Consider the following 144179-nt stretch of genomic DNA (forward strand, 5'->3'; position numbering starts at 1 on the left):
AAGAATTAGAGAAAGAGAAATATATGGAAAAAGAAAAAAGGTGTGAGATGATGAAAAATAAAAAATAGGAATAGATTATATTTTCTTTTTTAGACATTAGACAAAAAGTTATACAAAATTTAATGAGTTACAAGTTTTTAGATATGTTGTTCAGTATATCATTATTTATTTTGCACTATCCCTCAATCATTTTTAAATGAAATGCTAAACAATATTTTTATATTATCAATTCCTTATTCTCTAGTAAATTAAACATATTTTTCATTTTCTTTCTTTTTCTCTTCCTTTCACCCCATTAATTTGTGGCTGACATTACGTTTACATAACTTGCAAGAACAATTTTTTTTTTGTCAAATTAGGAACTAAAGTAATAGTAAATGCTAAATTAGGAGTAAGAGGATTACTAAGTTTTTCCTTTCAATATTCTCTTCCTTTGAAAAACCCAATATCTTATAGAAAATTACGGATTTAGAATTTTTTTTCATTGGAAACAAAAAAAATATAATATTTTTTTCAGACAAAATTATATAAGTTTTGTTAAAAATGGTAATAAAAAATTAAAAATAATAAAATTTAAAAGGATAAAATAAGTAAAATTAATATTAATTAATTTTTTATTTTATTTTTTATAATTATTTATATTCATCTTATTAAAAAATTATCTTATAAAAATAAGATTTATTTTTTTATGAAAGTAAAAAATATTTATTCAATGAAAAAAAATTCATTGTGAGCAATTGCCTCATTAAAAGATCGGCCGGTGCTTTCAGACATGCTCCGTGCTTGAATTTATTCAAGAAATTAAAGGGTTGTGTGGTTTGATTATTTTTTGATTTTATTTTAATTGAAAATAAATAATGATAATGGAAATATGTTTGGTTGGATTTTATTTTTATTTCAGTGGAAATATTTTTCTATACAAACCAAAAATCGGAAACAATATAATTTTGTTTTAAGTTGAAAATAGAATCTTATTTTGAATAAAATAAAAATATAGTGACAAAGAATATAATTTTAAGTAAATATAAAAATATATTTTCATTTAAAAATATATTTTTAATGTTTTTATTTCTTAAAAATAAAAATTAAAAAATTAAATCAAATATATTTTCAAAATTCTAATCTTTTAAAAATAAAAATAATTTTTAAAAAATAAAAATACAAACCAAACACACCAAATAATTCTGCTAGAGATTGTCTTGTTTTTTACATTGCATTTCAACGTTTATCCATTCCGTGGTTGGATTGATTCAAGATTATGGCACTTCAACGTTTATCCACTCCTTGGCAAAATCGAGGACGCGTGGTCTTTCTGTACTCTCTTTTCTAAGTCATTGTCACAATTCCTACTACCAAGGTAAATATAAAATTAAAAATTCGAATCTTAATTGAATTTTAAATATAAAATAAATTTTATTAAAAAATACTTATTTTATTGTTTATGATTTCAATAATGATTAATCATCTTCTAGTAGTAACTATTATTTCATACAAATAGTATGGTAAAAACAACAACAATAAAAACAACTCACAAGTGATGTTTATAATTCATTTCATTTTTAATGCGGTTGTCCAACTGGAACGTGACGGGAACCTACGATGTTGATTCTCGGAAGTTCGATTTATTAAGTCGATCATCACTGATCAACATTTTTTTTTACTTAAATATATTTTAGTTTATGTAATTTAATGTTTTTTATTTTCGTTCTTATAATTTTTTGTTTTTATAAAATATTTTTATTTTATTTTTTTGTCTTTAAAATATTTTAGATAATATTTTTTTACTATTTTAAACACTTTTTTATTGTTAAAAATATTATCCAAAGCATTTTAAAGAAAAAAATAAAACAAACACATTTTACAACAATTAAAATAAAATAAAAATATTACAAAAAAATAAAATAATAATTAAATTAGAAAAAATAAAATAATAATTAAATTAGAATATAAAAAAAAGACATTTAAGTCTCTATTTTGATATTGTTGAATTGGGTTAACTAATTTAATAGTAGACTAAAATTTTGTTCGACTAGCCCTTGACAGGTTGCCGGACCATACAAATCAATAATCCATGGATCACTCATTTTTTTCAAAGTATAAAAAATTAAAAATTATCAAAACAAATTATCTTTTATATAATAAAATTAATAATTTATAATTAGTATTAATTAAAATAAAAATTAAAAAAGTAATATATTATATTTATATTATTTTAATAATAGTATCAAATATAATAAGTTGGATTGGGATCCTCTCATTTTTCACTTTTAATAGGAGGGAGGGAGAGGTCCTAATAATAAATCCCAACACTCATTATGTACAAAGTTTAATTAACGGTTGAAATAAAAACCCACAAAAACTCATTTCCCCTTCTTTTACGTTAGCAATGTCGCATTACGTGAACTTATTCTTTCATCTCCCCTGCCTAGATTTGGCTTAAAGTTCAAGTTCGTTAAATCAAACAAAATCTTTGGGTTTGTTGTCATCATATAGACAATTGTCTTTGATCTATCCTCTTTTTCATGCCTATTGAATTACTAACATTGAGATTTGATTTGAATATAATTTTTTTAATTTAGTATTTTTTATTTTTATTCTTATATTTTTTTCATTTTAGTTCTCATAAAATGTCTTTGTTTTATTTTTTATTTTAAAAAAATTTAGATAGCATTTTCAACAATAAAAAATAAATTGAACAGTAAAAAAGAATATTATCTGAAACGTTTTATAAAAGAAAAATAAAACAAGCATATTTTATAAGAATTAAAATAAAAAATTATAAGGATGAAAATGAAATGAACATTAAATTATAGGGGAAAAAATTATATTTAAATGAATGTCATACTCTTCATATTCTTTCATATTGCTTTTTTTTTTCTTTTCAAAATATCAGTAAAATGTTTCAAACTGATTCTATAAGACGAATACAAAACTAACAAGAAAATTGTCTCCAACTTGATGAAAAATAAAATAGCTAAATTCTTTCAAACATACACTGTAAGTGTAGTCATACGAAAGACACATAAAAAATTAAAATTTGCAAAATCATAAGAAATGATGAGATTTTTCTATCAAAACGAAACTATGAGATTTCTATCATTTAAATTGCAATAAATGAGTTTATTTTAGTTAATAAAGGGCCAAGTGCATATATTTCAATTATTAATCATCAATGTATTAGACCTTTATCATGAAGATGAATATGTTGATTATAATGTATTTCCAAATCTTATTTTTTTACTTCTAATCACTGTGTAATTTGTTCTATTTTGTTCGCATGTATTACACTGTTTGAAAATAATCCTTTTTTTTTTTATCATATATAGGAGTTTTTACAATTAAAATAATGATAAAAGACTAATACGATATTTTTTTTTCTTAGTGCATCTCGATATTATTGGAGAAATTTTGACTTTTTAAAATATATTATTCACAGTATAGAACACATTGGATTGGCTAGAACCAAATAAGGTTCATACAGGTTTAATTTGTTGAGATAGCTATATTATCGGCACCTTCTTGCATACTTATAAGAGGCAAATTTACATATAGTGATTTTTTTCAAAAAAAAAATGTTGGAAGGACCAAATTCAAGTAAAATGATTCAAACCCAGAATCTAAATAATGCGTAATCCAAGTACCTCCAAACTAAATTTTAATGTATAATAAAATTATAAATTTAAAACAAGTATTTATATAAATTTATACTTCTTAATACATTCTATTACTAATATTTTTTATTTAAAAAACTAAGATGCCTCTATAGCTCAGTTTATATCTAGCTAGAAATAATGATTCCAGTTTGGAATCACAATTTCACCTTAAAGACTCAATTCTTAAGGATGCGTTTCAATAGAGAATTTTAACTGAGAAAAATAATTTATCAGAGAATTTGAATTTCTGTAATTTAGAATTTATTGTTTGGATGTTTTTTTTATGAAGAATTTAAAATTTTGGAATTTTAAAACAGAATTTTAAACAACTAAAAATTTGAAATTTCAATTTTCTTCTAAAAGGTGAGAAATATCGATCGGGTGTGAGCGTAGATGAACATGTATAACTAGCACACTAACCATATCTTCTCTTTTTTTTCATTCATTTTTTTCATCCTCATAATTTTATTTTTTTTATCCAAACACAATTTTGAAAATAAAAAAATTTCAATTTAAGTATTTAAAATTCTTAGAATTTTAAATTTCTCCGAATTTTAAATTTCTCCGTTCAAACACGCTCTAACTTCTCCCTTTTGACACTTGCCCACCACCCATATATACATGAGTTCTTTCGTGATGGTAAAACTCTACAACAATCCCGCCTTGGTGACTGCAAAATCAAATTTACATTCAATTAATAAGAGGATTCATTTCAATGTTGATAAATTAGTAAAGTACACCTTTTAATACGTAGAATGAAAATAACAATGTTGATATCTCATTATTAGGTATTAATGTATGTATCTTACATATTAGTGTCATAAAAATATTAATAATTAAGAAATTAAAAGATTTTTTTATTATGAAGATTATAAGATAACATAGAAAAAGTCACATGCACAATTCAATTTTACATATCTTAAAAAAAATCTTTTAATTTTTTAACTAGTATCTAAGGATGTTGATTATGATAAAAACAAATGTATTATAGGGAGTTTCAAAACATTCTTACCATTTGCCAACAAAGAGGATCCGGTATTTTTGAAACTATAACTTCTGTTTGGATAAGGAATTTTAAAATCTCAAAGAATTTGAAATACTTAAAATTTGAATTACTTTGATTTTAATTTACTTTATTCTTCAAATGTTTTGTTTGGATAAATTAATTCAAATTTCTTCCATTTTAAATTCTTTGTTTGGATAGGACAATTCAATTTTCTCCGTATACAAAATTTTAATTTTATATTTTAAATAGAAGAAATTTTAATATTAAACTTTATAGAAAATAAACACAATCTAATTTTGAAATATTAATTAAAAAATATTTTCAATTTTTAATAATTTATAAATATAAAATATTGATAATTTTAACTAGAGTTGTTTTGTCTGACCACAACCAGTGATGTTTTTAAACCGACATCAACCAAGGCTATTTTTCGGTCGACATCAAATAGTTTTTTTTGTTAAAGTATGCTGGGAATATTTGTCAGCTGATGTCAATCGGCGCTATTTTTTGGCTAACGTTGGTTGAGTCTATTTTTCAGCCAATGTTGGCTAGAGTTTGTTTGGCCAACATGGCTAGGGTCTTTTCGAACGACATTGACCAAGACTATTTTTAGTCAACGTCGGCCTAAAAATTCCTAGTAAGTGTTGACAAAAAAAATCTATCCAATATCGGCTAAAAAATAGCTTGGTCGATGTCGACCAATAGAACCTACCCAATGTCGGCTGAAAAACATCATTGGTCAAGATTGGCCGAAAAATCCCTAGTCGAAGTTGGCTAAAAAATAGTCCTGACCAATGTCGGACAAAAAACCCTACCCAACATCGACTATAAAATAATCTTGGCCGATGTTGGCTAAAAAATAGCTCTGACTGATGTCAACCGAAAAAATTTAGTGGATGTCGACTGTAAGAACCTAGTCGATGTCGACTAAAAATAGTCATGCCCGATGTCGGTCAAAAATACCTAGCTAGTGTTAGCAGAAAAAATCCTAGCCAACATCAACCAAAAAACCTAGCTAATGTGGTTGAGAAATAGCTGAGGTTGATGTCAGCCAAAAAACCCTAGTCGATGTCAGCAAAAAAATCCTAACCGGCGTTGGCTAAGAAAATCTAGTTGACATCAGCCAAAACACCCTAGCTAACATCGGCTAAAAAATAACCCTAGCTGATATTGGCTAAGAAATAGTTTTGGCTGATGTTGGCTGGAAAAACCTAGTCGATGTCGGTTGAAAAACCCTAACAAGTATCTACTCAAACGTTAGTCATGACCGATGCCAGTAGAAAAAAAAAATCATTGGTCAATATCAACTGAAAAAACCTGGATGACAACGACCGAAAAAATCCTTGGTCGACGCTAGCAAAAATTTCCCATGACTGATGTCAGTGAGAAAATAACCCTAACCAACATCATCTAAAAAAAATCTTAGCTAATATCGACAAAAAATAGCTTTGGTTGACATCATACAAAAAAATTCTGACCAAAAAAATCTCGGCCAACGTCAGTGAAAAACAACTTATGTTGATATCGACCGTAAAAATTTTGGTCACCCGTAGTTGTGAGTGTTGAGCGAGAAAGAGTCGCGAGCAAGAACGTGAGTTAGAGTGAGCATCTCCAAAAAAAGAATTTCAAATTTTATATGTTTTGAGAGAATTTGAAATCCCACTATTTTAGTCAATCAAAATTATTCATAAAAATATCAAAAATAAAATCTCCTTTCAAATACTTTATCCAAACAAACTATTTTATCATGAATCATTTTAAATTCCTTGAGAAAATAAATTCCCTTGTTAAATTGCTCCATTCAAACACATTATAATGGAATTAATTTTCTCTGGTGACTCCATTTTCCATGTGCAGTCTGGAGGTCTAGATTTGAAACGAGAGTAACTACCAATAAATTTCTACTTAATAGAATCATATCGTGTTCTGCATGTTCATATAGAAAAGCAAAGCTTTCTGACAAGGGTTTTTTTTATTTGTCACAGGTCTTGTGTTGAATGAGTATGCAGTGTAATCAGCTGTTTTATACCAATTTAGAAAGGTTCGCGTTGGCATCTCCAACTCTCTAGGAGATAAAACTCCCCTCAAAACTTGAACCACGTAGCTCCATGAAATAGAGATTGTCCAAAATCTCTTGTTGTCATAGCAAATTGATTGTTGCATTGTGCTACCTGAGTCTTGCTTAGAAGATTTCATTATTTGTTGTAAGGATTGTACTCGATTCATCATTGGGAATATTGGTTGCACTACACGTGGTGCAATGTCACTAGAGGGGCCACAGGATGTGCACCCATAAGGCCTAAAAGGTCCCCATACACATCATACTGCACAAGCAAGGAAGAAATATATACGTGCAAATTTCAGATTTATTCAAGAAATAAAGAATCAAATCTCCAAGTACTTCTAATGATGATATTATTGCTTGATGATCGAGGTCGTACCCGAATCAAATAAACATTAAAAATGCAGTATCTAGGAAGTGATCCTAGGTCGTCTCCCAACGAGCAATGATCAACCAAACGTTCATAACAGATAGTAATTAAACAGTCATGAATTGGGGGGGGGGGTTGTTTGTTTGTGTAAATTAAACAGCGAGCAAATTTAATTAGAAAATATCAGAATTAAAACACGTTGTTTCCCCTTGATTCGCAAGCAAGTCTCTTATCCTAGGTTACGAGAATTTATCCTTTATCAGTTCAACCACTTAATCCAACCCTAAATTAAATTACTAAGCGAAATTTAACATAAGGCCGTCATTATGTGATTAAGCAACACATACACCAATTAATCATGAACGAAACTTCTCATTAAGCATGAACGTAAATTAAGTGCAAAAACAATTAATCAAGTACTAAGCATGCATGGATTAATAGCAACAGATACAGAGTAATTGGTGAAGAGGAAAAACTTATCAGAATTCAATAGTAATAATAAAACCTCAAAGAGAGTTGTGTTTGATCCTCAAGAGAAAACAACGTTGGAGACTTAGCCTTCCATTAATCAGTAGAAAACGAAATTACAGATTGAAGCAGAAAACAAATTTTTATTGCTACGTGAATAGTAAAAACTGGAATTGCAAAACCTAAAATTATTCTTTCTCCCCAAAATGAAAAGAAAACTAAACTAAAACCTTGGTGCTGTTATATAGGTTCTCAGCCCCAAAGCTTACAAATTTGTTTTAAGTCCAAGCCCATTAATAAAATAAAATCTGGACAAGATAAGATAAGATTTGATAAAATAAAATCTAGATAAGATAAGACAAGATAAAATCTAGATGAAATAATATCTAGATTAGATAAAATCTTGATAAGATAAGATTTGGTAGAATAAAATTGTCTGCTCTCTTCAAATCCAAGCCCAATTCCGGATTCAAGCCCAATTGCTTATAATTCTCTTGAAATTAAATTAAAAACACAAAATTAGTCCAGTAGGCCCAAATGATAAAACTGCATAATTAATTTGACAATTAAGGCTAATCAGTAATTAAAATGGTGACAAAAAGGGTTAAGAAATAGGAGAAAATGATGACACATCAAATCCCCTCACACTTAGCCTTTTGCACTCCTGGGCAAAATAAAAAAAACAAAGCAAGAGACAAATCCAGAGACATTAAAGAGAAACAAACAGATACAAACAATTACAAATTTCTCAATGAATCTCAAGGAATGAAAAGAATGGGTAACATGCAACACGTAAAGAGTTAAAGAATCAAGGTCATCATGAAAATCATCCAAGCATCTCAAACATGACAAGGTAGTCAATCAGCTCAAGAATGAAAAGTGATAAAGCCTCACAAGATATGCACTTGATCTCTCAAGTGTCTAGGCTACTGTTTACTCTCAGAGCACCCATGAAAACAAATACCACATAAACTTGGCAAGACTCTAAAATTGACAACCACATCACAAACACATGCACATGAGGATCAAAAGGTGTTTTAAGGTTGTAATGGGGCCAAGGACAAGGTAGATGAAAGTATGGGATAGTAGCTAAAACCCAAAGGAATAGAGGAGCAATGGGGAATAAGTGGGAAGTAAGAAAAAGTAATAAACCCCAAAATCAAAATTACAAATTAAGCTTTAAAAAGTAAACCCAAAACAAAATCAACCAAGTCCTCAACCAATCCAAGTCTTCAAACCAAGACCTTATTTATTCAACTTCATTCTTTTTTGTTTTGCTTTTGTTTTTTGTTTTTTTTTTGAACGTGAACAGTAGCAATTGAAGGTATTTGAAAAAAAAAACAACAATTAGGCAATATATGTATATACATCAAGCATGGCCAAAATACATCATCAAGCATGGTCAACAAAAACATATCATCCAATGAAACATACCCCCCTCACACTTATTCCCAAAACAATTCCAAAGCTCCAAAATTTCTTAAAAGTAGGGTGAAATCATGGTTTTTCACTTTAGGCTTGTAATAAGCTTCAAAACAAAGAAAGGGGAACATAGGCTTAAAGAGGCTATCAAAGGAATTAATTCAAGGTAGACTCATTTGGCTAGAGGCTTATAAGAACAAAATGCCTAAATCATCTCCCAACATGCATGTGAAGCAAGAAGTATCAACAAGAGTCAAGCCAAGGCTATTGTGCAAGCAATCAATGGGGCAAAACACACCGAATAAAATAGATGATGATGGCTCAAATTCTCACCAAGGGTAAATCTATCACTTTCAATTCAAACTTTCAAAACTAATTTGACATGTAGAGAAAAACAAGGGTTTCAATTCACAAAATGCCAAGAAACTCCTATTTCAAAAACAATTACCCATTACCTGTACATAACCCAAAATTCAAAGAGAAACATGCAATGTTGTACACAAAACATAAAACCAAAATAACAAAATTAACCTAGAAAAACCTAATAAAATTAAACTAGAATACCCAACAAAATTAAAGAACAGAAATCTCCCCCCCCCCCCCTCACACTTAAACAACACATTGTCCTCAATGTAGCACAATCATAAGATCAAGAGCAATCAAAACAATCAATAAATTTGGACAAATGCAATAAAAGTAAAGAAGGAGACAGAAAAAGAAAACTCCCTAAGTCATGGCGGAAGAGAAGTAGGGTGAAGTAAGGAGGTCTCATTCACCACTACTCCCTAAGTCATTGACCTTGAAGCTCTTATCTGTGGATTCACTTTTGATCTCAACTGTACCATAAGGAAAAACATTAGTCACCACAAAAGGACCAATCCACTTTGACCTCAACTTACCACTCATGAGTCCGAGCCTAGAGTTATACAATAAAACTTTCTGTCCAACTACGAAGTCCTTTTTAGCTATCATGGAACTTCTTGGTCTTCTCCTTGTAGAATTTGGAATTCTCATAGGCTTCTAACCGGATCTCATCTAGTTCACTTAGTTGCAACTTCCTTTCCTCTCCAGCCTGATCAATAGAGAAGTTGCAGGTCTTTACAGCCCAATAGACTTTGTGCTCTATCTCTACAAGAAGATGACATGCCTTGCCAAAGACAACCCGATAAGGAGACATTCCTATGGGTGCTTTGTAAGTAGTCGTATGCGCCCAAAGAGCATCATCTAGCATGGTGCTCTAATCCTTTCTATTCGGCTGCACAATCTTCTCTAAGATCCTTTTTATCTCCCTGTTTAAAATCTCAGCCTGCCCATTAGTTTGGGGGTGGTAAGGTGTGGAAATTTTGTGCACGGCCCCATACTTTTTGAGCAAGGCATACATGGATCTGTTACAAAAATGGGTGTCTTGATCACTAATGATGGCTCTAGGGACTCCAAGCCTACAAAACAGATTAGATCTAACAAAATCCACAACAACCTTAGCGTCGTTAGTTCTGGTGGGTTTGGCTTCCACCCATTTTGAAACATAATCAACAGCAAGGAGAATATAAACAAAACCAAAAGAGACAGGGAAAGACCCCATAAAATCTATACCCCAGACATCAAACACCTCACAGAATAACATAGGTTGTTGAGGCATTTTCTGTCTCCATAAAGGTGAGCTGCCTGCTCTCTGACAAGGCTCACAAGTGCTACAGATTCTCCACGCATCCTTGAAGATGGTGGGCCAGTACAAACCGCAGTCAAGCACCTTGCGAGCTGTCCTCTGTATGCCAAGATGGCCACCTGGTGTGGAAGAATGACAAAATTGCAGGACCGAGCTGGAATGCATCTCCTAATAACCTGGTCACTGCACAACTTCCACAAATAGGGGTCATCCCAAATATAATGCTTAGCATCGCTCTTAATTTTATCATTTTGAGCTTTAGATGCTAAGGGAGGAAAAATAGAATCAACCAAATAATTCACAATATTAGCAAACCAGGGAATGGGGAAGGAATCAGAAATACTATACAGAGTGTACAAATGGTAATCCGGAAAATCATCCCGAATGGGTGAGTCCTCAGACACACGCTCAATCCTACTCAGATGGTCAGCCACGAGGTTCTGCGCACCACTCCGATCACGGATCTCTAAATCAAACTCTTGGAGCCAAAGCATCCATCTGATTAATCTAGGCTTTGATTCAGCCTTCTTCAATAGGTACTTTAGAGTTGCATGGTCAGTATAAAAAATAACACGAGTACCAAGCAAATATGAACGAAATTTTTCAAGAGCAAAAACTATCGCTAATAGCTCCTTCTCTGTGGTAGTGTAATTTGCTTGAGCAGCATCCAAAGTTCTGGAAGCGTAGTAGATCACTCGAGGCAGCTTATCAATCTTTTGAGCAAGGAAAACCTCCAATGAGTAATTGGATGCATCGCGCATTAGCTCAAATGGGGCTGTCCAATCAGGTGCCTGAATGATAAGGGTGGTAGTCACCGCACACTTGAGGCAATCGAAAGCCTCTTTGCACCGGTCATCAAAATCAAACTCCACCTCCTTTTGCAGCAGATTGGATAGTGGAAGGGCCACTTTGCTAAAATCCTTGATAAAGCGCCTATTGCACGCAAGAGGGGTAAGGCAATTGTGAAATAACATCTATTTTTGCATGGTCTACCTCTATGCCCCTACTGGAAATGATATGCCCTAAAACTATACCATGTTCTACCATGAAGTGACATTTTTCAAAATTCAGCACAAGGTTAGTTTCAATGCATCTATTAAGAACTCTATCCAAACTATCCAAACATGCATCAAAAGAGGATCCATAAACAGTAAAATCATCCATAAACACCTCTATGCAAGTCTCTAAAAAAGCATTGAAAATGCTAAGCATACACCGCTGGAAGGTACCAGGGACATTGCATAGGCCAAAGGGCATCCTCCTATAGGCAAAAGTGTCAAAGGGACAGGTGAATGTGGTCTTTTCTTGATCCTCAGGAGCAATATGAATTTGTAAATAACCAAAAAAACCATCAAGAAAACAGTAATGAGATTTACCTGTCAAGCGCTCAAGAATTTGATCAATGAATGGCAGGGGGAAATGATTTTTTCTGGTTACCTAGTTTAGCTTCCTATAATCAATGCAGACTCGCCAGCTGTTCTACACTCTTGTGGGGATAAGCTCATCCTTTTCATTCTTGATCATTGTGAGGTCTGTCTTCTTAGGAACCACTTGGACTGGACTCACCCATTGGATTTCAGAAATGGGGTAGATGATTTCAACTTGTAAGAGCTTGGTCACTTCCTTTTTCACCACATCTAGAATGATGGGGTTGAGTCGCCGTTGTGGCTGCCTTACTGGCTTAGCTCCATCCTCTGAAAGTATCCTATGCATGCAGGTAGATAGGCTAATACCAAGAATGTCTGCTAAAGTCCATCCAATGGCTTTCTTGTGCTTCTTGAGAACTAGCAACAACTTCTCCTCTTGCTTAGTAGCAAGGAAGGCAGAGATGATCATTGGAAATTTTTCCTTGTCCTCCAAGTAAGCATATTTGAGGGTTGCTGGTAAGGGCTTCAACTCTGGTGTGGGTGGTGGCTGAACAGTGGGAGGAACTAGGGTAGGAGAAGAAGAAGGTTCCTCCGCCTGTACCTCATAAAGCAAGTCAGAAGTATATGTATTTCCTGCAACATGATTATTGCATTCTGACTCTAAAAAAATTGACATCAAGAGGTACAACACCAAACTTAAATTCAAATTCACTCTCAACATAAAAGTCAGACACAGGATCAAATTCAAACTCAGATTCAGATTCAATGCATAAGGAATGACAAGTATGCATATCAGATAAAAATGGATGTTTCCTACCATGAAGAACATAATCAAAATCAAACATATAATCATAAACGATCTGATCAATTATCTCAGCACGAAAAACAGAATGATCCTCAGATGGATGTTTCATGGCATCAAGAATGTTAAAATGAACAACAATATCACCAAATTCCATAGACAATGTGCCAACATAAACATCTATCTTGGTTCGGGTTGTTTTCATAAATGGCCTGCCTAAAATAATTGGAACTGAACCATGGGAAAATCCCTCTTCCATATTAAGAATATAAAAATAAACAGGAAAAATAAGTTCACCAACCTGAACCAACACATCCTCTATGAAACCTGTGGGGTAAGCAACTCTTCTATTTTCCAAATGAATCACCACATCTATAGATTGCAAAGGTCCAAGAGATAAAGAATTGAAAATGGACAGAGGAATGACACTAACTGATGCTCCTAGATCTAGCATGACATTCTTAAACTTACTGTTCCCAATAATGCAAGGTTTACAGAAAGTACCTGGGTCCTTACATTTCTCAGGAATGTGAGGAACAGATTTACCTATCAATGCTGACACATTTTTGCCCATGCTAATCCTTTCATTGCCTTTGAGCTTCCTTTTGTGGGTGCACAAATCCTTTAGAAACTTGGCATATCTTGGAATTTGCTTGATGGCATCTAGGAGAGGTATGTTCACCTCTACTTTCCTAAAGGTCTCCTAGATCTCCTTTTCCGCTTCTTCCATTTTTTTGTTTGGAATTGCTCTAGGTGGGAATGGAAGAGGGATATGAGGCTGCGGTAAGTCAAAATTACTAGAAGAAGGTCCACCTGCATGAAAATTTTTGTTAGGAAGCTTTCTCCTTTGTGCAACTATCTCATCCTCTTTTTCAGGTGTAGAATGAAGCTTGCCAGGTTCAGGTGCAGGTGCTACTACTGGTGGAGGCACTTGAATTTGGTTGCCAGACCTCAAGGTGATGGCACTCACATTTTTTGGATTTTGCACAATTTGTGAAGGCAATTTGTCAGAATTTTGGGACTGAGCTTGGTTCAACTGAGTAGCCATCTGCCCATCTGATTTGTTAGACTCTGAATGGAGGCTCTTGTCTCTTACTAAAATTGCATATTCTGGATGGTCATTTGCCTCACTAACTCTTCTAAGGAAGGTTGAGGAGGAGCCTCAGTTGCTTATTGTCTTTGTTGTGACTGCTGCTGTATTGGAGGAGGAACATATGGCTTGCTTGGACCAGTAGCATTCTGAAAGGGAGGGACAAACTGTTGTTGTTGTGGAGGGCATGTCCATCTCAGATTTGGATGATTCCTCCAACCTGGATTGTATCTATTGCTTGAAAGGTCATAATTATTCTATTGTTGTTGGTTTTGTTGTTGAGGAGGTCTATTATAAATGTTTGTAGTATAAGCTTCATGTTGCTCATTGACTCCAGATTGCTGCAAAGAAGGACAAAGATCTGTATAGTGATTTGCAGAAGAACATAGACCACAGACTCTTGCAATAGGTGTAGATTTCTGATTCATGGCAAGCTGAGTTACCAGGTTGACCAAGGCATCAAGTTTTCCTTCAAGATTTTTATTTCCAGTAGATGAAGATGAATTCGCGGCCACCTCATGGACTCCTCTAAGAACAATAGCATTATTTCTTGCACTGAATTGTTGGGAGTTAGAAGCCATCTTCTCAATCAAATTTCTAGCCTCAGTAGGGGTCATATCACCAAGAGCTCCACCACTGACAGCATCAATCATACTCCTCTCCATGTTGCTAAGTCCCTCATAGAAATATTGAAGAAGGAGTTGCTCAGAAATCTGGTGGTGAGGACAACTTGCACACAATTTCTTGAATCTTTCAAAGTACTCATACAAGCTTTCTCCACTAAGTTGCCTGATGCCTGAAATGTCTTTTCTGATGGCAGTGCTCCTAGATGCAGGGAAGAATTTCTCCAAGAACACCCTCTTAAGGTCATCCCAACTGAAAATGGACCTGGGAGCAAGGTAGTACAACCTATGTTTTGCCACTCCCTCCAAAGAATAAGGAAAAGCCTTTAGAAAGATATGATCTTCCTGGACATCAGGGGGCTTCATGGTGTAACAAAAAATATGGAACTCCTTAAGATGCTTATGAGGATCTTCACCTGCAAGACCATGAAACTTGGGCAGCAAATGTATTAGTCCAGTCTTGAGAACATATGGAACACCCTCATCAGGATATTGAATGCACAAGCTTTCATAAGTAAAATCAGGTGCAACCATCTCCCTAAGAGTCCTCTCACGAGGTGGAGGTTGAACCATGTTCTTAGTATGAAAATTAGTAGTGAAATGCTCAAAATCAGAATATTCAGAATCACCCTCAACAGAATGCTCAGAATGCTCAAAATGCACAGAATGAACAAGATGCACACTATGCCTAACTAATCTATGAAATTTTCTATCTATTTTAGGATCAAAGGGTTGTAAATCAACAGGATTGCCCCTAGTCATGCACTATATGCAGCAAATAATGTGTTTCTCAACAAGCACCTAACAAGGGGGTAAAACTACAGCTATACTCAAACGATATCAAAATGAGCTGAAATTTTGTGAGGAACACCCTAAAGTCATTAAAAGATAGCACAAAATTTTCAAACAAAAATTTAAAGTATAACTATGAAAACTACCTAAGCAAAGTTTAGAAAAATAGGACAATAATACTTGAAAAATAAAAAAAAATAAAAACTTAGAAAACAGCTAATTTTTGGAGTTTGGGAGACCCCAGCCAATTGTCACAATATGGGAAATTTTTTTCTACCCCAAATGCATATATAATAATAGTCGTTCTGATACCCGGAGCAAAAGTTATGGCCATTTTAAGTTTTGCTAAAAACAAGTTCCCAAAATCTTTGTCTCTCTCAAATACTACCACACCAAGTGCTCCTGATATTTTTCACAAAAAATATGGATCAAAAGAAGCTACCACACAAAAAAATCAGCCAAAAATAACAACTCTAACTATCAAAACAAAAATCGCTAATTAAATTGCAAAATCAGTCGCTAATCACTGTTCAGCACTGTTCACAACAAAACACAAAGCTGAATCAGTCACTAAAAACAATCGCTAAACATGGAATGCAACTGAAATGCAAAACAGAATGCAACACAAAATAAGATAACTAAACACTATTATGAACCTTTGGCCCGCTGCTCCCCGGCAACGGCGCCAAATTTGATCGAGGTTGTACCCGAATCAAATAAACATTAAAAATACAGTATCTAGGAAGTGATCCTAGGTCGTCTCCCAACGAGCAATGGTCAAACAAACGTTCATAACAGATAATAATTAAACAGTAACGAATTGGGGAGGGGGGGTTGTTTGTTTGTGTAAATTAAATAGCGAACAAATTTACTTAGAAAATATCAGAATTAAAACACGTTGTTTCCCCTTGATTCGCAAGCAAGTCTCTTATCCTAGGTTACGAAAATTTATCCTTTATCAATTCAACCACTTAATCCAACCCTAAATTAAATTACTAAGCAAAATTTAACATAAGGACGTCATTATGTGATTAAGCAACACATACACCAATTAATCATGAACAAAACTGATCATTAAGCATGAACGTAAATTAAGCGCATAAACAATTAATCAAGCACTAAGCATGCATGGATTAATAGCAACAAATACAAAGTAATTGGTGAAGAGGAAAAACTGATCAGAATTCAATAGTAATAATAAAACCTAAAAGAGAGTTGTGTTTGATCCTCAAGAGAAAACAACGCTGGAGACTTAGCCTTCCATTAATCAGTAGAAAACGAAATTGCAGATTGAAGCAGAAAACAAAATTTTATTGCTACGTGAATAGTAAAAATTGGAATTGCAAAACCTAAAATTATTCTTTCTCCCCAAAACGAAAAGAAAACTAAACTAAAACCTTGGTGCTGTTATATAGGTTCTCAGCCCCAAAGCTTACAAATCTGTTTTAAGTCCAAGCCCATTAATAAAATAAAATCTGGACAAGATAAGATAAGATTTGACAAAATAAAATCTAGATAAGATAAGATAAAATCTAGATGAAATAATATCTAGATTAGATAAAATCTGGATAAGATAAGATTTGGTAGAATAAAATTGTCCGCTCTCTCCAAGTGCAAGCCCAATTTCGGATTCAAGCTCAATTGTTTATAATTCTCTTGAAATTAAATTAAAAACACCAAATTAGTCTAGTAGGCCCAAATGATAAAACTGCATAATTAATTTGACAATTAAGGCTAATCAGTAATTAAAATGTTGACAAAAAGGGTTAAGAAATAGGAGAAAATGATGACACATCACTTGACATGCACTGGTATTAAATAATTAACCCTTAAATATATTTTTGATTATAATAATTATATTTTTTTAATTTAGGTCTTCATAAGTTTTTTTTAAAATTTTTAATGCATGTAAATTTACGTTTTTTTAATTTTTTTCCCTATATTTTGTTCATTTTTTAGTTTTAAATTTATGTTTTTTTAATTTTAATTCCTTTAAATGCAAACTCATGGAAACTAAAAATAAAAAAAATATTAAAGAGACTAAAGTTAAATAAATAAAAAAAATTACAGGACCAAAACTAATAAAACATAAATTTATAGATATCAAAAACATTTTTAAGTTAATAATTAATTAATTACCTGGTGAAACCCAGGTTCCTTATAGTTAATGGAACTGCTAGCTCAGCCATGCAAGCTTGCATTCTATCATCACTTCCATATAAAGTAGGATAGCGTTGAATGCAACGATCCTACATTTTCGCGAGCTCCTTAGCTAATGGATAGCTTATAGCAAATCCTCCTCCACCATATGCCATAACATAGGAGAAATGAATGTTTTGAACGTGGCTCTCTGTTAAGAATCGAGAAAGAGCCTAGTATTCAAGGTCTAGGCACCTCCAAAATAAAGGTAAGGAAAGAGTACTGTATTATTGCTTGACCATTGTGATTACATTGCTAGTATTCATAGATTTTTTCATGCTGCTATCCTCTAACAATTATCCTAATGGTCTGATGGCATATGCCTTGGAGGAATGATCGTGAAACTGCAAAAAAAGCAAGGGAGGGTCCTAATGGTTAGTAGACAAAGCGATTTCAGTAGCGCCACTACCATGCAGGGCACCACGCCAACTCAATTCCTGCTCCACTACTTACTGACGAAGTCTCTAAGGTACGGGGGTTTGTGAATTTCCCTCTTTGGCCTTTGTCCTTCTCCTTTTCTGCACCCCTTTGTTGCTCTACATATGCTTCCTGCTCCTTAGTTTGTTCCTTAGTTTCCTCTTCTATATTGCTGATCCTAAAATCCCTAAGCGCTTCCAAAATAACCTCGTCCTCAAGGTTATAATCAAACTTCAAGGCCTGATATAGGGAAGCGATCCTTGATTGTTAGGGCATTCAAGGCCCGATAATCAACACAAAATCGCCAAAAGCCGTCTCTCTTCTTGACCAAGAGCACTGGGGAGGAAAATGGGCTCGTACTGGGGTGGATTATGCCGGATTGAAGCATTTGGGCAACTTGGGTCTCAATTTCATGCTTTTGAAAATAAGGGTAGCGGTATGGGCAGACGTTGACCGGGGTAGAGTGAGGTTCAAGAAGGATTGTGTGGTTGGTGGGGCGTGTAGGAGGGAGGGTGTTGGGTTTTTGAAATAAGGTTGCAAAGTCGATAAGCAGGGCGGAGATGTCTGGGTGAATGGGGTTAGGGTAGGGAAGAGCTGTATGTGGAAGAAGGCACTAGCGGCATTGGTCTGGACCAGTCGTTAGAGTTGTGGAGGAGACATTGCCTCTAGGTGTTGAGATGTATCACCTTTGAGCTGAATGATCGAACCACCATGGGTTATCACCTTTGCCTGATCTCTGACTTCGAATTGGACATCTCGTTGATGGTTATCCGCGTTTGCCTTCATTCGTTGTTGTGCCTTCGAGAGTTTCTTAGTTAAAATCGAGAACAGGGCATCACATTTGGTTAACCATTCGTCAACCGCCGCCACATTCGAGTCTCCGATGAGGCAAAGGGGAATAGAAGGTGGTTTCTTGCCAAAGGTTATTTCGTATGGTGACATACCCGTAGCAGAGTGAATGAATGTATTATACGACCATTCCGCCCACATTAAGTAGCGCCCCCATGTTGTTTGTTTCTGATGGACGAAGGCGCGAAGGTACTATTTGATTACGTGATTCATCACCTCAGTCTGGCCATCTGTCTGAGGGTGGTAGGCAGTGCTCATCTTGAGCGTGGTGCCATTGAGTTTGAACAATTCCTGCCAAAATTTGCTGATGAAGAGGAGATCGCGATCAGAGACGAGGCTTCTGGGCATGCCGTGTATTTTGCCGATGGTTTCCATGAATAACTTAGCCACGATAGAAGCAGTGTAATGTGTCGGGAGCAGGCCAAGATGAATTCCTTTGGAAAAGCGGTCCACCACGACCAGCACTGCTGTGTGGCCCTGGGACGAAGGAAGGCCTATGATGAAGTCTAGGGAGAGGTCCTCCCAAGGTCTTGCCGGAATAGGTAGGGGGCAGAGGAGGCCTGGGCTCCTACGATGGTCGATCTTAGTCTGTTGGCACACGAGGCAGGTGGAAATGAACAAGTAGACATCTTGTTTCATAGAGGACCGGACGAAATGTTCACCAACATGTGCCAGGGTCTTAGCAATACCTATGTGGCCCCCTGTAGGAGTGTTGTGGAATTCATTGAGGATCGTGGATATGGCCTGGAGATCCCTAGGTAGCCAAATACGACCCTTCTGTAATATGAATTCATCACGCAGGGAGTAGTCATGGTAGTGAGAGGGGTCGTCTTGTATTCGGCGGCGAAGGTCCAAGAATGAAGGGTTGCTGAGGAGCTCCTGTTTCAATTCCTGCAAAAAAAGTGAGTTTGGGATGGTTAGAAGAAGAAGAAATTGGCTCGAGGGAGCCTCGGTCCGACGAGAGAGGGCGTCTGCCGCTGCATTGGACTTTTCGGCACGATATTGGATGGTATAATCGTAGCCGAGAAGTCAAGCCAAGAATCGTTGTTGCTCCAGTGTTTGAATGATCTGACTCATTAATTCCTTGAGGCTTTGGTGGTCTGTGAGGATGATGAAGGGAGTGCCTAATAGGTATTGCCTCCATTTTTTAACGGTGGTGATAATGGCGGCGAGCTCCCGGACATAGGTGGAGCCGCGAAGGAGCTTCAAGCAAAACGGTTTGTTGAAGAAAGCTATTGGGTGGTTCTTCTGGGATAGAACGACACCCATTCCCACGCTTGAGGCATCTGTTTCCACACAAAATGGAATGGAGAAGTCAGGCAAGCTGAGGACCGAGGCCTGGCATAGGGCCTGCTTGAGGTGGAGGAAAGCTTTATCAACCTTGTCGGTCCACTGGAAAGAGTCATTAGCTAAGAGGGTTGTAAAAGGAGCGGTGATAGAGGAATAGCCCTGTATGAATCGCCCGTAGAATCCGGACAACCCGAGGAAGCTGCCAAGAGCCCAAGTGGAGGTGGGAACAGGCCAATTTTGAATAGCTTCGAGTTTTGCCGGCACAAGTGCCACGCCCTGGCAAGACACGATATGGCCGAGGTATTCCACCTGAGAGGTTGCAAAAGAGCATTTTGAAAGCTTCAGAAAAAATTGATGTAGGCTCAGGACTTCAAAGGCCCGACGAAGGTGGTCCAAGTGCTCTGCGAATGTTTTACTATAAATTAGTATATCATCAAAGAAGATGATAACAAATTTACGCAGATAAGGTCCAAATGTGGTATTCATCGTGGCATGGAAGGTATATGGGGCATTGCATAGCCCAAACGACATTACGAGGAATTCGTAGTGGCCGTGATGGGTTCTAAAGGCAGTTTTTGCAATGTCAGGTTCGGCCATTAGAATCTGTTGATAGCCTTGCATAAGGTCGAGCTTGGAGAACCAGCTGGCACCGCCGAGCTTGTCGAGGAGCTCGTTAATTGTCGGTATAGGGAAGCGATCCTTGATTGTTAGGGCATTCAAGGCCCGATAATCAATACAAAATCACCAAGAGCCGTCTCTCTTCTTGACCAAGAGCACTGAGGAGGAAAATGGGCTTGTATTAGGGCGGATTATGCCGGATTGAAGCATTTGGGCAACTTGGATCTCAATTTCATGCTTTTGAAAATAAGGGTAGTGATATAGGCAGACATTGACCGGGGTAGAGTGAGGTTCAAGAAGGATTGTGTGGTTGGTGGGGCGTGTAGGAGGGAGGGTGTTGGGTTGTTGAAATAAGGTTGCAAAGTCGGTGAGCAGGGTAGAGATGTCTGGGTGAATGGGGGTTGGGGAAATGGGTGTAAGGAAGAGTTGTATGTGGAAGAAGGCACTAGCGGCATTGGTCTGGACCAGTCATCAAAGTTGTGGAGGAGAGATTGCCTCCAGGTGCTGAGTCGTATCACCTTTGAGCTGAATGATCGAACCACCATGGATGAACTTCATGGTTAGTGAATTGTTGTCCGTCAAAACTGGACCAAGGGACTTCAGCCACTATACGCCGAGCACCACGTCGACGCCACTGATGGGCAGAACGTGTAAAGCAGTGGTGAAGGTGTGGCCTTGAATTTGGATGGTGGTGTCAGGGCACACATGGTGGCATTCGAGCTTGTTATCGATCCCAACAAGGACACGCAGGGCTGGGGTGGGTTTAGTGGTCAAGTTCAGGTGCCGGAGGAGCCTCGCCTGCATAAAATTGTGTGTGCTCCCACCGTCAATGAGGATGACAACGGGATGGTTTGCAATGAGGCCCAAGAGGCGCAAGGTTTCTGGAGCTGAGTGGCCTGATAGCGCACAAAAGCTGATTTAGGCTTGGGGCGGGTCTGAGGGATCTGGGTTTTTAGGACTTGGGTCATTGCTAAATAAATTAGGGTCTGTGTCGGCATCCAGCTTTTCTTCATCTGCAATGAGAAGATAGAAGCGAGAGGCACATCGGTGCCCATGGGTGTACTTCTTGTCGCAGTTGAAGCAGAGACGATGCTCCTACCGGTGAGCCATTTTGGCGGGTGTCAATTGCTTCAAGGGTAAGGGGGGTTTAGGGGGTGATGGTAGTAATGGGGGAGAAGGAGAGTGTGTTGGGGCCGACAGCTGAAGGGATTGTGAGGAAAATGGTGTTGGGTTGAGTACGGCGGGGCTCGGGGAGGGGCGGTGTTGATCAGCAAGTTTTTCCTCATGGAGGCGAGCCAATCCCGCGGCCTGTACCAGGGTAAGTGGCTGGAGCACCTGGACCTCACGACGGATGCCGGGTTCCAAGCCGAAGACAAAGCAGCTTAAAAGGGTCGAGAGGGGAAGGCTAACAATTCTGTTTGCTAGAGCTTCAAACTGATGCAGGTAATCGCTAACCGAGCCCCGTTGTGTGAGTTTGAAGAGGATTCCTGTTGGGTCCTCGTATGGGGAGTGGGCGAAGCGCGTCTCAATGGCCTGCAAAAACGCCACCCACGTCGGGAGCTGGTGGTTGCGGGTCATCCACTAGAACCACGTAAGAGCGGGGCCTTCCATAGCGAAGGAGGCGATGGTAAGGCGCTTTGGTTTCAGCGTAGAGTGATAGGCAAAAAATTGGGTGGTTTTGAACACCCACCTAGAGGGGTCGGTGCCATTAAATTTTGGAACATTGAGTTTCATTTTTGGTGGGTTATGGGTTGTGTTTGGTGCGGGGTTGGGCGAGGAAGAAGATGGTGAGGCTGAAGGGTTAGATGCATGCTCAAGGTTGGCTACATGTAGGAGGAGTTCTTCGATCCTCTCGGCAACATTCAGCTGGCTAGAGGCAAGCTTTGCAATGGCTTCCTCAAGACGTTCTAAGGTGGATTTGGAGCGAGAGTCCTCCATTAGAGAGGAGGAATGAAAGCACCAGAATGTTAAGAACTGAGAAAGAGCCTAGTATTCAAGGTCTAGGCACCTTCAGAATAAAGGTAAGGAAAGAGTATTGTATTATTGCTTGACCATTGTGATTACATTGCTAGTATTTATAGAGTTTTTCATGATGCTATCCTCTAACAATTATCCTAATGGTCTAATGGCATATGCCTTGGAGGAATGATCGAGAAACTGCAAAAAAAGCAAGGGAAGGTCCTAATGGTTAGCAGACAAAGAGATTTTAATAGCGCCACTACCATGCAGGGCACCACGCCAACTCAATTCCTGCTCCACTACTTACTGACGAAGTCTCTAAGGTACGGGGGTTTGTGAATTTCCCTCTTTGGCCTTTGTCCTTCTTCCTTTTCTGCACCCCCTTGTTGCTCTGCATCTGCTTCCTGCTCCTTAGTTTGTTCCTTAGTTTCCTCTTGTATATTGTTGATCCTAACACTCTTAGATGAGCTCCCGAAAAAATAAAATTGAGTGTGATCATACTTAGAAAGAATTCTAACAAGATTATCCACAATAAATATTGTGTCATCATCTCCCATCATGAACCATCTCACTTCCTCCATACCAAGCTTCAATGTCTATGTTACCACCCTTGAAATCCTCAAAGCAAATCTTTGCCCTTGTCTATTTGTGTATTTAAATTTAGTGGTGTCCCCGGAAATTTGAATCTTTGGTAACCCTTCATTTGCATGAGTCCTCACAAAAAATTGCTATCTAACCACACCACCCCTCTTGTCTGATTAGGTTTCCACCAAAACTTTATGTATTCTTTACTTATGTCCCACAATTTTGATGAAGCGGCTATCCCAAAAGCAATGTGTTGGAGCTTCGTGTCATATCTTTGAGATAAATGATCAAGGGGTAATTTGTTAGGAAGAAGGACTTACAGGAAGAAGAGGCAAGAGTGCTGAAGTGGCATGAGGATAGTGATTGTACCAGAAATATTGTTTGTCATCACTTTCAATTATTCCCTTTGTTCCCTTTACCCTTCCATTTTGTTATTTGGGTAGAATCATGCTAGAATTTTGTTATTGGGAGAATTGAGTGTCATAGCACCTCAATTGTTGCCTATAAATAGTTAATAGTCATTGTAATAAGGCAGACAAGATTAATAAAATACTCTCTTCTTTCCTTCTTGCTTCAGGAGGTAGCCTAAACCTCGAATGCTAGTGCTTTTCTGTGCCTGTTTTTGGTTTATGCTCATAACATAATTCGCCTTCTTCTTCTTCTTCTTTTCTTCTTCTTGATCCTTGCCCTTATTTTCTCTAATTTTTTTGCCATCATCTTCTTCAACAACGTCTGTTCTTTCAATGGTTTTTGTAGGTGAGAATGATATATTATTACCACTCATTTCAAGTTGTTCTTCGGTGGCGCCATCTAAACGAATGGAGGTGGTAGAACAATCCTTCTTGACCTCGGTTAAGAGAAGAAAATTGGAAGAGTACAGGATGTAGAGAACAATCATGATTAGCTAGGATGAACCAAGTGATGGTGCATTGCTTGGAAGAATAGTACATTTGGTTGTTGTTTAAGATATTCTTCAATCCCTCAGATTTGTTGTTATACTACTATTTTTACTCACGAGTGTTTGAATGGAGAAAGGAAGTAATGAAAAATACATTCAAACTTTCAAATTTGTTCGGATCACCCTGAAGGAGAGAATAAGAAGGTATTACTACTTTGTTTTTGATCTTTTGATGTTTGTGCTAAGCGGAATTTGTTATGACACGAAGCGAAGTAAAGTGCGATTAATATGGACACTGTGTCAATCAATGATAATTTTTTTTGTTGTAATAGTATATATGATAACACTGTACAAATAGTATATATATCATTTATATTATTTGTTACAAACTTAAACTGAAATAATCATATATAGATTGAGTTTAATGTATATTGAGAATCTAAAATAATTTTATATTATCATTTAATTATAAATTATTATTTAAATTATTTTAAAAATCAATAAAAATTGAATGATTATATAACAACGCATAATATTTTCACATATAAATAAATAAATATGAATTTAATTAAATATCATTATATGTATGGAAATATGTTAAAAGACATGCATGTAATGATATAATTCTAAACACAAATTATTAAGATTATAATAATAGCCTTTACTAGCTAATGGTTCATCCTTAAATTTTTATTCAATGAAATATTATTTTTATATCCTTTAAAGTTATTATAATTATGATATAATAATTATATATTAAAAAATGATTTTTTAATAATATTGAATAATGAACTATTCTTAGTCATATCATAATTTATGGAAGTGTAATTTATGGAAGTGTATATTGACGGTGGTTATTATAATGAAATATATATATAGAGAGAGGAGATTTACTTATTTCATAGAGTTATTTTTTATTTTTATTATTCATTTTTCTTATATCTAATACTTAAAGTTAATTATTTATTATAATTATTAAATCTTAAAAAAATGAGACGAACATAAAAAATAACTCTAAAAGAATTATTCTTAAAATAAGTGAATCTCTTTATTTATTTATATATATATATATATATATATATATTGGCTGGGCAAGAAACCCTAGACCCAAGAACTAGTAGATTATGAATTGCAAATTGTTTACAATATTATCGTTCATAATGGAGTTTAAAGCAAAAGCAGGAAAGGAAGAGAAGAAAATACAATCCGTACTAAAAGAAAGACCATGCTTGGAAAAACTGTCAGCCAGCTGGTTTGATTCACTGCATTCATTCACAAGAATACAATTCAAATTAAAAATTCATCTCTGATCTTGCAAATCTCTTTGCACAGCTCGTGAAAATGGTCATGCCGAACCAAAGCTTCATTAATCGCTTTCACTGCATCAACAGAATCCGATTCCACCCTCAAGTGTTGAATTCCATTGTCCGAAGCCATCCTCATACCATACCAAATGGCCCATAATTCAGCTACCAAAACATTAATTACAGTTACCAAGCCTTCTTGAATAAGTTTGGATAAAATCACCTTCCAAAAACATAGTTATTTTCATGATAATTACTAACTCTAACATTATAATATATTATCCAGTAACTAATCAATGATGGCCATCAACACGATCAAGGTGGATGACAGTTCAAGATCCCATTTTTAGAGATGCTAAATAAATATTTAATTTATATAAATATTAAAATTAAAATAAGTTGTTGGTCTTGGCGGTAGTAGACTCAATTTTCTTGTATTCAAGTAGTAGATAGATAATCCGTATAAACAACATGATAAAAAATTATTAAAAATAAATATTTTATATGATTTTCTTAAAATATATAAAATTTTAGTAATACATGCAAAATGCTTTTTCTTCATACATATATATGCAAAATACTAAGAATTGTTCATATAATATTAGTTAAATAATTAAGCATAATTGATTTATAAAAAGTTGTTATTATTTCAGTTTTTTTTCTATTTATTTAGGAGTATAATACATAAATTGAAGAATAAAATTAATGTCATTGTTTATATTATTTGCTTTTATTTTAATATATTTTTTATTATTTATCTATATTTACAATAAGTGTATAGAACATTTAGATATTGAGTGAAGATAAAAATGCAAGTATAAAATAATAATTAATATTATATTGCATTTATAAATGAACAGATTGACAAAATGAAATATTTTTAAGAGTAGACATATAAAAATATAAAATGACGAGAATATATTTTTTTTATGATTAAACGACGAGAGTATAAGATACCTGATACTGATTTTCAATATGTATGCTATGTTTTTTAATAAAAAAAATATTTATGAATTTCTTGATTAGTGTCTTTTATTTAAGACCCTCCATTAGTAGAATCCTTAAGTTCCTAGTGATGTTTTATATTTTGATTTAAAAAAATCAATAATTTATTTTAATATTTTATAAAAATTATTAAATATTTTTTTATGGAAAAAATGGGAAAAACCTCCCGCGAGAACTAAAAATCCTGTGGAAACACGGTTGAAGAAATTTCCACCATACTGACGTTACATAATAAAGAAGGCATAGACGACAAATAAAAATTATTTAATGTGTTGAAAACGTAAAACGTATTTAGTATTTTTATCTAATAAATAACGTGATTTTTAAGAAAACACTATATAAAGGTTCAAAATTATTCTTTAAATGATTATACAAAGACAATAATTAATAATAGAACTGTTGATACACTTTTTAACCTTTTTTACTGATTAAAATTTATTATTAATAATAAAATTGTCAACATAACTTCTTAAATTAGAAATTAAATCAATGTTATCAAAATTAATTTGCGTCATTGGACAAATCAACCGAATCAGAAACCTTAAGTTGATTGTTAAATGAAAATAGGAGGTACCTGGAAGTGCAAGACAGTCTGTTGCTTATCCAGTGAGAATAATTTCTCATTATATTCTAGACGAACTAATTTGTTAGTTTAAAAAATGGTTAAATTTTTTAATTTAGGCACTAAATTTAACATTTTAATGTCATTTTAGTTTATAAGTTTAATCATTTATTATAATTTTGGTCCATGAATTCAATTATGTATTGTCATTTGGGTCATTGAAAATATTTTTAATTTTTTAATTAAGTCTCATATTGTATGTAAATTATTAGTATATTCATTATCATATTTTCTCAATTTTATTCTTTATTTTTCATACTTTTCACCTTCTTTTTACCAATTTTATCATTTAAATTATACTATAAACGAAAAATTAATTTATGAGTGATTACATAACAATAGTTAACTGCTAAATTCAGACATTACTAACAAGATTCTATAAATGCTCTAAACAATATCTTCTATCCAAATCAAATTATTATCTTATATGCTATTATTTTTTTGTAGAATATTATATTTATTAATTCATTAATTAATCTATTTTATAGAATAACATGATCATAAAATGATAGTTACAAAAACTTGAGAATCACAAAAGGAAGATAAATAAAAGTATTACAATCATTTCTTTATGTACTCTTTTATATTTTCCTATTTTTTCATTCTTTGCCATTTTCACATCATTCTTTTAAGAGTTGGATATTAGAGGACATGATGACCTGTTGGTAGCACATGAAACAAATGTTATTTTTCATTTTGTTGACCACCTTTGGAATGTAGAGTGAAAAAAATTTAAAAATAAAAGAGGTGTAAGTGAGATGGGTGATATATGATCCATGCGATCAAAGTGAAAGAATCAAACATATAAAAAAAATTAAACAACAAAAGTTATTTTCATGAACTATTAGTGTAAGTTATACATAGGCATCAAAGAATTTTAAATGTAATGGTTAGTTGAAAGTGTTGAAGAAGTTATTTGAAAAATTTTAATTAAACAAAATATAACTTTTTTAAAAAATTAGACAATGTTTATTAAGAAAAAATAATTTTTAAAGATTTTCTTATGTTATTTTCCTATTAAAATTGATGTTTCAGTTAAATAGATGACAAATTTTACATATAAGTGGTGGATGTGTAAGGTCATGTATCTAGGTTTTGCATGTTGCACGGGGTGTTTTAGTTAAATAAATGACAAACTTTGCATGGCCACCTTCTCTCTCTTGCTCCCATAGATGGCCAAAGTAGTGATGACCAACGAAGAGTTATTTAACTTGGTTTTGCATGTTGAAGTGAGTGTTGGGTTGCGACGGTGGTGGTGAAAGAGAGGTTGTGGTCTACAATGGCGAGGAAGGAGTAAACCAGATCTATCATTTTGGTAGAGAAGAGGGGAAAGAGAAAAAGGTAAAACAATATAATGGAAAAGAAGAAAAATAAAGTAAAAAGAACAAAAATAGATAACCAATCTCATTCATTCATTTTTTATTAGTAAATTAGACTGTTGATAAAACTTTCGGACTCTGCCTAAGCTGTTTTACTTACGCAAGGTAGACACAGACATCATTAAAAATGTATTTGTTTCATCACCTTAATGTTCTTTGAGGTCAATGACACAACTCATGCAAGAGATATGAATTGGCCTCAACATGCATAGGAATATGTATTACTTGAAAAACATACATACATTAAACTCATGTCATCTTATAAATTTTAATACTTATATTTTATACTCTATTTGTTCCTTTTTATCTGTTTTTTTATGACTCCTATGAATGCATGAAATTGAAAGAAAATTGAAGGAAAATATTAAAAAATTAACGTAGATTTCACATCTCTACCACATAACTTTAATTTAAATATTTCTTCTCAATTCTCATTCATTCCTTTACATTCATACAACCAAACTCATTTTTAAGGTTATTATATAAAAATCAAGAAATACACTAATTTTTCTCAATTATAATAAAATAGTTCCAGAATTTCTTACTTTTTTTTTCTCTTTCGATTTTACATAATTAATTAAAAAAATAAGAGATAAGTAAAGATATACTTGATATAAAAACAATTAATGTAATCTTAAACTTTGCAAATGATAAATAAATAAAATATTTTCTAAAAAATTAAACAAATAAAAAAGAACGAAGCTATAGTAGTTGATATAAATATGTGTTTGTAGTATAAAAATTATTTTACATTATTATCTAATTATAAAATTATCATATATAATAAATTTAATGTCTATTAAATAATTATTTTAAGAATATACCTTCGTATCTAATTGATTTGTTGATTTTGCAGTGTAGTGTTTTTTTTAAATTGACGACAAATACAAATTAAACTCATATTTTAAAGTGTTGTATTAAGTGTACTATGTACTACTATATTTTTAATTTTTAATATTTAATAATATTTCTCTTCATAAATAAAAGCATCAGTGCCGCACCAGTGCACCTAACATTTGTTCTTACATAAATTTGCCATACGTTTCGCCACAAATCCCGCATTTAACTCTCTCTCTAAAATCTTTGAAAATGGTATCCAAAAACCCGAACCCGCCCGAGGGATTCTACTTGGATCCTAGTGGTGGCATGGCTCTTCCGGGGAAGCCTCCCTTCGCTTCCGTCTCCGCCGCTGCCGCCGCCGCGAACTCGTCGGAGGACGCCGCCAAGAAGATCCGCAAGCCCTACACCATCACAAAGTCAAGGGAGAACTGGACCGAACCCGAACACGACAAGTTCCTCGAAGCAATTCAACTGTAATCATGTTCGCTCCTTTTTTTTTTTTAATTTATCTTTTAATTTTTGTTTGCTTATGAAAATTCGGTAATTGAGGTTAGGAGTTCGGTTGAAGCATTGGTTAGTTGAATTTTAGTACTCGGTGACGGTTCTGTGAGTTGCATGAGCTGAATTGTGTGCGAGAGTGGGGGATTTAGGGTTTGGGGGATAGGTTTGGTGGGGGTGGAATTGGGGTTGATGTTTTATGAGGGTGAATGTGTTGGAATGGAAATGGTGAATGGATAGGGTAAATTTGATTTTTTATGCTGAGTTGACGTGGTCAAAGCAATGGGGAATTGAGGGCGTGCTTGGTGTGATAAATGTTTTATGTTTGTAGTTTTTGTGTTTAGCTATAATGTTACGTTTTTTTTTTTTTTTTTGCTTTCCATTTTCAATGATTTTATGCACGCATGTTTGGAAATAAAAAAAAATTATTAGTGAAATTAGGAGAAAAATAGAAAACAACGTGAAAACAAGTAGCACTTTGGTAGTCATTAGTTAAATAATGAAATGAAAAGAATACATTTTTTAAAACCGAACTGGCTCATAAGTGTCCCATTGCTAATTTTAGCATGGTTTCTTGTTAGGACTTAGAAATGATGAAGATTGTGAAAGAGAGAATATCAGAAATGATCTTGATTGAGAGCCAGTTTCTTATTCTTTTTGAAATTTTTTTGGTTAGATGCTGGAATTGATATTATTTATTTCTTCTTTATGGTGTCAAATTATCACTATTGGTTCAAACCCTGTCTGGCATACAAGCCACGTTGAAGGAGTTGAATTTGAGGTATCAATTAGATAAGTGGTAGAGCGAGGATCTTAATTCTTAAACAAGGTTGGAATGTCCATTATCAAGGAGAGAGAATGGGGATTGGGGACATTAGGACAATGCTCAATAGTTTTAATACTAGAACAGTAGAACTAGAATTGCACTAAAAATTAAGGTTGATTCAACTGGTAAATTCTATTCCACATATATTGTAATCCTTTGATTGCTTCGATTACAATTATGGTTGGGTTTAACCAGTCAAAGACGGCTTTTTGCTTCCCTTCTGACCAGACCTGACTCCCAAATACGGACCAGCTGGACTAATTGGATTAAGCTGTTTGAACTATTTACTATTTTCATTCTCATCCTTCCACAATGAAAAACTTCTTTTTCCTTACAATGGTCAATAAATTGGAAAGAATAGGTGCATATAGGCCCAGAGACATTGGCAATCACAACTGGAAAAAGAAAATAGAGCGGAAAAATGAAAACAATAATTGGAATAATTAATCTAAAGAGCATTTAGTATGTTAAGAAGATTTCCTACACCAATAATGCCTATATTTTGACAATATGTTTCTCTCCATGGGATTGTAGGATCATGGTAAACATATTATTTGTTCATGATACGACACAATGACCTAAAGCCAGTTTTTTTTTGGTGAATGACCTAAAGCCAGGTTAGTGTAGATTCCTCTTAGTTTAATTTTATATGATCATATTAGGAACGTTATTACCTCTCTCTGTAGAAGAAAATATTATAGTAATTAGAAATAGGAAATATATAGGTGAAAGACAAGAACTCCACTTTTTTTTTTAAAAAAAAGGGAGGAGCTAGTGAGCCAAAGTGACTAAAAATGCAAAGCTATGTAAGCCTTTTGCCTTCCACTCTTTCAGTAATAGAACTTCCCTTGAAACATCTATTAGGTCACCAGTGAGAAAACCATATACAAAATTAACAACAAAAAATTTAAAGGTTGAGAAACACCCTTGGAAATGTGGGCATTTTTCTTTAACCAAAATACTCTTAAAAGTATCATGCTTTTCATTTTAAATTTTGGTAATAACTTGAGAATGTTGTAAATCATTACATTATTATGGTGGAGAGCTTCATTGAGAATGAGAGGTCAAGACTCAATTCCTTTCCCTTACAAGGAATCTGGTGTTTCAAATTAAAGCTAGTGTTTGTTTCTCCCCTTTCTTGACCTTGGGGTCTCTATTTGCCACTATCCTCACATTGTTTTGTTCCTTCATTTCTTTTTTCAGGTTTGACCGTGACTGGAAAAAGATTGAAGCATTTGTTGGATCAAAGAGTGTTATACAGGTAATTCTAATTGAACAAAAAAACTTTCTTTGCCTGAAGTGCAGAATTATCTTTAGTATTTCTCAATTTAAGTCTAGATATTTCATTTTAGTCTGCTCCTTGAAAGTATCCATTCTCTCATTTTCTTGTTAAAATTGTTTTTGTTCTTGATGTTTTGGGAGGGAAGTCAACAGAGCCATGGCAAGAAAAGGGGTATTCACTAATTAAAATCAGTTCAGCTATCATCTGGTAGGAGGAAATCCATGATGTCTGAATGTGGTTAATCAATTAATTGGTCATGTAGTTTTCAAATTTTGCCGGTGGAACTATATCTTGCTGGAAATGAAATGCCAATAGGTCTTATGCCCCCACCCCCCAAAAAGAAATGATGTGTCATTCAACCACATTCTCCTTGAGTCGCCATATCTTTCTCACTGGCTTATTGTGCTCTGCTGCTCTAGTAGGGATGATTTGTTGATTCCCTCGTCCATTTAATAAAAAGGTTGTATCTTTTATAAGGAAAAAATAAACCTAATAGGATAATACCCATTTTAGCCCACTGCTAGTTTTTTTTAGGCAAGGTGCTTCAATTTAAAATTTGAGGTATATAACATGAGTTTCATGTTCATTCTATACAATGCAAGCTGTTGCATTGTGATGTTATTGTGCTTTCTGCTACTTTATTGTAGAGCTCTTGTCAAACAAATTGTTTGTTCCATAAATGTTAGGCTTAAATATTAATACTATGGGTACTTTCTCTCTTATTGCAGTCACTTTGGGATCTAGGTTAATATATACAACATTTTATTTTTAATCCTTTATTATTAAATTATTATTAGATGTTTGTAACCATCATTTATATCATACTTTGTTATTCTCTGAAAAAAAATTGACCAACCAACTATACTAAAAGCTTAGGTGTTAGATGCAGATCCAGGAATGGTTTTTGTAATCTTTAGCATGCTTCCGCATGTGAGAGCAGAACACGGGCAAAGCATCACAAAAGTTTTTATAAAGAACCAACTGCACTAAAATTTTATACAGTTACTCTGTTAGGTACAGAGTAAGGAATGGTTTTGCTTCTGACATGAAAATAAGTCATTTTGATATGTGGAATTTTAAATCCACTTAAAAATTGAATGCCTCTTTCAATTCCTCACCCCAACACACTGTAATCTAGTTTAAGGACTAATGATAATTTCTACTCACTTTGTAGATACGTAGTCATGCACAGAAATACTTTCTAAAAGTTCAGAAGAGTGGGACAAGTGAACATCTTCCACCACCCAGGCCTAAAAGAAAAGCTGCCCATCCATATCCTCAAAAAGCTTCCAAAAATGGTCATAATCTTTCACCATTTCTTTTTTAGTCAATTTAAGTGCATTTATATCTGATATTTTATAATTGATATCTGGCAGCTCCTGTACTCTCACAAGTATCCGGACGTTTTCAGTCTTCATCTGCTTTGCTTGAACCTGGATACATCTCAAAGAATGATGCCCCACCAATGCTTAAAACTCCTATTATGAACACCGTGTCATCATCCTGGTCAAACAACACCTTGCAAACTGTCAATTTATCTCCTGGTATCAAATGCTACAATTTTCTTTACCTTAAATTTTGCTTATAGTGATCCTGGAATTTTGTTAATGAAAAGTAGACATAGTTTATTGAAGATACTTGTTGCCAAAAAATTAAAAGATACTAACTACTTTCTTGTGTTTGCAACATTATATGTTTATTGCAGTGAAAAAAGTGAATAATCCTTGTAGTAGCGGTGAAAGTACTCCTAAAGTGCGGCCGGTTGGTGAATCTAATGGTCAAGGGAATAAAATCCATCCATTGAGAGGCAAGGTTTTAGTGGTTTTCCTTAATAGTTCATGTTGATTTTCTTTGATAGTTACATGCATGCATGACAAGTTTACTGAGTGTTGTTATGAATATACTTTGTGCTCAGTGTGTACTTTACTCCAGTTGTATATCAAAAAAAAAAAAAAACTACACTATGTGGGGTTGAAGTAACTTGATTTTCAATCTTGGACATTGATGTTGATATGATTGTCTTATGCACCAAAATTTTCACTTGAACTTTGATATAACTGACTTGCTGAAAATTATAGGCTGTCAGCTTTTATTCGAATTCAACTGTACTCTATAAATAATGCTGAAAATTTTTGTATATTGCTGATATGTTTGGTACCTTCAATTTATTTTTTGCATTTGATGGAATCCTGTCCCAGACATATCATTTTAAAATTTATGTGCTTTACGGATGAAAAGGTCGAGTGTAATCTTTTTGTGACTCATTTCCTCCCGTATTCATCATGTCCTGAAAGTTGTTTGAGTAGCTTTCTACAAACTCCCACTTTGACCCACTTACAAAATTCCTTATAAAAAATCATCTTTTTTTTCTTGTGATGAAGTTTCCTTTTTTAAGTATTAAAGATTTTTTATATTTATTGTTGTCTTGATATTTTAATTAGTAGTTTAATGTTCTTTTTCTTAGTGCAGTTCTTCCAGATTTTACTGAGGTATACGGCTTCATTGGCAGTTTGTTTGACCCAAATGCAACTGAGCATCTGCAGAAACTAAAAAAGATGGACCGTATAGATGTTGAGACGGTATGTATCTGTTCTTTCACTCCAATATTTGCTGTTCTGTTCAGCTAGATTGGATTCTGTTATAGATACTTTGTAGCAAATTGGTTTTTAATATGCATCAAGCCATTGATGGCTACTCCTTAGGTTGACATTAAAGCTTGATTTGAACCTGACTTATTATTGAGTTATGTCTACTACAATTGTATAAATGACTTTACGCTCGTCCAAAAGTACTTACAAATGTATGTCCTTGTCTGTTTTTAGGTGCTACTGTTAATGAGAAACCTGTCCATCAATTTAACTAGCCCAGATTTTGAGCATCATGTAAGTATTCATGCTCTGACCTTTAGATTGCTATAAATATCTAGCATGTCATGCTGAGTAATTGCCTGCCCTGTATAAGCACCATTAGAGTTCATTTTGGTAAAGTGTTATCTTGTTTCAGTTTTTACTGCCCATATCATTTGGAGTAAGATTTTCATGGTTGCTTCTGTTGCAAGACATGTTATCCTGTATCCTATATATTTTTCTTCTTCTCTCCTATTAGTGGATTTCTTTTTATCATCTCAGCAAAGGAAACAAAAGAGAATTTAGAAACAATTATCATCAGCCAGAGAAATTTTTTTTTATCAATAGCAGTTGCGTGTTAATTCCAATGTTTTTTATGTTTGTTGGCCTGGTGTAAGATACATGGCATGCCATTGTCTAGTGCCATGTCTATAGCATTTCATTTCTCATCCTACTACCAATGTCCTTTTATTCATTTTGTCCTTGAGCTTAGCTCCATCAAGAAACATCAAACTCGGAGGCTATTATTAATCATCATTTAACTCAAACTCAGCACATTTTTTTCCCTCCATACTTCAACTGAATCTTGTATTTTCTATTACATATGAAGGTTTTGACTTCAATGCTTCTTTTGTTTGATGGATGCATTTGTTTGCTATCATTACTGTTTAAAACAAAACAAACAGACACATTTCACAAAACTGTATGTTCAGATGGTATATTGGTGTTTAAAAAATCTGTGACTAGCATGGCTTGTGGAGTTAATAAGCTGAAAAGACAATCCCAATTGAATCTTTTAGAGGAAAGAAGGAACTTGATATATGAGGTCATCCTCTTTATTAATGTACATGCATCATAATTCATACAGAGAAAGCTGCTTTCATCATATGAGGTTGAACCAGAGAGAGATAATAACTATCAACGCGGATAGATAGACCCATGCACGAGAGCAGTTGAAGAGTGCTAATGGGATGGAGGCAGAAAATGGCTTCATTTTCCACCAATTGGATGCAGTCAGGGTGCTATTATTTTCGATTATGTGATAAAGATACTGATGGTCATGTCAAGGCAACAACAAACTGAAGACGCTCGAGTCACAGCTAATTTTTATTCTGCTCTAGATTTTACTGCTGTTGCTCGTCATCTTAGCTATGCAAATCATTTAATTTGAATAATTTATTATGATACCGTGTATATATGAATCTACTATTAAAAAGAAAATAATAATGTGAGATTGTATAATTACTTCCTAGTTCTGTGTAGGTCTGTACAGAACCTAATAATTGTGTATTAAAATTCACCAAAAATCAAAATATTTGGTAGCAAGAATATTATATTCTATTTTTGTGTAGGTCTGTACCTAAATTTGTGTATTAAATTCAGACAAACATCTAACAGTTGGAAGCAAGAATATTATATTCCTTGTCTGTGGAATCTTATTGAATATATACCCAGCTTAAAAATGTTATGGGCACTGGATATGGAAATGAATCAATCATAACGAGTTAAGAACATAAGCTACTAACCTTGATGAACAACTGAGATTGGTGCACTTTTTTCAGTTTTTCTTTTAGTTAAGAGTTGTTTTAATAACCGGTGATTTATAAAAAAACGGTGAAATTAGCTTTAGCTTTCTTGAGCATATTTGTAATAATAATTTATGATCGATAAGAATCTATTGATAAAGAAATAAATATATTTAGAAGTTTTCCCAAGTGGAACTCAGTTGAAGAATTAAATTTCGTTGTATTTCAAATTTCTCGAAATTTTTAAATGCCTCTATTCAAACACAATTATAGGATTGGCGGTAATGGAGCATTTAGGAGTTTTATTGAATCCGATCATTGGGAATTAAAAGTAATAATCCTGGAGATGTCGAAATTTTTAAGCTAGCCCGTTAACTCATAAGTCTCTAACCTGATTCTTGTAAACTACATTTGTTAGAAAGCCGTCTTGGATTCTGAAGGTTTTTTTTTTTTTTTTTTCAGTTCTTTAGTATTACTTCAGCAGTAGTTAGTTGGCTTTACAAGTATCTAAATAACTGCGGTATTGGATAGTAGGTTCAACTATATTCAATTGCAGCAGTGAGCAAAAACTCCACTCTTCTTTTATACTCTCTGTTTTACTTTCTCAGTCGAATATTGAATTTGGCTTTAATATAGTATCATTGCATAAATTCGGTGCAACATAGCAATAAATTATATTTGCGATAGAAGTGCATTGACTACATAGCATAAATTCGTTGCATTTTTATATTTGCATTCGTAGAAGCGCATTGACTACATTCCTTAGAAAGAAGGTATACGAGGCAAAGTCAGAGGTAGAAAACACTTGCTCTTTTTCAATGATGTATATTCATAACGATCACTGACAAAATAGGTAGATGCAATACACAGACACATTTTCACATCACAAAAGTTAAAAAGAAAACCCAATATATTTCAAAAAACAAAACAAGGAAGATAAAGACTTATGCATCCTGTACCATTTAACAGACTAAATCGTACGATCCACAATTCATTAACACAACACCTTTGGCATTTAGTCCACTTCCTCCATCTTGCTCTCCTCAGCACCGTCCTCTTCCAACGGGGGCATATCAACATCATCTCCGCCATTGTCATCCTCATCGATGCTAAGTCCCAGCTTCAACATCCTGTGTATCCTCGAAGCAAATGTGTTGGGATCATCAAGGCTGAAACCTGAAGTCAAAAGGGCAGTCTCAAAGAGAAGCAACACAAGGTCCTTAACAGACTTGTCATTCTTATCAGCTTCAGCCCTCTTCCTCAACTCCTCCATGATACCATTGTCAGGGTTGATCTCCATCGTCTTCTTGCTAGACATGTAGCCACTCATGCTGCTGTCTCTCAGAGCCTGTGCCTTCATGATCCTCTCCATGTTTGCACTCCATCCATATTCACCAGTCACCAAACAGCAAGGGGAATCAACAATTCTGTCAGAGACAACAACCTTCTCCACTTTGTCTCCCAGAATGTCCTTGATGACCTTGCAGAGTTCATCAAATGACTTCTTCTTCTCCTCTTTCTTCTTTTTCTCTTCCTCAGTCTCATCATCTAGCTTCAACCCTTCCTTTGTAGCTGAAACCAATTTCTTGCCATCGTACTCCTTGAGTTGTCCAACAGCATATTCATCAATTGCATCCACCATGAAAAGAACTTCATAGCCCTTCTTCTTGAGTCTCTCCAAGAAGGGAGAGTTCTCCACTGCCTTCTTGCTCTCTCCTGTGATGTAGTAAATGTCCTTCTGACCCTCCTTCATCCGTGTAACGTAGTCCTTCAAGCTTGTCATTTCATCTCCGCTCTTTGTCGAGTGGTATCTGAGCAAATCAGCCAACTTGGACCTGTTCTGACTATCCTCGTGGATACCCAACTTCAAATTCTTCGAAAAAGCATCATAGAACTTGTTGTAATCTTCCTTGTTCTCCGCAATTTCATTGAACATCTCAATGCACTTCTTCACGAGATTCTTCCTGATCACCTTCAGGATCTTGTTTTGTTGCAGCATCTCACGAGAGATGTTGAGCGGCAAGTCATCGGAGTCAACAACACCTTTCACAAATCCAAGGTACTCAGGAATGAGCTCCTCACAATTGTCCATTATAAACACCCTCCTGACATAAAGCTTGATGTTGTTCATCTTCTTCCTGGTGTCAAACAAATCAAAGGGTGCCCTCTTCGGGACAAAGAGGATGGCCTTGAACTCAAGCTGGCCCTCCACAGAGAAATGCTTCACAGCCAAGTGCTCTTCCCAGTCATTGGTGAGGCTCTTGTAGAAAGAAGCGTATTCATCCTTGGTGATCTCTTCTGGCTTTCGCAGCCAAATTGGTTTCTGCTTGTTGATGAGTTGCCACTCATGAGACACCTCCTTGATCTTCTTCTTTTTCTTGGAATCCTTCTCCTTCTCCTCGTCAACATCCTCAATGTCTCCTTCTTCCTCCTTCTTGGGTTCATCATCTTCATCATCGCTGATCTCTTTCTCGGTTGTCTTCTCAGTCCAAAGGTAAATAGGATAACTAATGAATTCAGAGTGCTTCTTCACAAGATCCTTGATTCTCCTCTCCTCCAAGTACTCCAACTGTTCACAATCCAAGACATAATATTATTAATCAAGGAGAAGTTTGATACAAACTAAAAAAGAAAAAAAGTCCATTCTCACAAAAATAACAAAATGGATCAAGTGAAAAGCTAAAATGTTCTTTTTCTCCCAATTCTCCCAACTAAATAACGACATGGACATGGGTCAAGTACAAAAACAGGTTTTTCCGCAAAACAGAATTTTCAACAAAATACTATGGATCATTTTTTTATTATAAAAAACAGCAAAATAAGGTCACAAAAATGGGTCTAGTAAAAAAGAAAAGTTCAATTTTTCAATATGGTAATAACGGGACGAGTAAAAGTTACCAAAATTCCAATAAATAAGATAAACCACTTGAATTGAAAGCTCATTTTACAACAAAACATGGGTGGACAAAAAAAAAAACACTCAAATTTCTCAACATAAAATACCCATTTTTCCACAAAACAACAAATTGAGTTTTGAGCTTAACATTCAAGACTATACCTGATCTTCCTTGAGGAAGAGGGTGATCTTGGTTCCCCTTCCGAGTTGCTCGCCATCAGTGTCCCTAGTAACAGTGAAAGAGCCACCAGCCTGAGACTCCCAAATGTACTGTTCATCATCATTGTGCTTGGTGGTAACAATGACCTTCTCTGCAACAAGGTAAGCAGAGTAGAACCCCACACCGAACTGCCCTATCATGCTGACATCAGCACCGGCCTGCAACGCCTCCATGAACTCCTTGGTCCCGGACCTCGCAATGGTACCCAAGTTGTTCACCAAATCTACAAATAACACAACACCGTTAGAGAAACATAACCTAAAACATGTTCCTTCCAAATCAACATTTTCGAAACTCCGAACACATGCTCATTAATGTAACGAAGAATTACCTGCTTTGGTCATTCCAATGCCGCTGTCAATAATGGAAAGAGTCTTGTTATCCTTGTCAGGCACAAGACGAATGAAGAGCTCTGGCTGAGCATCGAGCTTGCTCTTGTCGGTTAAGCTCTCGAATCGAATCTTATCCAAAGCCTACATTTAGCCAAACAAAAACAATTCCAAACACCGTTAGAATGAAGAACAATGGCGGATAGTACATTAGTTAACACTTAACATGTTAGAATGAAGAGCTTGTTGAATTTTTAAAAATCGCGCCTTTCAAGGATTAACTTGAAAGGCACAATTTTTAAGAATAGGCTACTATTTTTGTCTTCTTCTCTAACCAAAATGCAACTACCACCTAATAAATTTTTTATTCCAAAGGTCATGTGAGAATTAAACTGACCAAATCAATTCAGTGTTCTAGAATCAAACTAACCAAACAATAATGTTCGAACAACATAGTATAACCAAAGCCACATTCATTAAAAACACGCGATTGATTTCATGTGCCATATAACTGATGAACTTTTATTCGAGTCATAAAAAAAGAAAAAAACAGGGACTACGAAGAGTGAGTGAGTGATAACAAAAGAGGCTTACATCAGAAGCATTGCTGATGAGTTCACGCAAGAAAATCTCCTTGTTGCTGTAGAATGTGTTGATGATGAGACTTAGAAGTTGGTTGATCTCAGCCTGGAAAGCGAAGGTTTCAGCGTCCGCCATTGAAGCTCAAAAAGGATATAACTGCAGAGAACGAACGAAGAATTGTACAGAGTGAATTGCAGAGAATCGAAGTTGTTGTAGGTAGAGAAAGAAGGAGGAGAGGTTTATATAGGAATGGGAATGCATGAGAACAAGTGGTGTACAACAACGGGTTCTGGATTGTTCTACGTCTCTCTGGACTCTGTTTTCTTTATCTTTTTTTGAATGAAACGCGTGGCGTGGGACAAACGGTGTCGTTTTGGTTTTTGAGTTTTCGCGGCAAGGTATCGCGAACTTTCCAAGGAGACGGTTGGGTTTTGCGCTCTAGAATGTTCCTTCTCTCTCTCCCGCTCACAAGGACAACCTGACACATCTCCAACAATAACGGTTAGATTAATTAGAATTTTTTGACGGCTAGATTAGATTAGAGATAACTAAAACAAAAAACTATGACTATATATGATAAACATTTTGCCAACTGTTAACACTTAACAAATAATTTTGGCTTCAAATCTTAAATATTTATTTTATATGCGTGAAAGTTAATTACGAACATGGTAAATATTTAATTTTATTTAATATTTGGTACACACCAATAACAAATTAGAAAATAATAGGATATAATATTAATTTTATTTAAATGAAAATGTATTATTTCATTAAAATTACACATAATTTAAAAACAATCTTTAAATTTATTTTTATAAATTATGAAAAATATATAACGTTAACTAAATTATATAATTATATTTTTATTTATACGGTTATTGTTCTTAAAATCTTAAATAAACTATATAATTATATTATTATTCAAATAATTTTCTTTGAAAAACATTTTGAATAAAAATAGTAATAATTTACTTGAATATTTTATTCAGTAATATAATTTGAATTTATATGTTAAATTATATAGGCTAACTTGTAATTTTGTCTCTATAATTTAAAATGTCTTTTTTATTTTAAAATTAAAATATTTAGTTCTTTATTTTTTAAAATAAATAATTTTGATGTTTTTGCTAGGAATTTAAAATTATCGAACTATAAAGATATTTATATCTCCTAAAAAAAAGACTGGTTCTATATTAAAACATGAGTACTGAGTAATTATTAAAAAATACAATAAAATATAGTATTTGATAGTTAAATATTACTAGTTGCTGATAAAAAAAAATATTACTAGTTGTTTGGAGAAAAAGAAAAAGACATCCGTAGGTTATATACGTAACGTGAGGGATCTAATCTAACAGTAACAGATGCTCACTAATATCACCCGATTCACCCAAGTAACCCTTCAGCAACCCGAATCCAGAAAAGACAAGGACACTGCTGGCGCATGTTAGCACCATCGCTGACCTGTCACGACCAATACGTGTTATCGTGCGCCGCCTCTCTCTCTCTCTCGCGCGTTCTCTCTTCCATGAAGAACCATTTCTTCCATGGGAACCAAATCGCTGAAACGGAGACCTCGTGAGTCGCAGAACCCTCCCATGGCCGCCGTGGCCCCTCCGCGGCGCAAGCCTCGATCATACGCCAAGGCCTCCGTAGTTCTCTCCGTTCTTCTCGTTGTCTCCGTCATCGCTCTCTTGGTCCTTTCGTCGAACAAGTTGCGTGCGTTCCAACGCGGGGTTTCCTATGAGACGATCACTGTCGTCAACGTTTTCCCTCACGACCCTCAAGCCTTCACCCAGGTCAACCTTTTTTTTTTTTTTCCTTTTCGTTGCTTGAGTTAATGGGCAGTTTGATTCGTGACAGTGTTGACTTTTGTTTGTGTAGCTTTAGTCCCCGAGAGATTTAATTTTGTTTGTGTCAATTGTTATGGAATTCCATAATTTTATTATGCATGACAATCTATGATTGGATTACAGTGTAAAAGTTACACTTTGTATTCTAACTAAATTCTAATGAAACTAATCTGTATAGATGCCCACTTTTGGTGACCAAAGCAACCCCACTAGGACTGAATTGGATACGAGTCCTCTTGAAAAATGCCATAAGGATAGGGGAAATAATAAATTGTAAGTTTTATTAGAAATTAAAGGGCTACTTGCCTACTTGTAAGTATAGTGGATATCCAGTTGAATTTGACAGAAATTGTTGGCTTTTGCACAGAACGAATATAAGAAATGATATAAAAGCAAGATTAAATTCAGTTTTAGAAGGCAGAACCAAGAACTTTCTTGGATGCTGGCTCTATGATATGTAGCACATAGTCTTCCTGGAAATTGTGAATATTAAGCTTTATGCTGAGGAGAGAGAGAGAGAGAGTTTGTGAAATTATTAAAGTGTGCCCTGCTTTGTAATGATGAAATGCAAGATGTTGATTTGGGTATTATTTGATTTGTCACTCATGGAGAAGAAAAATGGCTCTGTCTCTTGTTGTAATTTCAGGGCCTTGTTTATGATAGAAATGACACCTTATTTGAGTCAACTGGTCTTTATGGGAAGGTAATATTACTCATCTTTTCCTCCATTTCCTTTTTCTTTCTCTGTTTTTTAAAATTATTTTTATTGGCTTTTTGCCTTCCATTTTTCTAATTCACAGTCGTATTGTGATGAGAAGTTTTGTGTATTCTTGAATTTTAAAGCATCAGTCACCTGCCATCATTTACCTCAATTTGTTCAAAAATAATTATAAAATTTACTTGAGGGTTATTCTTGATGCACTGCTATAGTTTGCTACCTTGTAACCTGGTGATCATGGGTTTCCACAGAAGCCATAACCTTCTTCCTCTTAGAACAAGGCTTTGCACATCTGCTCCTTCCCATACCCTACAATGATAAGAGACTTGAGCACTGGGACACCCTTTAATGATCATAGGATTTGATTGGGAATGTATAATATTCTTATAAATTTAACATCTGACTGTCCCTTGTGCATGTTGGAGAGGTTAGTTAACTAGAGTCTCTTTTGCTTTTCTAGTTTGCTCACCTTTCTTCAGATTCTGTTAAAAGAATTAGGACTCTTTACTCTGGGTGTTTGCTCATGTAAACCCATCTGGAAATCCATAGCTCCCCTTGGGTCAAATCCTTTGTCTGAACTGTTGTTCTTAACAGGATTAACACTAATGACTTGCTACTGAAGCACAGGCCTCTTCATGGTTGTTGCGTGCGTTCCCATAATTAGAACTCAGATAATAGTAGTAGAAGTGAATGGAATGGTGCTGGAAAACTTCTTTTATTAAATTAATATTGAATGAATGGTGACTACAGGAACAAAGGAAGACTCCTCTCCAAGCCAATGATCCCTTCCCTAGCTCAGAAGACCAGCTGTCATGTAGTTTTCTAAATAATGCCCCCTCCTCCAGACACCCTATTTATATCTCTAATCATCAATCCTAACTTATTACATAAATGGCCTATATAATAATAAAAATACCCTACCCAACTGTTCTTCCTCCTGGAATAAACCTTCAACACCCTATCCACCTCCCTAACAGTGGTCTCCCATTATGTGTAAAATGTGCTGTTTTACATTAGAAACCAGGGCTATCTCTTCTTGCACTGTATTGCTGTGGGTTTTCATTGGAGTACAGTTGTCATCTAATGGATAAGAAGTGTTTTCAACTTTCAAGTTTAATATATTGTAAATTTTTTATAAATCACGATTTATTTTCTAATTGCATTCTAATCTTTGTTTTCCTAGAGATGAAACTAATATTGTTTTAATGTGAAATATTGGATTTAACCTTTTAATTATTTGTTGTTTCAGTCATCTGTTCGTAAAGTTGCTCTTCATACTGGGAAGGTACATATAGACCTGTTTCTTGAACTCTTCCAAGAACTTGTAGTAGTACCTAGTTTATTTGGATCTCCAATTACTCTACATTATAAATATATATGTTAGTGTTCATATCAATGTAGCTTGTTCATTATGTTTTGTATAGTATTGGAAACTATTGTAAATTTCATATATTTGTTATTTGTGCTGCATGTAGGTTGAGGATGTGCAGAAGATGGATAGTTCATTATTTGGGGAAGGTTTAACTCTCCTCAATAATAGGTGAGGCAAATTATGTTGCATTTTATTTTATTTTCTTAATTTTCCTATGTAGATTACTAAACATAAATGTTGGTCAATGTTCTATGAAGCACAGACACCTTTTTTGTTCGCCGTGTCGGATATGTTTTCAACACCAACACACCCCGAAACTTGTTTGACACTTCTTATTAGGTGCCTAATTTAAAAATTATTTTTGTTAGCTTGAATACTTAAGCTGTCACCTTTACACAACTCATACGCTTGAAAAAACATAGGAGATTGGTTTAAAAAGATGAATATACCATTAATTTAGATATTTTGTTATATGTTACTCATTTTATTTCATTAGAGTCTCTATGTTTGTGTGTATGTGGTGTCCCGGGGTCCTAGATTTTAGAGATTAGTTGTGTCGAAGTGTGCGTGTCTGTGTCATAGTCCGTGCTTCATAGGTCATGTTGCCAACAAATTAGGAGATGGAAAAGAGAGGGAAGACAGGACTTTGTCTTTAATATTTTGACATTTCCTTCTACCTTCTAAATAGCTTCTACTGCATCAATAGAAACACAGAATAAAAGGACTGTACAATATCTTTAGACCACTTGAGAATTGAGACTTTCTTGGAGCCATATTAAATTGTGTTGAAATTAAGGGCTGAAAAATACAGTTTCATATTGCTTGCTACTAAATGTCAATTGCTGATGGCATTCTCATTAGCAGTGGGCCCCTGCAGGAGTAGAAGAGAATGTGGCTGTGCTGAGTTTTCATGGTGTTTTTTTGTGATAATAAATGAATTACTGAACAAGTGACTTTCTATCTTTTAGTTTCTATTGATTTTGAAAGTAATCAGTAATACTTCTAAAACACCATGTATTTTGAGTTAGACATGAAAGCTGCACAGTGACTACCTAGTTTTCTCATTTCTGAGTTGTCATTTCTTCTGGATGTTGTAGGGGATGTTTAATTTAATTCTATCCTTGTATAATGTATTCTTTTTTAGTCCAAACACTTGTGATTGAGACATTATTGATTGAGTTATTTTCACCCTGACATTTGATGTTTGGATTTAGTCTAATACATTTATCCATTGCACTTTTTGTAGGCTGTTCCAAGTAACTTGGTTGCAGAAAGCTGGTTTCATATACAACCCAAAAAATTTAAGAAAGGTTTGTTGCTTTACCTTCCCCCTCGTATAATTTTTGTCTTTGTCTGGTTTGAATAATTCCTACTGCTTTGATTCAATGAGACTGAAGGAAAATGGCAGCATAATTAAACTATAGGAGATTTGCAATCTTTCTTTTCTATTCTGCTTAATTATAAAAATATATTCTCCTCAAATTTTATACTGTATAATCTTACATGTCATTTCATTTTAATTTTTAGTTTTATTACTATCTTGAACTAATTTGCTTCGTGGCACCTACAATTTGAAAATCTTTAAACATTGATGCTAGAAGTTAAAAGTTTGATTATATGGCAATATAAGTGATTTCAGCTGACTTTATCTGATTAAAAATCATCTGAGGTGCAGAATGTATGTTATAACTTCGTAGGTTGGCATCATTAAAAAAATTGAATTTTTATACAAGCTGGTTGGGTGTAATAAAAGCGGTGTGTCGTCCTAGAGTTGGTCCCCATGGTGTTGTTTACATGGAATGGTTTTACTGATATCAATCTTGTTTTTGTGGTGTTTCATTATCATTCCTGAGATGCTAGCAGTGATGTGGGGTGAATGCCCAAAGTGCCTGTTAACATAGCTAGCCAGATCTCTAACAGCTTATTTTGCAATTTCTGTAGATAGGGACATTTAATCATGCTATGAAAGATGGTTGGGGTCTGGCAACTGATGGAAAAGTCTTGTTTGGAAGTGATGGTAGTTCAACATTGTATCAAATTGATCCTCAAACATTTAAAGGTTTGTCTGTCCATTGAAGTTCTATTCCTTTCCTTTCACCATTTATGTGCAAAGCCCCATTCCTAAACCTTTTTGGGTCGTCCTGCTTTCAAACTTGACAATGCTTTGTGTTTGCTTTGAATTTAGATGAAACTTAACACTGCTCTCTTTTCTGTAGCTTTATCAAAACAAGTTGTCCACTATAAGGGTCATCAAGTACACAATCTCAATGAATTGGAATACATAAATGGTGAAGTTTGGGCAAATGTTTTTATGGTATGTCTTTGTGTGATCAATTATGATTTTAGTTGGAGAAAATATATCTCTCTTCCCAAAAATTCTAATTTTAGTTATGTATGCATGATGACTATCTCCCAAGGTTCTCTGTTAGGCTGGATTTTGTTTGAGGTTGATATTTATTTGTGTAGACTGACTGCATTGTAAGAATCTCTCCCAGTGATGGCAATGTTCTTGGATGGATTCTCCTCCAAAATTTAAGGTGTGGCTACTTTTTCCTTCTCTATATGAAAACTAATTTCTTAGTGCTAATGTGCATGTTAATGATAATAAGAGAAGTAAATCACAAGTTGGTTCTTTGAAGATTAGTAGACACCAAATTGGTCCTTGATAATTTTCATTCATTGCATGACATCAATTTGGTGCCAGTAAATGATAACTTTTGGATTATTTTGATGCCAAAAAGTTATCATTTGAGGACCACATACATTGATTATAATCTTTTGAGGAGCAAATCAGGGGTTTACTCTAGTAATTATCTTTGTTCCTTTTTTGCTTAAAGTTACATTTCATCTATAATGTGCAGGAAAGAACTTATCAAAGCTGGGAACAATGTAAGGAGCCGGTACCTTTTGATATCTAGAGATTAGATGTTTGTCCTGATATTCAGTCTGTGTGTGTGTGTGTGTGTGTGTATATATATATATATATATATATATATGTTGCATTTTATAGCGAAGCTATAGTTTAAAAACAGGATAAAAACAAGCTGTTTTAAACTTTGAATCATCTTTTTTAATTCCTGTTTCAAGATCAAATAGTCATTAGTAGTTGTTGCACTTATGTTTAGCTCTTTTATATTTTAGGATATTGATGTTTTGAATGGGATAGCTTGGGATGGTGAGCAGAAGCGGATATTTGGTAAGATCCAGTCTTCTTATTTATTAAATTGTTAATTTGAAAATTATTATTCAGGCATATTATTTCCACTCCACCCCTCTGTGATTTTTCATTTTAAACTATTAATATTAGGCATGACATCTGATGATAATAGGGGTCAAAATGGAAGTGATTTTACTGCAAAATCCTACTATTAGTGTTTGGATTTCAGTTGAAAAAGTTCGAAGGCATGGTTTTGTAGTTACCAACTGAAATAGATGCTAACAACACTTATTTGTTAGTTGCTGAAATTTATTGAGAGCTACACAATTATGTGGGTTCTACTTGCTAATGAGTTTCATACAGGATTTCCTTATTATTAATAAATTTTAGTCAATAGTAGAGAGTGTGTGGGAAATTGTGTGTTCCTACTTCCTAGCACTCTTCTTGTGTTAAAAAATATGTTATTAGCACTCCTCATCATGTGAAATCCAATTATCCAAACAAACACTATATGTTTTACTTGAATATGTTAAAAGTGGTATACTTAGTTCAACAGACCTATATTATATATAAAAGAAATTGTCTAGCATTTTTTCCATGTAAACTCTAATATTTTGCCATATGGATTTTTTAACTGTAATTTGGCGAGAACTGATACTGTTTAATTGTACTATTAATGCTTCTTAAAATAACAAGACCACTGTGCATCTTATTTATTACGTTTTATCTCTTTCTTGCTTACTTAAAGTGTATCCCTCTTTTTATTTCACCACGTTACTCTTATTACATTTATTTATTTTTTCTCTTATCTTTTTTTTATTTCTCTCAAAATATACACTTAAAATGTGAAAAAATAGTTTCCTAAAATTTATTTAGGATTACATTTTGCTTTAAGAATCAATTATTAACAACTCAAATAAGTTGATGTAACATATGTTTTGCTTTCAGTGACTGGAAAACTGTGGCCAAAGCTGTATGAAATCAAGGTTTCTCCAGTAAACAAACCAATTGAAGAAGGGATCATTGAGCAGCTTTGTTTGCGTAACCCTTTCAAATTTCCATGATTGATTTTTTCTGTTCCTGCTCTAATTTCTTAAATCCACTTGGGAATGCGCAGCTGAACTGAGTTTTTGGCATGGTATTATGACATGATCATTTTGAGAAGATATTCAGTTGGTAGAATGCTACCTACCCTATGATGCCCTATGATGCCCTCTATGATGCCCTACCCTTTATAGTATCATTCTTCTGTAGCAGGTCAAGAATTTTAATTAATTAAATACACTAAGGGAGAGATCAATCAATCTTTTTTGTATGATGATGGTTGATTTTGTAAGTAACCGGGCAATTTGAGATGTTATGTGTTGCAAAAGGATGGAAATTCAACCAAAACAGAAAGAATGGATAGCTTTATTAGTTCAATTTGAGGTGGCATAACAATTTAAGACTTGGTTCACCGAATAGAGACGTGTAGATATAATATTCAGTACATTGTATTAGGAATTTGGGGGATTTTTCTCCCTGTCCCCGCAATCCTCAGTGGTCCCGAAATTAAAAAAAATATATTAATTTTAAATTTTAATAAAAGTAAATTTAAAAAAGATTGTTATTGTTTTGTTACTTGATGTGTTGTATCAGTATAAGTAATTATGTGTGCATTAAATGATTAAGTTTATTAAAAATATAAAATCAACCTTTAATATTTTTATATTTAAAATATAGAATAACAATTAATATAAGAGTATGTTTGGATGGAGAAATTTTAAATTCTAAAAAAGAATTTTAAATGCTTCAATTTAAATTTCTTTATTTTTAAAATTCTGTGTTTATATAAAGAAATTAAATTTCTTCATTTTTAAAATTTCTTATTTTGATAAAATAATCAAATGCATTCTTTTTTAGAATTTTATATTTCAATAAAATAATTTTTTAATAAAAGAATTATTTTTTCATTAATAGATTCTAAGTATTATTTTTCGAGAATAAATATGTACTATTTTAATTTATTTCAATTAAAAATATATTAATTTAACTATTTAAATCATTATTCCATTTATGGCCTACTACAAAACTCGCAACATAAAAAATATTTAGTATCATTCTACCTTGGAATGTTATTTAGAAGTTTATATATAAAACTTGTTTTCTGTAAAAGTCATTGACCAGTAATGCAATTACACAAAAAAAAAAACTTGGACTGAAGCAAAATCTAGTCACAAAATAAGTCTAACTTCCAAAATAATTCCAAATTTTCTAATTGCATTTGCTTTAGCACATGAATTCCTTCACATCTTTTCTAAAGAAGAAAATATAATGTTAAGTGCTACTAAACAAATCATATTTGTTAAAACATAATTTGTTATATAAAATGAGATATAAATGTAAAACATAATTATACAACATCAACATACTTGTCATGATATCAAATGTACCTATAATTTAGCATCAAGGCATAAAAGATGAGATGTAATCCTCCTTCTCATCCAATGGAAGAGCTTTTATAATCGCAAACTTAATGAGATTTTCTGTCAACCAATCGATTGTTCTATGTGGAAGTGCACCATTAGAATTAGGTATACTATCTAGCTCACTCACCACTTCATGTACCACTTCTTGAGCTTCTTTTATCTCCATCTTTTTTTTGTTCTCCATCTTCTTCTTAGTCACTTCAACAAATTCTTTCAATGACTCAGCTACTTCTTTCATTGAGGAAATCATCCCTTCTTTCTCTCCACTCTTACTTGGGTGAATGTTTTTTCTTGTGATGGAACTTGATCCCTCTAAGTAAAAAATCACACTATGAATTGCTTCCTCTTCATTTGTTTCTTTGCTCATGATATCATCTGCATCTAATGCATTTTCTGCTCCGAGTCCAGTAGCTCTATCCTTTGCACATAGGTCAACAATATCATCCCAATTAGGAATGACTTTAAATCGAAATCGTTTGACCTCTTCATGTGACTTGAAAAAAAAAATAGAAACACGTTAATCATGTACTACCTTTACATGAATAATAACTACAATTGAATAAAATTAAAAGATGATTGACTACCTTTACATGTTCATTCCATGCAATTTCATTTTCAACGGTAATCATGTACTTTGTGCTATCCCAGTCAAATTTACTTTGACTAAGAATGTCACTCACAATTCCATACCATGTTCTCCAAAGCTTAAAACGGTTCTTAACATTATCTGCCATGAGGTGAACTCCAAAACGCTTGGACAAAATTTGAGTTGCAGTACTGTATGCTACTGCTTTCCAATTTCCATCACCTTTATTGCCCAAATTTCTTTGATCTCTAAGCACATCAGCTAGCACACGCTCCATTTCCAAGTTTCATGCGAAGTAACTTATTGTGTCCTCACTAGACATCTTTCTTTTTCCACTTGACTTGTTCTTCACATTGCTTGATTCCATTTCTCTAGACAAAAAAAAATCTCACATATATAATTACATATATATAAAGGTGAGACATGTCAAATTAGCACTCTACGAAAGTATAAAATTAATTACACATAAACAGAAAACAAAATCCAAAGTATTATGAAATGCAAAAACCCAAAGTATCACACATACATGAGTATAGAGTCAATTACACATAAGAAACAAAATCCAAATCCACTAAAAACATCTCCCTAATCAAAGTTTCTTCTTATGTGATAGGTGGCAAACATATTCATTGCTAAAGTATCATAGAATCTTGTCCATTCATCAGTTGCTTGGATAGTTGTGACTTCATCTCCAATATTATTTGTGATTCTTTCTATTTGTTGATTGATTAACTCATTATCAACAACAGATAAAAGTTTCAAGTCTTGGGCTTCCAAAATTGGATCACTTTGTTGTTCATCTCTTATGAAATTATGTAGCATGAAACAAACATTAATAATTCTTATTTGTGTTTTTATATAAAAAAAATAAGGAGTTCTTAATATACTCCATCTTTTCTTCAATACCCCAAATGACCTTTCAATAACATTCCTTGCACTTAAATGACAAAGATTAAATAACTCCTTGTAGTTTTGAGGGGTGTTTCCGATCCACTCATTAAGATGATATCTAGTCCCTCGATAAGGTGCTAAAAATACAGGGCCATTTGTATACCCTGCATCCACAAGAAAATATTTACCTACAATGATTTAAGAAAATATTATATATAAAAAATATGCATATTTCTTTTATATGTTAAATAAAGTTTCATCATTTCATGATATTACCATTTGGAATATGGAGACAATTTTGACGACGCAAAGCATCTCGTAATACTCGAGAATCTCCTGCTGACCCTTCCCACCTAGACAACACATATATAAACCTTAAATCTGGACCGCAAACTCCTAAAATATTTTTAGAGATATCACCTTTTCTGTTACGATATCTAGACCTATCTTTTGCAGCAACTGTTACTGGAATATGTATCCCATCAAGTGCTCCAATCGAATTCTAAAAACATTTCAAAATAAAAAATAAGTTATAATCACTTAAAGTACCTTATAATTACTAACAAATGAAAAACTTACCTTAAGTCATCTCCATTTGTTTTCCACCGAGCCCTCTAGATTATAGTCATGAAACTTCAAATATTCTTTGCTTACTTTCATTATAGCTCACAGGACATTCTTGAATTGCCTACTTATTGTTTCCATGGATGTACAATAACTAAAGTGCACAACTCTATACTTTAGGTTGTGAGTAAGGATATGCAAAAACATTGCCACAACTTCAGCTATAGGAACATTTCTTGTTTTTACCAATTGCCCTTTCTCTTGTAAAATTCTACAAAGTTTAAAAAATGTCTTTTTACTAATCCTTAATTGTTCAATGCAATCAGTTTTTGTTCCCCTGTAGACGATTGAAGAAACTATGTCTTCCTAATTCCAAATTTCGGACAGGTTCCTTAACAAAATACTTATCATGATACCAAGTCAATGCACTCAAAAGCATAATGGCAACACTAACAATAATGAAAAATATTTGTTCAAGTTCTTCTTTCTCTTCTTCATCTCTTCTACGTTTTCTTAAAGCAGTCGAAGCATCAACTATACTACTTTCCATTTCTTGACTATTCACACTATATAATTAAAAGAAAAGTAATAATAATAAAGGATGTCATTAACTTTAATAAATTATTCACAAAAGTTCTCAGACAAAAAGAAAAAAAGACCGAAGCATAAACCATAAAACATAAACGTATATGAAGATGCACATTTAATTGTAAAACATCCCTATGTAATAGTATGAAACTATCTATCACAAAGTCCTCAAATGTTAACTTCGGAAGTTGATATGGGATTAATGATTATGAATGAGTTACGATTCCCTCACTAGCTGCCCCAACTTTCCTGCACACTTTTCAAATCTTTTTTATTTTTCTCATTTTATTACATCATCATATTATTATCACTTGCTAGCCTGTTTGTCCCATCAAATGAGGCTAAATTTACACAAATTTTTTCAACTCTCAAATTAAAGAGCACAACTCGGGTTGACCCTGTCCCGTCAAGTTGAACCAATTTTGCCAACTCTAACAGCAAAATATATTTTTATTAAATGTCTGTATGAAAAAAAAATTACAACCGCAAATTATCTTCAATAGATAAATAGTTAATTTAAACATACATTAAACTCTTTAATTATCTTCAATACATGTGCCTTGATCTAGGATGGTATTTTCCTTTTTAAAAGGATACTCACATCAAGATAGGCCCCACAGACCGGAACACTTTGGGCTGTGATTTCGAGGCCCATGCTTAGAGTAGTGCATGATCATCAGAATCCTAGATAAATGTCAATTTATATCATTTTTTTTTTTTGCATTATTAGGAATTCAGAATCCTAGACAAAGCCCCATGGGAACAAAAAATGAATATATAATAAATCAATCCTTAAATATAGCATCGGGCATGTTGTCTCTTGAATAATGAAGATTATGTTTGAAGTCCATGGATTTCTAAAACTAATTGACAAAACAAAACACATTCTTAAGACCAATTTGACACTTAAATATATATTCAACTTAAATTACTGAGGAATTGATTTTATTATTCATATAAAAAACATCAGCTAGGAGCAGGCACCACAATTACTGATTACTCCGTGGGATTGACAGTTTATGCTACTTTTCAATTTTGGCACCTTTACAAATGAAACTTTATAGTAATTCAAAAAGGTACAAATGATCTCTTGAACTTCATACTTTGTAACTGTCAAACAAATTATTATTGAGTATAAGTAATCCATGAGAGAGAGAGAGAGAGCTGTGTTGACTGCTGACCAAAGCAAAATGACAAAATAGCCATAATGATATTTTTCAAAACTGCAGAGTAATTTTGATAACTGATAATTAGATGTCTGCTTAACAAAATTTTAAAATTGACATATAAAAAATATTTTTAGATTGGGAAATGTTTTGCAACAAATCCTTCCATTTTCCATCCAATTTTGGATGAACCACTTTTTCACACGAGGCCCACATAAATCCTTCCTCCCTTTCATACTTTGTCGACTTCCAAATGATAGAAGAATCTCAAAATATCATGTTTGTGTTCCTTCCATGATCATTCCTCCCTTTTGCTAAAGTAAACAAAGATGATGATATGACACTGTCATGTGTCTTATTTGTCTTATGCAACATTATGTGAAGTGAATGTGTTTTAAAAAGCTGAAACTAAAATAAAATTTGACTAAAGGCAGTGCCTAAAAAATGAACCTTTCTAAGTTAAGCTTTCTCAAACCTATATTGTAGTCATATATATCCAACAATCCAAAAAATTTAAACTAACAAAGTACATTAAATTTATAATTATTCATGTGGAACCTCATGCTACATCCATCCTTTTTGTCATCAAAAGTTAATCTTTCTTACGAAACAATAACCATAACCATAGGCCTTGAACTCTGTATCATAACTCACTAAACTTGTGTAATCACCCTACTCAAACCATAACCATAGGGAAATTCTTTGCTTACTGGCAGTAGCAGTAGTAATAGAGCTTTTATAAAATAATTCGATCCAGTTCAATTTTAGGATTGCTCATTTATCACAATAAGTTGGATATGAATGGATGCAATTTGCATCAAAGGTAAACGATTGATTATGCCACAACACCCTCCAAATTACAGTGTCACCTTCTCCTAATTAATCAATTATTGATTTGCCACAGAATAGTCCATCTCACATCAGAAGCAACTTTAATTTATTATGACCCCTTTGATGTAAGATACCCAATAAAAGGGATTGATTGAAAATTTCCCTGCGAAACATTTCTTTGTGAAGTTGGTATTTGCTTTTCCCAATTTCTCTCATCTCAAAGACTCAAACAAATATCAATAGGCTCATATTTTAGACAATGTCATATATCCAATAATTTGTTTTACTTTTGACTCGTTTCCTTTTTAATTTCTTTCAAGCAATTACACATGCCTGTGGGAGTGGCTTTAGTGCAATCATAGATTTGTAATGATTAGTTCTATCTAATTTCCAAACATGAAAGAGGGCAAGAAAAGAGAAAAGAATGATAGAAACATGTTACTAATTTTTTTCATGAAGAAGGAAAAATCACATCCACATGCTAAGGCTCCTGTTATATTTTTTGGGCTACCAATGCTCGAGCTTAATGCCATCAATACACTGTCCCACGTGTTACTCCAAAGGGTAACCCAACTATTACTAATAACCATTTTTTCTATAGATTGTAGTGAAGAACACCCACCTAACTAATTTAGTGAGTTATGATACAGAGGGGTATTAATAGTTTTGATATAATCCAAATAATTTGTGTAGGGAATGCTCTTCATGCTTTGAGAAGGAGGCTTTCTGATCCCAACAATATGTTGCAGAGTTGAGACCTAATACTAGTTAATCCATGGTTTCTCTATTTAACTCATCCAATTTCACATCCATTAACATATCAAAATCATTGAAACAAAATAAATGAAATAGAAAATGAAACATATATCAATAAAATCAAGTAATCCTTGTAGCTACAAAAATGAAATCAAAATCAAACAAACATAAACTTGAGAAAAGAAAAAAAATAGAGAGAGCAACGGAGAGAGCGCTACGTGTGGTGCGTAAACTTACTTGTAAGAGAGCGCTACATGTGGTGCGTGAGACTGGCTGAGAGGGAGAGAGAGCGACGGAGAGAGCTAGTGTGCTTAGCCCAGAGAGAGCGCTAGCATCGTGTGCGTGACTGACTGAGAGGGAGAGAGCGTGTGCGTGAGTGGCCGAGCCAAGAGGGAGAGAGCGTGTGCGTGAGTGGCCAAGCCAATTAAAATGCTTTAAAAAAATGATGATATTTTAATTATTCTAAAATATCCTATTCAAACAAATTATTTTATAAGAAGACATTTTAATATCCATATTGAAATATTTTACCCGCTTTAATTTTCCCATCCAAACATACTCTAAGAGTAATTATATAACTTCTTTAAAACAGGAACCTCATAGGACGAGCGATGTGATTCCCGTTGTGTTCGGGGGAATATTTATTCATCCCCGTGGAGAAACGTCTCCATCTGCAGGATTGCATATAGGGGTTCCGTTTGTGAGTCCAAATTGTCACCCCTTTTCTAGCTGTTTAATGTATATTAATATAAATATTTCAGCTGTTTAATGTATATTAATATAAATATTCCATATAGGCGAAGATTATTTTCAAAAGACGATTTTTTTTCTTTTTATTCTTTTCATTTCTCCGGGAAAATAGATATCCCTGAAAACTATTTTTAATTCAATCTAGATTTATTGTCGTAGACGTTTAAAGCTCTGTTTATTGTTGAATATCATTTTTAATAATCTTATCAATGTAGTTGCTCCAAGAAAATAATGTTAATATATTTTCATCTCAATTTATAAAATTTCCTACATAGATTATATAAGGATTGGTTACCATTGTATTCTTGACCATTTTTTAATATTAATTAAATTAATTAAAAGTTTATGAAAGAAAAATACCAAGTAAAACACTCCTTTTAAAAAACTTGTTTGGAAATGGCTCTAACATATGTAATGGTGTGACATGAGGGGTTAGTACCTTGTACGACTAAGGTTTGATTCGATTACTGGTTAAGCCAATAAAGTATTTGTGAGAAGAGTTGTTAACTGATTTTTTACTTCTTTGAAGTCTCATAGTTAGTTACTGAGGACATAACTTTGCTTTAAAGAAAAGTGGCCCACCATGTTATCTCAATCCCTGCCAACCAAGATCCAACACAATCTATCGCGTGGCAAAGTGTACTTGTGTCCATAGTTTTCTACATTTCATAGAGTAAAAAAATGTACTAATAAGTAATAACATGTAGCTACCCAACAGGGAAAATATTACCAAAGAAAAATAATTTTTCACTATATTATATAAAATTTAAAATAAAAAACCGTTTTATTAATTATTTACAAATTTCAATTTTAACAAAGGAAGTTACTATGATATTTTGAAACAATAAATTACTTTTATAGTAATGATTTTGTATTCACCATAATTATCTACCATTATACCTAAAACACTAAAAATAGTAAAGTTGTTGTCAAGTGTTAGGAAAGCACAGTGTGGTCACATGTGACGGCAACAGTTACACGAGAAAAATGTCTACCTGCTGAGATTCAATTCTTTAAAAATAAAAATAAGAACTGAAAAAACGTTCCCTGATCAGTTACGCCTCTCTCTCTCTCTTTGCAGTAGAGTTAAAACAGGGAAAAAAAAAACTGGTACCAGACTATTTATTCTTTTAAATAAGTTCTTGAATTTAAAGTTTGTATATGAAAAAAATATTATTAGAGGAATTTTTTTTTTACTAAAAGTAGTTAATCAATTTTCTCTGATCATCGATAAAATGAGTAAATATTATATTCCAATAATTTGTTAAAAAAACAAAAAAACTGTACATAATAAAGTTGATGATTTTTTGTTTGGTATGTTGTAAGTGAAAATAGGCATTAATCTCATGTTGTAAAGTAGGCTCAGTGATGTTGTAAATTATATTAGCAAGATTAATGTTTTTTGGGTTCTCTCAAAATTATCTTTCCCATCATACCCTCCATTACAATAACCTTTCACGCTCTCCACGTGCTCGCTCCATTGCTAATAGCAATACTGTGACGTAACTCTCCAACTTATGAAGCTTGCAATAATAATGTTTTGAGGACATTTCTCTCTCCGAACCCTCCCATGCATGGCCTCTTCCGTATTCCTTTCCGTTTATCTCATTATCTCCGTCATCGTCCTTTTGTCGAACAGGTGCTGCGCGTTTCAATGCGGGGTTTCCTACGACACGATCACCGTCCTCAACGCGTTCCCTCACGACCCACAAGCCTTCACTGAGGTCAACCTTCCCTATTTCTTCTTTGTTTGAGTTAATGTACAATCTGATTCGTCAAAGTGATCGATGATGATAAATTGATAACTTTTGCAGCTTTGAGAGGTGAATCCAACTTGGTAGGGTAACGTTATTAATAAGCTACTGCTAACACAGTCTGAAACTAATTAGTGTGTATAGATGCCTAGTTTTGGTGATCAAAGCAACACATTAGGACCAAATTGAATACCAGTCATTTTTTTTAAAGAGCTGAATAACTTATTTGACCTCATTATTACTGTTTTTTCCCCTGAAGAATTATTAATTTGTGGTAAATAAACTTATTTTAATAATTTGTGGTTTTTTAGGGGCTATTTTAAATAGTAGTATTTTTTAAAAAGCTAATTTTCAACTTTTTATATTTTTTTACTTTTAAAATATTTATTAATTTATTTTTAACGTTTTTTACGTAAGGTAAAGTTTTATTTTTTTTAAAGTCTTTTTTTTCCTTTTGTTAAAAATGAAAAAAAATATTTTTGTTATTATTTTTTAATATTATATTGTTTATTTCAGCAATAATCTATTTTTCATGCTTTTACTTTTATTTATTTATTTAGTTATCCCTTTTTGTATGCTTTTGTTTTTTTTTGTGAGTGAGATGTGAGAGAGAGTGAATAAATACTTTTGATGCAGTGCTATTTACTTGATGGTTGATGATGAGTTAGTCAAGACTTTAAATGCTATTAGCCTCTCTTTTTTCCACGCAATTTTGTATAATCAAATATGAGTGGAGGTGTTAGCCTGGGTCTTTTTTATTTTTTAATTTTTTATCTGCTGTTAGCATGGGTCTGAGTTAACATGTGAGAGAGATATAGAAAAAACCATGCCCAAATTTTTCTCTTTTTTATTTTATTTTCAAATATTTTTTTCTCAGGCAACTAGCTCATTTGGTGTGTAAATCCAATGAGGAAGGCTAGGTGTTTAGTTCTGACAAGTAAGAAATTTGATGGGAAAGTAGGTAATCTATGTTATCTCTTGTGAAAATCATGTATTTATTTTATGAAAAAGGTTACCAAAATGCAGCCTGTACAAGGACTATTGTACCAGTGGGTTTCCAGTTGAATTTGAAAGAAATTGTGGGCTTCTGCCCAAAACCAAGATACGAAATTATATAAAAACAATACTAAATTCAGTGTTGGACTTGGATGTGAGAACTTTCTTTGATGCTCTTAACGTAAGTAGCAAAAAGTCTTCCTGATAAATGTGAATATTGAGCTTTATGCTGAGGAGGGAGTTTGTTAAATTATTAGTTAAAATGTGCACTGCTTCATTAATGAAATGCCAAGATGCTAATTTGGGCATTGTTTGATTTGTCACTTCAGGAAGAGGAAAATGACTTTGTTTCTTGTTTTGATTTCAGGGTCTTCTTTATCATGGAAATGACACCTTATTTGAGTCAACTGGCCTTTATGGGGAGGTAATATTGCCCATCTTTTCCAACATTGCATGTTTCATTCTCTCTGATTTTTAACTGATTATTATTTACCTTTTTGCCTTACATTTTTCCTTTTCACAGTTGTAGTGGGATGAGAAATTTTGTATTCTTGAGTATTAAATCAGTCACTTGGCATCATTTACCTCAATTTGTTCATTTTGTTTTGAAAAATGATTATAAAATTTAGTTGAGGGTTATTCTTGGTGCACTGCTATAGTTTGTTACCCTGTGACCTGGTGGTCATAGATTTCCACAGAAGAAACAAACTTCTTGCTGTTGGGAAAAGACTTTGCACATTTGATCCTCCCTACACCGTACAATGATAGGAGACTTGTGCACAGAACCATCCTTCAATGGTCATAGGATTTAGTTGGGAATGGATAATGTTGTCATGAATTGAACATCTGACCCTCCCTTGTGCATGTTAGAGTGGTTAGTGAGCTAGAGTCTCTTTTGCTTTTGTAAATTGCTCATCTTTCTTCAGATTCTGATATAATAATTGGGACTCTTGACTCTTTAATTTGGGTGTTTGCTCAATGTAAATCTCATTTTTAGTCACTCATTCTCCTACTAGAGTAGAGACATATTTGAGATTTCTTAGTTATAAACCAAACTGGAAATCAAAAGCTCCCTTAAGGTCAAATTCTTTGTCTGGGATAAGATCAGTACATTACAGGTGTACTGGTCTATGAAAGTGTTTTCAAGATTTTATTTATTGTAATATTTATTCTATGAATCACTATTAGGTTTATTTTCTAATTACATTCTAATCTTTGTTTTCCTAGTCATACAATTAATATTTTTTTTATTTGAAATATCATATTTAACCTTTTAATTATTTGTTGTTTCAGTCATCCGTCCGTAAAGTTGCTCTTCGTACTGGGAAGGTACAGATAGACCCATTTCTTGAACTCTTCCATGTGCTTGTTCTAATTCTTAGTTCATTTGAATTTCCTATTACTCTATATTTTTATAAAGAACAAATCATGGAGAATAAGCAATGCAGTGAGTTCAGCCCAGTGACAAGTTCTGCTGTTATGTGTGTACGTGTCATTAAGCTCATAGGCATAGTATCTCAGAAAAGAATCAATTATATACTGAGTAGACTTTTTTACATCATGAACAATTTTAGGATTGGAAGTCAGGACAGGTTGACAGGTCATTGCTGAGCTGCTTGCTGCAGTTGACTTGTTCGTGTAAATAACATTAATTTCAATGATGGATCTTACTTGGTGTTCTTTCTGGATCAAATTACAAAACTTTTCCTCAATCTTTCCATTCTTTTGTTTTTTTGCAGACAATGTTTCCATCACTGAAATAATGCCTAATTTCGATTTGAATCCTACTTTGAGTGAAAGAAATTTTATACATGGAAGATACTTTGGTTTTGGTTTTTGTTTTTAGTTTTTCTTATTATCAAGATGCTTTTATATGTTTGTAGAAGGAAACACGGGATTCTTTATTAGTTACATTTTCCCATTATTCGTGCTTGTCCCCAGTCCTAGTATCTACTACTATTGCTCCCACAAAATCTATGAAAGTGGGTAACTTATAAAAAGAAGGATAACAACATATTCTGGTAACTTCCTGCCGGTTTGGAATTACATGGTAAATTGGTAATTATTTGGATAAGGTACATTACTAGAGGTCAGGCAAATTAATTAAAGGAACACAAAGATATGCCTTAGTTGGCTTAAGAGTATATGACAATGACTGTGAATCAACGGTTTTAAAAGTGTAGTGTGCCTGTGACATAACAAAAAAAACTAAATAATGGTAATAACAATAGGTACTTGCCTTTATAATAAAGAAGGGAACCTTGACATTTCAATTAGTGTAGAAGCATTTATGTTGTTATCCGTAATAACATAGCATGCTTAGTTTGTTTGATTGATTATTAGACACTATTGAAATTACTGTAAATTTTGTAATTATTTGTGACACATGCAGGTTGAGAATATTCAGAAGATGGATGATTCTTTATTTGGTGAAGGCTTAGCTCTCCTCAATAATAGGTGTGAAAAGAAAATTATGTTGCATTTTGTTTTCTTTTATGTAGCTTACTAAACTTAAACAATGTTTCTATTTACTTTCAAAGTAATCAATAATCCTTCTAAAACAGAGTATTTGTGAATTTTTGTGGTAGACATGAAAACTGCAGTGACTCTACTGTTTCCTGCAGTATTGCAATTTTATCCCATTGATTCTGGATGTTGCAGGGGATGTTTACTTTAATTTTATTCAGATAAAAATGTATTCTGTTTGGCTTAAACACTCGTGATTAAGACATTAATCATTAAGTTATTTTTACTCTGACATTTGATGTTTGGATTTATTCTAATAAATTTATCTGTTGCACTTTATGTAGGCTGTTCCAGCTAAATTGGTTGCAGAAAGATGGTTTCATATATGAGCCAAAAAATTTAAGCCAAGTTTGTTGCTTTACCTTCCCACTTGTGTAATCTTGCCATTGTCATGGTTTGAGTAATTCATACTGATATGATTCAACAAAACTCTGTAAAGGAAAGTGACAGCATATAAATATATTTTTCCTCAAGTTTATACTATATAATCTTACATTTTTTCTTTTTAATTTTAATTTTTATTAATATCTTAAACTAATTTGCTTCTTGGCAGCTACAATTTGAATATTTTTAAACATTGATGCTAGAAGTTAAAAGTTTGATTGCGTGCTAATATAAGCGATTTCAGCTGATATATCTGATTAAAAAATTTCTTAGGTAGACAATGTATGTTATAACATGGAGGGTTGGTGTCATTAAAACAAGTTGAATGTTCATAAAAGCTGGTTGCATGTAATCCTAGCAATGTGTTATACTATTGATGGTCCCCATGGTGTTGTTTACATGATGGTTTTGCAGACATCAATTTTGTTTTTGTTGTTTCATACTTCTTTCTGAGATGCTATCAGTGATATGATAGCGTAGCTAGCCTGATCTCAAACAGCTTATTTTTACAATTTCTGTAGATAGGGACATTTAAATATGATATGAAAGAGGGTTGGGGTCTGGCAACTGATGGAAAAGTCTTGTTTGGAAGTGATGGCAGTTCAACATTGTATCAATTTGAGCCTCAACCATTTAAAGGTTTGTCTGTCCAATGAAGTTCCACACTTTTCCTTTCACTTTTTATGTGCAAACCCCTTTCCCAAATCATTTGTGTCCACTTTTCAAACTTGAAAATACTCTGTTTAGTTTATCTCTGTTTGTCTTGCATTTTCATGGAATTTACATTGCCCTATTGGCTGTACGTAGTTGTATCAAAACAAGTTGTTTACTACAAGGGTCATCAAGTGCACAATCTCAATGAATTGGAATACATAAATGGTGAAGTTTGGGCCAATGTTTTGCCGGTATGTTTTTGTGTGATGAATTATGATTTAAGTTAGAGAAAATATATCTCTTTCCCTTAAATTCTAATTCTAGCCATATTGCGTGATGTCTATGTCCCTAGTTTCTCTGTTAGGCTGAATTTTGTTTGAGGTTGGTATTTCTTTGTGTAGACTGACTGCATTGTAAGAATCTCTCCCCATGATGGAAGGGTTCTTGGATGGATTCTCCTCCAAAATTTGAGGTAGTGCTTTTGTGTATGTTAATATGTTATTGATATAATAGATGAAGTAAATCCCAAATTGTTCCTCAAAGATTAGCAAACATCAATGATCTTCAGTCATTGCATGACATCAATTTTGTGCTAGTAAACAGTAACGTTTAGATTATTTTGATGTCAAAAAATTATCATTCAAGAACCACATTGATTTTGAAGACCAAACTGGGGATTTAGGGTCCGTTTGTTTAAGCTTTTTTAACCAAAGAATTACCTCTTTTTAGTAAATAATCACCTTCTTTTTAGCTTTTATATATGTTTGTTACAGATTTTCAAAATAATCAGAAGTTGAAAAAAAATCAGAAATTTGATTATAATCAGAAGCTGTTTCAAATTGCTTCTCATAAAATCAATTATTTCTTTTAACAAAAAACAGTGATTTTTCTTATTGTAAACAAATATGAATTAACTTCTGTTTTTTTTTAAATCTCTAAATAATAATCACTAGATAATTATATACCAGAATCACTTCTTTTTAAATCTTAAACAAACTAGCCCTTACTCTAATAGTAAGTATCTTTATCCATTTGTTGCTTAAAGTTACATTCAATAATCTATCTATCATATGCAGGAAAGAACTTGTGGAAGCTGGGGAGATTAGTGTAAGGAACCTGAACCTTCTGATATCTAGAGATAATATTTTGGTCCTAATATTCGGTGCATATATGCTGCATTTTTTATAGTGCAGCTATAATTTAGAAACAGGATATATAAAAACAAAAATGCTTTAAACCCTGTATCATATATCATTCCTTTTATATTTTAGGATCGTGATTTTTTGAATGGGATAGCATGGGATGGTGAGCAGAATCGTATTTTTGGTAAGTTTCGACCTTGTAATTTATTCAAACATATTATTTCCATTTCACCCATCTGAGACTTTTTCTTTTTTAACTATTATTATTATGCATGATATCTGAAACCAGTATTTTGACGTAAAAAAAAATGCATGATATCTGATCTGATGATGATAATACTTAATTGTGGTCAAAATGGAAGTGATTTGACTGCAGAATCATACGACTATTAATGTGTTTGGATTTCCCTTTATAAAGTTTCAAACCATGGTTTTTTACTTTTAGTAATCAAGAGAAATGTTATCAACACTTTCTTTTAAACCCATCTACTAGCTGAAATTTATTGACACGAAATTTAAGTTGATCTTACTCTAATAAATCCTACTCATAATTTTGTATTTACTAGTATTGAAAAGAGTATTAGAATGTGTAGCTAATGCTCTTCGCCAACTAAAATCAAAACACACTATATGTTTTACTTGAAAATGTTAGAGCAAAATATAGTGTATGCATGAAATTACTAAGTTCAACAAATATATATATATATATTCTATTTAAAAGAAATTGTCTAGCAATTTTGCGACGAAAACTCCAACTTTTTGTCATGTGAATTTTAACTGTCGTTTGACTGGAGCTATATCACCTTTTTCAGGATCACTGTTTATCATGTTTCTTAAATTACCAGTAGCTTTAGTATTATTTTTTATATATACTTCTTAAATTTATATCTTTTTTTCATTACATTGCTCACTACATTTATTGTGATTTTCTATCTTTTTCCTCAAAAAATATACATACTTCAAAATGTGAAAAAATATATTTTTTAAACTATATTTAGGATTACATTCTGCTTTAACCATTTAAAAATATACATACATTAGTGATATTTATATATATTTATTTATTTATATAAAGATAGTAAATTTATTATTTAAATTGTTAAAAGATAATTAAAGAACTAAATAAGATATTTATCTTACATTATAAAAATATTCATATTTTTTGAATTTCATTAAATATATAAATTAGATATATTAGTTACTTTTAAAAAAATGAATAACAATTTAAAAAAATTATTAAATTAAATAATAAAATAATTAAAACTATATGTATATGGATAATTGTTTTAAAAAGTATTCTGAAATACACTTGATTCATAAGCTAAATAATTGTTAACTTTCATATTCGAGAGAATAAATTTTTATGTAAAATTATTAATTTTTTTTTACAAGTTACCTTAACATTTTAAATCTATTTATTGATAAATTATTTTTTTATTGTAAAAATGTTTTTAATTATGTTTGTTAGCTAGATTTTTTATAATAATATTATCTCCATCAAATTTAAAGAATATATAGTTTAACTTTTTATTTTCAATCATTGAATGATATATACATTCTATCTTGAAATTCCCTAACAAGAATCAATAAGTGAAACTTAAATGTTCTTGCTTTCTCTCGTTTTTCATTTACAACTCAAATAAGTTTATGTAACATTTGTCTTTGCTTGCAGTGACTGGAAAACTATGGCCAAAGCTGTATGAAATCAAGGTTTCACCTATAAAGAAACCAATTGAAGAAGGGATCATCGAGCAACTTTGCTTGTATGAGCCTTTGAATGGGGGATTTGTGTTGGCTGACCCAGCCCAAAGAGAATGAGGTGAAGCTGAACATAAAATGATGGCCTTAAGAGGACCCAAAAGGATGTTCGAGACAACTCACAGGTTGAAAAAACTTTATCTTATATTGGGTTTAGGATAAATATCATTAGATTATGTATTTTGGCAAATGATATTAATAAAGTATACTCCATTTTCCCTTTTTTTTTCCATGGATTTTCTTAATTAAATGCCCTTCTCAATTTATTTATTTATTTATACAAATTCCTTTATTACGTCTGTGCATACCCCCCCTTCGAACTTGACCTCGTGTGTGAATCTTATAAATTTCTGATACTGTTCTTGCGGATAAAAAAAAGTGAAAGAAATAGCCACATTCCATGGAAAGGAAATGTTGTTCGCTTGTGCCTTTGAAGGTTGGAATTTAGCTTCTCTATTGTCCTTTTTGGTGCTGTTTCTTCGAAATGACGTAGTTTTAAAAGTTATATTTTCAAAACGACTTTGTTTTGAATCAAAATTAAGTCGTTTTGGAGGAACAGCACAAGAACAACACCAAAAAAGATAGCAGGGAAACCAGGGGTTTTGGATTCGTGAGTTTGCTGAGATATACGCGGCCAAGGTTAGGACTATTGTGTGAATTCTTTACATAAAGCATTAGGTTAGGACTATTGTGTGAATTCTTTACATAAAGCATTGTGGGGTGCAAAGTATTTTAACATTATTATGACGAAGATGATTGTTGGGAAGGAAGGAGGATTTTTAAAAACAAGTAATTAAAAAAATTATCTAACAGAGTCAGGATCCAGAAAAATTATTTAATAGGGATAAAAAATAATTCATAATATTTTCATAGAAAAAAATTATAAATTTTTACAAAATACATATTTTTATGACAAAAAATTCTAAAAGATTTAAGTTTTTATAAATTACAATCACCTTCACCACATATCAATTGTGAAATCCTTTATCTCTTATAACTTTTTACTTTTATTTTTAAAAAATAATTATCTTGTGGGAACAATAATGAGCAAGGTGAGCTTAAGACTAACAGTTTTATTATATGCATGGTGACGGGGAAGTTTAAATCATTACACACTAACAATTTAGATGATCTTGAATGTAATAATTTCTCGTGTTAAATGTGACCAGCAAGGCAGTTCGAGTATAATGAGCAAGATTAATGTTTTGTCCTCAAAATCTCTTCCACATCTTACCCGTCCATTATAATGGGTTTGACTTCGATTCGAATATTTTGAATAATATTTTGATTTAAATTTTATTGATGAAAACATGTCATTTAATTCAAAGATCTTATCGAAGATTATTAAATTTTTAAAGATTAATTAACCACAAAATTATTTAATAATCAATATATAAAGAGGAGTCGAGGGTTTAGGTCTGTTATTTACCATAATGAAAAAGATTACAACCTTCTTTTCCACTCATTTAATGCAATCCATTTTGTTAAGGTCGCCAAGATATTTCCAAAAATTCTCATAAAGACTGCAAAATATTTTTTAAAAATTCTCATAAAAGCTGCAAAATTTATTTCTAATAATACTCCCACCTGCTTTCTTTTATATGTAAAGATTTATCATATAGAATAATTAATGTGATTGTTATTTACCATAATGAAAAAGGATTGTCACGTCCTTTTCACTCATTTAATGCAATCCATTTTTTAAAGGCTTTCGAGATATTTATAGAATTGTCCACAAAAGCTGCAATTTTTTTTCCAAGAATGCCCAAAAAAACTGAAAAAATTATTTCCAATAATACCCCACCTACTTCTAATAAAGCAAACCCTCCAACACTAAAAAGAATAAGAAATAAAAGAATTATTAATATGATTGCTATCTTTTTAATGTGATCGGTATTTATCATGAAGGGTGGTGACACAAATTTTAGACATTTTTTTTTTAGTTTTTAAACTTTTAGTATTCTCTTTTAATAACTATCAACTACTTCCATGTTAGTTTTTTTTATTAGTCTTTTTTTTAACTTCTGAATTTTTTTCCTTTTCTTTTATTTTTATTTAAAATACGTAAAGAGGCACGAAGTCCTCTCTCACCTAGTCTACCATAGTGGAAATGATTGCACATTCTTTTTCACTCATTTAATGTAATCCATGTTTTTAAAGGCTGCCTAGATATTTTCAAAAATGCCCACAAAATCTGTAAAATTTATTTCTAATAATACCCCACCTACTTATATATATATATATATATATATATATATATATATATATATATATATATATATATATAAGTTAAAAACAGACACTCTTTGCCTTGTGCTTTAAGTGTCTTTTTTATTTGAATTAAATATAGTTGTAACAACTGTTAGGTTTAAAAACTATTATACAGTAATTACTTATGATTGTGGATTACTTTTAAAAATAGATAAAGATAAAAATATTGAAAAAAATAAAGAATTATAATAGCTTCACATATTTTTCCATGTGCTCCATTACAGTTACGTAATTAACTCTCCAACTCATGAACGTTGCATTAATATATTTTTCTCTCTCTCTCTCTCTCTCTCCCTCTGAACCCTCTCTCATGGCTGCTTCCAAGCTTTTTTCTGCTTCTCTCCTGGTCTCCATGGTCACCCTCTTGGTCCTTTCGTCGGACAAGTGCCTCGCGTTGCAATGCGGGGTTTCCTATGAGACAATCACCGTCGTCAATGAGTTTCCTCACGATCCACAAGCCTTCACTCAGGTCAACCTTTCTTCTTCCTTTTTTCGTTGTTTGAATTAAGGTAAAATCTGATTCGTCAAAGTGGTGATAACTTGTGTAGCTTTAGTCCCTTCCAGCTGGGGCTTTTGTATGCACAGTTTGGTTCTTTGAGAGAGATGAATTCAACTTGATAGGGTAAAGTTGTTAGTAAGTTAATACATTCTGAAACTAATTAATGTGTATAGATCGAAAGTTTTTGGTGACCAAAAACCAGCACATTAGAACCAAATTGAACATGATTGTCATCCTAGTAAATAGAGTTTATTAGAGTGCCTGTTTGGTTCCACATCCAACAGACAAAAATTAAATGCACGTACGTGACGTGAAAATCCGAAGCAAAAGCTAAGAATGTTTTCGTTGTATGTTTCACAAGTATATATTTCCAACAAGTTTTAAGTTTTTAAGAGTACGTTGAAAAGTTTGCTGTAAAAAAAGGAGTTTAAAGGCTTGTATTATCTTATTATTATGATAAACAAGTTTATTTTAGTCACTTCAAAATAACTTGAAGTTTAAGTGATTTTATTAATTTTTGCTTGCTAAAGAAACTTATTTTAAATACTTGTGGTATTTTTTCAAATCCTACATCAAGTAATATTTTTTAAATACTAGTTTTAATTTTTTATATTTTATATTTTATTCTTTTTTATCTTTAAAATATGCCTTAAATATATGGTTTTAGTCTCTTAAATTTGAGACACTTTAATTCTAGTCTTCAAATTAAAAATATGTTTTACTAGTTCTTCAATTTGTAAATTGCAGGTTTTCAGTTCACCAAAATTTGAGAGACTAATTAAAAGAACATAATTTTAGTTTATATGAAGTTAAGAAATTAAAAATAATATTTCACGAATTCGAGGAATTAAAAATAATAAATTTTTAATTGAGAGACAAAAATAAAATAAAAAAACTCAAATTGAGAAAATAGAAAAATGCAAGAAGTAACGTAAAGATACAAAAATGAACAACCAATAGAAAAATGACTTTGTTTGTTTTGACTTTTGATTTCACAGCCTTGTTTACCCTGGGAATGATTGAATAAGCTCTAGCTCAGTTAATAATATCTTCATATTATTATATTATTATACAGTGATAAATTGTTAACAATAAATAATTATTATTGTAGATAATTATTATTATTTCTTGGTTTCAATTATTGTAATTATCATTTATTATTCAGTTGTTATCTCCATCTATATGTGGAGTATGCTAGCTCCTTCATTGAATAAATCATATTCATTTATTCTCTCCATACTACTATATAATATCAGAAGTTTTAACTTAACAACAATCACATCGATCTTGTAAACCATGTCTTCCTCACCTAGATCCATCCAAGTTAATGACTCTCAATCAGTTGTAGTTCTAAATAATCATTCCTCTGCCAAACTAAATGGCACGAATTATCCTCCCTAGAAAGTCCAACTCAATGCCTTTCTAGTAGGCTTTGACCTAATTGGCTATGTTGACAGCACAAATCTGTGCCCAACCTCCAACCCTCATGGCTTCCAATATTGGAAGCGCTAGGATCAACTGATCCTTCATGCCATCGTCTCAGTCGTTGATCAAAATGTGATCACATTACTTGGGAATATCCAGACTTCCAAGTAGGCATGAGACACTCTCAGCAAAAGGTATGCCAGCAAGACCCATGCCATAATCATGTATATGAAAGAATGCTTCACTTGTTTCACGAAAGGCTCTCGATCCAAGACTGATTATCTCCATGGAATAAAATCTTTGACTGATGAATTAGCCATCACCAATGATCCACTGGACGATGTAGACCTTGTCATTCACACCTTAAATGGGCTAAGTGCTGAGTACAAGGAGGTTTCTACAGCTCTTCACACTCATGAAAAACCGATTGACTTTGAAGAGCTTCATGATCTTTTCTTGACTTTGAGAGTTATCTCAAGAGGGATGACAACAACAATGATACCTCATTTGTTGCCATTGCTCATGCAATACACAAGGGTAAGCAACCTTACCACAAAAGTCCTATAATGCAAATCATGGATCATCCTTCAACCGATCCACCTCTCCCAACTCCTCAAAAAAGGTGTTTTGTCAATACTCTAACAAACCTGTCCATACAACCAATGTGTGTTGGAAGCTTCATGGATATCTCTAAAGAAATCCAGAACCCTCCGCACATCATGCTTGCACAATGACTCAACATGTGCCCACTGATTGGATCGTGGATTCTGGTGCTATTCATCATATCAACAATGATCTAGATAATCTCCACATCACAAATTCATACCATGGCCAAGATAAACTCATTGTAGGAGATGGTATTGCTCTTCCCATAGCACATATTGATAACACAATTTTACACACTCACCACGTCTTTTTTGTGACAATGTTGGTGCAACTTATCTATGTGCAAACCATGTGCTTCACTAGCATATGAAGCATATATCTCATGACTATCATTTTGTTCACGAACAAGTCCAAGTAGGTCGACTTCAAGTGTCACATGTGTCAGCAAAAGATCAATCGACAGACATTATAACAAAACCGTTGGTTGCTACACATTTTTAGGTGCTAACAACCAAGATGAAGGTCATAAATGGTGATTTCATCTTGTGAGAGCGTATTGGATAAGCTCTAACTTAGTCTGATAATAATGTCTTCCTATTATTATGCAACATTGGATAAGCAGCTCTAGCTTAGTTTGTTAATAATATCTTCCTATTATTATAGAATGATAAATTGTTATCAATAGATAATTATTATTGTTAGTTTAACCGTAGATAATTATTATTGTTCCCAGTTTTAATTATTGTAATTGTCATTTATCATTCAATTATAATCTATCTGTATATGAAGTACGCTACTTCATTGAATAAATCAGATTCATTCATCCTTTCTATATTATTGTTTTTATTTTTCTTCTTCCTCTTATCAACAAAAGAGTTTTATTTTATTTGTAGTTATTTTTTAATATTTTTTATATTATACTAGTTATTTTATCAATCTATTTTTCATGATTCTAATTTTTATTTGTTTATTTATTTATCTTTTTTGGTTGTTTTGTTTTACTTTTTGCAAGACCGAGATGTGCCAGTGAGTGGACAGATAATTTTGATGTTATGCTATGTACTTGATGGTTAATGGTTAATGTAAAATAAATATTCAGGAGTGATTGTAGATTTTGGCTTTTGGAATGACTTAAAGATAAAAAAAAAATAAACATTCTAAAAAAAATGCAAGAAGTAACTTATAGATGCATAAATCAACAACAAAAATGACTTTGTTTCTGTTTTGATTTCAGGGCCTTCTTTATACTGGAAATGACACCTTATTTGAGTCAACTGGACTTTATGGGGAGGTAATATTGATCATGTTTTCCTACATTGCATTTTCTTTTGTTTTTTTTTTTTTTTTACCTTATTTAATTACCTTTTTGCCTTACATTAATTTTTCCTTTTCACAGTAGTAGTGGGATGAGAAACTGTATTATTGAATATTGAATCAGTCACGACATCATTTATCTCAATTTGTTCATTTTGTTTATAAAATGATTATAAAATGTAGTTGAGGGTTATTCTTGGTAGTTATGCATGGGTTTCTTGCTGTTGGGACAAGAGTAAAGATCCTCTTTGTTTACGGGAAATTTTCAGTGTACAAGAGAAAAAGACACATATTTCTTGTAATGTATGTGTCTTTTAATTTCACTCCTATAAAGTATGTGTCCATCTCTTTTATACTGAAAATTTCCAGTAATTAATGGAGAGAGTCCCAATCCTTAGGACAAGGCTTTGCACATCTGATCCTCCCTATACCCTACAAATACGTACAATGATAGGAGACTTGTGCAGTGCCACCCTTTAATGGTCATAAGATTTGGTTGGGAATGAATAATGCTGTTATACATACACATATTTCAATATTTTCATTTATTTATAATAACTTCACGTGTTAAAAAATAGGATAATAATAATTTTTTTTTTATTTTGTGTTATAAAACAATGAAAAATATTCGATAATTTTGCTTATAATATTTAAAACCATTTTTAAGGTTTAAATAATTTTAATATTATTTAAAAACAAAAATTATTTTTATAAATTTTTGTTTAATGATCAAATATTTTAATTAAAAATAAAAATAATCTAATAATCAATTAAAATAAATAATTTGACAAAAAAACATAATTTTAAATTTCATAATAACAATTTTCTATTTGATTGTCGTGTGCGTGCGAAAGTGATAAAATTGGGGAAGAGTTTTCCAATTAAAGACAAAAAGGTAAGAAAAAATTTCAAATAAGTTAGAGAGGTTAAAATTGAGAAAACAAAAAAAACTAATAACTTATGAGTTATCTTATTTTTATACATTACTCGAAGTTGATTATACAAATAATTTGTAAGTAATTAAAATAAATTTCTATACCAAACAAATAAATCAGATCATTTATAAGTGTTTAGCTTTTCAATTAGCTTATAAGCTTCAACTAAATGTCTTTAGTGAGGTACTCAAGGAGCTTATATAGCTTATAAGCTAGTTATTTAGTATTTAATATTTCTTATTTATAAATCAATTAAAATGGAAATCCAAAAGTTCCTATAAGGTCAAATCCTTTGTCTGGGATAAGACCAGTACACTTACTGGTTTATGAAAGTGTTTTCGAGCTTCTAAATATTGTAAAATTTATTCTATAAAACACGATTAGGTTTATTTTCTTATTACATTCTAATCTTGGTATTCCTAGACATACAATGAATAATGTTTTTATGTGAAATATTGGATTTAACCTTTCAATTATTTGTTGTTTCAGTCATCTGTCCGTAAAGTTGCTCTTTGTACTGGGAAGGTACACATAACTCATTTCTTGAACTCTTCCATATACTGATATACATGTTCTAATTCTCAGTTCATTTTGGATTTAAAAGTGTATTGTGCCTTTGACATAACAAAAGAATAATGATAATAAAAATACATACATGCCTTTCTCATAAAGAAAGGAACTTTATTTGATGTTTCAATTAGTATAAAAATATTTTAGTTTCATTAAGTTTTTCATACTTGGAATATAGATGATTTTTAGATTATTATCTAACATTTATTTTTTTTAGTCAAATACTTGAAAAATTTTCAATTTCATTTTATTACCTTTTGTTAGTTGTCTTTGGTTAAGAAATGACGTGGCAGACGGAGTGTCACATCATCATATCTTATCACAGACACCTCATTTTCACATCATCACCTTCAATGACATGACACTGACGTGTTAATGATTGGGTGTGTTGACGTGACACTCTGTCTGTCACGTCATCACTTAACGGAAGACAATTAACGGAAGGTAGTGAAATGCAACTAAATTTTTTTTCAGGTATTTGACAAAAAATAAATTTTTAGGTAATAATCTGAAAACGATTTTTGCTGGTATGAAAAACTTATTTAAGCCAATTTGAAAAACAATTGTTTAGTTAACAAATGATAAGGAGAAGTTTCATCAAAGTAAATAATTTAATTTCAGATAAAATGATAAATGATAGATTTTATTATTTTATTCAAAATAAAAATAAAAATGATAGTTGTAAATTTAAGTTATGTTTAAAAGAAAATCTTATAAGTCAATAAGAAAAAATCGTTTCTCAAATACTTTTATTTGATTAAATATTTGTAAACTTGTAAAAAAAAACTAAAAATTAATTAAAATAACTTGATGAATATATATGTAATTTACTTTTATATAGACTTAAGAAACTTTATCCTATTTATTTTTTAAGATAATTCCTTATTCTAAATAAAAAATACATTAAATTAATAAGATATTTTTTATTTGTAGGAATAAAAAATAGTATTTAAAATTTACAATAATTCACCTATTAATTTATCATGTTTAATCAACTGAACTAAATTAATAATATAGTATTAAAGGTGAAATTAAAGAGATAAGATACGTACATTTAATATATGGACAAAGTCAAAAGAGAACCCAACAAGATCAAATGGTGTAATATATTTTGGGTCGAGAGAATAGTGATGAAAAAGTGATAGAAAACATAACATGTTACATATGTATATTGGTTATAGACCGCAAAACACAAATTATATATGATTTAAATAAGTTTTTCATGTCATATATTAAATAAGTTTTTTATACATGAAAAATAAATCGTTTTCATATTACTATCTAAAAGTTCATTTTTTTTTGTCAAACACCTACCTAAATTTTTTTTTCAATAGTTTCATTTTACTATTTGCTATTAGTTGTCTTTCGTTAAGTGATGACATGACAAATGAAGTGACACATCATCACACCCGATCATTGACATGTCAATGCCACATAATTGAGAGTGATGACGTGTCTATGACAAGACGTGATGACGCAACACTTTGTCTGTCACATCATCACTTAACGGAAGACGACTAATGACAGATAGTAAACTGAAACTGAAATTTTTTCCAGATACTTAATTGAAAAAAATGAATGTTAGGTAGTAATATGAAAATGACCTATATTACAAGTATGAAAAAATTAATAAAATCAAATATTTTTTATTGTCCATATCAATCTGACATGCTTATTATGTTTGATTGATTCTTGGACAGTGTTGAAGTTAATGTAAATTTTGTAATTATTTGTGCCACATGCAGGTTGACATTATTCACAAGATGGATGATTCTTATTTTGGGGAAGGTTTAACTCTCCTCAATAGCAGGTGTGAAAGGCAAATTACGTTGCATTTGGTCTTACTTTTTTTGTTGCTTGCTAAACTTAAAACAATGGTTCTATTGCCAATGTATGAGGAGATGGAATAGAAAGGGAAAAATGTCCACATTTTTTAAGAAAGACAGGACTTTGTCATTAATCGTTTGACATATATTTCGTTATTCTACCTTCTAAGTAGCTTCAATAAAAACACAAAATAAAAGCAACGGTACAATTTCTATAAAACCGCTTGGAAATTGAGATCTTTTTGGAGCTACCTATTGAATTGTGTTGAAACTAAGGGTTTAAAACACAATTTTTTTATTGCTTGCTAGTTGCTACTAAATGTCAAAAGCTGATCACATTCCCATTAGCACTGGGCCTTGCAGGAGTAATATACAACGTGGTTGTGCTGTGCTTTCATGTTGTTTGATTTTGTTATGATAATCCTCCCTCCGTCCCAAAATAACTAATGTTTAAGTTTTTTTTCATATAGACCAATAAAGCTAGCATCCCAAGAGAATTAACATTTATTAACAGACAATTTACTAAAACATCCCTGTTCTCTCTCTGAATTGTAATAAATGTAATATTAAATCTTCCAAAACAACATTATTTATTACATGACAAAATTATAATAAATGTTTCAACATCTTATATATTGAAAAATGAGAACATCGGTCGATTTGAAATTTTTTTTCAAAGGTTAAAATTACAGTCGTTCTGGATGAAGGGAGTACTTAAATAATTGATTTTGTCGTTCTGCAGTGTTACAATTTTATCCCATTGCTTCTGGATGTTGCAGGGGATGTTTACTTTATTTCTACTAAGAAAAATAATGTATTCTTATTGGCTTAAACACTCGTGATTAAGACATTAATCATTAAGTTATTTTCACGCTGACATTTGATGTTTGGATTTATTCTAATACATTTTTCCGTTGCACTTTATGTAGGCTCTTCCAAGTAACTTGGTTGCGGACAAATGGTTTCATATATGACCCAAAACATTTAAGCCAAGTTTGTTGCTTTACCTTCCCACTCGTTTAATCTTTTGTCTTTGTCATGGTTTGAGTGATTTGTACTGATTTGATTCAACGAGATTTGCAATATGTCTTTTGACTCTTTTCTACTTTGTGTAATTATATAAATATATTCTCCTAAAGTTTATAGTAAAATCTATTAATCTTATATTTTTTTTCATTTTAATTTTTAATTTTATTGATAACTTAAACTAGAGGTCGAGCCCTGGCGTGGCTCAGCAATAAAGTTGCGCCATGGTGTCCTGTTTGTCATAGGTTGAAATCTAAAAATAGTCTCTTGACATATGCAAGGATAAAACAATGATCCTCCCCCATACCTTCGCATAGCGAGGAGTTAGTTTTTAATATCTTAAAACTAATCTGCATCTTGGCAGCTACAACTTTAAGATTTTTTAAACATTGATGCTAGAAGTTAAAAGTTCAATTGCATGGTAGTGTAAGTGATTTCAGTTGATATATCTGATTAAAAATTAGAGGTAGACAATGTATGTTATAACTTGGAGGATTCCTGTCATTTAAACAAGTTGAATGTTCATAAAAGCTGGTTGTATGTAATGTCAGCACTAGCAGTGTGTTATATTACTATATATGGTCCCCATGGTAGTGTTTACATGGAATGGTTTTGCAAACATCAATCTTGTTTTTATTGTTTCATACTTTTTCCTGAGATGTCATCAGTGATGTGAGGTGAAATCCCCAAAGTGCCTGTTAACATAGCCACCTAGATCTCAAACAGCTTACTTTTAGAATTTCTGTAGATTGGGACATTTAATCATGATATGAATGATGGTTGGGGTCTGGCAACTGATGGAAAAGTCTTGTTTGGAAGTGATGGCAGTTCAACATTGTATCAAATGATTCAAACTGATCCTCAGACATTTAAAGGTTTGCCAATTGCCTGTCAATGAAGTTCCATTCCTTTCCTTTCACCATTTTTTCCCAAACTTTTTTGGGTCCAGTTTTCTAACTTGACAATACTTTGTTTAGTTAATGTGTATGCCTTGCATTTTAGTGGAATTTACATTGCCCTATTTTCTGTAGCTGTATCAAAACAAGTTGTCTACTATAAGGGTCATGAAGTACACAATCTCAATGAATTGGAATACATAAATGGTGAAGTTTGGGCAAATGTTTTACCGGTATGCCTCTGTGTGATTACTGATTAACTATGATTTCTGTTAGAGAAAATATATCTCTTTCCCTTAAATTCTAATTTTAGCCATGTATGGATGTATGATGTCTTTGGTCCAAGGTTCTCTGTTTGGCTAGATTTTCATTGAGGTTGATATTTCTTTGTGTAGACTGACTGCATTGTAAGAATCTCTCCGAGTGATGGCAGTGTTCTTGGATGGATTCTCCTCCAAGATTTAAAGTAATGCTTTTGTTTATGTTAATGATATAATAAATGAAGTAAATCCCAAGTTGGTTCTCAAAGATTAGCAAACATCAACTTGGTCCTTGATGATTTTCAGTCATCATGACATCAGTTTTGTGCTACTAAACGGTGACTTTTAGATTATTTTGATGCCAACAAATTTATCATTCAAGGACCACATTGATTAATAATCTTTTGAAGACCAAATTGAGGATTTACTCTATATTTATTATTTAGTACATTTGTCCATTTTTGTTAATGTTACATTTAATCTATCATACGCAGGAAAGAACTTGTTGAAGCAGGGGCGATTAGTGTAAGGACCCTGAACCTTTTGATATCTAGAGATAAGATTAGTGTATATATGTTGCATTTTTATGTGCTGCTATAATTTAAAAACAGGGACATATACAAACAAAATGCTTTAAACTTTGAACCATCACTCATTCCTGTTTCGAGATAAGTCATTAAAAGTTTTTGTCACACTTATGTGTTGATCTTTTATATTTTAGGAAGATAATATTTTGAATGGGATAGCATGGGATGGTGAGCAAAAGCGTATCTTCGGTAAGTCCCGGTCTTCTAATTTTTTAAATTGTCAATTTTCAATTTGTTATTCAATCATATATTATTTCCTTTTCACTCATCTGAGACCTTTTCTTTTGTAAGTTGTAATTAGGCATGATATTTGGTTATAATAATTAATAAAGGTCAGAATGGAAGTGATTTGACTGTAGAATCCAACAAATATTAGTGTGTTTGAATTTTCAGTTAAAAATGTTTCAAACCATCATTTTGTAGTAACCAATTGAAAGAGAAATGTCATCATCACTTTCATTTAAACCTATCTTTTGCTACCAGCTGAAATTTATGCGGGTTCTTTTTTATTTTTAAGTCTTAAATATATAACTGTAATCTCTCTATCTTTTGTCAAATCCACATTTTGGTCATCCTATCTTAAAATAGTGATATGTATAAGATTACAAAGTTCAACAAATCTATATTATATTTAAAAGAAATTCTCAACATTTTTACCATGCAAACTACAACCTTTGTCATGTGAATTTTAACTGTGATATTTAACCGGAGCTATCACATACTTTTTTTTAATTGTAACAGTATTACATCTAGGAATTCCCTAATAAGCATCAATAAAGTGAAAGATAATGTTTTTGCTTTTTCTCTTTTTTCCATTTACAACTCAAATAAGTTTATGGAACATATGTCTTGCTTGCAGTGACTGGAAAACTGTGGCCAAAGCTGTATGAAATCAAGGTTTCACCAATAAAGGAACCAATTGAAGAAGGGACCATTGAGCAACTTTGCTTGCCTGAGCCTTATGTACCTCCATCGAACCTTGTGCTGGCTGACCCAGCCCAAAGGGAATGAGGTGAAGCTAAATAGGAAATTATGGGCACGAGTATAGACTCAAAAAGAAAGTCCAAGACACCTTACTATAGTTGAAGGACTTTATCTTATATTGGGTTTAGAATAAATGTCATTAGATCTTTTTTCTTGTTTTCCTAAAATTGTGATGTTGATGCATGGATGGCTCTCGTTCATTTGCTTGAAGCCCTTCGGGATATTTAATCGTTTTGTCATTAAGATTCAACAATGAAAGTTTTGAATTTTTGTGTGTTTATTTTATTTTACTCCCCTTTCCTCTTGCCCTAAAACTGGACTAAACCACATCAACATGAAACTTTTTTTTTCGACTGAATAATACTTATCTCATCTCATTAATCATCAAATTCTCCACACAAAGTATTGCATGATAAAAAAACATAGAGACTAAGATGAAATAGGGCCAACCTTACTGATTGATAAGCAATTCCATTAGCTTGTCTTTTTACAAATCCTAACTCAAAGGATGAAGTTTGACTCATTAATTCCTTACATTCATTAACTAAGTTTCCTCCCTCTGAGATGTCAATCGGTGGGATCTGATACTATCAACCACAAGCTTACAATCAGTTTAAAAAATAATGTTACTTAGTTTCATATCTACAGCTTACTTCAAACCTACCAAGAGACTCCAAGCTTCCCCTTCATAGACTTGCATACATTGCTCCCTCCATGTTGTTCTGGCCACCATAAGATGTCCTTGGTCATCCCTGATTATCATCCCCACACCTGTTTTGTTTTGATAATCAAAGAAACTTCCATCAATATTACACTTCCAGAATCCCACAGCTGGTTTTTGCCATTGCATATGCTTATTCTATAGAGTTTCAAGTCAAAAGATAAGGTGCATCCACATTGAGAATTGAATTTTTATCACTAAGGTTTAGGTGGCTTAAATGCAAAGTGGAAGATTGCATTTTACTAAATGAACTTTAGTTGAATTGATGCATTGGAAGTTGTTTTTTGTTTCGATTTTCAAGAGAGCTTATTTATTATAGTTGGTGACGATCTTCACTGTAAATAGAGAACAAAATTAGTGGAGAAACACAACACATGAAGAGAGAGTGTGTGAGAAGAGAGATTGTGAAACAAAGTCACTTTGTTGAGAGAAAAGTGTCTTTGTGTGAGAGGATTATCATTTCTTGTAACCATTGAGTGAGATACTTAGGTTTGTAGAGTAATACACTATTTGAGGTGGGTTACAATCTTGTAATCATTTTTGTGATAGTGAAATACTTTGAGTTGGTTCTGTGGATGTAGACAAGAGGTGTCGAACCACGTTAAATTCTTGCGTTTGTTATTAGTTTTCCTATAATATAATCTTTATTGTGTTCTCACGATCTTTTGTGAGATAGATAACTTTATTTGTGGGAGCGTTGATTACCCAACAGATTCATTTTGTTCCCTGCTAGAGGCATAGATCCCTTTGAGTTGACATTTTTTCAGCTTTTGTAAAATTCATCACTTCTCATCACTAATTGATCCGAGAACTAGATTTTATTCTAGAGTTTTTTGTTTCATCCCCTCTAGATCCCCCACAACACCATTGCCATTCGATTGAATTGCTCCTACTGCGAGCATGCAAGTAGCGAAAAAATCATCCCTGAACGTGATTCTGCCAGCACAATATTTCTCTGTATAACTTGGCTCAAGCACTACTAGAAATCACAGATTTTACATCGGTCGAAAATGACATGCAAGTAGCGGACAAATAATTGAACACTGAACACCCCTCGAATTGAGGTTTGCACGAGTAGGGATACACCCTCTGCAGATCCTCCAAAGTAAATTCTTAACTCTTGGAGGTATTTTTGCATTCCATATCTGCTTCCAATCTCCAGGTACCTTAACATTCCCATTGACTATAGCTTCCTTCATGATAGTTTTATACGCACTCCTAACAGCATATACACCATTTGGAGTGTATTCCCAAATTCTCATATCTTCATGTGAGGTATTCAGTAATGGGATCCTCGCTATAGCATTGACATCTTCTTGATAAAAAATTTGGCTCACCATCTCCATATTCCAGCAATCATGCTCGTGATTAATGATGTCACCCGTCCTTAAATTCTCTAAATCCTCAATAACATGAGTTTTGATATAGTCATTTCCTTTTTCCCGCAGCCATGGTTATCCCCAAACCTTCACCTTTGCTCCATCTCCTAACTTCCATCTCACACCCTCTCTTAACACCATTTTAGAAGAAAAAATGTTCCCCCCCCAAGTAAACGATGGGTTATTAAGGAATAAGTTCAATTACCGAGTCACACGACGTTACATATATAATTGAAACTGAAGCCCTTGGGGTTAGGTTACACAATGTATATCAAATAAATAATAAAAGATAGTAGTAAATCATTTGAAACGACGAGGGAGTGTAAAAAACTCACTCTTTAAATTGAGCATAACTATTCAATAATCAATATATACTCCAAGTGTTATCATGGTAGCCTCCAAGTGAATCCCTCTTTCCCAGTGTAGATTTTCCTTCCATGCCTTTCTATTAAAGACTGTGAACTTTCTTCTATGGGGCGTGTACACATTCAAGACACATCTTCTCACTAATGCAGATATCGCGATCATAGCAGTACATACATACATGTTTAGCAGTTAAGCACACATAAACATGTAAAAATGATAAGCATAGGAGTACGTGCACAATATGAACATACTTCATACCAATAGGCAACATAATAATCCTAACATTCACAACAAATATATATTACTAATTGATTCTAATTTTTTTATATTTATTTTTTTTCTTAAAATATTTTTTAAATTTTCTTTTTACTCTTTTCTATATATGATAATATTTTATTATATATATTTTTTCTCTTCTCACACTCATAAAATAGTGTTTTATTATTTTTTTAAACTTTTTTCTTTACATAAGATGGAATTTTCTTATTTTTACTCTTTTACTACATAAAATATTGATAATGATAAGCACTAATTTTATTTTCATTATTATTATTTAGATATTTTTATATTATGCAACTTAATTACTTTAATCATTCTACTAGTACTATTTATAATATTTATTTTTATTATTTTGACGTTATACTTTAAGATATTGATGGATGATAATTTTATTTTGTTTATTATTATTTAAATATTTTTATATTTCAATATTTATTTCAATCATGCCACTAACATAATGAAAATATGATATCTCAAAAGTATGCTATTTTTATTCTAAAAAAAATGATATAATGAGGGTGATAAAAAAATTTTACATAATCATTTAATCATGTATTATAAATTTGTAATTAAAATTGGACGATTTTACAAGAGTGTGCATAACCTTCCTTCTCTTATTTTATTTTCAATTGAACTTTGAACAAATTAACCTTTGTCCATCTACCTCTTCTATCTTAATCCAGTCTTGTATCAAGATATAGCATGTTGTACATTTTGGATGAATATATTGATGTAAGTGATATAAACGTTAGGGGAAAAGATGGTTTCCACTATTCTCGTGGGTTAGTTAGCACTTGGTACCTGAAATATTTGAAAAACTTGAAACCAAAGTAACTTTTTCTAATATTTTCCATGAGCCAAAACCCAATGTTGACAAAGTAAACATAGCGTCAATTTTGAAAATGAAAAAGTTGTACACTATATAAATAAGAAAAAAATTCATAAAACTAAATCTTAAGATTTTGGATGAAAGATTGGTGTCAGATTCATTTATATAGTTACTCATAACATTATTGGTATAAATCTTCTTGATGTTTACCTCCCTTAATTTCACAACACACATAATTCTTCTCTTCCCATGCCTTTCAATACATCATCACAGAAATGAAGGTCTCAATATCAACCCCATTCTTTGGCATCCCATTATGGGTTTTGCTAATAGTAGCTTCAATAATTGTTGTGACATGTGTCATTCTGTGCTTTTGCTTCATATGCCACCATTGTAAAAAACCATACAAACCCCGTTTTTCTTTGCCCAAATCAATAGCACGCAAGCATAACAGTGGTTATTTTAGCACTTCCTCCCTTGACAAGCAGTTACTATCAGAATAAGGGAACGACTCAGAACATGTGATGAACTTTGAGAAGTTGTCAAAAGGTCATAATCATGATGAGTTGGTCAGTACAAAAGATGGATATTTGAAAGGTTTGGAATCTTGTGGTAAGTTATGTTCTGTAGTCAATGGTATGAGTAAGGGATGTTTCTTTAGCCTGAAGGAGATAGAGGATGTTACTGCCAAAATCTTGAATTGCCTTTTCCTAGAATTATGCTATCAGATTACATATTTCCTAATATAACAAAGTCAAAGATATATACAAATCATCTAAACAACCTTCCTAAAATAACTCCCAAATCATATCTCAATCTTTGCTGATATGATTGGATACCACAGATAAATATAGCAACAATATATACATTAGTGTATCCTCATATTACCCCCCCTCAAGGTGGCGCATGCAAGTTTTGGATGCCCAACTTGCTTAACAAGAACAAAAATTGCTTTGTCCCAAGAGCTTTGGTGAATATATCAGCAAGCTGAGTACGACTAGGAACATAAGACGGCTGGATAGTATTCTTAAGAACCTCATCCCGTACAAAATGACAATCAACCTCAATGTGCTTTGTTCGTTCGTGAAAAACTGGGTTCTTAGCGATGTGAAGAGCTGCTTGGTTATCGCAATAGAGTTGAATTGGTTGAGGGTGAAGCACACCAAGACTAGATAAAATAGCTTTCAGCCACGTCAATTCACATATGGTGTTAGCCATGGAGTGGTATTCCGCTTCGGTAGAGGATCGGGAAACCGTATGTTGCTTTTTGGTCTTCCATGAAATAGGCGAGTGACCAAGAGAGATGTACCATCCTGTAAGTGATCTACGAGTAAGTGGACAACCAGCCCAATCCGAGTCACACCACCCATACAATTTCAGATCATTGTCGTTGCGCAAGAGAATACCTTGGTCGGGGTTCCCTTTCAAGTATCGAACCACACGCAAGGCAGCATGCCAATGTTCTTCACGAGGTTGCTGCATAAATTGAGATAGAGTATGGACACAGTAAGAGAGTTCAGGCCTAGTGAAACACAAGTAGATGAGTCGCCCAAAAAGTCAGCGATAATGACCAGGATCAGAGAACAACGGACCCTCAGCCAATGCTAACCGATGATTTTCTTCAAGAGGAATAGACATTGGTTTGGCTCCAAGTAACCCAATCTCAAGAATAATATCCGTGGCGTATTTTCTTTGATACAAGTAAATTCCTTTGGGTGAGCGAGCAACTTCCACTCCAAGAAAATATTTCAATCTTCCCAAATCCTTCATATGAAAGCATATATGAAGATAAAGCTTAAACCGAAGAATAGCTTCAGAATCATTACCTGAAACAATAAGATCATCCATGTAAACTAGCACCACAAGATGGACAGTTGTAGTCCGTAAAGTGAAGAGGGAATAGTCAGAGCAAGATTGACGAAATCCATAATTCTTCAATGCAGTAGAAAGCTTAGCAAACCAACACCTTGGAGCTTGCCTCAAACCATAGAGTGATTTACGAAGTTTGCATACCATTCCTTTGTGTTCTGTCATGAAACCGGGAGGTAGTTTCATGTACACATCTTCTTGAAGGTCACCATGTAAGAAAGCATTGTGAACATCCATTTGATGAAGTTCCCATGCTTTAGCAGCCGCCACAGCCAACACTGTACGAACAGTAACCATTTTTGCCACTGGAGCAAAAGTTTGAGTGTAGTCTAGCCCTTCAACTTGGTGATTTCCCAAAATGACTAGCCTTGCTTTGAATCTCTCAATGGTTCCATCTGAGTGATACTTGATTTTGTAAATCCACTTGCAACCAAGAGCTTTCTTCTTTGGAGGCAAGGTAGTAATGGTCCATGTACCGTTATTTTGTAGTGCCTCAATTTCACTTGCCATGGCTTCTCGCCAGCGTTCATCTTGTACGGCCTCTGAAAAATGCATCGATTCTCGACCTACACTTACTGCTGCAAGAAACTGGCGATGCTGATGTGAAAATCTATCACAATTTACATAGTGAGCTATAGGATAACGCGCACCTGAATCATGTGATGAAGCGGAGGAACAGGTAGATGGGCTCAACTTGATCATGGTGTTGGTCACATAATCACTTAACTTCACAGACGGTCGCTTGATCCGATGACCTTTTCCAAGTGGAGAGGTGGGAGGAAAGTTGCTTCTTGTTTCCGGTCCTTCACTACTACATTGTACAACATCTATGCAATTTTGTTTTTCTAGTGGTGGTGCAAAGCTTTGGGGTTCATTGCTTGCTTCACTAGCACCCCCCCTGACGTCAGCATTTGTGTCATTATCATGGCCATTTTCAACCATACATTCCTCATCCATACATGGATTAATGAGGGGCACCAGTGATGTTGGAGAAGGATTATTGATTGATTCTTCAAATGGGAATTCTGTTTCAACAAATTTTACATCTCGTGAGACAAAGAAGACCTCTCTCTCTAAATCATATAATTTCCATCCCCTTTGACCATATGGATAGCCAACAAAAATGCACTTACGGCTTCTACTATCAAATTTGTCTCCCTTTCTATCTTGATTGTGTGCATAGCAAAGCGAACCAAACACACGCAAGTGGTCATAGGAAGGAGAGGTTCGATGGACGAGTTCATATGGAGTTTTTCCATCAAGGATGGGCGATGGTGTCAAATTAATCAAGTAACCTGCGGTTAAAATGCACTCACCCCAAAAGCGAATTGGAAGTCTCCCTTGAAATCTTAGAGCCCGTGCTACATTTAAAATATGTCTATGTTTCCGCTCGACTCTTTCATTCTATTGCGGAGTGCCAGTACATGATTTTTGATGGAGAATGCCATGTTCAAGAAAGTATTGTTTCAAACAAGTGAATTCGGTTCCATTATCACTTCTAATCACTTTAACGTGTTTATCAAATTGTCGTTCAATTAGAGCAAATAAATTTATCATTGTTTGAGACACTTCCCTCTTTTCACTCAACAAATATATCCAAACAGAACGGGAATAATCATCTACTAATGTTAAAAAATAGGATGCACCACATGATGAAGGAGTTCTATAAGGACCCCATAGATCACAATGTATTAAATAAAAAATGCCTGATGCACGATAAGTACTCAAGGGAAATTTTTCTCTTGTCTGCTTTGCTCTTTCACATATTTCACAGACTTTATTCGAATGCTTACCACTACTAGTTACATTAGGGATCAATTTAACAACCTTAAAGGATGGATGCCCGATGCGTTTGTGCAAGATATCAAGGTCATATTTTGTATTGGTATGATAAGCCTTGGAATTTCGAACACCATGATACAGATAAAGCCCATCTTTCCGCTCACCCGCTCCAATCAGCGTCTTCAAAGTGCGGTCCTGCATGACACATAATTTTTTTGTAAATTGGACTACACAATCTATTTCATCAATCATTTGTGACACAGAGATAAGATTGCATTGTAATTTTGGTACATAAAGGACATTTTCAAGTTTGAGACCCCCATCAAGAATTACCGTCCCTTATTTGGTGGCAATTACTTTTTCTCCATCAGGCAATCCCACCGGACATCCTCGTATTGTTCTTTGTTGACATAAATTCTTCAAATACCCTGTCATATGGTTAGAAGCACCAGTGTCTATTATCCACAAATTATCAGGATGCTTACCAGTCATTTTCTCAATCTCATATGTCTTACGGTTGTTCAGCATCTCAACAAGAGTTTGCCACTGTTCGTTGCTTAAACCAGGCAGCTCAGATTTCTCAACGTGTGTTGCGTTAGCTCGGGCCATGCCTCCTCTGCCACGTCCAGCTGAAGTCCCATTTCGTTGCTGATTTTTGCCACTAGATCCGCCTTCACTTCGTGGGCGATCACCCCACCAGTCAGGATATCCGACGACTTGGAAGCAGTTCTTATCATCATGTCCTACTTTCCTACAAATAGAACACACCATCGATTTGTCTTTGATTTCTCTTCTCCACTTACTTTTATGTCCTGCTTGTACTGCAAGACCCATGACTGCTCCTCTCTCTTCCTTTGTTCTGCTAATTGTTCTCACCCTTTCTTCTTGCACTAGAATTGCGTATACTCGATTTAATGAAGGTAGAGGATCGACAACTAATATGTTAGACCGCACAGTACCATAACTCGCATCATCCAAGCCCATCAAGAACTGATGAACCTGCTCTTCCTCTCTTCGTTTTTCGAGTTTGGATGCAATATCACATTTGCATCCTCCACATGAACACCGAGGGATCTGCTCATAATTCGCGAGCTCATCCCAAAGTGTCTTTAATTTTCCATAGTAGGAAACCATGATCATCCCTTGTTGCTTACAATCAGCTAATTTCGCTTTCAGCTGTTGGATTCTCGGACCATTTACAACTGAAAAATGATCTCGAATGTCCTCCCACAAATCTTTTGCGTTTTCCGCATATGTCACAGTTGAACGCAGGGTAGGTTCAATGACATTCAATATCCACGACACAAGCATGGATTGAACAGTCCACCAATCTTCCATTTCTGGTGAGCCATCGTCAGGCTGTTCATAGGTTCCATCGATGAAGCCCCACTTTCTCCGGGCACGCAACGAGATTTTCATTGCTCGGGCCCATTCTTCATAATTCTCACCCCGCAGATGCAGTTGTGTGATCAAGTTCCCAGGGTTGTCATTTGAGTTTAGATCATAAGGAGAAGGTGTTTTCTTGGTACCATCGGTATGAGGCTTTTTATTTTCTGCCATGGCTCTGATACCATGCCAAAATCTTGAATTGCCTTTTCCTAGAATTATGCTATCAGATTACATATTTCCTAATATAACAAAGTCAAAGATATATACAAATCATCTAATCAACCTTCCTAAAATAACTCCCAAATCATATCTCAATCTTTGCTGATATGATTGGATACCACACAGATAAATATAGCAACAATATATACATTAGCGTATCCTCATATTAGTTACTAATGGATTTGCTAAAGAAAATGTGATTGGAAGTGGGGATAATGGGATTGTTTATCTTGGTCTGTTGCCAAATAATAGACAGGTTACAGTGAAGAGGCTAGCCTGTGACAGGTACACGTATAGAAAATTGTTACTTAAATTCCTATTCAATTCAACTTCCTAATGTTTACCAATATATATTGATATGAAAAAATACTTAAAGAAGTCTATTATATTCTTCTCAAATTCATCATAGCATATATTAAAATACTTAAAAATAATACTAATAATGTGCTTCCTTTCTCAGGATGTCAGTATCTGATATGTAGAAAATGAAAGTCTCCATCACTAGCTTCACGAATTTCCTGTGCTGATCAGCCCTCTAACATAGGATATAAGAATGAACATTATCCATGGTGTAGCAAAAGGGTGAGAATTAGATGTCAAAATATGCATTCCAATTTTATCTACAAAAAAATGTTGCTACATTATCTAAAGACAAAGTACTTATGCAGACTGGCGTACCTTCATGAAGAAGTTAAACCAAAGATTCTCTCCATGGCAGCATAAAATCTAGCAATATTTTGATGGACCACCAATGGAATCCAAAAATATCTGATATTGGCCTTGTTAAGTGCTATGACCCTGTGGTCAGAAGCTAGAATTCGAGGATCTAGCACCTCCAAGAAGAAAGGTAAAAGAAGGGAAATTTCGTATTATTGATCTGCTCTCTTAGAATTACATCAATTTCAATTTATAAGCTTTCTATTCTATTCTAGAATTGTGTAATTCTAACAGAATTTGGCATATGTGCCTTGGAGGAATTTTGCAAAACGATATGGATAATGCTAGCAGAGAGCGTCTCTAACGGTCGAAGATCCTGAAAGATTCTTTGCTGACAATGTTGTTGCTGACAATGTTGCTGACTCACTCATTTTGCCACGTAATCCTTCAGGTATCGTGGTCTCTGGCTTTTCCTCTTTGACCCTGTTCCATACTCTTTGACCCTGCTTCTGATGATTCTTTGTTCATAACATCCCTGCAGGCTTCCAAAACAACCTTGTCCTCAAGGTTGTAATCATGCTTGAGAGTATCTCAAGATTCCCACGATGAGTCTTCTGGAAGCAAACTTGCCCACTGCACGAGAACCATCAATTGTCGTCCCATAGATGAAGTTTCCCATTTAGTATCTAATATCACTAATGGAGTGATGCATGGTTGATTATCCTCAGATAAAATGGGTAATGTGATGGGGTTGTCTTCAACTGAGGGATGATAGGGTTTCAACAGGGAACAATGGAAGACCGAATGTATTTATGATCTTGTTGGTAATTGGAGTTGATAAGCAACCTTTCCTATCTTCTTAATAACTGAAAATGGCCCATAGAACCTCTTCGCTAGCTTCGAGTGAACACCCCCTGAAATGGATGTCTGTCGGCGAGGTCTTAATTTGACTAAGACCTGATCTCCCTCCTTGTAATTCACATCGCGACGTTGTCGGTCCGCAATCTCCTTCATATGTTGTTGTGCTTTAGAGAGTTTCTTCACAAGGCTGGTAATCATTATATCATGTTGAGTGAGCCATTCATCCACAGCCTCTACCTTTGATGCTCCTTCGAGGTATTGGGGAAAACATGGTGGCTTCTTGCCGAAGGTGATTTTGTAAGGCGACATGCCCGTGGCCGAGAGGGTCGAGGTATTATAAGACCACTCAGCCCACATCAGAAAACAGCCCCAAGAAGAAGGTTTCTGATGTACGAAGGCCCTTAAATACTGCTCCACAACTCTATTCATGGCCTCGGTCTGACCATCAGACTGGGGGTGATAAGCGGAGCTCATGCAGAGCTTGGTGCCGCTTAATTTGAACAATTCCTGCCAGAAATGACTTAAAAATAGTGGGTCCCGATCAGATACAAGGCTTTTGGGCATCCCATGAAACTTGCCGAAGATCTCCATAAACAGTTTGGCAACTCCGGCCGCCGTGTGATGCTGTGGCAGAGAACCCAGATGAAGTCCTTTGGAGAAACGATCTACAATGACCAGGATGACTGAGTTCCCGTGGTGCAAGGGAAGAGCAACAATAAAGTCCAGGGAGAGGTCCTCCCAAGGCCTCGCCGAAATTGGCAGAGGAAACAGAAGGCCCGGCGGACGACGGTTATCGGGCTTAATCTGCTGACAGGTGAAGCAAGTGGTAACGAAGTGATGAACATCCTACTTCATGGAGGTCCACACAAAATTCTCGCGGACCCGGGCAAGTGTTTTCATAACACCCATGTGACCTCCGGTAGGTGTGGAATGAAACTCTGCTAGAATTGTCGGAATCAATGGAAATTTTGGAGGAAGCCATATACGCCCTTGGTACACAATCAATTATTCTCTTAATACCCAATCAGGATGAGGATCATCCTGTAGCTATTGACGTCGAGACAGAAAGTCTTGATTAACAGCAAGTGCTGCTCGGAGCTCCTGCAAGAAAAGGCAATTGGGTATTGTTAGCACATAAAGTTGACCAGGATTGGGTGGTGGCAGTCGTGAGAGAGCATCGGCCGCTAAATTGGCTTTTCCGGCTCGATATTGAATCGTATAATCAAAGCCCATTAAGCGTGCCAAATAAATTTGTTGATCTGGAGTTTGCACAGCTTGAGCCATGAGCTCTTTTAAGCTCTGATGATCTGTGAGAATCATAAAATGATGCCCTAGGAGGTACTGCCTCCATTTCTTAACCGCGACAATGATTGCAGCGATCTCTCAGACGTAAGTAGAAGCGCGGAGCAGTTTCGAGCAAAATGGTTTGCTGAAAAAAGGCAAGAGGATGATGATGCTGTGAGAGGATGGCCCCCATACCAATCCTGGAAGCATTAGTTTCAATGACAAAGGGAGAATTGAAATGAGGAAGGCCCAAGACCAGAGCTTGGCACAGAGCAAGCTTTAATTGTGAAAATGCTCTGTCAGCCTCTTCACTCCAATGAAATTGGTCCTTGGCTAGTAAGGCGGTAAGAGGAGCAGCTAGGGACGCGTATCCCTTAATGAAGCGGCGGTAAAATCCTGATAATCCCAAGAATCTTCTTAGTGCACGCGTGGATCGAGGAACAGGCCATTGTTGCACTGCAGTCACCTTTGCCGGAACTGGTTCAACCCCTTTCTCCGATACCAAGTGGCCCAAGTATTCCACTTGCTGAGTTGCGAAGGAGCACTTTGATAACTTCAGGACGAAGCTATGGTCAGCTAAGACTTGTAATATCTTTCGCAAGTGTTCAAGGTGGTCGGAGAAGGTCTGACTATAAATCAGGATATCGTCAAAGAAGACGATCACAAATTTCTGTAAATAAGGTCCCAAGGTTTGATTCGTAGTAGCTTGAAAGGAAGCAGGAGCGTTACATAAGCCAAACGACATCACGAGGAATTCATAATGCCCATGATGCGTTCTGAAGGCTGTCTTGCTAATATCCTCCGGCGCCATTAATATCTGGTGGTAACCTTGGGAGAATATCTAATTTTGAAAACCAACGGGCTCCCCCCAATTCATCCAGCAGCTCATCGATGGTCGGAATAGGGAAGCGGTCCTTGACCGTAAGAGCATTCAACGCACGATAATCTACACAAAATCGCCATGATCCATCACGTTTCTTTACGAGGAGGACCGGTGGCGAGAATGGACTCGTACTGGGGCGAATAATCCCATTGCCGAGCATTGCAGAGACCTGAGACTCGATTTCCTGCTTTCTGGAAATGCGGGTACCTGTAAGACCGTGTGTTAAAAGGAGGAGAATTGGGAAGAAGGTGAATGGAGTGGTTAGTGGGTCGTGATGGTGGAAGTGTAGTTGGGGGTTGAAACAAAGGGGCGAATTGATCAAGGATGGTGAGGATTTCAGGATAGGTTGTCGGTGATGGTGAAGTGGGAGAGCACACACGAATGTGAAAGAATTCACTCGCACTCTGGGTTTGAAGCGTGCGTCTTAATTGCGGTGGAGAGACGGCGAGGAGGTGCATGTTAGTAGTTCCCTTCAATTCGATAAGTTGACCTTGATGAAAGAACTTCATGGTTAAATCATTGTAATCAGTAAGAACAGGTCCCAATGATTTTAACCATTGCACGCCCATAACAATGTCAGCTCCGCACAGAGGCAAAACATGCAGGTCGACGGTGAAGGAATGGCCCTGAAGTTGAATGGTGACGGCTAGGCAAATTTGAGAGCAAACCACCTCATTGCCATTACCGACAAGAACTCGTAAGGTGGGGGTAGGTTGGGGGTTTAATCCAAGTGACTTGACGAGGCGTGCTTGCACAAAATTATGTGTGCTGCTGTCGTCAATCAAGATCACGACGATCTGTTGGGAAATCCGGCCGGTCATGCGCAAAGTCTCAGGGGCTGTGTGGTCTGAGAGTGCATGAAGGCTAATCTGGGCCAGGGGTGGGTCGGGTTGTAAGTGAGTTGGGGATGGGTTATTTGTGATATCGGGTCGGGGCGGGTTAGGGGAAACAGAAGGGCTTATATTAGGGTTAAGTGGATCGTCATCAGGGTCTTCATCTGCAACCAGAAGGAAGAAGCGTGAAGCGCAGCGGTGGTCGCGATTGTACTTCTCATCACAATAGAAGCATAATCCGCGTTCACGGCGGCTGGCAAGCTCCTCCGGGCTGAGACGATGGACTGGTAAGGGAGGGGGTTTGGGTGGGGAAGGAAGCAAGGGCAATGGTGAGGGAGGAGAAACCATCGAAAGGGGAGGTGGGGTTGAAGGTGAGGGTGTGAAGGAGGACCTACTGCGGAAGCTTCGTCGGGAATCCTGGAGCTTTTCTTCCTGCAGTCTAGCCAGCCCTGCCGCATGGACTAACGTTCGTCAAGGGCTAAAGGGCTTGGACCTCACACCTGATATCAGGTTCGAGCCCCGATATGAAGCAACTCAGGAGCGAAGAGGGTGACAATCCGGTGATGCGATTGGCCAAAGACTCGAACTGAGCCAGGTATTCTCTGACCGTGCCTTTCTGAACCAGCTTGAAGAGTTGCCCAGTTGGGTCCTCGTAAGGAGAAAGGGCAAAGTGGGCTTCAATCGCCTGAAGAAACCCTGTCCAGGTGGGAAGTTGATGGTTGTAGGCCATCCACGGAAACCACGCGAGGGCAGGTCCATCCATGTAAAACGATGCGACCGTGAGCCGCTCTGAGTCAGGGACCCCGTGGTATTCAAAAAATTGCGAGATTTTGAATACCCAGCCAGAGGGGTCTGACCCATCAAACCTGGGTACATCAAGTTTGAGCCTGTGGGGTGAAGGGGTTGGGTTGTGGTGAGGAGGGTTAGTGGACGAGGACGAAGGGGAATGAGGGTTGGATTCGAGGGCGGTGACGCGGTTGATAAGGTCATCAAGCTTTTCGGAAACGTGAAGATGGCTAGAGGCGAGTTTCGCGATTGCCTCCTTAAGTCGATCAAAAGACTTGGAGCGGGTGGATTCAGCCATGGCAATTGGGCTCAATGAAAGCACCAAGTTGCTATGACCCTGTGGTCAGAAGCTAGAATTCGAGGATCTAGCACCTCCAAGAAGAAAGGTAAAAGAAGGGAAAATTCGTATTATTGATCTGCTCTCTTAGAATTACATCAATTTCCATTTATAAGCTTTCTATTCTATTCTAGAATTGTGTAATTCTAACAGAATTTGGCATATGTGCCTTGGAGGAATTTTGCAAAACGACATGGATAATGCTAGCAGAGAGCGTCTCTAACGGTCGAAGATCCTGAAAGATTCCTTGTTGACAATGCTGCTGCTGACAATGTTGTTGACTCACTCATTTTGCCACATAATCCTTTAGGTATCGTGGTCTCTGGCTTTTTCTCTTTGACCCTGTTCCATTCTCTGTGACCCCTGCTTCTGATGATTCTTTGTTCATAACATTAAGGTTCTCAGTCCTGAATGGAATCACATTACTCTGGAAGTGGAAGCATCGGGGTTAGTTTTCTTTCCCTGACAAAATTATCAAATTATTTAACTTCATTACATATTTCCACATTGTAAGCAATTTCTTCTTATCACATATTATTTTATGATTTTAATTTATATGCATTATCAATATAAGTTTTTTACACTGCTAACCAATTAGTATTCATTCTAGCTAGGTATGACTTTTAAGATAGTTCTTTTCTTATATAAGTCAACAAATTTAGCATAAATGACAATTTGTATTTGGATGACAATGTCAAAAGCTTTTACAGTGTCAATACTTTTAAATTAAGTTCTTATTTGATACAACTAATCTAATCGTAAATTTTCAAATTATTTTTTATTTTCACATGCTCCCGTTACGAAGCTCCAGATTGTCATTCCAGTAGTACCTTAACTGAGGGTAATGAAATTTATGATTTTGGATTATTTATCATGGAGATTGTATCAGGAAGGATTCCTTCATATCAAAGTCAACCACAGGTAACACTAGCAATGTTGGATTCATCAGTCTTTGGTTTTCATTCCTGCTTGTCTTTCAGATAATGAATTTAGCATGACTCCAAATTGCAGGCTCATTATATAGTTGACTGGTTCAAATCAATGATTTCTGATGGAACATTTGAGAATGTGGTGAATCCAAAATTGCTTGAAATGCATATCAGGATATTCCAAAATTGTTTGATAGTTGATACCTATCACTGATTATTGATTACAGGATATTCCAATCCTAAAATCATTTTGATAATAAGAAAAACAGACCATTTAATTCTATAATTTCTATTTGATTTCATTTTTTAAAAACTCCTAAATGGATGACAATAGAGTTTGCTATATTCTTAAAATTTTCGTCTACATTCATTCTCTCAGAAGAATGAGACACTTTTAAAGGAACAAGTCTTCAGCTGCACACTTTCAATGGGCAATTTGTCATCTGGATAAGGACACTCAATTTTCTCTTTCAGAGGCAGCAACTCACAAGGCTTAGGATAGACATTGCTTGTAACCCCCTCAATGTCAGTGCAATTCCATTGCGGTTTCTTTTTTCCACTATGGATAGTCACATTAGAAATACAGATTCCCGTAAAAGGATCATTAGCAATCCCTTCAAGTCTTGCTGAATATGTGACATTATCTGCAATGACATCTCTGTAGTTTATTCCTGTAATGTTGGGAAGTGCTTTGGGATCAAAATCGGTGTTAGGGTGTGAGCCATAAGAACCTGTCATCCAAAACACATACTTCATGGTGTTTAAGTTCATTCCTTTGACAAATATGTCCCTCACATAAGCTCCTCTACCAACTGCAGTTTTGATTCTAACTGCTGATTGAGTGTTGAGAGCTGTGAGTTCTTCAGCTCTAACATCTCGGATTCCACCAGACATTTCACTTCCTAAGGCAATCATGGCACTATCTGGGGACACACATTCAAGCCTTCTGATTATTATGTGTTGGCTTGGCATTCCAAATTTGATTCCAGACTCATCCCAACCACTTTTTATTGCTACACAATCATCACCGGAGACAATGTAGCAATCTTCAATCCTAGTGTTGGAACAAGAATCTGTAAAAAGGAGGAAACAATTAGATAGCGGCTAAAATTTTGGACCAATTTAGTTACTATTTATTACTTACTCCTTGTTTCTGTATACAAGACTCAATTACCTAATTCATCAAATTTAAAAAAAGTGATTAAGTTAGTTGATAATAATAAATTTGTTTTAAATTTATAAGTTTTTTTAAAATTATCCTCTTTTTTAATAGTTTATTAATAAAATTATAAATTGAGTCTTATAAATAAGAACAAGATGGAGTAATAACTGGTTGTAATAAAGCATGCCCATTACTTCTGATTGAATACACATAATTAAGATGAGAAGTTCAAATTATGGAGAAAACAAACACATATTTTAGAATTTAATTTTGATAGATTAAATGGGGTGTGAGTTATTCTAAACCTTATGTCATTTGTTTCAATTGTTACGGGTAAAAAAATTATAAAATTATATGAAAATTATTTTAGAACGACTTTAAAAGTAATTATTACAAAAATCTTTTAACAATTCTACATTACAATTTATATAAATTGTGTGACAATGTAAATTCAAACTCGAATTAATGGTTATTATAATTAATTCAAAAATCAATTAATTATGTGCAGTTTAAAGGATAAAGTGGAATAATAACGGTTAATTCAAAAAACAATTGTTGGTGTTATAATTAATTTTAGTTTTTGTTACATATATATTTTATTTTATTTTATCACAAACCTCGTTCATTATTTTTTGAATTAATGGTTATTATCGTATTTTATCCTCTAGTGTGTATCCCTAACTTTTAAAGGAGCCAAGTCCAAATAACATTTACATTATTGGTGTATTCGAACTAGCTTTTATTTCTTATTATAGACAACTGCAGAATATCATTCATTTTTTCTTTTGTGAAGCAGTATCATTCATTTTCTCTCAAACCTATCACTTTTCCTTTTTTTTTTCTTTTTATCTAGTGTTTTCCTCTTAAAGCCAGTGGAAATAATAATAATAATAATAATAATAATAATAATAAATTAAATAAATAAAAAAACAAACAAACAAAATTACCTGGATTTATTCCATCAGTGTTGGGAGAGTCAACTGGGGCAAGAATGGTCAACCCTTGAATTATAATGTCACTGTGGAGATATATAGGGGGTGATAAGAATAACAGAAAATATTGTGCATTAAGATTAACCATCTAGGCAACCGAAAATGCTTGTCAAACCTGCTGTAAATTGGATGGACAAACCAAGATGGAGAATCGATCAAAGTGAGATTTGATATCTGGATGTGATCAGAGAACATAATCTCAATCATGTAAGGCCTGGTGAGTTTCAATTCACCCTTGTGGAACTTGTCCCACCAATAAGACCCTTGTCCATCAATTGTTCCATTGTAACCTATAATGAATAAATAAAAGTGATATTAAAAATGATTTCCAATGAGACATGCATGACCTTTACAACCTCTAATAGCTGCTTAGTGATGAGGCTAGTAGTTACCAGTGATTACTACATCAGTGAGGTTAGTTCCAAAAATGAGACTACTAAACCTTCCATCAGGAGCATCCCTTCCTCTGCCATATGATGGTAGCACAGGAAGGGTGGGCCACTCTGATTCATCCTGTTAATGTGGGTCCATGGTCAATAAACATCAACATAAATAAAAAAGAAGCAAAAAAAAAAAAAAAAAACTGCAGCTGAACTAACGGCCAAGAAATCGTAGTTAGGCGAAAAGGTGAAAGGAAAGGTTAGTAGTGACTTGATGTTAGGTGACCAAATTCTAATAATGTACTGTAACAAGAAACAACTGCTAATGTATCTTTGACTAATGTATTTTTACATTATAATAGGGTACACATGTGCCATGCCGAAAAGAGGTCATATTAAATATTTTTTAGCTATACAAAAATACAATTTTTCTAAATTGTCACACGTCTCAAATAAACATAACATGATCGACCACATGCTATAACATGAAATCATTAAATAGTCTAATAATTTTTTTTAAAAAAAAGAAAAAAAGAAGAGGGGGGAGTGACTAAAAATACCTGAGATCCAAGAATGGTAGCTTCCTTTTGGAGAAAAAGTGTGAAGTGGCTTGTGAGATTGAAGCTTCCTGTTAGCCATTTCCCTGGTGGCACAACAAGTAGAGCTCCACCATCAGATGCATAATGGCTGAGATTGCTAATTGCATATTGAAAAGCTTTGGTGTTAGATGTTTTTCCATCACCAACACCACCAAAATCAGTCAAAACTGCACTGTGTTTTCTGCAGCTGATAGCAGGGTACTCAAAACAGTCCAATCCATTGGCTACTCTGCATTCAACAACCCTAACTCCTTGTAATCCCAATAACAAAACTGTGAAGATAACCCCAACAACCTGTAGAAGAAAATCAAGTTTATATCAAACACCAAAAGCACAACAAAGGACAAGTTTTCTTGTCCTGAAACTAAAATTATTATAACTATAAGGTTTGAAGTTGTGGTCCACAACTTCAATTAAGGCCCCACTATTGTATATATATGTAACTTTGGAGATTTCCATAACTGCCATTGTAACCACACCAACTATCAATCACTACCAACAATTTTATGCGACTTACAAGAGAACATTAATCGCTATTTTAAAACCTTGGAAGGTAATCAATTAATTATTCAAAAGAATAAAGCAAAGACAGAAGAGGGGTCCATGAACAAACATAGAAACCAAAATGATCGAAACACTGAAAATTCAATATACTAAGAAAAATCATAACAAAACATCGTTTGCATATCAAAAAAACTCAATGAACACACACAAAGAAAAAAAAAATAATTACACAGGAGTTACTGAGTTTTGGACACGTCTTCATAGTTTGAGTGTGACTGTGAGGTTTGTTTGTGGCATAGAAGACAAAGGGGTCATGTATTTAAAGAGATTTATTAATTATTACTAATGCATATATGATAGAGTAAAGAGATTGTAGGTGATTATATATAATCTGGGGAGAGATTATCGGAGAATTTCACGGTCGTGCTGATTTTCAATGCTACATTATGGAATATTTAAAGTATGCAGTTACGTGTTAGGAAACCACAGTATTGTCAAATGGCATGGCAGTTACAGGAAAAAAAATGTCTACGTGCATGAGAATGTGCCATGACGTCCTGCCATTCTTAAAAAGATTGCTTTTCATTTCTTGGACGATTGATAAAAAGATTGTTTTTCCTTTCTTGGACGATTTGAAAAGTTTTTCATCCTACAATTATCATAATAGTTGTAGAAATTTAGTTATAGAAATTTTGCTTGATTGTTAACCCTTTTTTCAAAAAGGTGTTGTCTACTGTTAGAGTACTGCACCACTCTAATAACAACATAACTCATGACATATCATAATTATAATTGGTTTAAATATTTTTTTCGATTTAAAGTTTTTTTTTTATTTTTTGTCCTTGAAATATTTTAGATATTATTTTTTTATTTTTCAAAATATTTTTTATTGTTCAAATCGTTATCTAAAATATTTTAAACACAAAAAATACTAAATTGTAGAAAAAATATATATATTTAAACCATTAATTATAATTTGTAGGTTACATTATTCAGAAAAGATTAATGTTAATAACTTAACTCTTAATTGCGTCCATAAAAGAATATGAGTAATGAAGGGAACTATATATACAAAAGAATTTGTGTTGATTAATAAACATTAACGGAATTTTTTAGTTTCAAAAATACAGAAGAAAAGAAAATATAATCCTACGTTTATTATAAAGTAATAAAATAATTAATTCCATATATAATTTTTACTTGGGTAAGCAATAATCCTATCTTCAATTAATATTTAATGATTCTTTCATTTACGATTTTTAATTTTTTTTATTTTCAAAAAAAAATTCCACTATCAAAATCTCATCTTAATGATCCTTTCATTTACGGCTTTTAATTTTTGTTATTATAAAAAAATTTGTTCATGTGTCAAATTTTATTTAGTACTAATCTCATGAATTTTATTCACAATAATTTTCCTTGCATGTCTAATACGGTTTGAATAAATATATCTATATTTTGAGTCATAGATTTGATGCGGATAAATATATTTATATTTTTGTTCATGCTCTAATCTATATATTATATGTAAAAGAAACTTAAACTCTTATGAGTTGTTGGATTGAAATTCTAATTTGATGATAATCATTGTTTTGATTCAATAAATATCTAACATATTTTAACATTGGATTTTAAATCCGTGTGTTGTACGAATTTATTTAACTTATATGTTTTTTTATATTAGTATTTAGTTTATTTAAAATATATGTAATTAATTGACTCTTATTTTTATTGTGAAAATATATTTGTAACAAATGTTTTGCATGAATTTGTTTAAATAATATGTTTTTTCTATTTGTATTTAGTTTTTGCATAAATAAAATTATCAGTTTTTGAAATAATTAATAATATATAAAATATACTTGCGTTAAAATTAAAAAATACGGTTAATTAAATTTTTAATGGAAGATATTTTATTATTAAAAGTATTTAACCTATTGAAATTTTTTACGATTTATTCTTTCTATAATTAAGTAATAATAGTCATGCAATACCTATATGAAATTTATATGTGCCCGCATTTCTATTTCGTTAAAATTTATATATTATAACCATTTTTCTCATTATATATTGACATATATATTACTTTTAATTTAATAATTTATTTTATGTCTATCTATGTATGTGTTGGCATTCTTTGATTTTCAAAAAAGATGTTAGGTTTGATTTATAGTAACATTTTTTAAATTTTAAAAAATTACTATTAAAATTAGAAGTTGTAAATACTAATGCTTAAACTTTAAATTTTCATTTTGTATTTTAAGTATAGAAAAATTAATCATCTTATCTCAACATGTTGTATATTTAGTCTACTGTTTTTAAATTTAATTCTCTATTTTATTGTCAAAGTTAGGTTTAGTATTTTAACAAATAGAAATAATATTGTTTCAGTTTAATTTTTTGTAATATATTCATTGAATACAGTATTCATTTATTTGACATGTTATTTAAATATAATCTTTTGTAAAAATTGAAAATAAATGTATTTGATTTTTAACATTTTTTTGTCATTTTTAAAGCATTTCATTCCATACAAAAAGAATGTAAAGTTAGATACTTGTTTTGTTTTATCGAAAATCATATAAGGGAAAAAATCACAAATAGACATGTTGCTTTTGATTTTTATATAAAGATTTTTCTTGTTACTATAAAGATTAAAGACAAACTTAAATAAAGGCAAAAGTGAAAATTTAAATGACAAATGGGTAAAAATAAGGGTGTTAGAATGGCAATAACTCCAAAAAAAATAAAATAATACAGCGCAACTCCTTTAAAACAACTTAGGAAATTTATTTTGCATTCTGTATATTAACATTTAACACCAGGTTTGCATTAAACTTTTACAGTCACAAAGATTTTCTTGCATTGAGAATAATTTAAAATAAATATACATTTTCTTAATTGTTTATTGAAGGTATCCCAAAAGCAATTTTCGTATATCCACTACTACAAAATCTAGATTTAACATCGTTAAGTTAACATCGATTTTTGATAAAACCGATGTTAACAAAAATGGAGTGGAAAAATGATAAATAACGAGACTTTTTAACATCGGTTTTTTAAAAAAACCGATGTTAACACAATATTTTAACATCGGTTTTTCTAAAAATTGATGTTAACAAGAGCATGGTGATAATAAATTTGGTTAATTGACATTGATTTTGAAAAAACTGATGTGAACTAGTTGATGTTAACATCGGTTTTTTTAAAACCCGATGCTAACATTAATTTGTTAACATCGGTTTCATCAAAACCGATGTTAAGTTTATAACCTTAACATCAGTTTTTTCAAGAACACCGATGTTGTGTTATTGATAAATTAAAAAACCAAATTCTTTCCCCCGTGCACACTCAGTTTGGCAAACCCTTTCTCCATCCTCCTTCGAAAGCTTTAGTTCCTCATTGTCCTTCGAAAGCTTCCCCCCGCGCACTCAGTTTGGCAAACCCTTTCTCCATCCTCCTTTGAAAGCTTCAGTTCATCATTGTCCTTCAAAGGTTTGTATTCAATACATTCCGTCAAAGCCCCCTTATTAGTTTTCTGTTTGTCTTCCACTTAGTGTGACCCTCATAGAATTTGTGGTTATGTTCACAGTTGTGACCCTCGAAGTCACCCTTTCTATGTCACTGAAGCTTTGGCTGGGTCATCTCACACTTGAAGGTATGCGAAGCAACGGCGAAGCACTTCATCTATCAACTTTGTGTTAAAGGTAAGAACCCCTGTCCGTCAAGTGTTTAAATATTCAGTCTTGGCTAGGTTTCCATTCAGTGTTTCAGTATTTGGTAACTTAAAATATCTATCCACTCAGCAAGAGTAATGTATGTGCTATCTAAATCTTAAGGATCCCTGTGATTCAGCAAAAAAAATGCATACATTACTGAGCATTTTAGGGAGAAAAATGCAGGATTTTAGTGATTCAGCAAACAAACTCTTGCCAATAAGTTCAACATAAATTTAACCAGCCATGTGCGGCTCTGTACAATCATCTTTCGCAAGCTTATGTGTTATAGCTTTTAATTAGTTGTACAAAAGGTAAAATCCTTTTAAGTAGGATTGCAATGCGTTGATTGCTGGGCATTTTTTAGGTATCCCATTTCTTCAATTTTTCAATCTTTCATACTAGTTTAGGTTTGTGAATTGCAATGCATTGATTGTTGGTGCTGCTGCATTGTTTGAATGTTTTTATGTAATTTCTATTATAGCAACTCCCCTAAGGGTAGCGTAGTGTTATCACAAACATACATCGGAAGCAGGGTGCATTCCTTAGCCCCAAAACTATATTTGTCAACTTTGGCAGTTATTGGTGCATTCCTTAGCCATTCGGGTGCAATGTATCCCATTGCCCCTCTTAAATTAGTGCTTGTTCTAATATGCTCGCCAACCATTGTGTCAAGTCCCTAAACTCACAATTTTACAAAAGTAATGACATAAAAAGGCCTCTTATTGAATACACACACATAGACACAAAAGATTTTCAAATATGAAAGATGAATTACGAGCTCACATGGAGAAATTTATCTATGAACTTAGCAACATTAGCAAGTTCAGCTGCAGCTCCGATTTCTTCATCTGTTGGGCCATTTTTACCATAGGCAATATTCTGTTTAATGCTGCAAGCAAAGAGAACTAGTTCCTAGGTGACAAGTCCTATTTTCTGTCTGATCCATTTCAGTTGAAATTCTCTGAGATTGATACCATCAATGAGAACTTCACCAGCTTGTGGATCATAAAATCTCTCTATTAAACTAATAATTGTTTATTTCTCACTTCCACTTTGCCCTACCAAAGCTGCAGTAGTGCCACTTGGTATTGAAATTGAAAATCCATTGAATATTTGCTTATCAGGTCTAGAAGTATAACTAAAGCAGACCTTCTTAAGCTCTATATCTCCAGAAATATCATCTAACAGTCGACCACCAGTGTCATAAGCATCAATATCTGGCTGCCTCTTAATCGTTTCAAACATTTTAAAGGTAGCAGCTTGTCCTGCAGTGAATGCAGTTAAGATTAGAGATGTCTGCCCAAGAGACCAACAAAAAGAAATTAGCCCAGAAAATTTGATCAAATTTTCCTGCCAAGCTTGGTAGAGGTTGTAAGATATGGATTGTTTCATCCATCCACAATGTATATGGGAAAGTAGAAGCTAACTTACATGGAACCAGTCAAAATTGCCAAAAATATACTAATGACTTGTCCTCCTGTATAACCTTTGTCTAGTACCATCTTCCCTCCAAACCACACTGCCAAACCATAGGTACAATAAATAAATAGACAAACTAAACCAAAGCCAAACCCTCTTGCACTCCAACTCTATAAGCTTTAATTAAGTATTGGTTGTATTGAGTTATAGCTTGCTTCTGACCAATAACCACTTTTGGTCCTAAAATTTTAACGTTTAGGTAGAGTGCAGGTTGTTGCAATTCTGCGTAATCAAGTTATCTTCATCAACCATTAATTTGAGCACCTCATCTTCCCCTTTTCCTTTTATTCTTATCCTAGCTAGGAATGGGATTAGAATTTCAGACTTCTCTAGTTATACAATGTCCTTTTGCTACTCGGATTTGAAATGCAAAATCCTTGATCATTCTTTTGCTACTCAGTAGGTCACAAATTAAGTTGATTACAACTCATACAAACCTTGTTGACTCCCAAACTTTTGTTTCAGCCTTCAAATCTCCCCCTATTGTCTATTGGGAACTTAAAAGCAGGTGGAACAACAATTTAGTTTTGATTAGTAATTAATAACATGAAATTTACTATTTCTCATATTTTTCTAGAATAAAAATCTAGTACATATAGCTTAGCTACACATGACTTTGTACAAAATTTTGTTTGGTGGAAATGTTTGCTGCCATTAATTTCAGTGTGTGACATTCAGACAAGTAGTAGTATGTTTGGTTTCATCTTTGGTGGCATTGGGCCTGTTAGATTCCCTTTTCAGTTACTCAATCAAAGAATTTAGTGAAGTTAGTAGCTTATTATTCATTCAAATTCCAAGTTCACCCGAGTCATGTGCAGTTGCTTGGGGAGGATGTACTTTGCTGGATGAAGCTGGTTGGTTTGACTCAAACCCATAGGATGGGTCTACAAGCTCACTAAGCTTTCTTTTTTGAATCTTTTTTATCACAATATTTGCCAAGTTAACCTCATCTCTTTCCCTGGCTGCTAAAACTACTGGCATGGATGATATCAGCTCAATAAGCACAACCCAAAAGCTATACACATCACTCTTATCCGTGATAGTGTTATAAGTTCCAACTGCAGAGATGATAATCATATTTTGAAGCAAAAAACCACTTAGTGAGAGGCATAAGACAACAACTAGTTAGTCTGACAAATTTTCCAAAACAGCTCTCAACTCTAAATAACAATCACCCCATTTTCAAATTGTTGGATCAAGTGGCCTCAGAATAATTAAGAAGGGGGCTTGAATTAATTATTAATGAACCTTTACTAATTAAAACTCTATCCTTCTTAATGTTACTAAATTCAATTAGGCTTTTACTATAATGTTAAGAAAGTAAAGAACAGAAACAAAAACTTAATCAAAAGTAAAAGCTCTAATTAAAGTGCACAGCGGAAATTAAAGAGTGTAGGGAAGAAGAAGACAAACACAAGAGTTTTATACTGGTTCGGCAACAACCCGTGCTTACATTTAGTCCCCAAGCGACCTGCGGTCCTTGAGATTTCTTTTCAACCTTGTAAAATCCTTTACAAGCAAAGATCCACAAGGGATGTACCCTCCCTTGTTCTCTTTGAACAACCAAGTGGATGTACCCTCCACTTGAACTGATTCACAAGAGATGTACCCTCTCTTGTTCTCAGTTACAACAACCCAAGTAGATGTACCCTCCACTTGTACCACAAAGGATGTACCCTCAAATGTGTTAAGACAAAGTTTTCAGGCGGTTAGTCCTTTGAAACTTTGTGAAGGGGAAACAAAAGATATCTTAGACGGTTAGTCCTTTGAAATATTTTGTTTATAGGAAAGGGAAGAATCAAAAGAATTCTCAGACTATGTCGTTTTGAATTCTTTGACTAGGGAGAAGGGAGACACAAAAGAATTCAGGTGGTTAGTCCTTTGTTCTTTTGGAAAAGGGAGAATAGAGACACAAAAAGAATTCAGGCGGTTAGTCCTTGGCGAATTCTTTTTGGCAAAGGGAGAAGAGAATAAAAGATATAGCACAATTCTATTTTCAAGGTTTGGAAAACCAGAAAACTTTAGAAAGCTTTTGCAAAGGAAGAAGAAGAAGAAGAAGAAGTTCAAGAAGATGTTCAAAGTGATTCAAAGGTTGTAAAAGAATATGTGGAAAATTTGTTTGTAAAGGTTATAAGTGTTGTTCAAATGTAAATCAAGGTCTTGCTTTTATAGACTCTTCAAGTCTGGTTAATGTCGCAACCTACCCTTCGGCGGGAGGGCGACGCGTGACTCGCGGGATGCGTGTTCCACGAAAGGAATACACGCGGAGTCGCCACCAACGTTTATTTGAGGAAAACGTCGGAAAAACCGGAAAAGACGCGATCTACGAACTTTTTAAGTGAAAGGTTCGGGAGTCGTATTTATGCACAGGGAAGGTATTAGCACCCCACACGTCCGTCCCAAGGGACGGCAGCCTTTAATCGAATGTGCAACTTTGATTTTTACGTTCCCTTTTATGTCCTTATATCCTTTTTATATTTTTCCTTTTTTGTGGTCGACAAGGGTGTTTCCCTTTGCTCCTACGTATTCCTCAATTTGGGATGAGAAAATCAGACCTACGTAGTTCTTTCTTATCAAGTGATTCTTTTTTACTTAAGTGGTGATCATTTTAAGGCGTTGGACCTTAAAAATGATCCATTTTACTTAGTGAGAAATTGAAATGACAAACTTCAAAAACCTATTTTTTATGGACGAGCTTGACTAGGCGAGTTGATTTTAGCCTTAGTTTCACTTTAGTTATTAATCAATTCGATTAAGAATGAGAAATCCCAAAGAGAAAACGTTCGATTGATTTTCCGCTTTATTTTGCTAAAAGATGTTTTTTTTTATTATTATATTATTTTTTTACCTCTTTTTGATTTCCAACGTGGTTACGGCACGACCGAACGGTCGGAATTTATTTTAACCGAAGTTAACGGATAATACAATTCAAACGTTCGGTGGAAATTTATTTTATTTTTAAGTTAAGCGAGAAATGACTTAAGTAAAATGGCTTAAGCACGTCAACAGGGGGTATAAAAAGTAAACAAAACGAGAATAAAAATTCACGAAACACAATGTGGACCACTACGGGTACATAGAATGAATCGAAAAGCTTGGTTCGAGGTACTTACCCGTTGAAGATCGAAGAATGATGAAGAACGAATGAAGAACGTCGAAGAACGATTGAAATCTTTGCGAAATTCCTCACGGAAAACGTTACGGAAACGTTTCGGAAGCGCCTCGGCTTAGATTTTCTTCACGGAAACAATTTTTCCAAGCAAATTCGAAAGAGAGAGAAGTGCCAAAGGGGCTGAACCTTTTTCTTCTTCACTTCCTCCCCTATTTATAGCAAAATAGGGGAGGTGGTTGCCGCCCAGCTCGCCCAGGCGAGCCAGGTTGCTTCCTCCAGAAGCAACAGCCTTCTGGAGGAATATTCTGGAGGGCCCAAGTGGGCCTGGGTGCTATTTGCACCCCCATTTTTACTAAGTACACCCCTCTGCTTTTTTTGGTGATTCTTTTTTCGTAAAGTTACGGAAACTTACGAATTTCGTAACGATACTTGTTTTCTTTCCGTAATGTTACGGAACCTTGCGGATTACATAATCATCCCCTTTTTCACTTACGGAATGTTACGAAACCTCACTTAATTATGCAACGATGCTTCCATTTGAATTCCGGTGTGTCACGGAAACTTACGGATTGTGCATCAATATTTTTTTGGTTTTTCGGCATGTCCTGGAATTTCACAAATTGCCTAATGATGGGTGCCAAGCACCTCACAAGGACCAAAGAAAGGTCGCATGTCATCAAGCAAAGGTCCCCGGACGAAATTAGGGTATGACAGTTGCCCCTCTTTACTTGTCTTTTATTGGAGATAAAAGGAAAGTAAAGATAAGACACTAATTTCGTTCCTCTCGATTTGACGAGAGTCGCGGGTGACCATAAAATCTCCATATGCAAATGACTTGTTGTTCCCGGATTTTCACAAATTGCCTAATGATGGGTGCCAAGCACCTCACAAGGACCAAAGAAAGGTCGCATGTCATCAAGCAAAGGTCCCCGGACGAAAATTAGTGTATGACACTAATTTCGCTCCTCTCGGTTGACGAGAGTCGCGGGTGACCATGACTTGTCGTTCCCGGAATTTCACAGATCGCCTAATGATGGGTGCCAAGCACCTCACAAGGACCAAAGAAAGGTCGCATGTCATCAAGCAAAGGTCCCCGGACGAAAATTAGTGTATGACACTAATTTCGCTCCTCTCGGTTGACGAGAGTCGCGGGTGACCATGACTTGTCGTTCCCGGAATTTCACAAATCGTCTAATGATGGGTGCCAAGCACCTCACAAGGACCAAAGAAAGGTCGCATGTCATCAAGCAAAGGTCCCCGGACGAAAATTAGTGTATGACACTAATTTCGCTCCTCTCGGTTGACGAGAGTCGCGGGTGACCATGACTTGTCGTTCCCGGAATTTCACAAATTGCCTAATGATGGGTGCCAAGCACCTCACAAGGACCAAAGAAAGGTCGCATGTCATCAAGCAAAGGTCCCCGGACGAAAATTAGTGTATGACACTAATTTCGCTCCTCTCGGTTGACGAGAGTCGCGGGTGACCATGACTTGTCATTCCCGGAATTTCACAAATCGCCTAATGATGGGTGCCAAGCACCTCACAAGGACCAAAGAAAGGTCGCATGTCATCAAGCAAAGGTCCCCGGACGAAAATTAGGGTATGACACTAATTTCGCTCCTCTCGGTTGACGAGAGTCGCGGGTGACCATGAAATTTCCGCATGGAAATGACTTGTTGTTCCCGGAGGAACAAAAGGTGCAGAAGACTACGTCAGCCTCTGCATGCTATCAAGCGTTCTGTCTTACAGATAGCAAAAGAATGTTTATACGGATAACCACTCGGGTATTTCCGCGTATCATCGGGTCCGCCGCCTCTGGATGACACAAGGGTGCGGATAACCGTAAGGTATCTCCGCGTATCATCAGGCCCGCCGCCTCTGGATGACAAAAGGGTGCGGATAACCGTAAGGTATTTCCGCGTATCATCGGGCCCGCCGCCTCTGGATGATACAAGGGTGCAGAATGACCAAATTTTGTCTCTGCTTGTCATCGGGCCCGTCGCCTCTGGATGACAAAAGGGTGCGGATAACCGTAAGGTATCTCCGCGTATCATCGGGCCCACCGCCTCTGGATGATACAAGGGTGCAGAATGACCAAATTTTGTCTCTGCTTGTCATCGGGCCCGCCGCCTCTGGATGACAAAAGGGTGCGGATAACCGTAAGGTATCTTCGCGTATCATCGGGCCCGCCGCCTCTGGATGATACAAGGGTGCAGAATGACCAAATTTTGTCTCTGCTTGTCATCGGGCCCGCCGCCTCTGGATGACAAAAGGGTGCGGATAACCGTAAGGTATCTCCGCGTATCATCGGGCCCCCCGCCTCTGGATGATACAAGGGTGCAGAATGACCAAATTTTGTCTCTGCTTGTCATCGGGCCCGCCGCCTCTGGATGACAAAAGGGTGCGGATAACCGTAAGGTATCTCCGCGTATCATCGGGCCCGCCGCCTCTGGATGACACAAGGGTGCATGTCACATGACCTCAGGGTCAGTATGACAAAGATTATGGGGCGGCCGACAAAAGCAAGGCTCTTGCTCCTACGTATCCTCCAATGAGGAACTCAGACCTACGTAGTTCTAGATAACTTGTGAGACTTGAAAGGTCTCCATCGAAAAATGCTGACATCTCCGGAAAGGGCGCAGATGACCACATTGGCCTCTGCTCGTCAATCACACTTGGGGTCACTGAATGACGGGGTGCGGATAACCGTAAGGTGTCTCCGCGGGCTACCAGCTCTTGGGCCATGGCAACAAAAGGCGGTGTGGTCGACAAAAGCGAGGCTCTTGCTCCTACGTATCCTCCAATGAGGAACTCAGACCTACGTAGTTCTGGATAACTTGTGAGACTTGAAAAAGTCTCGGTGTTTTCTTCGCTAAAATGCAAACATGCTTTAGTAAAGAGATAAACATTCCAACTGATTAGAGCAGCATATGCTTTTTTGAGTGAAAAACAATGCGTTTACCGGGGAAGGAGAGTATGTTGATGAAATCCCCCACAACCATAAATGAGATTTTGGATGTTTAGCATTTCGTTTCTAAATGACCATTTAGAGGAAACACTGGGTTCGACAAAAATAGAAGAAATCCACTCAAAGTGTATCAATCTCGCACAGGTAAGTGTTTCATCCTAATTTCGAACCATAGATATGTCATGACTTGACTTTGCAAATTATTTCCTATCAAATCAAAAATTACATGCGTGATCATGGATCAATAGGACTTCCCTTGGGAATGGATTCTTTTAGTGGGTTTTTCGGCTTTTGTGTGTTTTTGGCTTTTGATTTTTCTGGCTTTTTCCTTTTCTGTTCTGGTTTAGTGCGGGGCGAAAATAGGTTGCTAGCGCACAAGATTTTGCTTGGCAACTAAAGGGGGAAGACCATTTTAGGTCGTGGTTCCCTTTCCTTCTTTTTATTCATTTTGTGACAATTCTGTATTGTTCAGATATTGTCCGGTCCAAAGACCTTTCTGCATATTTCTTCTGTTTTTTTTTTTGATCGGGAACTTTCTTCCCTTTCTTCTTCTCTCTTTTTTTTCTTTCTCCCATTCTTTGATTGGGAATTTTCTTGCTTCCTTTTTTCCTTTGATTGGAAATTTTCCTTCCCTCTTTTTTTGCTTTCTCTTTGATTGGAAATTTTCCTTCTCTTTTTCTTTGATTGGAAATTTTCCTCTCTTTTGCTTCCGAGGGTAAGGATTGACATCCTCACCCCGGGTCAAGGTTTATGGTGAGTTAGGATTTTGGCTCAAGGCTTGTAGAATGGCTAGACATGATACATGTCAGGGTTTGGTTTGGCTCAAGGATAAAAGGGATGCCCCACATTATTTCCATGACACAAATGCAAAAATGATGATTTGGAAATTTTATGCAAAACTGGTCATGCATGCACCTATGTGGACACTCAAGTGTCAAATTTTTATGGTCATGTGATGCTAGGGCTCAGGATTCACTTCCTCTATTTTAAATCAACCCAATGTTTCCAAAATATGTTCTTTTATCCATTTGTGCATTCATCCGAGTCCATTTCGGGCGTCCGGGGAAATTTCACAGCATTCACCCTTCAGGTGTAGACACATTTTCCAAAAATTGGTTATGATCAATGAAATTTTTTTTCAAAGAAAAGTTGGAAATCATCTCTTTTCAAAAGCATGTCAGTTTTTCAGCTAGACAACTTATTTTCCTTTTTCCCATTTTTTTTTATTTGTTTATTTCTTTTTCTTGTTTGTTTTTGTTTTTTTTTTCCTTTTTTTTTTTCATGAGGTATTTTGCTACCTAAACATGTGTATATTTTTGTGAGGTATTTTTGCTATATACATGCATATCCAAGGTATCTTGCTACCTAAACATACATATATATATTTTGTGAGGTATCTTTTTGCTACGTACATGCATATCTAAGGTATCTTGCTACCTAAACATACATATATATATTTTGTGAAGTGTGTTTTTGTTTACATACATGCATATCTAAGGTATCTTTCTACCTAAACATACATATATATATTTTGTGAAGTATTTTTTTGTTACATACATGCATATCTAAGGTATCTTTCTACCTAAACATACATATATATATTTTGTGAGGTATGACTACCTTCCGAGCTTGCGCTTGTTTTATTTAAATTCCCAGGATCATGAGAAACTAGGTGCGTCCTACTATAAAAAGTGGTCAAATAACAAGCATAGATTCAAAAGGTACTAGGTTGCCTCCTAGTAGCGCTTCTTTAACGTCTTGAGCTGGACGCCTTATGACTTGTCGGTCACTGACCTAGTACTTTGCTTACCTTTGGCTTTGGACTTGGTCGCCTATGGGTCGGCCATGTGTCGTAGGCAACGCTCTAACTTTTTTGTGGATGAGCAGAGGTGAACTCTAAAGGTGGTGGCGGTGCGTCTATTGCCCGCTACCGGCCATCCTAATGCTACTGTGGTGTCTCGCCCTGCGTCTGCCTGAGGGCGCAGTACTTCTTGATGAAAGCCCGATTAATAGGGGCCTGATGAACTTGCTGGGGTCGACGGGCACTCCGTAGAAATGACAGAGGCCCGTAATTAGAGTTGGAAACCCTAGGACCCTGTTGGACTTCTTCGGGTCCACTGGATGTCTTGCGGGCGCGATCCCTGCAAACAATAGATGACATCAGAAATTAGTTTGAACCATATGCATACTTACCCATGTCGGGATGGCATGACCTTGCTAGGGGGGGTACGGGCACCTTGTAGGACTGATAGAGGCCCGTAACCAGAGCTGGAAACCCCAGGACCCTGTTGGACTTCTTCAGGTCCACTGGGTGTCTTTGTGGGTGCGATCCCTGTAAACAATAGATGGTATCAGAAATCAGTTGAACCATATGCATACTTACCCATGTCGGGACGACACAGACCAACTGATACTTTTGCAGGGGGAGATTGGCATTGCGGTCGCTGGGCAGAATGTTGCTAAGTAGCAATGTCATCTATATCTGTGTAAGAGTGGTCATGTTGGTGCGCATGATCTGCACTCGTCTCTTTGCGGCGGCACGGGTGAAATTTTGCCCCGGTATGCATAGTAGCTGTGTGATAGCCTCCCTCTCTGGTTGTGCTCGCACAGTTGGCCCTCCTCCAATATCAGGGGGTGGCCCAGGAACCGTTAAAATGAAACTACTGGTCCCTTAACCGGGAGTGCAAGTCTCGTTTAAGCATTTAAGGACAGAGGACCTTAAATTCTCTTAAGGTGCGGATGTGGAGCACACTGAAAATGAGGACACGTAGCCCTCTAAAGGTGAGGGCGTGCAGCGCTCTCAAGGCGAGGATGTGTAGTCCTCTAGAGGTGAGGGCGTGCAGCCCTCTGTTGGCGAGGACGTGTAGTCCTCTCAAGGTGAGGGCGTGCAGCTCTCTGTTGGCGAGGACGTGTAGTCCTCTCAAGGTGAGGGCGTACAGCTCTCTGTTGACGAGGACATGTAGTCCTCTAAAGGTGAGGGCGTGTAGCCCTTCGAAGGTGGGGACATGCAGTCCTCTGATGGCGAGGGCGTGTAGCCCTCTGAAGGTGAGGACATGCAGTCCTCTGATGGCGAGGGCGTGTAGCCCTACGAAGGTGAGGACATGTAGTCCTCTGATGGCGAGGGCGTGTAGCCCTCTGAAGGTGAGGACCTGCAGTCCTCTGATGGCGAGGGCGTGTAGCCCTCTGAAGGTGAGGACGTGTGGTCCTCTAAAGGTGAGGGCGTGCAGCCCTACGAAGGTGAGGACATGCAGTCCTCTGATGGCGAGGGCGTGTAGCCCTCTGAAGGTGAGGACGTGTGGTCCTCTAAAGGTGAGGGCGTGTAGCCCTACGAAGGTGAGGACATGCAGTCCTCTGATGGCGAGGGCGTGTAGCCCTCTGAAGGTGAGGGCGTGCAGCCCTCTGATGGTGAGGGTAACTAGTACCCAAGGGTTCACCCTTATGAGAAAGCAAGAGATCGACTCATCGAGAGGGTCGGTCATCCCAAATCCACACGACTGGATATTAGATGTAGGAAATCTATGCAGTTAACATGATTTTTAGGGATGCAGATGCATGCAACCTTTGTCTTGAAATGCGGTAAATGCAGACTTCATATGAAACAATGCAATGTAATGGAAAGTTGTACAACGTTCATGACATTCTTTCCCTATTTTGTGATTTTGATTTTGATTTAATTTTTTTGGAAAACACAGATTGACTGTCCTTTTGAAAGAGGTGATAATTCATGCAACCTCATCCTATCTTTTTGCAAATCTCTCCGAGAACTCCCTCAGAGTGTATGTTCTGTTTGATTTAGTCACTTGACCGTTTTGGAGTGACGGGAATGGAGTCGTTTGATAATTAATCAATCTATTGAAATTCCAGGGCTTGTCTCCCTTTTTTTTTCTTGTTTAAAAACATCGACGGGTGTGAACTTTTGATCGGCCCCTATGTTCACTTGAGGCTCATGCACGGTGCCCCTCATTGCCCCAGTGTAAGGCTTTGAGGTACCAATCGTTGCCTTTCGTCATGACCTTGTAGGAGGGAACCTATTGGGTGAGAACTTTTAATCTGCCCCTAGGTTCGCTTGAGGTTTTTGCATGGTGCCTTTCGTTGCCCCAGTGTAGGGCTTAGAGGTACCAAGTGTTGTCTTGTTTTCACGACCTCGTAGTGAGGAAGAATGAAAGAAGCAGTTGATTCTTGCAAAAAAGAATTTTCCAAGGACGAGAAATAATTGAAGGATCTTTTAGTTGATGGATTAAGTCAAATGACTCCTATGTAGAAGCAAGATGTTTTGATGTCTTGATGATGCTAAAGGATCAAGTGCTTCTAAGTTTTATCCAAGAAAATCAAGATATATGATCAAGTTTGATCTCTTTAGAATCTTTCGGAAGAAGTTTCCAAATTGAAACAAACAAAGGTTTGACCAAAGAATTCTATCATTTCAATTTGAGATTTGCTCTCTGGTAATCGATTACCAGTAGTTAAAAATGTTTTTATTCAAATTTTTAAAACCTGTAATCGATTACGTAAGTCTTGTAATTGATTACCAGAGGGGATTTTCAGAAAATAATTTCCAAGAGACATATCTATTCAAATGTTTTATGAACGACCATTCAAATGTTTTAAAGAGAGTTTTCATTGCCCAAACAGTTTTATCCTCTCGAAAGATCAAGAGTTTTTCTTAACTGAAATGTCTTATCCTCTCAAAAAGATTCCTTGGTCAACCACTTGCATATTCAATAATTAATTTTGATTGGTCTTCATTGTACAATCTATCCCTTTTAAGAGAGATTTCTTCTTCTTATTTCTGAAAAGGGATTAAGAGACCGTGGGTCTCTTGTAGTAGAGGATTCTTGAACACAAGGGAAGGGTTGTCCCTATGTGCATTGTTAATCCGAAAAGAGAGAGTGAAAGTTTAATTGGGGAATAATATTCGTATCTTAATTCAATCCCCTCTTCTTCTCAAGGTAACTGAGGCCATTTGTCCAACATCCTATTCTTGATAACTCACTTCTCTCTAAAAAGACAAAATGAGGTCACATGAACGTCTATTTTTTTACTTGAAAACACAGTCAATCAAATGCCTTTTTATTTTTTATTTTGAAACTTATTTGTTTTGAACTTTGCTCGTTGTTTTACGGCACCCCCGCCAACGTGCAAGATGAGTAATCTCTGATTGAACGGTCTTGGAAGTCAACACTCAGGAGCGCAGGTTGCTTGAGCAAACAGACCAATGGCTTACACTCACATTCCGGTGGAAGTTGAATAAGCAAAGATGTGTTCGTGAGAGGATGTCCATTTTATCTATATCATTTAACATTGTAACTGTGGTTTATGGCATAAACTTGAAAATCCTGATGAGTCATAACAACAGCTTCCAGAATTTCCCCATGTATGGTGTTGCTTGTTAATGTTAGGATTCAACAAGCGATTCTCCTCAAATTTCAGCCAGCCCGTATCAATTAGACCTTGCACCTTACGCTTCAGAGCCCTACAATGCTCAATGGAACGCCCCGGGGCTTCTCCGTGACAAGCACACGTTGCGTTCGAGTCGTATTCTCGGAGAAATGGAGGTTGATGAACCTTGGCTAGGGTTATGGCTACCATTGAATTATCAAGTAGATATGGGATTTAGCATATGACAACGGAATTTGGGGTGAACCCTACAGGCTTTTTGCTGCAAAATTCCTTTTTGTTGGTGTTTTTTTTTTTTTTTGGTTTGTGCTAAAGGTGGTCTTCGTCATTGGAAGTGCGGTAGACAGACTTTGTGGTTGATTTAGGGATGGCCTTTGTGGATAACTGGGTGGTGGGTAAGGAGAAAGTTTGTTATTGGCTGAGTAAAGATATTGTTGGGTTGGTGGGAAACTTGGCCGTACAGGAATGGCAGTCACAGCATGGGTTTCTCCCTCATCCTCACCCTCTTTATTTGCCCCAGTTTTCTCAGTCGTCCTAGTAGGATGATCAAATTTGCCTCTTTTCGGACCCACATTGATCCTTTCACTGGCGAAGACCAAATCTGCAAAGCTTTGAGGGTGCGCAACCCACCATCTTTTCATAGTGGAGTACCGATAATGTGTCTACCATCACGATTATCGTCTCCCTTTCCATTATTGGGGGTACCACCTGGGCCGCCAGATCCCTCCACCTTTTGGGCGTGTTCTTTGAAAGATCCGTCCCCCTTTTTGCACATGTTCTGTAGTTGCATCCTATCCGGAACCATATCAAAATTGTACTGATACTGCCTAACAAAGGCAACCATTAGGTCCTTCCAAGAATGGACTCGGGAAGGTTCCAAGTTAGTGTACCAGGTAACAGCTACCCCAGTAAAACTTTCTTGGAAGGAATGTATCAGCAATTCCTCATCTTTTGCGTATTCCCCCATCTTCTGACAATACATCTTTAGATGGTTCTTGAGACAAGTAGTTCCCTTGTACTTGTCAAAGTCCAGCACCTTGAACTTGGGAATGACCATGTTTGGGTATTAGGAACAACTTTTCTAGGTTAGCAAAGGCATAATCTTCACCTCCTTCAATGGCCCTGAGCCTTTCCTTTAGATGATCCGCCTTTCCCTTTTCGGCCATAGCAGGAGGGGCTCTTCCCACCACAAAACGCAATGGTTGTGGTTGTGGGCGAAACTGAGGGCCCTCCAAAGTGTTTTCAAAGGGTATACCACCAACTGCTTGCCCTTCAGTGGCATATCCGAGCCAAGGCTCGAAGTCAGCTAGATTGTGGTGGGGAATTTCATGTGTCTCCCCCATGGTTTGAGAGATATGTGCCTGATGAGGTTATTGGTTCTCAATGAGTATCGGAGTGGAGTTATTGAGATTTTCATTGAGAGTGTATGCCACATTGGGTGGTGTATAGTTGGGAGGCAAGCCATATGATGGGAAGGCGTGCTCGTTTTGAATTTGCACATCATGGGGTCATCCGTACTTCCCAAATCTTTGCCTACCATATTTGAGGTTGGATGATTCATTTGCTTGAGGCCAGATGGGAGCATCGGGTTCACCTTAGCGACAGCGCTAATAGCGGCGACTATAACCGCATTGGCTTCCATTATCTTCTTCATGCTCATCATGGCCTTCATCATTGTGGCCATTTTCTCTTTTATGGCCTCCATTTTCGGCCTTCATCTTCTCTTGCACCTCCTCTGCTTCACCCATTACTCTAGCTCTAGCACGAGTTCGGTAAGGGCGCCGTAAAGCGTGTCCTTTTCTTTTTGATAAGTTCATTTTATTTTATTTTATTTTATTTTTCAAGGAAAGAATGCAATGAGCAATGCAACCAATGAAAAGCATGGATACATGCGAATGATGTACAGTCAAAGTATTGCGAATTTTTACGCAGGATATGGGGTTGAATCAATTTAGATTTTCAACATGGTCCATGACATCTTTGTCAAGGTGAAACTGGAAGTAACAAGGACATCAACAATCATAAATATGTTTGGCAGTAGACGAAGCAGTGATGTGACTCAATTCATCTTTTGCCCCAATTTTGCAGGACGGTTACTTCCATATTTCAACTTGACTTGATGAACCTTTTTGTAAAAGCATGAGCTTGGTTCAACCCTATAATCCAAGGAATGGCAATTCTGATCGCCAATACTTCAACAACATCTCATAGGGATGAATGACTCGGGCATAATTTAAGCTTATGCACGGAAAATGTAATTATGAAATGGAGATGCCCGAAGAAACACCATTTCCTAGTTAACCATGCATTAGGTACCATGTTCAATTATTTTGTTTTGTTGTTGTGTGTTTTTTTTTTTTTTTTAGAAATGGGTTTATGATCCCAACATGGTTGGCTCATGGTGCCTAACACATGCAACTAAGAAGGTAGTGTGAAGTTTCACGCTTCCCCTTTTTTGTTTTTGTTTTGTAGAGGAAAACGCAAGGATGAGCAAACATGAAAACAAATGGTATGCAATTTTGCAGATCAAAAAGTTTGTTGAACGCATATGCATGATGATGCCATGACTCATGCAAAATGTGAGGCTGGAATATGATAACGGACAAATGCAGGATATGTCCATTATGATGTTATGAAGAGATGCTTATGCGATGCATGATATGAATGCATTTTACGGACACGAGAGCCCGGAAAATTATCTCTTCTTACTTGCGCATTTGGGGGCGCAGTGCCCCATGTGTACAATTAAGAAGGTGATATGGACCTTCCGGCTTCCCGTGACAAAGGACGAGACCAACATACAATGCATGCTAGAGATAAAATGCGGGAGTGACTTGATTCGCACTGATTTTTGGAGTAAAAACGTGGGATAAACTCATTTTATTCAAAAAGTTATAACTAGTCAAGATCTGAGCGACAATACAAACTTCCTAGCGGTTTCTAATCATATGGTCCATTAAGTCTATCATATGTTGACAATAGCTGAGAAGTCCGTGGATCTTCTTGGGGGCGGAGTAGGTGTCCGCCATTGCTTTGGCCTTGGCTAGCAATCGGGGAAGTTCTTGACTCCTGTTCAAAGTAAGAGCAAATCGGTCCGTCCACATTGTTGCCTCTTGGTGCCATGAATCAATTACCCTCTCCCTTGCTTCTTTTTCTGCTGATATCTTGGCGTACTCATCCTCTAGCCTTTGCTCGTGAGTCGCCGCTAGATTTAGCTTCTCTTTGCACTCATCGATGACGGCCCACATATTCCCTTCAGTCTCGCTTAACTGTTGGGACAAATTTCTTTTCGACCTAAGGTAAGCCTTTAGCTCGTCCTTCAAGATCATGCCTTTGACCCGTGATGATTCCTTTCACCTCTTCGGAGCTTGAGCTTACTATTGCTGCCCTATAAAGCCCCTCAAAACTTTGCTGGCACGTGTTCTTCCTTTCGGGCCTTCTTGGTTTCTCGTTCCAAGGCTTCAGCGGTGGCCATATTGACGTCCCTTAGTTCATCATACTCTTTTCAGACTTTGATGGCTATGGACTTGAACTTCTCTTCGACTACCCGGGCTCTTTCAAGCTTTGCCTTTAGGGCTTGTACCTCATCACTTTCTTCCAAAGCTTTAACCTCATTGTCTCTCACAGTCTTTAGATTCGGGAGCCAATCCAATCCTTGTGTCCGGACTCTCAGCCACTTATGATAGCCGCCGATGATCCCATTACTCCTTCCCCTAAGCTCTCTGTCCTTTCTTCACACCGCATCACATGCCTTGCGAACTCCTTGGAGTACCTTTGCATTGGGGTCACTGAAACCCCGTGGTGAGGACAGGATTATAATTTATACAACCCCTTGTTCCCATTAAGGGAACATTTGGAAATCCTTCGCATGAAGATAGAATCCTGATTCTTCCTTCTTTCTAGCGAGGGAACCAATTAACAGACGCCCCTCTATGCTAGCCAAGAGTTGGTCCCAATTCGTCTTTCTTTTTTTCGATGCACGAGCGGTGACCTTGTAGCGGATAGACGAGCCTACCTTCTTGGAAAAAAAAGGTGCGAAACCAGCCACACATAGAGAGCCGGTGTACAACAAACAATTCTTGCGCCGCTCTTTTCACATCTCTGATCGAACGTGTCATGCATGGCCAAAATGGCGACGACCGGGATTTCCTTGCCATGATGAAAGGCGAGGAAAGCATCAATCGCTGCTAGGTCCACTAACCTTTCCATATTTGGAAAGAGGACACCTCCAAAGATCAAAAGTGCCAAGATGTCGATAAAAGAAGCCCATTCGCCTTGATTTTGCCAAGGCCTTTGCCCTTTCCTCCAAACACTTCCTTGGTACTCCGACTACTCCATTTCTGTTTTGCTTTACACGGTCCAACTCTTGTGCTGAGATTTTCACTACCTTGGCAACTCTTGTCGTTGAGGGATAGAACCCAGAGAAAAGATATGGCTTCCTTCCCCCCAGTGGGCATCCTAGGATCTCTTCAAATTCTTCCACCATTGGTGATAGCTGGAAGTCCCCAAAGATGAAGCACCTCAACGGCTGATCATAATACTGGGCGAGGGAGGCAATTGGTTCCATGGAGACTTCTACCCTAGCTAGGTCCCCAAATGCTTACCATAGGCTTTGCGGAAGGCTTGCCGTTGAAGTTGACCCATTAATTGCCCCAACTTTCGTAAACTGGTGACCTCTAAGCTCTTGATTTTGACTTGATAAAACCTCTTTTTAAGCGAAGGCTTTTGACTTGATCCCATGTTTTACTAAAGTGAAATAAAATCTAGTGCGAATCAAAACTCCGACATCTATCATGGGTGGAATGGATGAATGCATGAAGGAATGCATATGACACGGATGCAATTTATGAATACGGGAGCTCGGGAAATTGTCTCCTTCTTAGATACAACGTCTTGGGGTAGCAAAGTGCCCAACGTATGTATTTAAGAAGGTGACACGGACCCTCCGTTGGTTTGCCCAAGAGAGCGGATTAAGACGGAACCCGCACATGATGCACATGCGAAAGGTACAATACGGGGATGTACATAGTATGATAATATTCACTGAACATAAGCAAACGGGTATATGATACTTATGCATGGCAGTGTGAAAAATGGCACGCAACGTGTCTGCTCGTGCCCCTATTTAAGGGACCTATAAGGGAGAGAACTAACTAGGCATTTAGTAATAACCCCCAAGGTAGTCATATCTCTTTTATTGGTTTCTAGAGGTATTATCCTCTTTTGAAGAACATATTGTAGCAGTAGGGACTACTAGCAACAATAAGTTTTCAAAGAGAAAAGCTCTAGATGAGGGTTCACTGTAATCAAGCAAGTCAGAGACCTAGCATGATCACAGATTCACCTCCACTCCTTATGTTCCCACGAACCCGGGTATAGGGCCCTTTTTCACTCACAGTGTGTGCAAATAGTGTTGGTGTTTTGTGTGCGTCAAATGAATAAATATTTACCTCATGCATACATTTAAAACGCACTAAAAGCAACAAAGAATTTATATACACAAGAACATAATGAAGAGAAACCAACAAAGGGGTAAGTCATGGTAAAACATTGCACAAGATTAAATGGCCTAACTCTCTAAAAACAGTCCCCAATGGAGTTGCCAACTGTCGCAACCTACCCTTCGACGGGAAGGCGACGCGTGACTCGCGGGATGCGTGTTCCACGAAAGGAATACGCGCGGAGTCGCCACCAACGTTTATTTGAGGAAAACGTCGGAAAAACCGGAAAAGACGCGATCTACGAACTTTTTGAGTGAAAGGTTCGGGAGTCGTATTTACGCACGGGGAAGGTATTAGCACCCCACACGTCCGTCCCAAGGGACGGCAGCCTTTAATCGAATGTGCAACTTTGATTTTTACGTTCCCTTTTATGTCCTTATATCCTTTTTATATTTTTCCTTTTTTGTGGTCGACAAGGGTGTTTCCCTTTGCTCCTACGTATTCCTCAATTTGGGATGAGAAAATCAGACCTACGTAGTTCTTTCTTATCAAGTGATTCTTTTTTACTTAAGTGTTGATCATTTTAAGGCGTTGGACCTTAAAAATGATCCATTTTACTTAGTGAGAAATTGAAATGACAAACTTCAAAAACCTATTTTTTATGGACGAGCTTGACTAGGCGAGTTGATTTTAGCCTTAGTTTCACTTTAGTTATTAATCAATTCGATTAAGAATGAGAAATCCCAAAGAGAAAACGTCCGATTGATTTTCCGCTTTATTTTGCTAAAAGATGTTTTCTTTTATTATTATATTATTTTTTTACCTCTTTTTGATTTCCAACGTGGTTACGGCACGACCGAACGGTCGGAATTTATTTTAACCGAAGTTAACGGATAATACAATTCAAACGTTCGGTGGAAATTTATTTTATTTTTAAGTTAAGCGAGAAATGACTTAAGTAAAATGGCTTAAGCACGTCAACAGGGGGTATAAAAAGTAAACAAAACGAGAATAAAAATTCACGAAACACAATGTGGACCACTACGGGTACATAGAATGAATCGAAAAGCTTGGTTCGAGGTACTTACCCGTTGAAGATCGAAGAACGATGAAGAACGAATGAAGAACGTCGAAGAACGGTTGAAATCTTTGCGAAATTCCTCACGGAAAACGTTACGGAAACGTTTCGGAAGCGCCTCGGCTTAGATTTTCTTCACGGAAACAATTTTTTCAAGCAAATTCGAAAGAGAGAGAAGTGTCAAAGGGGCTGAACCCTTTTCTTCTTCACTTCCTCCCCTATTTATAGCAAAATAGGGGAGGTGGTTGCCGCCCAGCTCGCCCAGGCGAGCCAGGTTGCTTCCTCCAGAAGCAACAGCCTTCTGGAGGAATATTCTGGAGGGCCCAAGTGGGCCTGGGTGCTATTTGCACCCCCATTTTTACTAAGTACACCCCCCTCTGCTTTTTTTGGTGATTCTTTTTTCGTAAAGTTACGGAAACTTACGAATTTCGTGACGATACTTGTTTTCTTTCCGTAATGTTACGGAACCTTGCGGATTACATAATCATCCCCTTTTTGACTTACGGAATGTTACGGAACCTCACTTAATTATGCAACGATGCTTCCATTTGAATTCCGGTGTGTCACGGAAACTTACGGATTGTGCATCAATATTTTTTTGGTTTTTTGGCATGTCCTGGAATTTCACAAATTGCCTAATGATGGGTGCCAAGCACCTCACAAGGACCAAAGAAAGGTCGCATGTCATCAAGCAAAGGTCCCCGGACGAAATTAGGGTATGACAGTTAAGAAAACCATTGGAAGAGTTATAACCTTTAGAAAAACCTGAAAACCATTGGAAGAGTTACATCTTTTGATTTTTGTTCAAAAACTAATCGATTACCAAATCCTTGTAATCAATTACACAAAGCTTTTTATGAAAGGATGTGACTCTTCACAATTGAATTTGAATTCCAACGTTCAGATGCACTGATAATCGATTACCAATATCTTGTAATCGATTACACCATTTTAAAATCGTTTAGAACGTTGCAAATTCAGTTGAAAACTTTTGAAATCAAACTTTGCCACTAGTAATCGATTACAGGAAACTGGTAATCGATTACCAGAGAATAAAAACTCTAGTAACTTAGAAAATTTTGAGATAAACTCTTTTGAAAAACAAAACTATGCTATGTTGTTTTTTGAAAAATATTTTCAATACTTCCCTTGTGAAGTCTTCTTGATTTCTTCTCTTGAATCTTGAATTCATCTTCTCTTGAATCTTGAAATCAATCTTCTCTTGATTCTTGAATCTTCTTGATTTCTTCTTATGAAACTTGAAATTAAACTTGATCTTGAACTTGTTGACTCCTTCTTGAAATCATTCTTTGGGATTTTTGTCATTATCAAAACTACTTGAATCAACTTGATTCATCATCATGAAGCTTGCTTCTACACAAATTACCCTAAATACTCGTCTACTAAGCAATAGTAATCGTTCATTATCTCTGGTTTAATTAATTAGAGTTGTTAGATTGTATTGTGGTGTTGTAGAGTAATATTATCTCTTATTTAATTAATTAGTTTTGCTACTTTTAGTTAGTAATGCTCTTCTAAGAAGATATCCCTCCTTTTGAAACTCGTCATTTGCTGTTGCACTCTACCATTAGCTAACTAATGGCAGAGTCTAAATGCCCATTTTTCAAATAGTTTGCATCTGGAAAAAAAAAGATGATAATAGTAAAATATTATTAACGCATATAGTAGGCACAACATTCATGACCCATAGATTTGAAGAACGAATAGCTATAGCAAAACTACCCAATCCAGCATTCATATCCATAATGTTGTGATACCTTCCCGAGTCCACCAATCTCCATTGTCACTCTTTCTCTAGTTTCCACTTTTCCTACCAGCTAGTTAACAAGTATGTCCCAAAAAAGGCAATAATATCCCAATTTGGTACTGCAACATTCTTGTGCTGATTACATGTTTCAAAATGAAAGAAAAGAAACTATGAGCTCATGTCAATGGTAAGAAATGAGATAGAAGTGGAAAAAGGTGGATTCAACAGTCTTTTAAATTAAATAGATGAGACTAAGATGGCACATGAGAAGAAGTCTGAACAAAAGTGGAAAAAGGTGGATTCACAGTGCATTTCCTTGTCTCATGGGATATTATTAAAAGTCAGTATCTTAAGGTTTGAGTACTTTGGGTATTTGCAATGAATCTGTCTAAGGTAGGGAGTAGCAATGGTCTTTAAGGGCAAGGAGATATAATAATCAAGGGGAAATATCCAAAACAATCAAGAGGAACTAGTAAAAATATTAACAATATACCCAATGAACCAAGTAAGAATCTTTTTTTTTTATTATTTTGTGAAGTAAAAGACTTTTTCAAAGATTATTTGAGAGTTCAGTCTATGACAAAGAACTCATACCTGGTAAAACATAGAGCTATGTTCAAATTGTCTGGTTAAGGAATATCAAGTTTTATTTCAGTTGAGTTGGGTAACTTCACTTCTCTTCAAACACTTGATTTGTCTTCAAATTCTCTTTCTGGCTCCATCCCTTCAGAGCTGGGTCAGCTTCAAAATCTAAGAATATTGCAACTATACTCAAATGATCTCTCTGAGAACATTCCTTCAGAGATAGGTAGCTTGAGGAAGTTGCAAGTTCTTAGAATAGGAGACAACATGCTGACAGGTGAAATTCCACCTAGTGTTGCCAACATGAGTGAATTGAAAGTGTTGGCTCTAGGATACTGCCACTTAAATGGAAGCATACCCTTTGGAATTGGTAAATTGAAGCATCTAATATCTTTTGATGTACAAATGAATAGCATTAATGGCCACATACCTGAAGAGATTGAAGGCTGTGAAGAGCTCCAAAACTTTGCAGCATCAAACAACATGCTTGAAAAAGACTTACCTTCCTCTAAGTGATCTCTTAAATCTTTGAAAATTCTGAATTTGGCCAATAACAGTTTATCTGGATCAATCCCCACGGCTTTGAGTCATCTTTCTAACTTGACATACCTGAATTTGGTTCGAAACAAACTACATGGAGAAATTCCTTCTGAGCTTAATAGTTTGATAATGCTCTGACAGGTAGCATTCCAAGTAACTTCTGCCTCAGAGATTCAAAGCTTCAGCAACTTTTCTTGGCTAGAAACATGCTCTTTGGCAAGTTTCCCTTGGAGCTACTCAACTGCTCCTCAATCAAACAGTTGGACCTTTCTGATAACAGCTTTGAAGGAAAACTTCCTTCCATCTTGGACAAACTACAAAACCTCATAGATCTTGTGCTCAACAACAACAACTTTGTTGGACAACCACGTAACATTGGAACTGTGAGCTTAGCACCAATTACAATGTTGACAGCTAGATTGTGAAGTTCACTAGCGAGATAGATAGATAGCTAGATTGTAAACCTAGGTAGCTAGTGACAAGACACAGCTTGCATGCATGTCCCAAGCATGCAACAATATTGTGACTTGTCTCCATTAGTGTAAAAAAAATCATATATAATATCCACTGCTATTTCTGTAAAATCAATTTCAAAATAACCAAATTTTAGAAAGCAAATATAATCTTGGCAGGTCATGAAAACTTGATCTTGCAACAAATTTTAGAAAAACTAAATAGCTATAATCATTTGATGAAGCACTAGAAATTTTAACTTGCTTGAAAATGATGAGACATTAACTTGCTTCAAAATGATGAAGCCTCACTACCGTGTATGGTAGTTAGACTTATGATTTTTAGACATTGACGACATCAATTGATATCTGTCATACTTTAAGCCTACTCATTGTAACATATTGATATCTGTTTGATGATTGATGTAGGTGGTCATTGAGTTATTTGTTAGATTGTTCATTTCATTTTGGACTGTGCTGCTCATCATCATAGGTACAAATGTTTGCTACCAATTAATGTTTTTATTACTTGTTCACTGCCATTAAAGACAACTAATATATGATATACAAATTGTGTTCATGATGAGCGAACCTTAGATTCCCGTTTGAAACTGAATGCAATGATTCTTGGACAGTTTGCATTAATCATTGTGATGTGCCATTATTTTCTCCTATTTCTTAACCCTTTTTGCACCATTTTAATTACTGATTATTCTTAATTATCAAATTAATTAGGCAGTTTTATTATTTGGGCCCATTCTCCTAATTTGATGTTTTTAATCTAATTTCAGGAATTAATGAAGCATTGGGCTTGAATCCAGAATTGGGCTTGGACTTGAAGAGGACAGACTATTTTATTCTACAAAATTTTATCTTATCTAGATATTATTTAGATTTGATCTCATTTAGATATTATTTCAGCTAGATCTTATTTTATCTTATCTTATCTAGATTTGATTTTATTTTATTTATGGGCTTGGATTTAAAACAGATTTGTAAGCTTTGGGGCTGGAAAACTATATAACAGCACCAAGGTTCTAGTTTAGGCCCTCTCTCCTCTCTCTCATTTTTCGTTTTTAGTTTTAGGCATTTCTTCTTTTAGACACTTTTTCGTTTTGCAATTCCATTTTTTACTTTTCCTTTCAGCAATAAAATTTCGTTCTTCAATCTATAATTTTGTTCTCTATTGATTAATGGAAGGTTAAGTCTCCAGCGTTGTTTTCTCTTGAGGATCAAGCACAATTCTCTTTGAGGTTCTATTATTACTATTAAATTCTATTCAGTTTTCCCTCTTCACTAATTACTCTGAAATTTTTGCTATTAATTCATGCATGCTTAGTGCTTGATTAATTGTCTCTGCGCTTAATATACGTTCATGCTTAATGATCGTTTATGATTAATTGGTGTATGTGTTGCTTAATCACATAATGAATGCCTTATGTTAAATTTCGCTTAGTAATTTAATTTAGGGTTGGATTAAGTGGTTGAACTGATAAAGGATAAACTCTCGTAACCTAGGATAAGAGACTTGTTTGTGAATCAAGGGGAAGCAACATGTTTTAATTCTGATATTTTATATTTCACATCTATTCGCTGTTTAATTTACAAAAGCAAACAACCCCCCCCCTAATTCGTTACTATTTTCCTACTATCTGTTATGAACATTTGGTTTATCATTGCTCATTGGGAAACGACCTAGGATCACTTCCTAGTTACTGCATTTTAATGTTTATTTCATTCGGGTACGGCCTCGATCACATTGTATTCAATCTTGAATTGTCTGTTTGGACAGTTTGGGGAGACTGATATTTGTATAGTGGTTTCAGGCGTTAAGGTTAACATTATTTTCTTTAATTTGATGAAATTTTGGTACAATGCATTTCTAGTTGTTCTCTAAGTGCATACTTGATTATCAGGAAATTAATTTCACCGGTTTCATGTCATGTACTTGGATACCAATGCGAAATGCTGTCGAAATTTTGTCAAATTTAACAAAATAAAATTAACTTTGACGCATGAAGCTACCATAAAAGACAGTCTTCCTGAATGGGATAGGGCCACACCTATAATAAAAAAGTGAGATTTTCATGCATCAAATAACTTTGTGACTATCACGGAGTTATTACTTAGATGGATCAAAGTCGGATGAATGAAAGTCGCATGAACCCAGAATATGAGGATGGCGTCGAGCAGTTCTTGCAATTTGCTTCAGAAAGAAGTCGACCGGATGAAGATGGAAAATATTATTGTCCTTGCATCAATTGTTTAAATGGAAGACGACAAATACTGGATGACATACAGGAGCATCTATTGTGTGATGGGATAAAGAAGAATTACACGATGTGGATATGGCATGGTGAATTGACAGACATGCAGAGTGAGTCCCAATCTGAACCGTTTGATGCAGAAATGGGAGATCGCTTAGAGGATATGATTTGTCACCTTAGACAAGAGTCTTTTCAGCAAGCACATGCCCCTATGTATGAAGGATTGCAAAGTGATTCAAAGAAGCCTTTGTATACAGGGTGCAAGAATTCCTTGACGCTGTTGTCAGTGGTGTTAAGTCTGGTTAATGTCAAGGCTAGATATAGGTGGAGTGACAAAAGCTTTAGTTCACTGCTTCCATTAGTGTACGATATGCTTCCAGAGGAAAACACGTTGCCTAAAAGTTACTATTAGGCCAAAAAGATATTGTGTCCGATGGGTATAGAGTATCAGAAGATTCATGCTTGCCCGAATGATTGCATACTATATAGGCATAAATTTGAAGAAATGTCCAAATGCCTTAGGTGTGGGGCATCACGGTACAAAGTGAAGGATGATGAGGACTACAATGCTGATGAAAACTCAAAGAAGGGCCCTCCAGCGAAGGTGTTGTGGTATCTTCCCATTATTCCAAGGTTTAAGCGTCTTTTTGCTAATGGAGACTATGCAAAAGACCTTACCTGGCATTCAAATGGGAGAAACTCTGATGGAATGGTCCGCTATCTGGCTGATTGCTCCCAGTGGAAGAAAATTGATGGTTTGTATCCGGATTTTGCCAAAGAGGCAAGAAATCTTAGGCTTGGACTAGCTAGTGATGGAATGAATCCATATGGCAATTTAAGCATTCAACACAGTTCATGGCCAGTTCTACTAGTAATTTACAATTTGCCTCCTTGGTTGTGCATGAAGCGAAAATACATGATGTTGTCTATGATGATAGTGGGCCCAAGACAGCCATGAAATGACAATGATCTTTATCTAAGTCTGTTGATTGAAGACCTAACAAAGTTGTGGAACGAGGGAGTTTTAGTGTTTGATGGGTTTCGCAAGGAGACTTTTCAAATGCGTGCAATGCTTTTTTGTACCATTAATGACTTTCCAGCATATGGAAATCTGAGCGGTTACAGTGTTAAGGGTCATCATGCATGCCCCATCTGTGAAGAAGACACAAGCTACATACAACTGAAACATGGTAGAAAAATAGTGTACACTAGGCATCGCCGTTTTCTAAAACCTCATCACCCCTACAGGCGATTGAAAAAAGCATTTAATGGAAGTCAAGAGCACGAAACTGCACCAATACCGTTGACTGGTGAGCAGGTCTTCCAGCGAGTTCAACACCTGAACACTGTATTTGGAAAGACCCAAAAAAAAGGATAAAAGTAAGACTTGCATATGAAAGAAGAGGTTCATTTTCTTTGATCTTCCGTACTGGTTTGATATAGATATTAGACATTGTATTGATGTTATGCATGTGGAGAAAAATGAATGTGATAGTGTCATTGGGACGCTCCTTAACATTCAAGGCAAGATGAAAGATGGTCTGAATACCCGTCAAGATCTAGTTGACATGGATATACGATCACAGTTGCATCCAAGGGCTGATGGCAAAAAAATATATTTGCCTCCAGCTTGTCATACTTTGTCCAGAAGGGAGAAGATCAGTTTTTGTCAGTGTCTGCGCCGGGTCAAAGTCCCACAAGGATACTCTTCAAATATTAAGAGCCTTGTGCAGTTGAATGAGCTTAAGCTGGTAGGGTTAAAGTCTCACGGTTGTCACGTGTTGATGCAACAATTGTTAGCCGTGGCCATACGAGACATTTTGCCTAACAAAGTTAGGTTAGCCATAACTCGCCTGTGTTTTTTCTTCAATGCCATATGTAGCAAAGTCCTTGATCATGTCAAGTTTGATGACCTGGAAAATGAGGCCGCAATTATACTGTGCCAGTTGGAGATGTATTTTTCTCCTGCTTTCTTTGACATCATGGTTCACTTAATTGTTCATCTGGTCAGAGAAATCAAATGTTGTGGTCTTGTTTATTTGTAGTAGATGTACCCGGTTGAGTGATACATAAAGATCTTAAAAGGGTATACCAAGATTCTACATCGTCCGGAAGCATCTATTGTTGAAAGGTACATTGCAAAAGAAGCCATTGAATTTTGTTCAGAGTACATTGAAAAGGCTAAACCTGTTGGCCTTCCTAGGTCTCGTCATGACGACAGAGTGGGCGATAAGGGTTCAAGAGGACTGCATGTTATCACTCCAAGTGTAGAAGATTTGTTACAAGCTCACTTGTATGTGTTGAATAACAGTAATGAAGTTTTGCCATACATACTTCATCATGAAGGTTTAGTCAAACAAAGTAATCCAAAAATGTCAAAGAACTAGGTCTTAAAAAAGCATAACAAGACTTTCTTTGATTGGTTTAAAAATATAATCTTTGCTGATGAAAATGCTTCTGAAACATTAAGAAAGCTAGCATATGGGCCTAAAAGAAATGTTATAACTTGGCAAGGATACGACATAAACAAGTATTCCTTTTACATAAAAGCACAAGTCGACAAAAGTACAATGCAAAACAGTGGGGGTCACCCTAAGGACTGAATCTCAACACTTCGCAAGTGTACATGATGACAATCCCTGTGTAGCTTCCATCCCTTACTTTGGGTTCATTGATGAAATTTGAGAGCTTAACTATGTCAAATTTACTGTATGTGTTTTCAAATGTAAATGGGTTGACAGCAACATCGGTGTGCGGACCGATGATGTAGGATTTACGTTGGTAGACCTAAAGAAACTAGTATACCACAATGACCCTTTCATCATGGCAGAACAAGCTAAACAGGTATTTTATATGCAAGACCCTTGTGATGAAAGGTGGTCTGTGGTTCTACACGGGAAAACAATTAGTGTTAATGTAGAAAATGACGATTCATACATGGACACTGATAACTGCTAAATAATTGTGAATTGATAGTAGAAAATTAGTCAAATTTTGGCTGCGGATATGAAAACTGAAGGTACAACAAGCAAAAGGCAGCAGAAATTGAAGAAAAAGAAAAAAAATCTGAAGCAGGCCCAGCCCAACATGCACGCTAAGTGAGCGTCACGCGCTAAGTGTGCAAGGCAGCACAGGCGCTAAGCGACGTGTTAAGCTCGAAGATGCATGATTCGTTACACGCGCTAAGCGCGAGGCACGCGCTAAGCGCGCGATTAAGCTTGCAGCAGGCGCTTAGCGCACGATCTGAACGTGCTAAGCGTGCGGTGTCGCGCTAAGCGCGCCTTTGAAGTCCCAAAGCCCATTTCTGCACCTATAAATAGAGATCCAAGCCAAAGGAGAATGTACACCTCACCTCAAAGCACTTCTCTCAGCATTCCAAGCTTGAGCTCTCCCTTTTCTCTCTATATTCTTTGCTTTTATTATCCTTTCTTTCTTTCACCCCATTTGTAAAGCTCCTCAATGGCCATGAGCGGCTAATCCCCTAGCTAGGGCCTGGCAGGCCTAAAAAGCCATCGATGTATGGTGTACTTCAAGAGTTATCAATACAAAGAGGATTCATTCCAGGTTTTATGTTCTAATTCTTTTCTTTTTATCTTGCATTTATGTCTTAAATTGCTTTTGGGTTTTATTCACTCGGGAGAGGGTATTGCCTAGTAAGGATTTAAGAATTAATGCATGCACCAGTTTTAGGGGTTATACACTTGGGAAAGGGTAACACCTAATAGAACAAATTAAGAAAAGGATCGTCGGGCTAGCATTGCTAGGCATAGAATGATGGCCCAATACCCATGCATCTAGCAACATCTAGAATTTAACCTTAATGTATTTTAATTATGGAATCTTCACAAAGGCATTTGGGAGATAGGTAGTTAAAATAGGCTTGTCATCGTGAGGCATTAGGGGCAAGTAAAATTAATAGATGTGGGTAGAACTAACTCAACTGCATTGGTAATGAACATTATAATTACATGCATCATAGGCCAATTAGGTTTGTCCGGTCTTGGCATTTCCATTAATTATCTTTTTAAACTATTTGATCTAGTAGTAGCAATTTACTCTTACACTTATCCTTGTTTTTACTATTTAATTCCTACTTGCAAATTGAAGAGTAGTCAATAAAGTGCAATAAAATCCCTGTGGAAACGATACTCGGACTTGCGAGAATTACTACTTAGAGCGATTTGGTACACTTTCCAAACACATCAACAGACACTTATGTTGGTCCTTTGTCCACATAAATGACTCCTAACGTCGTCGAAGAAGAAGAAGCTGACGAATTTCATGCTAATCATAATGATCATGATGAAGGAGAATTAATTAACATCATCCAATGTAATTTTCTAATTATGTATTTCATTTCGCTACATTCATTTACATAACTGATTCAATTTTTTTATAATGTTAACTAACTCAAGTTTTTTTCTTTACAGGCTCATGGCTACTCCACCTGCCTCGCCTCCTCCTTCTTCTCCTCCTCCTCCTCCTCCTGTAGTAGCATCAGCGTCTCCGTCTACCTTGAAGCGGACACGCAAAGCCACACAGCTACAATCCTTGGCCACTAGACCACCTGGGGCAAAGAGACCAGTGGTCCACGTTGATCCTATGACCGGGAAGGCCAACGGTCTCCACACGAAGAAATTAAGAACATATTTGGGGATTGTCGCTCGTGATAAGGTCGATGTGACATACGAGACCTAGAAGGAAGTCCCTGCTGCTCAGAAGGATTTGATATGGGAGGATATTCAAGTATTTTAGTTATCATCTTTGATTTTCTTTATTAGCCAAATTTTATAATTTACTAACAATAAAACCTAATTTATTGTTTGTTAGGCGGAATTTGATATCCCTGAAGCTTCTGACGGTAGGACAAAGAAGAAAGCACTTCAGACTGTCGGCGAGCGGTGGAGACAATTTAAATCTGATTTGATGAGGAAATGGGCACTTGCAGTCGACAAGGACAGTGTGGACGACACTGTTTGTGAAAAATACGACATTAACAAGGAGAAATGGGTCCAGTTTTGTCAGACCCGCAGAGACCCCTCGTGGGAGGTATGTACTTTGTCATTTTAATTGTTTTCCACTAAAAATTTAGTTCTTATAATACATTGCAGTAATCATTTTCATTAATGTTCGATTTTTGCAGGATGTGCGGAAAAAGGCACAAGCCATCCATAAGCAAAACACCGCCCCCCACATGTTGTCTCGTGCGGGTTATGAATATTTAGAACAAAAGCTGATGGCTGAGAACACAAAGAAAAAACTGGGGGAAGTTGCTTAGTCCGGAAGCACTAAGGGCGTTATTGACCCTCCATCTCCCATTAGATGACACGTGAAGTAGAAGATGACCCGCACCAAGAAAACTGGGCAGATGACGTCTGAGGCAGCAAAGGAAATCGCTAAGAAGATTGTAAGTTATTTTCAATTAAGAATTGTAATTATCTTTGTTTATTCTGTGAATGACTAAACAAATATATGTGTTTTGTATAGGATTCTTTGAAGGAGCAGGTGTCACAGGGTTCATTTGTTCCCCATGGACGTTAGGATCTCCTAACTGCTGCCATTGGGCAACTAGAACACCCTGGCCGTGTGCGTGCTGCTGGAGTTGGTGTCACCATAAAACAATACTTCAGATCGGCTCCACGAAGCTCCCGCAGTTCTTCCTCCATGGCTCCTGAAGAACTCGAGCAGCTGACTCAACAAATCAGGGACCAGCTGGAGGAGTCGATCACAGAAAAAGTGACTTGGCAGCTGATGTTATCCTTCAGCTAGATGCAGTCCTAGTCGCAATCACAGATCCAATCACAGGGACTTGCACTACCTCCGTAACCTGAGGTTGGTCCCTCAGTTGCTCGTGTCAGCACAAAAGGAAGTTGTGTTGATCCCTCATCGACCAATCCAGACACGGGTGACTCAAACAAATGCGTGTTGTATATTGAAGAAAATCCTTCTCACCTAATTGCCCTAGGAAGAGTTTATGAGGGATCCACAACGATTCACAACATCCCTTTGTTGCATGGCCAAGTGAAGGTTGGTGTTGAGGAGGTTAAAGATGCAGAGGCTTCCGTTCCTGTACCCACTGATGAGGTTATTTTAGTGGGACAAGCAATTAACACCTTCCTTGCTTGGCCGATACATCTCGTGAAGTGTTTATCAGAACATATATTTTACTCTCATTATATGCTTCTTTTTTTTCAATTGAATTGTTCACTGTAATTAAATTATGTTAATTAACTATGTTGGATAAACAGGCAGTTGTGTCTCCAGCAAAACCTCCAGATAGGCCGGATCATGAGGTCGAGGATCCCCTATATTTGATGACATTCACCATCCCACAACTTTTTTTGAAGCATCTCCAGGTTATGTGGGATGCTACCGTGTTCGGGGTGTTTAATGAAGACTTCCCGTTGTACATAAAGCATGAAGATCTCTCTGAAATTGCACACGGTGGTCAATCTCTTAGCATATCTGTTATACAATTGTGGATTCTGTAAGTCAATTTAGATTATTGTTAATTACGTAAGTTATTGTTTTAAATTCATACATAATTAACTTTGTCTTAACAACAATAGGCATCTGACTGAGACAAGTATGCAAGCGGGGAATTTCGATGTGTATGGATTCCTCGAGCCACAATCCATTCAGAGATCTGGGCAATCGCAATTTGAATCAGAAAGTTACATGAAGAGTTGGATGCAGAGTTCAAAATGCGATGTCTACCTTGGAGCCTACCTGAATTGGTAAGTCAAACTGAACAACTGAATTTAAATAATATATAGTACTACAATAACCCATATTGGTCTCCACTGTAGCGGACACTGGCAAATGGTCATCATTTTGCCTAAGGAAAACCTTGTTGTCTGGTTTTGTTCCTTGCATAACAGGCCAGACAACTACCTTAAAGGAATAATTAACATGTCAGTGTTGTTTTTCAATACATTTGCATTAGCATAACTCAACAACATCAATATTTTAATGTTTCTTGTATTCAACAGTGCTTTGAAAGGACTTGATGATACTCCACAACCTAAATCCAAGGTTGGTGCTAGGTGGATTGTTGTTAAGGTACGTGATTTAAATAAAACTTCTACTTATATATACTGCTTATGTGTGTGTACACTAATTGTACTTAACGTTTAATATCCAAATTTCATTATATATTTAGTGTAATAGACAAAAAGGAAGCACCGAGTGTGGCTATTACGTCATGCATTGGATGTCCACGATAATCTTAGGAAGTTTCAAGAATAATTGGGAAATGGTAATTGTTTATTTCAAACAAAGTTGATTTTCTTATCATTGGTATTACATTATTAACTTATCTTTTATTTGATCATGCAATATTTTAATGATGTTAGACCATTGGAAGAAGAGAGATTGAAGGCGCTTCGCATCCAATGGGCACAATATTACCTCAAAGTTAGAAATCAAATTTAGGATGTTAGGGAACTATGTAACTTTATGTTACTTAATTAGTTTACTATAGCTTGCATTACATTTTTTACAATTGTTGTTTCATTTTAACATTGAATAATCTTTGTTGATAGTTATTAATAAATTATTTATTCATAGTTATCAATTGATTTTTTACAATTGATAGTTTACTAGCTAGCTTTCTGCTAAAACTTGTTTGAAAGTAAAATGCAAATGATATATGTTGTGTTGTGTGGTCTGATTTTATATTTACAGGTTAAATTTTGGGTTTTTTTGTAAAAATATAGAGTATTTAAAAAAATTCCTAAAAACAACATCGGTTTTTTAAAAAAAAACCGATGTTAATATGCATAAACAACATCGGTTTTTCCAAAAAATTGATGTTAACGTATAAGTTAACATCGGTTTTTCAAAAAACCGATGTTGTTTGTGTATATTAACATTGTTTTTTTTAAAAAAACCAATGTTAATATCCAAAAACGTTAACATCAGTTTAAGTAAAAAACCGATGTTAACTTATACATTAACATCGGTTATTTACTTAAATTGATGTTAACGTTTGGAAGTTAACATCGATTTTGAATAAAAACCGATGTCAACTGTCTACATTCATACATTTTTTTGGGTGTAATTCTTATTATATAATATTGATTATTTAAATAACCGATGTTGTTAACTTTACGTTAACATCGGTTTTCAAAAACCGATGTTAACAATAATATTTTCAACATCGATTAAAAACCGATGTAAAAGTCATAAATAACCGATGTAAAAAATATATTTTCTAATAGTGATCATGAAAAATGATTATGTAATTTACAATTATTAATTAAAAATATAAAAGTATTATGCATGTGCAAGTTTAAAAAAAGTGAACTAAAAATAAAAAGAGGAGCACTTGACATTTCTATAATCAATTTTATAAATAATAGACTAAAAATGAATGGGAAAATACTATTGATGATTTTTGTTTATAGAATTATAATCAAGTCTATTCATGTAATTAATATAATCAAAGGCAAATTGCTTCAACTAATTTTCACCAAAAGAGATATTGATACATGAATAATAACAACAAATTTGGTATAAAGTCTCTAGCAAGTAGCTTGGTTCATCATCTAATAATAAGTAATACTATTCATACTATCTTGTAGCTTTCTGTAACGTTGTGAAACTTCGCTAACTATAAATCGATGTTTAAATGTATTTACCATGTTATTTGATTATATGATTGACTTTGATGAGTTGAGGTATGGTGTGAATTAGTTATGTGTGATTTACTTGATGTAGATGTTGAATTACCTAAACCTATTCCGGTAAAATCATGATCCTAGATACTTTAATCGTTCGATCATCTTCAAATTTGGATTGTAAGTTCCTAACCCCTGCCCTAATGGTTTGACCATTGGGATTTGTAAACTAACAATTTTTGACCTCTTGCTTAGTGCGAGAAGCACACTATGCGCAATTTCTACCTGAGAGAGAATTGCGCTAAGCGCGAATTGTCGCGCTTAGCGCCAAAAGTGGATTCCCGCTTAGTGAAACGATCTCGCTAAGCGAGATCTGTAGATTATAAATACATTCTTCAGTGTGAAAAACATGATTTTCACTATTTTTTTCTCCAAACGCCCACCCAAGCTCTAACACCTCCTCCTCCACCACCCACGACCACCAGTGGTCACCACGAGCTGCCATTGCTTGTTGTCAAACCACCACACCGAGAGGAACATTTTAATCGGAGCAGAATCCTCATAATTTACCTCAAGGACTCGGTGAAGAATAATCCCTCAATACTTTCTTTCGGAGCTTTTCAGAGGTAATCTTGACTTCTAAGCCTTTCTCCTAGTTAGTTTGAGCTTCTCTTAGTGTCTCTTGTGTTTTTGGTACTGTAATAGGGTGTTTTTACACTTCCTTTGAAAAACCCTTGAAAATGAAACGTTATAAAAGTTATCTTTTTTTATAAAATTGATGTTATTTTCGTAACCTTCTTTGAACCTCGGTCACATTGGCGTAATCAAAATTTCAAAATGATGTCTCCTTTTAGTAGAATCTGAAACACCCCTTAGTCCTTTATGTTTTGACAGGGGTAATTGACCTCGAATGTTGTTATTAACCTTGCTTTTGAAATCTATACTAAATTTCCTTTGATTTGGTATATAGAACCTTGCATTTAGACTGAAGAACGTGAACGAGAAAGGTCTCTGAACGACGCAGAGAGGAATTGATGAAGAGCTCACAATAGGTGAAGGGAGTTTATTTTGGTTTACTGCTTTGATACCATAGTTGGGGTCAGGGAACCCAACTATGGGGATGTATGTCTGTTCCTGTTGCATGCTGATTTTCAAGAAAAATTGTGTTTCCAACTAATGGGATGTGATATATTTGTTATTGATGAATGAAATTGTGAATGTTGTTGTTGTTGTTGTTGTAATTTTTGGAATTTTTGGGAAAAAGTATTAATTACAAAGGAGACTCTGTCCAAAATTTTATATTTGTTCTTCTATCTATTCCTTTATTAAATTTTAAATGGGCATGCGAGTTTGTTTTGTAAACCATTGTTTTTTTAATTTAGAATTTTTCCCTAAAATACAATCTCATGATATTGTGGATTGTTGTTGTATTAGACTTATGTTGTTTGAAGACCTGGGAAGTGTGAATCTTAGGCATGAAATTTCTATGTATGTATTTGTGGGATGTGATTACTGATGATGTTGTTATCGATGAAAATGTTGATATGAGATGATGTTGTTATTGATGATAATATTGACAAAGAATGATGTTGTTATTGGTGATAATATTGATATGAGAATGATGTTGTTATTGATGATAATGTGACATGAGGTGATGTTGTTATTGATGATAATATTGAAATGAGATGATGTTGATGATGATAATGTCATTGAGATGAGATGATGTTTATGTTGATAATGACATTGAGATGAGATGTTGTTGGTGTTGAAAATGTCATTGTGATGATGTATGATGTGTATGTACATGGGGGGTGTAGTGGCCATGATGGATATCTATGGTGGAGGAAATAGAGTGGTTAAAGAGTTTTGAGAATCTCTAGAGGGGGATGGCTTAGAATCTTTAATTATCCACGGTCAGTGCATTGATGGTGCTCATATTTCATGCTTCATATTGCATGAAAATAGTTTAAACTTTGTCAGTAAGTACTTGTAGTTTCTCATGAGGATAAATACTTGTACTTGGGGGCATGTCACTTGGTTTGGAGCTCCCTTGAGACTCGGGCTAATCACCATGGGGGGGGGGGGGGGAGTTGCCTGTGCACGACAAGGCGACCTCGATATTTGCTGTCTAGTTTTCCTAAGTGAGAGTGTCTCGTGGATACTCTTAAGCTATATCCTAACAAATGGTACCTCATTGCATTTGAGAGTTGAGGTCAGGTGCATGCATCATACTGAGCATGATTGATTGGAATTATGGAAGGCCAATGATTACTTGTTGAGTGTATGTTGGACTAATGGATGTTTGTGTATGATTATGGTATTTGTTGATATTTTCTTACTAATCATGGTCATTTGATTTTTGTGTTAATTTCTTTTATAATAAACTCACCCTTGCAATTTTTTACTATGTGATTGGTACTTGCGATGATTGCGAACCTTTGTTCATGGGAGTATATGGAAAACAACAAAGTATGTGAAGTAAGATTCTTTTGTGGAGTCGTCAAGCCGATGTAATGACGTTGAGATTATTTTGGGAGAGAGATGTGCTTTGTTAATCATCTCCTCCATAGCTGATTCTTTAATTCTTTTTGAATTGAGAATGTAAATCACAGATTTAATTGTATGTGTAAACTAATTTACTTTCCATTATGTGAATGATGATGTGCTTTGTTAATCATCTCCTCCATAGCTGATTCTTTAATTCTTTTTGAATTGAGAATGTAAATCACATATTTAATTGTATGTGTAAACTAATTTACTTTCCATTATGTGAATGATGTGTACTGAATTAATATATCTATATCTATATCTCTATATATTTATTTAAGTAATTGTGCGTTGTTAAGTGAATATATATCGCAAAAAATTTACTTTCATTTTCTTCATAACCAAATTAACGGAGTTTTCATTTATAAATTAAAATTTACGCGGTTTAGAGTGGTGATATCGTAGTGACAAGGCGGATCGTTACACTTTCATCCCCAAAGTCATGTGGGGTTTTGCACTTCAAATATGCAACATACAAAAAAATTGTTTCAAACTTACTAAAAAGAGAGGTAAAAAAGATGTGGAAGAGATCCACATAAGTTTTACTTACAAAAGATGTAAATATAATTAATACTAATCTAGTAGGAAAATAGTGTAATTATCCCTAAAAAATATGAAGAATTGAAGCAAAAATATAAGAAAAATACCTCAACATCTTTTAAAACTATGACATTATTTGTAATTAATCATTCAAATTATAAAAGCACACTGTAAAATATCTGCATTAGTTTAAATAATGCAATTGTTATCAATATCATCATGTATTCTCTATAATAAAACTTTGATATCTGAATATCATACACTACAACATTTTTTGTGTACATCAATACTGATCTAGTATTGCCTTTTTTTTAATTGGCAAAACAGTATTGCCTATCATTGATTCTAAATAATATATATCTATCTAGTGTCTTGCCTTGTTAACATCAACTTACAATATTTAAGTTTTGCATTATGGTGTAGAGACTTTGGTGTTGGATAATGTGATTTAGATCACGCTTGAGAGTTTTTCTTTGAGGAACTACACCATTGCATCAGATTTAACATTCTCAATGGGTATTTAATTTGTAGAAGTTTACGGAGCATCTATGATCTTAATTATAAAGTTACAACAAAAACACAATGGTTATAAGCACATAGCATTTTGAAATTTCTAGAAGGCTTTTGAAACAAAATTTGGGGGAAAAAATGATGGCAAATGTGTGTGAGAAAAGCTTGGAATGAAATATCAAGATTTTCAAACCACGATATTAAGGGAGCAGCACCATCAAACCATGCAATGGATACCACCTACAGCAGATCAAATAAAAATTAACTATGATTCCTTGGTGGTGGCAACAGTTGGATTGTAATGAAGGATGTAGTAGGTGTAGTTACTGTTGTTGCCACACATTTTTTGAATGAGATCCCCTCTTGACCCTCCTTCCTCTCCAACCAACAATATTGTTTGAGTATGTAACTATTTAAATTTAATAGAAAAGGCTACATTGTAGTATAAATCATACATGTCCACCATACCATTGGAGCATAGCATAAATTATCGAAAGCACAAAAAAGAAAAAAAGAAACATGTGTATTATACCTGAGTTGCGTCAAATGAACCTTCTTCTAACATATTTTCTTAAAACATGTGCATCCTCTCTTTCGCATAATCAAGCATAGTTATTCTTGAAGTGAAAAGTGTTTGTTGGAGCAGTAAAATGTGAGAACATATCAAGTAAGTACAAAATGGTAGATAGTATATACTTCCCAAATAATTTTCTTGGTTCTTGAAGCGGTAGGTGTTTCCTTAGCAATGAATTGGGTATTTGATTGAAATTTGAGATCGAGAAGATGTTTCAGTTTTCTCTTTTCTGTTTCATAAGAGAACCCAAGTAGTGAAGAAGTGCAACAAAGGATATTGAGATTTCTTCTTCAATGCAATGTTCTCCTTCTCTATTTTTCTGAGTGTTTAACAATGCAAAGGATCTCGTGAAGTAGCCACCCACATTTCTTCATATATTTTTATTCAATTTTCTTTAAATTTCATCTGCATTTTTGTCCTTCACACCCTCTCTTTCTCAAATCTGCCTGCAACAAACATTCAGATAAGGGGGTTACTTAATTTCAAAACTAATACCAGCTATGCAATTCAACAAAAAATGTTAGTTACCTAATCAAGAGATAAATATGGTTACTCAATTCAATAGATAATGTTAGCTACTTAATCAAGAGATAAAGAAATGTTGAATCATTATCCTCTTTTCCAATTCAATTGTGTATCTGCACACATAAAAAGTTATAAGTATGTTGATGCAAATATATAAGTGGAAGTAAAAGAAAAGATGGTGAAATTTAAGTAACTAAAATTCAATGAGCTAGAGCGACAGAAAAATAAAAGAAATCAAAAGAAAAAATGGAGTATTTTGTACAGTGTGTGATCCCACATCGATCAACCAAACCCTGCAATTATTGCTAATGAAAAAAATGCCAGAATGTTGTACTTAATAAATGTAAAATCTAAAGTGAAATGAAGAATGATAATCTAATACTTTTGAACAAATTAAAGCATTGAAAATCAGAAGGGAAAAAATTGATTAAGGAAAATGATAGTCGAGTAGAATGTAGAATCATGGAATGAAATGCCAACCTTAAAATTAACCTTCAGAGCCTACTCGTCCTTGCCATTGCCCTTCTCATTTGGATTTTCGCTCAATTTGGAACCAGAGGAAATCAGGGTCTGTGACATTGTTGCATATATGGAAAGTCAATTACCATATTTTGAAGAAAGTGGGAAAATTTTCCCTTCTAATTGAAAAATCAGGTTGCATATTCAATCCAAAATCATAGAGATCACAATTACTAAGATTGTAAGTGGAGAGTGTGTAGTGAGCCAATATGTTTGGTTACATGAAAAAAAAAAGTTGAAATTACAAAAAACAAAACACATGTAAGAGAAGAAGAATGTTTTAGAGTCCAAATAGTAGTGGGATTTTAACAATGTATGAAGCTTTAGATAAAATCAATGAAGACCCATAAACCAAAAATGGCAACAGGGTAGAATGAAGAATCATGGAATAAAATTGTAACCTTGAGAACCTAGTTGCCCTTGCTATGATCATGTTCGTTTTGCTTTTCTTTGTCATTGATTTTGAACAAGTCGTAGGAAGTCATTGGGGAAAAAAATGGATGTGGCTTGGCAGAAACAAAGGGATGATAGATAGAAGAGGGAGAGATAAGCGAGGTTGAATAGAAATTGCGGTTATATTTTTTTAACAACGTGAGAAAACTAAAAAGAAGATGGTTTGAGACTTGAGAATGAATCGGGAGAGCTGTCGTTACACTTTTTTTTTATTTGTCATTTATTTATCTATTAAACAACTTTTTTCATGGATAATTGGATAAATTAAGTGTGTTTATGTAATTACTAAAGGATAAAATGATCTTAAACAAAAATGTACACCAAAAAATAGTTATCAAAAGGTATTCCCTTTATATAATGGTATAGATTATTATTATTATTATTATTATTAGTAGTAGTAGGATAAAAAAGACACTTTGTGACTTGAAAGTTACCTATATATATACTTGGATATAACTTGTTTTGAAAGATATAACTATGGTGGGAAGTTAAAATAAAGTGTTATAGTGATTTATAATAACTTATTAGGGTAAAAATATCCTGAAGAAAGATATCAAATAGGGTTATTTAATTTATAATAGTTATTATTATATTATTATTATTATTATTATTATTATTATTATTATTATTATTATTATTATTATTATTATTATTCGACCATGTTTTTCCTTCACATTTTGAGAATATTTGTTTCGGTTGTTACTACTAACATAAGAACGAATGTTCATGTTACAAAATTAATAAATATTAATAATGATGAAAAAAATATTGGTTTAACATATAATCTTAAATTATAAGATGATTAAAATTCCTATTATTAGAATCAAAAAACTTAATGTTTAATTAATTATTTATTGTATTTATAAATACACAGTAATTATCAATATTATTCAAATATTAATACATTTAGCTGTGTATTATAAAAATATTACGTTAATAACAGTAAAGCAATATATTATTTTTATATTAAGTTTATTTTACTATTTTATTTTTAAGTTTTTAAAATATGTTTTATGAACAATATTAACTTAAGACATATTTCATTATTTATGCATTTTATTATTGACTAATTGCTGGGGTTTTGTGAATAATAATTTAGATGATTTATTCATTGGTATATATATTAGTTTATATTAAAGTAACCAGAAAAAGTACATAATTTCTTGCAGTATAAGAAAATTTAGTAACAAAAATCGAGGTTAGTTAAATTTCATAATTGCAGTCTTTATGTGCAATAAAATTTGCTATGTACTCTATACCATAATGTTCTCTCTTTCTTCTTCTTCTTCTTTTTTTTTTTTTTTGAAAAATTTGATGCTTCATTAGTTGGAGACTCACCTATTGCATGAAATTATACAATAAAGTTATGTTAGGATGCAGAGCGTCAACAATAAATGTAGGCTTAATATGTGTCAGTCTTTTAAATTTTGTAATTGCTTACTCCCTCAAATTTTTTAAAATTTACTTTTACGCTATGTTAAGTAAAATTAATAGATAGTTAAAAATTAAAAAATTGGGCTTATTAAATTAAAAATATTGATAAAATTAGCTGTTGAAATAACCAAAAAATATAAAATCACAAAAAAATAATACCATAATTTATTTTAAAAAGATAATAAGGAAAGTGAATAAATATATTGAGGATAAAAGTAAAAAAAATATAAAAAATTATAAACTAACATTTTAAAAAATATTACTTCAAATACCATTTTAAAGAGTCATTATTTAACATTTCAAAAAATGTTAGAAATTATTATAAAAAATTGTTTATCCAACTGTCAAATGAGTTTTTTAATTAATAAAAAAATTAAAAATTAACTAAAACGTCTTATTAAATATAGTCTTAGTCTTCATTGTTCATTGTGTTCATAAATTCACACTTTATGGTGATTTTTAACTACCAAAATTTATTTTTTTTAATTTGTTTTTTTTTATAAATAATTTCTGGCTGTCAAAATATTTTACTGGTATGGTTTGGTGATATTTTTTTTTTTACATATTTTGAAAATTTTAAAGAAGAAAAATAAAGCATAAATGTGAAATTGTTACAATATTTTACATATTTTGGTTATTTTAAATTATTATAAATCATTTTAAAGAAATTAAATTTAAAAAAAATATTTGTAATGGTGTAAAACCTCACAAATTATCACACCATTAACACAAAGAATGAAAACGACTAAAAATAGTTTTTTAAAAATTTAAAAACTAATAAAAACAGAATTTTGTTAAAAGACTAAAAAAAATAATTAACCAAATTTAAAGTACTTAAAACGTATTTAAGTCATAAATATTTTAACGAAATTAACATTTTCAAAATTATATACTAAACATCATTAATGTTTGCAAATTGATTACTCATTAAATGCAATTAGGTCATTAAATCTGATTTCGTGTAATTATATAACACAAACACACACACACACACACATATATATATATATATATATATATATATATGCAAGAATCTGATTTGGAAAATATATTATTAACTTAATTAGTACTATTTTTGAAATTGTATAATAAATATTGTTAATGTGATCAATTGAAAGTTTCATTAAATTTAATTAGTTGCACTTACCTTGATTTTAAATTTTAATTTATAAACGTAAGAAACAAATATATCTTTAATTTGTTTAACAAAAAAAATTAACTCAAATTTATTTGTTTTTAAAATAGAAAATATCATCAAAATTTGTATTTTTTATATTAAAAACCTTTCAAAATTAATGTAAAATAATTTAATATTTTTCCAAAACTAATTAATGTTTTTGTTAAAAAATAAAGCTGAATAATTGTATTCGATTTATATATTGCAATAGACGAAAGACGGGCAAAATAAGAAAAATGCAGGAAATGAGAATCTACAATCATGAACTCTCACAATTAAAAATGAATATGATTAACTTAATGATAATGAGTTTATTTTAAAATATGACAGACTGATGACATAGATTAATCAAATGACACGTCACATAACAAAAAAAGGAAGAAAAGAAGAAACATGTAAGGAAAGTCTAAAAAAAGAAGAAGAATAAGAAACACACCTAAAAAAATACACAAAAGATTTTTTTTAAAATACACATTTTGTTTTTACAAAAAATCCAAAATTTAACCTGTAAATTTCAAATCAGACCACACAGCACAGCATATATAATTTGTATTTTGCTTTCAAACGGTTTTTAGTAGAAAGCTAGATAGTAAACTATCAATTGTAAAAAATCAATTGATAACTATGAATAAATAATTTATTAATAACTATCAATAAAGAATATTCAATGTTAAAATGAAACAGCAATTGTAAAGAATGTAAACGTAAGTTAATAATTAAGTAACCTAAAATTACATAGTTTCCTAACATCCTAAGTTTCCTAACATCCTAAGTTTGATTTTTAACTTTGAGATAATATTGTGCCCACTAGATGCGAAGCGCCTTCAATCTCTCTACTTCCAATGGTCTAACATCATTAAAATATTGCATAATCAAATAAAACATAAGTTAATAATGTAATACCAATGATAAGAAAATCAACTTTGTTTGAAATAAACAATTACCATTTCTCAATTATTCCTGAAAGTTCCTAAGATTATACCACACTTAGTGCTTCCTTTTTGTCTATTACACTAAATACATAATGA

General features: G+C 34.8%; 7 protein-coding genes and 3 pseudogenes across 8 annotated transcripts; 5 read left to right on the forward strand and 5 right to left on the reverse strand.

Moving 5' to 3' along the window:
• Positions 1 to 4207: 4207 nt before the first annotated feature.
• On the reverse strand, positions 4208 to 24188 carry LOC114368345 (annotated as a pseudogene).
• Positions 24189 to 29453: 5265 nt separating this feature from the next.
• LOC114368029 lies at positions 29454 to 36165 on the forward strand (annotated as a pseudogene).
• Positions 36166 to 37055: 890 nt separating this feature from the next.
• On the reverse strand, positions 37056 to 40517 carry LOC114368028 (heat shock protein 83). The gene is made up of 4 exons (XM_028325360.1): positions 40304 to 40517; positions 39712 to 39853; positions 39323 to 39603; positions 37056 to 38833 (listed from the first exon to the last, which is right to left on the reverse strand). The coding sequence occupies exons 1-4, from the start codon at positions 40424 to 40426 to the stop codon at positions 37280 to 37282; spliced, it is 2100 nt and encodes a 699-aa protein (XP_028181161.1). The 5' UTR covers positions 40427 to 40517; the 3' UTR covers positions 37056 to 37279.
• A 1128-nt stretch (positions 40518 to 41645) lies between these two features.
• Positions 41646 to 48927, forward strand: LOC114368031 (glutaminyl-peptide cyclotransferase-like). 2 transcript variants are annotated; one of them, XM_028325362.1, is made up of 11 exons: positions 41647 to 42093; positions 42794 to 42850; positions 44115 to 44150; positions 44341 to 44405; positions 45484 to 45547; positions 46179 to 46296; positions 46454 to 46551; positions 46704 to 46774; positions 47099 to 47126; positions 47379 to 47433; positions 48343 to 48927. In XM_028325362.1, exons 1-11 carry the CDS (start codon positions 41842 to 41844, stop codon positions 48456 to 48458), a joined length of 960 nt encoding a protein of 319 aa, XP_028181163.1. In that variant the 5' UTR covers positions 41647 to 41841; the 3' UTR covers positions 48459 to 48927. The 2 variants fall into 2 exon arrangements, with proteins under 2 accessions (XP_028181164.1, XP_028181163.1); XM_028325363.1 differs by lacking the exon at positions 47099 to 47126 and having other exon boundaries at positions 41646 to 42093; positions 48343 to 48390.
• Positions 48928 to 49801: 874 nt separating this feature from the next.
• On the reverse strand, positions 49802 to 55634 carry LOC114368034. Its single transcript, XM_028325365.1, has 3 exons — positions 55482 to 55634; positions 50447 to 50819; positions 49802 to 50355 (listed from the first exon to the last, which is right to left on the reverse strand). The coding sequence occupies exons 2-3, from the start codon at positions 50723 to 50725 to the stop codon at positions 49840 to 49842; spliced, it is 795 nt and encodes a 264-aa protein (XP_028181166.1). The 5' UTR covers positions 50726 to 50819; positions 55482 to 55634; the 3' UTR covers positions 49802 to 49839.
• Positions 50940 to 52386, reverse strand: LOC114368035 (annotated as a pseudogene).
• Positions 55635 to 57444: 1810 nt separating the features above from the next.
• LOC114368033 (glutaminyl-peptide cyclotransferase-like) lies at positions 57445 to 65470 on the forward strand. The gene is made up of 11 exons (XM_028325364.1): positions 57445 to 57718; positions 59112 to 59168; positions 60038 to 60073; positions 61137 to 61201; positions 61555 to 61618; positions 62176 to 62293; positions 62462 to 62559; positions 62710 to 62780; positions 63385 to 63415; positions 63580 to 63634; positions 65123 to 65470. The coding sequence occupies exons 1-11, from the start codon at positions 57569 to 57571 to the stop codon at positions 65266 to 65268; spliced, it is 891 nt and encodes a 296-aa protein (XP_028181165.1). The 5' UTR covers positions 57445 to 57568; the 3' UTR covers positions 65269 to 65470.
• Positions 65471 to 67714: 2244 nt separating this feature from the next.
• Positions 67715 to 78687, forward strand: LOC114368030 (glutaminyl-peptide cyclotransferase-like). Its single transcript, XM_028325361.1, has 11 exons — positions 67715 to 67948; positions 71244 to 71300; positions 72748 to 72783; positions 74574 to 74638; positions 75584 to 75647; positions 76429 to 76555; positions 76712 to 76809; positions 76972 to 77042; positions 77331 to 77361; positions 77558 to 77612; positions 78283 to 78687. The coding sequence occupies exons 1-11, from the start codon at positions 67727 to 67729 to the stop codon at positions 78432 to 78434; spliced, it is 978 nt and encodes a 325-aa protein (XP_028181162.1). The 5' UTR covers positions 67715 to 67726; the 3' UTR covers positions 78435 to 78687.
• Positions 78688 to 94083: 15396 nt separating this feature from the next.
• LOC114368346 (probable polygalacturonase) lies at positions 94084 to 103722 on the reverse strand. The gene is made up of 8 exons (XM_028325654.1): positions 103483 to 103722; positions 102229 to 102462; positions 101950 to 102045; positions 96905 to 97237; positions 96357 to 96477; positions 96080 to 96254; positions 95920 to 95990; positions 94084 to 94883 (listed from the first exon to the last, which is right to left on the reverse strand). Exons 1-8 carry the CDS (start codon positions 103720 to 103722, stop codon positions 94186 to 94188), a joined length of 1968 nt encoding a protein of 655 aa, XP_028181455.1. The 3' UTR covers positions 94084 to 94185.
• An 18944-nt stretch (positions 103723 to 122666) lies between these two features.
• Positions 122667 to 131529, forward strand: LOC114368347 (LRR receptor-like serine/threonine-protein kinase GSO1). The gene is made up of 5 exons (XM_028325655.1): positions 122667 to 122754; positions 123066 to 123362; positions 123674 to 123915; positions 131082 to 131300; positions 131395 to 131529. The coding sequence occupies exons 1-5, from the start codon at positions 122667 to 122669 to the stop codon at positions 131527 to 131529; spliced, it is 981 nt and encodes a 326-aa protein (XP_028181456.1).
• Positions 131530 to 144179: the final 12650 nt, after the last annotated feature.

This window comes from Glycine soja, chromosome 9 (assembly GCF_004193775.1).
Source record: "Glycine soja cultivar W05 chromosome 9, ASM419377v2, whole genome shotgun sequence".
NCBI lineage: Eukaryota > Viridiplantae > Streptophyta > Magnoliopsida > Fabales > Fabaceae > Glycine > Glycine soja.

Bases quoted from the DNA above. Each gene is read 5' to 3' on its own strand.
- LOC114368030 (XM_028325361.1), top strand. From the start codon at position 67,727: ATGAACGTTGCATTAATATATTTTTCTCTCTCTCTCTCTCTCTCTCCC. The intron at 76,810-76,971 runs GTATGCCTCTGT...TTCTTTGTGTAG, and splicing joins TTTGGGCAAATGTTTTACCG to ACTGACTGCATTGTAAGAAT. The intron at 77,362-77,557 runs GTAAGGACCCTG...TTTATATTTTAG, and splicing joins TTGAAGCAGGGGCGATTAGT to GAAGATAATATTTTGAATGG.
- LOC114368347 (XM_028325655.1), top strand. From the start codon at position 122,667: ATGGCACATGAGAAGAAGTCTGAACAAAAGTGGAAAAAGGTGGATTCA. The intron at 122,755-123,065 runs GTATCTTAAGGT...GTTTTATTTCAG, and splicing joins TGGGATATTATTAAAAGTCA to TTGAGTTGGGTAACTTCACT. The intron at 123,916-131,081 runs GTGAGCTTAGCA...ATTGTTTGTTAG, and splicing joins AACCACGTAACATTGGAACT to GCGGAATTTGATATCCCTGA.
- LOC114368033 (XM_028325364.1), top strand. From the start codon at position 57,569: ATGGCCTCTTCCGTATTCCTTTCCGTTTATCTCATTATCTCCGTCATC. The intron at 61,202-61,554 runs GTGTGAAAAGAA...CACTTTATGTAG, and splicing joins TTAGCTCTCCTCAATAATAG to GCTGTTCCAGCTAAATTGGT. The intron at 62,294-62,461 runs GTTTGTCTGTCC...GGCTGTACGTAG, and splicing joins TGAGCCTCAACCATTTAAAG to TTGTATCAAAACAAGTTGTT.
- LOC114368346 (XM_028325654.1), bottom strand. From the start codon at position 103,722: ATGATTATCATCTCTGCAGTTGGAACTTATAACACTATCACGGATAAG. The intron at 102,463-103,482 runs GTACATCCTCCC...TCTCTTGGGCAG, and splicing joins AACCAGCTTCATCCAGCAAA to ACATCTCTAATCTTAACTGC. The intron at 96,255-96,356 runs GTAACTACTAGC...TATTCATTATAG, and splicing joins CACTGATGTAGTAATCACTG to GTTACAATGGAACAATTGAT.
- LOC114368028 (XM_028325360.1), bottom strand. From the start codon at position 40,426: ATGGCGGACGCTGAAACCTTCGCTTTCCAGGCTGAGATCAACCAACTT. The intron at 39,854-40,303 runs GTAAGCCTCTTT...GGCTAAATGTAG, and splicing joins TCATCAGCAATGCTTCTGAT to GCTTTGGATAAGATTCGATT. The intron at 38,834-39,322 runs GTATAGTCTTGA...GATTGTGAACAG, and splicing joins TCTTCCTCAAGGAAGATCAG to TTGGAGTACTTGGAGGAGAG.
- LOC114368034 (XM_028325365.1), bottom strand. From the start codon at position 50,725: ATGGAGCGTGTGCTAGCTGATGTGCTTAGAGATCAAAGAAATTTGGGC. The intron at 50,356-50,446 runs GTAGTCAATCAT...TTTTTTTTCAAG, and splicing joins CATGGAATGAACATGTAAAG to TCACATGAAGAGGTCAAACG.
- LOC114368031 (XM_028325362.1), top strand. From the start codon at position 41,842: ATGGGAACCAAATCGCTGAAACGGAGACCTCGTGAGTCGCAGAACCCT. The intron at 44,151-44,340 runs GTACATATAGAC...TGCTGCATGTAG, and splicing joins TTGCTCTTCATACTGGGAAG to GTTGAGGATGTGCAGAAGAT. The intron at 45,548-46,178 runs GTTTGTTGCTTT...CAATTTCTGTAG, and splicing joins ACCCAAAAAATTTAAGAAAG to ATAGGGACATTTAATCATGC.